Source organism: Talpa europaea, assembly GCF_964194135.1.
Source record: "Talpa europaea genome assembly, chromosome: 15".
NCBI classification, from domain to species: domain Eukaryota; kingdom Metazoa; phylum Chordata; class Mammalia; order Eulipotyphla; family Talpidae; genus Talpa; species Talpa europaea.
In genome coordinates this window covers 38,656,355-38,800,533 of record NC_140083.1, presented here as the reverse complement: position 1 = coordinate 38,800,533, position 144,179 = coordinate 38,656,355, and the positions used below count along the sequence as shown (strand labels likewise).

The window sequence follows — 144,179 nt, the reverse complement described above, 5'->3', positions numbered from 1 at the left end:
GTGGAGAACTGTGTGCGAATCTCTACGGAGATGAGTGAATGACTCCAGGTGCCATTAGAGGAAGATAAGGATTCTGCGGGAAGACCTACAAATAGCCCAAGGCCAGCCAGTAAGCTTGTGTGGGAAAAGTGTGCACGCTCCAAAAGCATATATGGATTGCAGCTGCCCAGGTCCCCGCGCCTGGGACCTAGGTTTGTGTGGAGACAAGTGGGAACCGTCACTGAGGTGAATGATCCTCACTGAGTAATCAAAAACCAGGTGACCTGGCATTGGAGTGGGCTGCAAAAGGTGCCATTTCTGCGGACACTGAACTGGGCTACCACCCATATCCCAGACCTGAGGGCTTTGGAACTGAGAACCAGGGCACGAAATTCGGGGACTAGGATCCCCACAATGCGCAGCACAGGGCAGACACAGCTCCCTACGCCATTGAGCCATTCCACACCACCCCCACTCAGTTCCCCAGAGACCCACGGGGAAAAGCACAGCTCTGGAAGGATACTAGGAAAGATCTCTAGTGCCACCTAGTGACCAGAACAAAATCACCAACTTCCTAATAGTTGGAAGCCAGGGTTTCCAAAACCATCCTCAGGTGCTGAGAGGGGGTGGGCCACAAAAATGGAAGTAGGAAGGGAAACAAGGTGTGGAGCAAGACCCCATTCTGGAACTGAGAGCCAGGCACAGAATTTGTGGCATGGGATGCACCATAACATTGGGCACTGCACAGGGTGAAAGCCAGCATTTTGGATCTGAGACCCTGAGACTGGGAACTAGAGCATAGAATTCAGGGCACGGGATCTACACAGCCACAGGCACAGCACCAGGTGAACAAGGGGCAGACACAGCACTCAGCATGAGCAATAACACATGTCAAGGTGCTCCCCTCCCCACCTCAGTTTCTCAGAGAACTACAGGGGAAAAGCACAGGTCAGCAAGTATAGATCTCTAGTGCCACCTAGTTACCAGAGCAAAATCACCAACTAACTGATTCCCTGCTGGAACTGAGTAAATACCAAGGGAGGGAACTATAAGAGACAGTGCCCAGCAACACAACATCAACACCCTGGTGTTTTGGCCTACCAATGCTGGTCTCAGTCTGGTAAACAGTTTCCGACACCTCTGAAGGAGCAATCCAAAGAGATGCCTGCCAACACCAGTGGCACAATGTCCCAAAGCATAGAATAAATTAGAAAGCAAACAGCAGGGAGAAGGAAAAATACAAATAACCAAGCAAACCCACAGGAGAAGGACACACTACAAAAAGAAAATCAGTCACCAACAACAATGACATGGAAGAAACTCTCTCCCTGTCAGATAGAGAATTAATAATTATTATGATTAAAAAGTACAATGAGATGAGGCAAATAATCAATGAACTGAAGAATGAAAATGAGACCTTAAGAAAGGAAATAAAAGAAAAGGAGGAGACTAAAAGATTACTGGAGGAGACAAAGACCTTGGAAAAGCATTGAAAACAGGACTGAGGAAATGGAAGAAGGGATCAGTACTCTTGAAGATACAGAAATAAAAAGAACCAAAAGACAAAAAGAGAGAGAAGTATAAATGAAGAAGAATGAGAATACCCTTAGACAATTATCAGACTCCACGAAGAGAGGAAATATGAGAGTTACAGGCATTCCAGAAGGTGAGGAGAGACAAAGGATCTGAGAAATTATTCAAGGAGATAATTGAAGAAAACTTCCCAAACATGAAAAAGGAGATGAATATAGATATACAAGAAGTGAGAAGAACACCCAATCAACACAATGAAAAAAAAACTACAGCAAGACACATAATAGTAAAGCTTGCAAGAGTCCAAGACAAGGAAAAAATAATGAAACTGACAAGGGCAAAGTAACAGATAACTTATAGGGAAAATTAATCAAGTTAACCTCAGATTTCTCTGAAGAAAAGTTACAGGCAAGAAGAGAATGGAATAACATATTCAACAAACTTCAAGACAGCAAGTGTCAGCCAAGAACCCTGCAAAGCTCTCCTTCCACTATGAAGAAAAAATATGGACCTTCTCAGACAAACAGAAACTACAGAAATTCATTACAACTAAACCTCTACTCCAAAATATTCTACAAGAAGTCCTAAAGCCAAAACTAACAGAAGAATGATCAAGAAGAACAGAATAAAGGAGGAATAAAATCACAAAAAAGACAAACCAAATGGCAAATACAGATGCCAACATATCAATATTAACTCTAAATGTAAATGGATTAAACTCATCAATAAAAAGACACAGAGTAGCACACTGGGTTAAAAAACAAAATCCATCCTTCTGCTGTCTCCAGGAAACACATTTAACCACAAAAGAGGAACATAGACGGAAAGTAAAAGGTTGGAAAACAATCCTACAAGCAAATGGACCAAAAAAGAAGACAGGGATATCTATACCTATATCAGATGAAATAGACTTCAAATTAAAAAAAGTAAAAAGAGACATACCCTAAATAAAGACATAGAACTCATGGACTTAACAGACATCTATAGGACACTGCACCCAAAAAAATCCGGGTATACATTTTTCTCAAGCACACATGGATCATTCTCCTGAATTGATCACATTCTGGGCCACAAGACAAATATCAACAGATATATGAAGATCAAAATCATTCCAACTATGTTCTCCAATCATAAAGGCATCAAACTAGAAATAAATCATGAAAAGAAAAAGGAACCCTCCCACTTCATGGAGATTGAAACCCACACTACTGGAAGACCCCTGGACTAATGAGGAGATCAAAGAAGGGGGAAAATCTGGGTCTTGAACCAAATGAGGTTGTCAAGATACATTAGTGTCTAAGGGCTCTCTGGTGGCACAAGGGGCTAAGCACCACACTATGAGGCAATCCGAGGTCTCTGCAGCACAGGTTCGATTCCTGGCCCACCAGGGAGCAACCCACATGGCACAGCAGACCTCTCCTGTCTCACCCACTGCTTCCCTCCGCAGTGTATTTCAGTTAATCTGCCTGTTCTGTTCCCCACTCTGTCTCTGGTGAATCCTCTCACCACCTGCATCTCTGGCCTGTGCCCCAGCTCTTGTATGCATAAATAAATCAATCTTTAAAAAAAAAAAGTCCCAAACTCTGGGACAGATTATTGAGTTCAGTATTCTTTCCCTTCTTCTGACCCTCCCACCATGAGTTTTGCTGGGAAAGTAATGGTGGAGAAATAGCTGGCAAACAGAGAGAAGTTGCTTAGTCCTATGCATTCCTGTGGTCTTTGGATCCCAGATCTTTGCCTAGAGATGAATCCAAAGATTCAAAATATTCCACAACTATCTGAAACTACAGCCAGTCTTCTTGCAACTCAGCTACTGAAAACATAAAAAAAGGCTGTGACTCAGGAGATTGGAGTTGGGCTAATTACAGGTGATTCTAATCTAATTAAAGGTGTAGCCCAGATACAGTTCACTTGGACTCTAAAAGAAATGAGTATTAGCTCCTCACGCTAATGCCAAGCAGAGAAAATGGCTTTATTTACTGGAAACCAAAATAGAATAAAACAAATCTAAATACTATATTTCAGTCAATTTCTTTTATTAACAATGTCTGGACTGTAATAAAAAATTATGAAGCTTGCTAAGAAGTAGGGAAGTGGAATCTAATCAAAAGAAAAGATAGTCAATAGAAACAGACCCATAGATTACCCCATTATTGGAATTAATACAGAACTTTGAACTTTTAAAAATTACCAGATACATGTTTTAAAATTTGCGGAAAAGATGGGTATGGTGGTTGAGATAATAGGGGTTTTTAGATGAGATATGGAGAACTTTTAAAAAAAAAGAACAAATTGGAAATTTTAGAAAAATACAATCACTGAATCAAAAATGCATGAGATGAATATAACATTTGAAGGCTGCAAAGTTAAGATCAATGACCTAGAAGAGAGATAACTGATGAATCTATACAAATATCAGATAACACTTTAAGAAAAGAAACATCAAATGATAGAAATGACCTTTCATAATGATAAAAATGGAAAATCAAGCGGACAGTCATTCTAAATGTCCTCAAAATATGTGAAGCAAAAATGTATAGAAATAAAGCCACAATTACAATTAGAGATCTTAATACACTCCTCCTTAGTAATTGATATAATGTTAATTGACATTTATGTAACACTAAACCAGCTTACTTTAGAATATTCATTCTTTAAGTGCACTTAGAATACTTAGAACTCATGGAGAACCATAAAAAGAAGTCTCAGTAAATACATTCTCAGCACATTACTGGTGGAAAACAATATCTCTGGAGGGTTAGGGAAATCAGGATCAATTCTGATTTTTGGAGTACTCCTACACTTAGGCAAATGGCATATTGTTTTTGTTTTTGTTTTTAATTTTATTTATTTTTGCATAGAAGAACTGGGGTGTAGACCAGAGGTACACAGGGTAAGAGGACTCACCAGAGACAGAATGGGGAGCAGAACAGGCAGATTTACTGAAATACACTGCTGAGGGGAGAAGCAGCCGAGACAGGAGAGGTCTGCTGTGCCATATGTGGGTCATCTCCCTGGCCAGGAATCGAATTCAGGCCATAGCAGTGATAATGTTGAGACTTAACCCCTAGGCCACCAACGAGGCCTCAGCAAATGGCATATTCTAAGACTGTTCATTACAGTCTTGTTAATAAGAACAAAATATTGGAAACTATTTAATGTTTATCAAAAAACTGTGTTTAAATAATACCATAACTTACTAACATAGTTTATTATTATAACAAGCTCATCAAGAGAAAAATTTGTGGTGTGTCTATGCAGTGTTATATGAGGCAATTGTTGAAAAAAAATGAAGCTGTTTCTTATGAAAGACTCGGAAAGACATTCATCTGAAGAGGTATGATCCTGTACCTCTGAACCATGCAGAGTGTTGCAATCCAAAGTTACTTGAATAAAAAATAAATAATATTGAGTGAAATAAAAAAAAAGTCTCAATAGAATTCAGAAAACAGAACTTGCTAGAAAAAATCTAGAAAAATCTCCCAGTACCTGGAAATTAAACTACATACTTCAAAAAAGGAATCACAAGGACAAGGAGAAAATGCTTTTAACTGAACTATGAGGAGAACACACATCAGAATCGGTGGGCTGCAGTAATGTAGTGCTTACAGAGAAATCTATGGCTTTAAAGACTTGCATTCAAAAATAAAAAAAGATTTAAAATCAGTCCCTTCATTTTCCACCTTAAGGAGCTATTAATTTTTTTTTCTTTCAAAGACTAAGTATGTAAAAGAATAATAAAGAGCAGAAATCAGTGAAAAAAATGAGTCAACAAAACTAAAATTTGTTTCTTTAGAAAAAATTCCTAACGTTTATAGACATTTAACAATGCTGGTCAAGATAAAAGAGAGAAAACAATATTGCCAAGACTAGGAGTGAAAAGGGGACATATTTAGAGGTCCTACAGACATTAAAGTGATAGCAAAAGGGAATTTTGTGGTCAGTGTTATGCCAGTGAATTCAGTGACTTAGATGAAGTCACCAAGCTCCTTGGAAAACATGAAAGAACACATTTGACAAAAACTATATTTAAAGTTTAAAACTTTCCTACAAAGACAATCCTAGGCCCAGGCAACTTCACTGGGGGACTCCTCCCAGACATTTAGGGAAGAAATAGTGGCAACTCTATACAAGCGTGCTAAACATCAAAGATTGCTATTATCATCAACATGGTTTTTACGAGACCAACTATCAATTTTCAATATCTATTTTAGAACAAAGAGAAAAGAACTTTTCACAGCCTCCTAGGAAAAGTCTAAATGCAATGAGAGGTTACCGGGTGAACCTATCTTTCCTATCTGTGTCCTTTTGACTTAGAAATGGTCTATGGTGTTTGCAAAATTCCACATTGCTGTCACCCCTGACTCTAATCTTTTTTAACCTTTTTACACAAGACCAGCTGTTCTCTGGGACTTGAGAAGAAGCTCTGCTAAACAGTGTGAAGAAAAACTTTTCAAGATCCTACCATGCCTGGTTTCCTGGTAATCTTTTAATAACCACTAAAACTTTGTTTTCCTGTTTCTTTAGTTCTTTTGTATAAATCCTTTCCAGAGAATGACAAGGAATTGTTCAGATTAAATGTTTCCTGCCTTAATTTGGTTTCATATAATGGCTGAGATTAAATTTTGCATAGTAAATGGAAAATTTGTAAGCAGTCATAGTAATGGCCAGAGAAAGCTTTCCTTTTTATCTGTCCTTTTTCAGAAATACTAAGAACAAGATAGAAAGTTCTTCAGAAGCATGCTTTATCACTGTTGTTTGATGTAGTTCCAGTCACATAAACACAGGAGGTACTTTGAGGTGAAGTGACAGAGGCGGCATTTTCAGAGAACCCAGGAATGCAAAAACAATAACACAAGGATTATGGCATGAACATCATTCAATTTCTACTCTGTTCCAGGCAATATGCTGGGAACTGAGTACACTAAAATAATAAGATGGATTTCTTACTCTCAAGAAGTTCAGAATCTCGTTTCAATGTGGGTGTGCCTGCATACACGGGTATATGTGTGGGGAGGAGAATGGCACATGTAAACAAATTGTGTGGTTGTTGCCAATGTAAAGAAAGAATAAAGGTGTAGAGTAGATGGAAAGTAGGTAGAAGAAAAAAGTATCAAGTAAGAAATGGAAGAGCTAAAGTTATCATTTTTATTATTATACATGTAACCAATAAGTCATCTTGTTACCACACAACAGTGGGGTATCCTGGGACTCCCAAACTTGTACACTCCAAAGGGGTCCAGCCATCTGTGCACACAAAGACATAGGAGACTCTTACTGTGAAGGAACATTAAGAGAATTAGTATGCATAGGGAGAGGAGAGAAGAAAGGATATTCTAGTTAAACCTCCCAAATTACCCATCCCTTCATGGGCAAATGCCCAGCCAAGCAGGATTGACCAAAAGGGGAGTAGCTGAGGCCTGAAAGCTTGCCACAAATTTAAGGCACCTTCTGGCAGAAAACTATAGGAAAGGCATTCTGAAGCAGGTCCCAGAAAGTTGAGACCAAAGGAGCAAAATCAAAGTACAAGTCAGGGGCCTGCCTGGTGGTGCAAGGGGTTAAGCACCGCACTATGAAGCAATCCACAGCCTCTGCAGCATGAGTTCGATCCCTGGCTGGTCAAGGAGAAACCCAATTGGCGAGGCAGACCTCTCCTATCTCGCTGCTCCCCTCAGTGGTGTACTTTGGTCCTTCTGCCTGTTCTGCTCCCCACTCTGTCTCTGGTGGATCCTCTCACCCCTCACATCTCTGGCCTGTACCCCAGTTCTTGTATGCATAAATAAATAAATCTTTAAAAAAAAACAACAAAGTACAAGTCAGATAATGGCTGCCATTGGCAGCCTCCCCACAGGTCTCTCACCCACATATGTCTTCCAAGTGTCTCCAGATGGCTCTCCTCCATCTGTCTCCTTCCCTGTTCCCCACGTCCCTGGTGCATTTTCAAAGCCAAGAAGCAAGTGCTTCCTTTCCCTTTCCTCTCAACGTGTCTCCTGAGCCCATCTACCTTCCACGTTATATGGCGTCCCTTGGTTGCTCAACTCTGCCCCTCATTATGTGGGGGTGGGAAAGATGGTACCTCCCTCTTTTACAGAGATGCCTCTCACAATCAGTCATTGAGAACTATCTGTTTTGAACCTCCTTTGATTTGGAGCAATTATAAATACATATTGCAGTTTTCTTTTTTCCTTTTTTTTTTAAGAGACATGTATTTTTATTTATTTATTTGTTTGTTTGTTTGTTTGTACATGCACTGGGTACAATCAGAAGCGCGGGAGGGTGAGAGAATTCACCAGAGCCAGAGCGGGGAGCAGAGCAGGCAGAAGGACCGAAGGACACTGCTGAGGGGAGCAGCGGGCTGCAGGAGAGGTCTGCGCGCCATGTGGGACCCTCCTCCAGTGGCCGGGGAGCAGCCGGGGATCGAACTGGTGCTGCAGAGGCCACGGGCAGCTTCACAACCCAGTGCTCAACCGCTGCGCCACCGGGAGGCCCCATATTGCAGTTTTCTTAAATAATTTTCTTCTATCAAAATACAAGCCAGTAATATTAATTTTACAGAATATTTTGTAAGGGGTGAGAAAAATTGACCTTGAACAGTTCAGTGTTATTTCATTTCAAATTATTTCACTCCAAATTATTTCACTCCAACTTTATTTCATTTCATCAAATCCCCTTAGACCTTTTTTCTCTAGCTCTCCAACCCTGAAGTCAAGTAGAGTTACATTTCTGTTCTTCCTACAGGCATCGTCTAGTTTTTCTCCTCTGGTTTACCTTGCTCTGGAATCTCTCTCTCTCTCCCCTTGCCCCACAACCAGTCTTTCTTTTGCAAAGTAACTTAGTTCTAACCAGCAACTGCAAACTATTTAACTCTATCCATAGTTTAGTAGTGGCTTTTTAATTCTAGAAAAGGCCATTTTTTTTACATTGTATTGAAATGATTAATATTTTAAAATTTGCTGTTATACCTAGAACTTAGAACATTGTTTGCTTGAATTAAGTGAGCAAATGTTCGAAGCAAGGATTTTTTCTTTCCCTCTTGAATGTAGTAACAAACTTTTGTGTTGGAGGAGTAAGTTGGATGATAAGATGAGACATTTTAATGATTTCATGGGTTGTGATTGCATGTACTTGTATACATCAGTGACTTGGAGTAATATAAGCTCCCAAAGAGGCTCTTGAAGTTCTGGTAAATATTGTGCATGATTTGAAAGTAAAGGGAGGGCATAAACAGAGGCAGGAAAACACTCTAGGTTGGAAAAAATGGCAGAAATAATGCTGGAACTTAGAGGTGGTGGTGGAGGTGGGCACAGAAATAGGAATCTCTCATTCCACATAATGCTTGCAGCCCCTTAAAGTTAATGTCACCAAACATTAATTCAGCTCATTTCTAGGATGGGTAGGATCATTCTGCCTTTCTAGCTCCTTCCTGATGGATGATAACCTGGAATCACAGCTGACTTCCTTCCTGATGGATGAGCTCCTGGAAAGACAGCTGACTCAGTCTTTATCCCCCCTCAGGCTGCGTGGCAAGAGAGGATGATCAGAGAAAAGGATATAACAGATTTGAGTTAAGCTATGGGTATGAGCCATCAAATCAAGATGGGATAGTACTTGGGGTGTTAAGTTGTATTTGAGAATGACTAATTGAAAATTGGGCTGGAATCAGGAAAAGAGAAGAAAGGGTGGAGGGAGCAGGTTTTGACATATTTTGATATATAGATATAGATAAAATACAGTAGATACAAACACACGGGTAGATACAGTAGATATTAATATGTCTCCAGGCATGGTGAATGGAGGAGGGAAAGACAAATTGGGTGTGCCTTTTTAAGATATCCATCAGTTAGTTGATTTTATGTTCCAAGTATTAGCAAACCGAACTCAAGTTTTCTTAAACAATAGGGTTTTATTACCATATGGTTGAGAGTAGGCTTTGAAGTAAGACTGCTTGGGTTTAAGTATTGTCTTTCACATTTGAGACCTTGCATAAATTATTTAATATTAGTCTCTGATTTTTAATGTCAATTAAATAAATTCTTTTGAATTAAATTCATTAATTAATGGAAAGCACATAGAAAGTGTTTGACTTCTGGCAAACTTTCAGGAAGTGCTAACTCAATTATAATTTGTTACTTTAGTAAAGCCAACTTCCCAAAACCTATGAAATCAACTTACACAAGTCCATTAGGCAGAAGGAAATAAAATATTTTACTTTGCCATTGTTTGATATACTTAGTATTTTAAATCATTATATTCAGTGTTAACTATGCCATTCTCTTTATAAAATTATGTGTGTGCATATGAATTACAGGGCTCTCATTTGGAACCTTGAACTAACTGCATATGTAGTCACTTTAATTGTACATGAACCTACCACATGTTGAAGTTTAAATTATGATGATGACTAAACACAGAAAAGCTTCAGTTACCAAAATCTGCACCTAAATTGACTGTACTGGAGGAATAATTGGGTAGCAGTAAAAGAATGCTGGTAAGGACCAAGCTTCTGCTAATTCAATTTTCTACACTTTTTACTTTTTAAGGGTTGTCCCAGCTGCAGTGCCCAGAAGGCAGTTGGACATGTCTCATGGCTTTTGGGGGTAACCTATAGTTTGTCAACACAGGGGTGGCGTGAGCACCCTAGGATTTTTCTTAGACTGCTGGTTAATATACTGTATTTTCAAGCCCTTAAAACATTAAGTAGTGGAGAGAAAATGAAGCACAGACCATAATTGGAGAAAAAAGAATGAAAGCGAGAAATGGGAGGAAGAATAATATTCCTGAAATGATTTCCCTGGTCCAGACACTTTGTAGGAAATTTTAAATATTATCCTCCTCTCAACTCTATTCAAAAGATGTTTCTATCCCCATTTGTAACAGACCTTGTTCGTTCTCTTTAACAATAACTTCCCCCTTCACCCCCCCAACTTTTTTTTTCTCCTGCTAATAGAGTCACTTTCGGGTGTCTACTTCCCTCATAGGACCAAGGTCCTTCACATGTCCCAAATCCTGCTAAGTCATTGTTTTCTCATTACCTTTAACAAAGATTGTTTAGACATGAACAAGAGATAAAATTGGAGGTGGTGAAAAATCATGGGAAGGCTCCTGGGAAGATTGTCAGAAAGATTTCTTCTTCTTTAAAAGAGGCCCTAGAAAGAGGTAGGTCTTCTGCTACTTGGTTGTGTCTGCATAGGGTGTTTGAAAGTGTGGGAGATATCTTGGAATCATCAAGGAGGATTTAAGCTGTCCTAGACCTAAAAATTATTTAATACTTTTAAGACATGCATGTCTTTTGGCTGAAGCATTTACTCAGGAAAAGGCCTGATCTTTACATTGAATTATTAAAGGACAGGAAAAGAAACTGTACTGATGTTAGCTGACTGGGTTATTTTGTTGGTGCTACATACATATTATATTGGTAAAGGTTCTCTAGAGAACAGAACTCATAGAACATGTTTGAATGTACATGCATGTACATAAACATTAGGAAGAGCTGGCTCATGTAATTATGGCGACTAAGAACAAGGGACCCAGGAAAGCCAGTGTGTAATTCAGTCTGAGTCTGAATGCCTGAGAACTAGGGTAATCTAGTAGCTGATACAGTTTCCAGTCTAAGCATCAGAAAAAATGTCCCAATTCAATCAGTGAGACAGGAAAAATGGAACAAATGGAGTGAATTCCTCTTCCATCCAGATTTTGTTCTATTCAGGCTCTCAACAGATTGGATAATGCCCACTCATGTATTGGTAGATCAGCTGGAATAGCTCTTCTACATTAGTGGGTTATCTTGTTTCCAGGTTTTGGGGTTCTTCGGTTCTTGACTATGGCCATGAAAGAAGTCAAAGTCACAAACAAAGGCAAACAAAGTTTATTTAGTGACAGCACACTTGGGAAGAGCTCTAAACAGGCAGGGTCTGGAGCAGAACAACTGCACAAGTTAAAGGGTGGGGGGGGGGATTCCTGGCTTAAAGGGATGCAGGAATTTGCTTGCTCTCTCCCTTTCTGGGGTTTACTGCATAGAGGCTCCTGGGGTGTTGGTTTATTGGTTCAGGAAGGTGTTTCTAAGTCACTGTTCCTTCTACTGTGATCCTGGGGTATAGTTTTATCAGCCCCAGCAGGTTGGGCTGGGGATATGACTTCCCCCTTTTGGTGCTTCTTGCTTTTCAGGTTTCATCAGCCTTCCTTTAGGTTGGGGTGGGAGACTGTCTCCCACGCTGGGTGTCTTCTCCCCTCTGGGTGTGTTTCTTGGCTCTCTCCAGGCTTTATCAGCTCTGTCAAATGTTTCCTGAGGTCCTGGATTTGTTGGCCAGTAATTATCTTTAGGCATCGCCCTCCCTGCTCTTGCTGCCTAACAATCTAATCTAGATAACTGGTTGATTCTATCCTTTTTAAAAATTTATTTATTTTTGCATACAAGAACTGGGGTACAGGCCAGAGGTACAGAGGGTGGGGGTGACAGGGTTCACCAGAGACAGAGTGGGGAACAGAACAGGCAGACTGACTGATAGATACTGCTGAGGGGAGCAGTGGGCGAGACAGGAGAGGTCTGCTGAGCCATGTGGGTAGCTCCCTGGCTGGCTGGGGATAGAACTTGTGCTGCAGAGGCTGTGGATAGCTTCACAGTGCTGTGCAGAACCCCTTGTGCCACTAGGGAGGCCCCTTATTCTACTTTTTATTGTGCTTTTGCAGACTGGTCACCTCTGTGCCAGGGTCTTTCATTTTCCTTAGAGTATTGGATCCATCTGGGCCAGTTCTCACCTTGGTAATGGAGAATAATCTAAGAGAATGAAAACACATAAGGCTGCTTTAGGTCTTGGCTCAGAACTGGCACCTGATGTCTTCTGAACATAATGTTTTGGCCAAAGCAAGACATACATGGCTGAGCTCAAAGCTTAGGCTGGGGAAACACACTTTGCATTTTTTGAGAGGAATTGCCAAGTCACAAAGGGAAAGTGAATACAGAGGAGTGAAAATCTTCAGTCCACCACAGCAACAAACCTCAGATGTTGTCCTTAATTTTAAATCTCTAAAACATTATTCTGACAAGGGCTTCCACAGATTTCACCTAAGTGCCAAAGGCTTCCATGACATGAAAGGCTTTAAATGTCTGCTGTGTGGACTTACTGTCATCTGAGTTATTTTGAGAGATAGATTCACTTAAAAAAAAAAAAAAAAAAAGACATGTCTCAGCTGTTCTGTAGGCTATTGAGCCAAGGGTCTATGTGTCAACCAGAGTATTTATTAAGTGGACAGAAATATAACCTGAGTTCTCACTGGCCACCATGACATGAGACATCCCCAAGGGGAAAGCACATCTGGAAAAGTTGAGAACAGTGGACACTTCTTGGTTTTCTGACACCCCCCTGAGAGAGTCTCTTGCAGAGATAAGCTTTAAAGATTTGGGGTTTTAGAAAGAGATGGGGCAATTTTTACTTTGTAGCTCTACTTTCTCTCAGTCTCTTAACTGGGCAGGTTTTCCTAGTGGGGCTCTGGCATTGTTCACTCTTCACTCTTAAGCCTCCAGGAAGATGTCACCCAGAGATTGCAATTCAATTTCCTATAGAGCTGAGACTCCTTAAAACAGAGCTCCAGGCAGCAGTCAATGCTAATTGTGGAGGGCTGGCACACTAGATAAAACCTACTTGCTACAGGCTTTTCCTAATTTCCCTTCAAAAGGAAATACATCAGTGCCCTGCTCGTTTTCTGAGGTGCTGTCTGGCTGAGGTGTGATGCTTGTTAATGGGTCGCTGTGGTTTCCCTTCCAGATAATGTTTCTATTTAAAGTCCTAATGTGGAAAATGACCCTAATGTGAGACATATCACTAAATTCAGTTGAAAGACAGCATAGAATGACAAAAAGAGAACAGCACATGGCTTAAAGACTCTCCATAAATGTTAGTTTTAGTCTGGTGTTGAGGACATCCTGATTATCTAGTACTGGCACAAATACCCACAAAAGTTTAAATTATGTCCCTTTAAGATTTAATTTGTGTTGGTGAAACTATATGGGACAAGCTTTCATTATTTTTCAAATACCATTATGTTATATGTTGTAGGCAGCTGTCAGGCTGTAGGGTAAGGTAAAAAGATATCAGGCTTTTCTGCCCTCCCGCCATCAGGATAGATGACGGAACCCTGCGGTCCTGAATGCATGCCTGATGGCGGGCACCTGGAATAGGGTGTGGGCTTAGGTGATGGGATCCACCTGGGCTGAGACTGGGCTTTTAAGGGCGGTGTCACGGGGACACCAGCAGAAGCCAAGAACGAACAGAAGTCAAGAGCAGAGAAGCAGAGAGAACGCCGGAGAGCCCAGGAAGAGTGAAGACTTGCTGGGGGCTGGGAGGCTGGTAGGCCTCCCAGGCCCCCAGCACCGCTGCCTCTCGTGTACCTGGTAAATCCCAATAAAAGCCTGCAAAAGTAACTGAGGGCTCAAGGACTCTCTCCTCCTTTACCTGGTCTGCTGGATCAGAAAAGCTGCCCTGTGTCCTTCCTGCCCCTACACAGGCCAATATAATTGACTTAAAATTTAGAGAGAGACGAGTAAGACAGCAGGTTATCCGCTGCGTTGTCCACACAATCTCCACCATCTCCACAGCAGCTGAGTTTTTTTTTTTACTGAACCCTTTTGGGTATTGGAAGGCAGACTAAATACTTGCTGCCCAGCAACTTGAAGATGGAAAACACATCTTTTGATTAATTAAAAGCAAAAGGTTGGAACGACTTACCTTTCCATTCTTTAATTAACGAAGCCCACAGGCCACATGAGGAAGTAATAACACTCATTATGTTGTGATGAAGGACTGTGATGATGAGTTAAGTCAGACGGGACTCCAGGCACGATTCCCTTCAAGGCTTCCCCAAGATGTTGCCCCAAATGTCAACAGATCCTTACTTGTTGAGGAATTCTCTCTCACCAGTCTCAGCACATGCTTCTTCAGAGAGTACATTTCCTTTTGCAAAGGAAAGAAGAGCCCTTGAAACAAAGGGTTATATTTTAATTAAGCCTAGGCGTCCTTTCTGGAATTTCCTTTATTGAAAGAACACCTCCTTTGATTTGTATCTGTTTGTGTTAGTCTTTGGAACAAAAAAAAGATTGATCCCTTCCAGGCAGAACTGTCCCATCTGAATGATCAAAAGCTATGTCAGCTGACTTACAAACCAACAAATTATTTTCTTATTGTCCCTTAAATCTCTCAGGAAGCACTTTTTGAAGATAGTCTCCATTCCTCAGGCTTTGCTCACCATCCTTCATGCCTGTGGGTGGTCTCAAGGAATTTGAAGAAAGGACAAACTCTCATTCTACCTCCAGGTGGAAGCCCCTACATTACCCTCCAACTTCCTTCAGAGTTCCTGGCTCTGGTCCTCAGAGACTGAGATGTTTCCCATGTCACTAGGTACTGCTAAAATTTTTAGTCAAGGGCTTCCCACTCACGAGGAAAGAAAGCATTGAAATATATTTGCTGCTCATACAACTATGGCAACATCAGTTAAGACTCTGTTGCTGCGTGAATGTGAAAAATGCAATAGCAGACTCACTGTCTTTAATTTGAAACTCTGATGGGCACAAGAAATAACTCCATATTAGTATGGGACATTGAGTGTCAAGATTTTTGCCCTTATGTTATTAGAAATTAAATTCAGCACCTTCATTATCTTTAAGATCAGACATGGTGATGGTTTTTTAATGGACTTTTTCTCCCAGAAAGAAAATAAAGGCCTGTAGAAGAATCTTTTTAATGATCTGGAAAACTCCAAATTAAGCAGCAGCTGGGTTTTCTAGAAGTCCAACAAATACTCTTTTTAAACGACTCTCTAATAGAATGCTTATGTAAAATCCTTCTTCACATGCAAATTTTCAGTCACCAAGTTTGATTTTATAATGGAAGTCACCCTTTTAAATTAAATGAATTCTAAACTAACTTTTAAATTTCCATTCCTGCTTTTAAAGAATGGTGTGCTGGAGTCTTTGTGGAAGATTTAGAAAATTTTGTGGCTAACTTTTCATGCCACGTTTCAGCAAGTTGTAAATTTTATGGCTCTAGAAATACAATGTTAGCAGTGGAAATGCTGAGCCCTCTCTGATTATAGTGGCACAAATAGCAATGCTATAATCTCTATCATTGAAATATTTCCTGCTGCTAAAACCTTGAACATCATCTGAATTGTAGGATATTTTAAAATTAGCTGAACAAAACCATTCAAGATTCCATGGAATCAATGCCTGTTTTCACTAAGTTGGTTATGATGAAGGTGTGGAAACCCTCCAAATATACTTTCTCCTTCTTTTAGGTCTGAAAATACTCTGGGTGTGAGGAGTCCTGTCTCCAAAAATAGGCAGGTGGAATCTGAAACTTGAAATCCCTCATTAAATCTGGTATCAGCTGTGCTCAAACTAGCCTGGTATAAACAACCACTAACTCTCACTTTAGCCTATTGCGATCATCTCTTATCTGGTCCTCTCAGATCCACTCGGAAACTTCTCCAGTCTTTTCTCATACAGCATCCAGGGTCATTATTCCAAAATGGCCATCTGACTGTCTCTTTGAATAGTTACCTTGGATCCTCTGAGAAGCATATGCCACAACAAGATTAGGTCTGCATTAGTATTTCTGCTCTATTCTGCCATTGGATGGAACATCCATGCAGTGCAGACATGGTAATAGGTTCAGAGCGCAGCACTTGGGCAATGTGTCAATTACTCTCCCGATAGCAATCTAAGAAAAGTATATTTTTTAAAGATTTATTTATTTATTTTATACAAGAACCCGGTACAGGCCAGATGCGTGGGAGGGTGAGAGGATTCACCAGAGACAGAGCGGGGAACAGAACAGACAGACTGATGAAATACACTGCTGAGGGGAGCAGCGGGTGAGACAGGAGAAGTCTGCCGCGCCATGTGGGACCCTCGCCAGATGGCAGGGATCAAACTGGCACTGCAGAGGCTGCGGACAACTTCACAGCGTTGCGCTCAACTGCCTGCACCACCAGGGGAGGCCCAAGAGAGGCATATTTTTAAAGATTTATTTATTTATGAATAAAAGAGCTGAGGTACAGGCCAGAGGTTTGAGGGGTGAGAGGATTTGCCAGAGACAGAGTGGGGAACAGAACAGGCAGACTGACTGACTGGAATAACATTGCTGAGGGGAGCAGTGGGTGAGACAGGAGAGGCCTGCTGCGCCATGTGGGTGGCTCCCTGGCCGGGGATCAAACTCTAGCTGCAGTGGCTCTGGAAGCTACATAATGCTGTGCTTAACCCCTTGTGCCACCAGGGAGGCCCATTAAGAGATACATTTTCATGACAGTCACCACAGGTATATTTTGGAGACTTCTCATCCCTTTTTAACATCATCCCCAGAGCTGGATCAAAAAAACAATCTCAATAAACAGAGTGAGAGTGCTTGATCTGCAAACTAGCTTCAAAAACTGGTCTCTTTTAACATCAAATTGTCACCACTAAGTATTGCCAGAAATTGATGAACATCTCTGGTGTCTCTCATTATGATAGTTGATTTTGTGTGTCAACTTGCAGAGACACAGGGTACCCAGATATTTGGTTAAACATTATTTTGGGTGTCTATGTGGATGTTCCAGTTGAAATTAACATAAGAACTTATAGCCTGAATAAAATAGATTTTCCTCCCTAATTGTGGTGGGCCTTCTCCAACCCACTGAGAGTCTGAATACAACAAAAAGGCTTAGTAAGAGATAATTTTCTGCCTCTGTCTGAATGCTAAGCTGGGAAAATAAGACTTCTCTTGCCCATGACCACTGGTGCTCCTAGTTATCAGGCCTTTAGACTCAAACTAGAACTGCTCCCTTGTTTCTTAGGCCTTCCTAAAAATACTTCCAGAATACATCCCTCTTAAACCCACTAAAGATGAATAACATCTGGCCTGTCTTCAGTGAGCTTTCAGTCTCAACTGTTGGCTTTAATATAGGCTGCCTGATCACAAAAATCTACAAAGAGCTGATGAGACTCAACAAAAGCAAAGAAAATAATCTAATCAAAAATGGGCAGAAGAGCTAAAAAGAAACTTCTCCAAAAAGGAAAGCAAATGGCCAACAGACATATGAAAAAATGTTCAACATCACTTGTAAGCAGGGAAATGCAAATCAAAACTACAATGAAATACCATCTTACACCAGTGAGAATGGCACATATTAAAAAAACTAGCAACAACAAATGTTGGCGAGGATGTGGAAAAAAAAGGAACTCTCCTGCACTGCTGGTGGGAGTGCAAACTGGTCCAACCACTATGGGAAGCTGTGTGGAGATTCCTCAACCTACTGAAGATAGAGATTCCATATGAGCCAGCAATTCCACTCCTAGGTATTTACCCAAAGAACACAGAAACATTAATTCCAAAGAGCACCTGCACCCCTATGTTTATAGAGGTATTTTTTTATAGGGATTATAGGGGTATTTACAATATCTAAGCTTTGGAAACAATCCAAATGCCCAAAAATAGATGACTGGATCAAGATGTGGTACATATAGACAATGGAATATTACTCAGCAATCAAAAAAGATAAACACATACAGTTTGCAGCAATATGGATGGAGCTGGAAGGGATCATGCTCAGTGAAATAAGCCAGAAAGAAAAAGAAAAATACCGTATGGTCTCACTCATAGCAGGAATCTAGAAAACCTAAATAAGGGAACAGGAAAAAGAATAACTATAAGAAAGAAAAAATCAAAATCAACAAACAGCTATGAACCAGAGACACACTATGGGGGGGCGGGGAAAGGAGGGATGGGGGTCAAAATAAGGGGGTTGCAATTGTATGGGGAATATAAAAATAAAAAAATAATATTGGCTGCCTGTTGGAATCATATGGAGAGCTCATAAAAATTTGATGTGTAGGCCATGTCCCAAATAAACTGGATATGCTGGGGTGTCAAGCTTTTGTAGTTTTAAAATAAGGACATTGTAGGGGAAAGTATGATCATGAGTCAAATGAATCATATGCCTATTTGTCTCCGTAGGAATTTGGAAAAATAGAGATATTGCTTCATACAAACTATGATTAGAAAGCTTTTTCTGAGGTCCTGACATTTAAGCTGAGAAGAAGGATTAACAGGTTTGGAATAATCACACAAACAATGAAATGCACATGTGGAAAGCATACTGTGCACTAGGTGAACATGTTATAGATGCATCTTCCTGAAAGGGGGAGGAACATCATTGCAGTGATAGGCACCATTTTCCCCATCCCCTCGTATATGCAGCTGCCTTGGAGTATGAGTTCCAGGTTGCCGTGAATCAGACTTCCTGAGTAGGGGAACTGTGGGGTGGAATCAAGCTGCCATATTTGATATCTAACTGAACACATGCAAACAGGAGCCCCCTTCTTGTTTCTGTAGCCAGACTTGCACTCTGGTGCTGCTGTGAAAAAGACTTGGAGGACAGACACATGAATGAGAAACATGTGGGTAAGAGACACATGGGAAGGCTATCTTTGGCAGAGACAACGGCAGCTGTTATCTTCATTTGTACTTTTATTTTGTTCTTTATTCCTTTCACTTTTTTCTTACTGTTCCCTGCTAGGAAGTGCCTCAGACTTGTGGCAAGTTTTGGCCTCAGCACCTCCTTTTCAGGCCAACTCTATTTGGTTGGGCATTTGCCCAGGAGGAGATGGGTAATTTTGGGTGTTTTATTGGGAAACTATTGTTAGTAATATCCTCTCTTTTCTTCCCTCTCTATGCACACTAATTCTATTAAAGATATATCACACTAGGAGTCTGTTTTGCATGTGAATGGCCAGATCTCTTTATAGTATGCAAGTTTGAGAGTCCTGGCATACCCCTCAGTTGCATGCTAACAAACTGGGTAGGTGAGAAGATCAGATTGCTAAAGGGCTAGGAAGGAAGGACATGGGCTTGTATAAGGGAGAATCTGGGAGACAACAATGGAAAACTAGATTGTAGACACCTCTGCAGAACCTTGATGTCCAAGGGAAGAGCTGAAACTCCTGCCAGCCAAGGAGAGACCTGAACACATTTTGAGTTGATGAGGATTTATCAGTTAGGGTTTTTGGTCATAAGGAATAGAAACCAATTCCTGTTAACCTGAAGGGAGGGAAGAAGGCAGAACGGCTATGGGGTGACTCACACCATCAAGAGGAAAGCAGAAGAAACACACCCCAAGGACTAAAATAAGAACAGTACCAGGGAAAATTAAAGGACAGAAATCACTGGCCAGTCTTGTGAGGGCATCACCACTGACAAAATCCAGTCTTTTAGATATTTCAGTAGAATCAAGAAAATTAGGAGCTATGACTGAAAGTAATAATAGAAAATGTAACGTGTTAGCTGCATGTCAAGTTACTGAAACTCTATGCTTCAGCTTTTTCATTTACAAAAAGGGAAAAATAACAATACCTGACTCATAGGAGTGTTGGAAAGTTTAAGTGAGTTGAGATATGTAAAGGGTTTGAATAATGTCTGGTAAAAGTGTTATATAAGTATTAAATATTTTATGTGAAATATATCAGATCTTAAAGTATTTCATCTTTTGCCAGTACTGTCCAGTAGAAAGTTATTAAGTGTTTGAAAAGGGGCTAGAACCATACAGGAAATGAATATGAATTTTACTTCCTCTTAGTTCATTTAAGTAGCCAAGTGTCACCATATGGAACAACATATTCATGCTACTGTTTTTTTTTTTAAATTACTATTACTACTGGTATGTAGAGCATTTGTTAAATGAAGTTTGTAAATTCCATTCCATGAAAATTCCATGCTGTGTTTTTGGTGGTTAGAACAGAGTTCAGTAAATATTTAATAAATGACTGACAGTGCTTTAATCTTGTTTGACTCTCAAACTTAGCACTCAGTCACCCTTTCTTTCACACAAAACTCTCTTATTTGAAAGGAATATGGAAGATTTTCTATCCATGAAGCTATACTCCCAGAGCAATAGATTGAAAACCCCTTATAAAGAGGAGATTGATCTGTTTTGTTCACTGCTGTATCTTTAGCAACCCCCTCCTCTTCTGGTAGATTTGTTGAATTCATTTTGCTACTCTTTTGCTGAGGCTTTTTGCATTTATGTTCATCAGAGACGTTGGCTTGAAATTTTGGGATGTGTGTGTGTGTGTGTGTGTGCTGTCCTTGTCTGGTTTTGATACAGTATCATGTTGGCCTTATCAAAGCAGTTAAGAAGTGTTCCCTCTTTTTTTTTCAGCTTTTTGGAAGTTTGAGAATGCTGGGTGTTGAATTTTTGACTGGAAGTATTCATCAGTAAAGTCATCTGGTCCTGCATTTTTGGGTTTTTTGGAGGAGGTTTTGGATTACTGTTTCAATTTCTTTACTTGTGATCAAATGTTCAGATTTTCTATTTCTTCATGACTTAGTCTTGGGAGGGTATATCATTCAAGGAATTCACCCACTTCCTCTAGGCTGTGCAGTTTGTTGCCATACAATAATGCCCATAGTCTCTATGGTCCTTTGTATCACTATGGTATCTGTCCTAATGTCTCTATTTCATTTCTGATTTCATTTATTTGAAACTTTTCTCTTTTTAAAATAAATTCTAGCCAAATTTTTGTCAATTTTGTTGATTTATTTTCAAGACACTAGCTTTTTGTTTCATTGATCTTTTCTTTTCTTTCCAATTTCATTATTTCCACTCTGCTTTTTATTATTTCCTTCTTACTACTGATTTTGCACTTCATTTATTCTTGTTTTTTTAGTTCCTTTAGGAGTAAACTTAAGTTGTTTATTTGCGATTTTTCTTATTTCTTGAGATGTCTGTTTCACTATAAACTTCCTTTTCAGTACTGCTTTTGCTGCATCCCAAAGAGTCTAGTATGTAGTGTTTTGATTCTCACTGTTTCCATATATTTTTTAATTTCTCCTTTGATTTCTTCAGTGATCCAATAATTGTTCAGTAGCACGTTGTTTAATTTTTACCTATTTGTGAAAATTCTCTTTCCACTTTTATTTTTGTAGTTGATGCCTAACCTCATGCCATTGTGGTTAAAAATGATACATGGCACTTGAGAATAATATGTATTCTGCTACTTTTTGTATAGGATGTTCTGTATATATCTTTGATATCTATCTGATCTAATGTGTCATTTAAGATTGAAGTTTCCTTGCTTCCCAATCCAATACTGTATCTGGGATTTCTTTATCAATGGTTGGGTGCTGTTCCTATCACTGTCATTCCTTTGGGAGCCAGTGATCTGCTCATAGGTCTATTAAGGGATAGTTCTTAGTTTCTACTTTTTCCTTGGCTTTCCTGTGCTCACTTCCCTCTGACCCTTGATGCAGGGACTCATGCCTAGTTTGCTAGATCATAAGGTTGGGTTGCCAGGTATTTGGTATAGCCCTCCCTCTGCTCCACAGGGAAAAGTTTCACAACTTAGAGATCTCCTTCCGATTGTGCCTTGTTGCCTCTTCAATGGGTCGTCCTTGGGGAAAGTGTCTCTTTACTTTTTTTGTCCTTGGTTGTGGAAAATCTGTGTGCTTGGGCTTCAGTTTCTGCTTCTGTGTGGATTAGTCCACATTTAGTTGTAGGTTTGTTTTGATCATAGGAAATAAGCATAAGTTCTCCCTATTCTGCCATCTTGAATCTGCCTTACTTTTCTTTATCTTCCCAGTTTTGCCCTAACCAGGGCTCTGCTTTATACATTGTCTTAGGCTTCCCATGGTGTAACCCCACTTCCAGTACTTCTGCTGGGAAAGGTGTGTGAACCATTCACCCCAGTCATATCATATGCATTGTCAAAGGACTGTGTTGACGGATTTCATGAAAGGGGGTGCATTCCAGATCAAATTAAAAGAGACATTTGCTCCCCCTATCTGAAATTGAAATGAAATACATTGGTTTCTCAATGATTTTGATCTCCTTCTGTTTTGAAGCATTTCCTATGAACGTTAGAAGGGCTCCTGCCACTGGAAAGCCACCATCTCTAATTTATAATAAATAAATTTGGAAAGATGGATGAGTAGAAGTTGAAGAGTGGAGACAGCATAGAAAGGAAATAAAGAGTTTAAATAGGTCACAAAATTTTGGTCCAGGAGATTTACAAATCTTAAATAAATTATGTAAATCAAAAGAAAGGAAACATTGTTTCAACACATAATGGACTGATTGAGAGGGAAATTCAAACCAATTGAATGTCAAGACATTTTATAATACTTGTCTTCACTGATGCCTCTTCAAAGGGAAAGTATAAGCCTTCTTCATTCTCCAGGTAGCAAAACTCTGCCAACAAGCAGTCACTCTGTCCAAAGCCCTGAGCCCCATTCAATTTCCTGCCGTGTAACAACTGTTTTATTTCACACTCCATTGGAAAGGAATCTAGAAAGGAGAAACCATAAAGTTTTGTGTTCTCTAGTGTTTTGAGTCCACAGCAATGAAATCATTGCCTTGGGTATCTGCTAATTCCTCTGGTTAAACATTAAGCCTTGAAAGTCATCAATTGCAAAAGAGAAGGGGTTTGATTAAGACATAAAAATAAATAGAAAAGGAGCAGCTGGACAGACATGAGGCAAAGCACTGCAGCGGCCAGAATGCTGGCTTCTATGTAGTGGCCAACTTGGTCTGTAAAATCCAGTAATCAATTCTATGAAAGTGGGAGGAAATGCCAGCCAAGGATTCATCAATACCATGTGTATATGGCCACACAATAGTCAAGAGTTTGGGAACTGTGAGAGGCTATTTTCTGGCAAGACTAGATTGAGGATAATACCTCTTTTTGTTCAAGTTGTGCTATCCAAGGAGGAAAAGACTACCTCTTTGAGGTTCCCTTTGTGATAATGAATTTAGAGACTGTGAAATTGGTGGATTTGGTATGTGGGACTTTTACTTTTCATGGCTTTCCAACTTTTACTTTTCATGGCTTACTTTCAAGATAAAGCACTCCGTACTATGAGTACTAGAGCCAAACACTTTCTGTCAGGAACAACTTGTAGGCTTTTTCAAAGTTGCCAAAGATCAAGAAGGACACATGTAGTAGAACTCTCCAAAAAGGTGTTAAAGGCACTGCAAATTTCAACATGAAAGAAAAATTAGAGATGACAATTAACTAAGGAAAAATGAATTCCAGAATCCCTGTGCTACTCATTGAATTGAAACTGATTTTCTATCTTGGAACTAATGAATAGAGAGGGTAACCTAAGAATTTGGGTCATATGATGATTTTAGATCTACTGCTGATAGAAATTATTAGATAGAATTTGAGTTTGAATTCTCTTATATCTGGTTAGTTTCTAAGTAGCTAGATGGTGCAGCTGTGATAAGGAGTAATTAGGTCAGTGTACACTGCAGCATCTCTAGATGCTATATTGTTTGCTGATGCCATGAATCCAGTGTGCTGGAAGTCACTAGAGATTTTATAGCATGCTGTTTTTATGACATGTATTCCAGAGATGGCAAATAACTTACTTGAAATCACAGCTAAAGATTATGGACTCTGTGTAGAATCCATGAAATTTTGGATTCTGTGTATGTTGTAGGAAGCTGGAAAGAATATCATTCTAACTATTAAAAAAAGAGAAAGAAATAGAACAGAACATTCAAGAGTTATGGAAAACTATCAAATGGTCTTATTTAGATTAATGTAATCTGAACATTGACTTTCAGTGACTTCTTTTCCTTGACAGATTTTCTTCATTTGGTTTGAAGGACCCAACATTCATTTCCTTCAGAGTTTACTAGGTGCTGCTTCTCAATTTCCTTTCTTTATTTTCCAAACTTTAATGTATGAGTGACAGAGGACCTCATCCTTGGTCTCTTCTCCCTTTTACTGTCACTCTGTTGCTGGTATCACTAGTGACATGACTTTAGATAATGATTTCTGATGACTCTCACATTTATATCTCCTTCCCAGACCACCCGCTTGAGCGCCAGACCTAACATTCAACAATTTGTTGGCATATCCTCCTGAATGTCTAGTAGGCATCACAGACTTTACATGCCTCAAATTAAACTCTTATGTCTTCCCCACAAAGCTTCTCTTCTTGTAGCTTTCCCACTGTGTGTTGCAGCAGTACCATTCTTCCAATTGCTTTGGCCAAGAAGTCTTGGCATTTTCCTTGAAGCTACTCTTTCTCTCAAATTCCACATCTTAATCATCAGGAAGCCCACTGAATGGACCTTAGCAACATATCCTGAATCTGGCTTTTCTCATAAGCTCTACTGCTACCACTCTGGACTTGGTCAGCATCACTTTCCATTTGGATAATTGAAATTTCCTCCTCACCAGTCTCCACACTTCTAATCTTATCCTCATTCCACATCAGCCTAAACTCCAAACAACAACCCAAGTGAATGTTTAAAACATAAAATAAATTATGCCACTCATTGGTTCAAAATCATCATTGGTTCCCCAAATTCAGAGTAAAAACTTCTTATGGGCTGAATTGTGTACTGTTGAAATGTGTTGAAGTGCTAACCTCCCAGTACCTCAAAATGTGTCTGTACTTGGAGACAGGATCTTTTTAAAAAAAAAACAACAGATTTATTTATTTTTATTTATACAATAGCTGGGGTACAGGCTAGAGGCATGGGAGAGTAAGAGGATTCACCAGAAACAGAGTGGGGGACAGAACAGGTGAATCTACTGAAATGTACTGCTGAGGGGAGCAGCAGGCTCGAGAGGTCTGCTGTGCCATGTGGGAATCTCTCTGGCCACTGGGAATTGAACTGGCACTGCAGAGGCTGCAGACAGCTTCACAGCGCTGTGCTCAACCCGCTGCGCCACCAGGAAGGCCCTGGAGACAGGATCTTTAAAGAGGTAATTAAAATATTTTAATTATATGGGGTCTTATGAATGGGTTCTAATTCACCATGACTAGCGTCCTTATCAGAAGAGCTCAGAACTCAGATAACACACAGACTGAGGGGTGACCATGTGAACACATATTGAGAACATCTATAAGCCAAGGAGAGAGGACTCAGAAAAACCAACACTGCTGACACCTTGAGCTTTGACTTCTAGGATCCAGAACTCTGAGAAAATAAACTATTGTTTAAGCCTCCTAGCATGTGGTATTTTGCTCAGCAGCCCTAGCAAACAGTCACAAAGCCCAAATCCATTCAGCGACCTATGAGGACCCACATGTTTGGTTTCCAATTCTATTTCTCGCCTGATTTACTACTTCCCGCCTCCTCTTTCATGCTACTCCAGCCACATTATTTTTGAGCTTGCCAACCATTCTCTTTTTTAGAGCATTTGCCCAAGTTATTCCTGCTGTCTGGACTACTAGCCCCCAAATAAGCAAATGGCTAATTCTCTCTTTCAAGTATATGTTCAACTGTGCCATTCTTAATGAAATCTACCTTGAAAGCCCTATTTAAAATTTCAATTTCCCCTTGTTTCCATAATATGCAAATCCCACTTTCTCTGTTCTGTTTGTTACCTTCTAACTTTCTTATGCTTGCATATTATTGTGCTGGAAATTTCCTTTACTCTTTCACTTTCACTCTGCAACTTTATCCATCCTGCTCTGTGCCCTAGGAAGGTCACCTGAGTGGACAGTATCAACCAATCTCTGTTACTATCTAGTTTTCAGTTGAGTTCCGCCACAGGAGGCCCTGTCAAAAGTTTGGATGTGAAAAAAATAAATAAATAAAAATAAAATGTTAAGCAATTAATAAAAAGTTTGGATGTGGGGAAGAGAGAGAATCTGGGGTGTGTTTCTTCCCGATTTCCTCCATCAGAAGATGTCAGAGGCTGTGTCCCAAAGCAGAACAAATAACTGATGTTACTGAGGGTCTTGGAGAAGCAAGGAGCTGGAGGATTGGCAGAGTTCCAGAGACCCCAGTTGGTTGGCTTTACAATCTGGAGAGCATTGTTAACTCAGCAAGACCATTGCTTATTGGTTCACCCTTAGATGTGTATTTTCTGGAGCAAGTCTCTACCTGTGTGGCCAACTTTCAGAATGAGGCTTGCAGTAGTTGGCTTGCAAAAGCATCTTCACTTCAGTGAGTGTTTCTTGATCATTTGAACTGGTTTAAAAACTAGTTTTGATAGCTACTAATTACCATGGCTATCCCAACTGATCTTTTTCACCTTTTTGCCAAGCTGAAGTTTGCTTTTGTCAAGTCTCTGGTAATGGTGTTTGCTGTTGCTAGCTGGGGGTGTTTTATCACACTGGATAAAGAGTCACTGAACTAGTGTGTTTATCCCTTTTGAGTGTGGCAGCCATTTCCTGGAGGATTCCTGATACACAGTTTCTTCCTCCCCCTACTAGAATGTAAGATCCAAGAGGGCAGGGATATTTTCATCCCTATTTTGTTCATTGATGTATCCAAGTGCTTAGAACAGTGTCATATAATAGGTTCTCAATAAATATTTGTTCTTTGATGGATTGATTCTATAATTCTTATCAGATATAAATCTGATATAAATATCAGATATAAATCTCAACTCATACTCTATATCACTCTTTAATGTTTCCCTGTGAAAGTTTCTCAATATCACCTCCCAATTTATATTCCTCTCTCAATCTCTGTTCATTCCAGAGTTTATACCATCTGTTGGATATTTCAATGACTATGTTTGGTTTTATCTCTTATTGTTTTTTTTCTATTCCATTCTGTTTCTCTCTGTCTGTGGTTCACAAAATGATGGTTTTCTATTTGAATATACGAGGCTCTCTCTTGTCTCTTTTTATATTTTATCACTATTGTGGGGGTAGAGTAGGGAAGGTATCTTCAGGCATAGATATCTAGTATATTTTAAAGTTAAATAATCTCCCATAAGATAATTTTAATGCATATTGATATTTCATTTGAGCAATTGCAAATTCAACTCTGCAGACAGAATATATTTGTTTACTTCTATTTCTTAAGTCTCACAAAACGACAATCATAATCCCATTTACTCCCTATTCCTCTTTTCTTCTTTATTTAACTTCATAGAATTTATAACCTTTGAGCAAGCAATAAAATTTACTTATGGGGCCTCCCTGGTGGTGCAAGGGGTTAAGACACAACCCATGAAGCTATCTGCAGCCACTTCAGCACAAGTTCAATCCCCAGCCAGGGAGCTACCCACATGGTGCAACAGACCTCTCCTGACTCACCTGCTGTTCCCCTCAGCAGTGTATTTCGTCAGTATGCCTGTTCTGTTCCCCATTCTGTCTCTGGTGAATCCTCCCACTCCCCCACCTCTGGCCTGTACCCCAGTTCTTGTATGCATAAATAAATAAATCTTTTAAAAAATAATTTACTTATGTATTTTATCTATTGCCTATGCCCTTCCACTAGAATATAAACCTCATGAAGGGAGAGGAGGGACTTTGACTGTCTTATTCATGTGTGTATTCTTAGCATGTAAGACATTTTCTCATATCCTGTTAGGTCTATAAATGTTGGTTATATAAATGGATGAATGAATAAGGAATAAATAGGTTCAAGCCACAACAATGAAAATGAGAATAGAAACAACTGCTGGCAAGAGTTGTTAGAACTTGAAACATCTTAGAAACTGAAAAACTAAGCAGTCAGAGGTCAACTTGATAGATTAATTTCAAAAAAATAACTATAGTTCTTCTTGATTCCCTTTATGCCCATTGCAATATGACTTTGCAGTCCTTCCATCAAGAGGTAGAGTCTGTTTCCCTGTTTCTAGAATATATACTGGCCTTGTCATTTGCATCGACCAATAGAAAGGGAAAGAGTGAAATTTTACTAGTTTCAAACTAGACTTCAAAAGGTCTTTGTATTTCTGGTCCAAATCTAGGAACCCCTGCCTCAGCCATAAAAAATTCTATGCTAATTTGATGAAGGATGAGAGGATAAGAGAATATGTAGGCCAAAACTAACCATGTCAGCCCACTTGTCTCAGTCAAAATTGTAAGGATGTGAGTGAATTCAGCCAAATTGGTAAAACTACCAATCTTGCACCTGATTGTAGTTACCTAAGGAAGCCTAGCTCACTGCATAAGAATATGCAACTGGTCCATAACTCATTAGTATTAATAATAAATATTGTGTTAAGCTACTAAATTTGGAGGTAGTTATACAACAATCGCTAATTGATACAATAACTCACTTAACAAAGCAGAAAAGGCAGAAAACTAAGCCCACAATGAGAAAACTAACTAAAGGTGATTTTTCTTGAAAATTTTCCCCTAGAATCAGAACTCTAATATTCATTGGAGGTAGAAGTACATGGTTCAGCGGCTTTAAAGAGAGCATTTAGATATAAGCAACTCCAGATAGCAATTCAAAACCACACGCAAAACAAACAAAATACACAAAAAACAAAACAAAAACTAGTATTCAGAACCACAGATGTTCCCCACCCCATACTTCCCACACATGTAAACAACTATTTCTCCCTCACCTTGGGATAAGATGGGACATTTGCTTGCTGGAGCTGTCTTTGAACTCTGCTTCTCCAGGCATGCTGGGAGCCAGGGGAGGTGGGAAGTCACACTTAAAATAGAGGAAAAATTAAAAGGCATCTATGTTAGTAGTAAAATTTTGAGCCCTCAACTTGAATTCCAGGGCAACCAGGTTTAAACTTCTAAATAGGACACTGGAGGGAAATCTGACATGTTCTACAGAAAGAATTTACACACATCAACAAGTGCCACCCAATGATTCTTCAATGAAAACTATCAGTTGGCAAGCTCTCCTGTCTCTCAGAGGGCTTGTAATCAGTGTTTTGAATACTTTTGGTGAAGTTGCTTTGCATGAAAAGCCTTGGGTGAATGCCAGAGTCCAGAACAAATGAACACAAAAAAGGAACACAGACAGAAGAGAGATAATGGAGAAGAAAAAAAAAAAAAAAACTTTTAAAAACCCTGAAATTAATACCTAAGAGGGAAATGAGAGGATATTGTATTCTGGAAAGAAGATAAAGCCACCCTTTAAAAAGGAGTAATTGGAGAATGAACAAATTTTTGGAAATAAAATATCTGAGAATAGAAATTAAAATTTTAGCAGGAGAGTTGGAAGGTGAAATTAAGGAAATCTTCCCAAAAGTAGAACAAAAAGACAATGGATTAAGATAAAGTGTGAAAAAAAAAATGAAATTTAGAAGAGAATTCCAGGAGGCTGAAAATGGAATTCAATAATGTCAAAAATTAATTTAATCAGAATTTGGGGGCTTAATGTTAAAACTTTCTAATTTTTACAATTATTGATAGCTATTGCTATGAAGGTAAATTTTGATCTCTGCCATGATTATTTCCTTGGGATAAAATTACAGAATGGAATTACTAGATTAAAATATATAAACATGTTAAAAGCTTTTGATATGTATTGCCAACCAGAAGGATTGTTTCAATTTATAATGCCAGGATATGGGAACAATTGTGTGTAACTTTTTCTTAAATTTAATCATCCTTGTCTCAATCTCTCTGGTAATGGATTTCCATTATATCAACAACAGGTATGGGAATTGGCAGTTAGAGTTTATTTTTGTTTCCTAACAGGATTAAGCAAATTTTCATTGTTTAAAATCCTAAATTGTCTCAGTACATTCTGCTTTGTTCTATAGATCAAAACCCTGGGTGAGAGTCAGAGAAACCCAGTATTGCTTAGAAAAAAGCTCTGTGATATCTATCTTGCTTAATTTCATCATTTCAGATTGTGTTTATTTTTGTACTTTTCTGAAAAGAACATACTTTAGACTTCTCTTCTTATCAGCTCATACCACCAGTATCCAAGTTCATATAAAAGGGTTTGAGCTCTGATCAGCCTAGGTTAGAAAAAGAAGCCATGTTTGGGCAAAAAGAAAAAGATGACTCAGAAAATAGAACCTCCCTGAGTGGTTATTAAAGACGAAGCTTACCTGCTGGGGGCTGGTCCCTGGAACATCAAGCGAGCAGAAACTTTTGACACAGCAAGTTTAATAAAAGGTAGAGCTGAAAGGGCCAATATCGATGACCTTAGCCAGATGAGAAAATTGAGGGCCCCAGAGATAAAATGATTTTCATTACATAAGGGACTCTACTCAGTTGCTCAGCGGACAAACTTGAAAGGAACTTCCTTGTTAAGGTTAAAGCAGATGATGACTTGAGGCATCAGAATAAAACAAGATAAAAACCAAACACACACACACAGTATAAACAAAAGTCTGCGCCAACACAGCATCATTAAGCTATTTTCCTCTCTCTTCAGTGTATCATACATCTGAGATTTTGTGCTTTCAGGCATGCTGTTCCTCCTCAGCATTCTTTCAGTTTACTTCAATCCAGCTTTCATTTCTACCAATCTGCCAAAGCTGCTTTCATCAAGATCATCATCAGTTGCCATATTGCCAAATGTTACATATTCCTTTCTCAACTTATTGTTGAATGAATAGGCTCTTTCTGGTTGGATTTTCTTTAATCTAATACCTCTTTAAAAATAGTATAGATTAGGGGCCTCCCTGGTGGTGCAAGAGGTTAAGATGCAGCCTATGAAACTATCCACAGCCACTGCAGCACGAGTTCGATCCCCAACAAGGGAGCAACCCACATGGTGCAGCAGACCTCCCCTGACTCACCCGCTGCTCCCCTCAGCAGTGTATTTCAGTCAATCTGCCTGTTCTGTTCCCCACTATAAGGGCAGGACAGGACACAGAGCAGGTTTTCTGATCCCATGCAGACTGGGTAAAGGAGGAGTCAGTCCTCAATGGTTTTTTGCAGGTCTTTTATTGGGGTTCACCAGGGATATGGCAGGCAGGGGTGCTGGCTGGGGGGCTGGGAGGCTGGCAGGCCTCCTAGCCCCCAGCAAGTCTTCACTCTATCTGAGCTCTCTGGAGTTCGTTCTGCTGCTTCTCGGCTTCTCTTTCGGCTTCGGCTTCGGCTTCGGCTTCGGCTTCGGCTTCGGCTTCGGCTTCGGCTTCGGCTTCTACTGCTGCTGCTGGCGTCCCCGTGACGCCGCCCTTAAAAAAAGCACAGTCTTAGTTCAGCTGAATCCCATCTACCTATGCCCACACCCTACTCCAGGTGCCCGCCATCAGGCATGCATTCAGGACAAGGATCCATCATCTATCCTGATGGCGGAAGGGCAGAAAAGCCTGATTATTTTCTTTACCCTACACCCACTCTCTCTGGCTCTCTCTGGTGAATCCGCTCACCCTCCAAGCCTCTGGCCTGTACACCAGTTTTTGTATACATAAATAAATCTTTTAAAAATAAAATTAAAATAGCATAGATTAACTGTGCCTACTAATGATTTTCTTCATTCATTTGGTTGTGAGCTGTGGTTTTGGTTGTTTGTAAGAGATGACCTTTGGTCCGATAATTTAGAGACTTAGCTTACCTTCCTTTTTCCCTCTCTCTCTGTTTTCCTTTCTCCTATTCCTCATTGCCTCCTCCTTTTCCAAATTCATAGAGCAAAATGCTTTATTAATTGCCTCTATTATCACTCCTATTATCCTTAGCACCACTGAGATGAACAAAGTGACCCCATCTTTGTTCAATAACATCTCCTTAGGTCAAGACTGGAGCACATGTGTGGAGTTGTAATGGAAAAGAACATTTTTATCTATTGTTTTCAGGTGGAAACCTTATATTCAATCTTGGTTCACTCAGGCTAAGGCAAAACTGTTAAATCATTTTAAATACTCAAATCTGTGATTTAGGTTATAAGATACACAGTTGAATGATTAAGTTTCCCCACTGTAATGCTGCAGAAGGTACTTGGATCGGGCATCAAGCCATCCAGTTTGAGAAATAATTTTCCCCCATACTGAATATGCGATCATTGGCAAATCATTTGACCTCTATGAAATTTAGATTCCTCTTATTGAATCTGGGGTTATGTGACTTGCACTGGCTTAGTGAAATTTGAATAGCAAATTTGAAATTTGAATAGCAAATTTGAAATTTGCTTCCTAAATGGAAGCATTTAGGGGCTGGTACAGAACTTTTCAATCTCCTGCCAGGTGACCATTGATTTTCCAGATGGCAGGGCCTCAGGTTGGTGATCCTGAGTGATTGTGCTGCCATGGAGGTGTAAAGAAGCCTCCCAAGCCTTAGTTAGAAATTAGGTGAATTTATATTAGGTGACTGAATTTTGGGGGTTGGTTGTTACTGTGACATAACCTATACTAACTAATTTGAGAGCGGAAAGTAAGGCAAAAATTGGAAAAAAATAAAAGATTTAGGTTGGAAGAAACTTGAACCTACTTATAGGCTAAATAGGAGCTAATAGAGAAGGATAAATTGAATAATAAGACAGTGGCAGATCACAAAAGACTAAAGATCTGAAAGCAAAATGACCTTAAGCAGGAGAAGAGACACTTCATCCCTGAATCTGGATGAAAAGAAGTAAGGATGAGTGGATACAGGTGTTTGTGGAGTGAGATGTTGAGGTTACTTATTCTCTTTGAGCAAAGGTGTGCAAAGAGGGAGGGGGGAAGTTAGAAGTTGAATAAAAATACCTTGAGTAGGTTGGGTTGGTGAAGATTTGGAATGGCTGCTAATAAGAATGAGAAAGGGAGCTGATCAAGGAAAAATTAAGGACTTGTCTATCTCTTAACACTCAGTTGTGAGCTTCTTAGAGGCAAAGGCTGTGTCTTTATTCTTCTAATGATCAATATCAAGCACAGTGCCTGACATAATGGCAGTGCTCATGAAAGTCTTGCCAAAAACATGACTACCAGTCGCTGTTGTTTGACCCATACCTCTTTGGCATTGAATGACTATGATTTTTCCATTTCCCTTAAAATATCAACTTGCTCTGGACCTACCCTTACTCATTCCCTATTTAAAGTTGTTATTAAAAGAAATAAAAACAAATTCCAGTCCCTGCTTGGAACTCTAAATATCAACACACCCAGGAAACAAATGCACAGACATAGGAAGACTCTAATGAGTTGTATTTCCCTTGTTGTATTTTATTTTTTTAAAGATTTATTTATTTGTTTATACAAGCACTGGGTACAGTCAGAGTGCCGGAGGGTGAGAGAAAATGCACCAGAGCCAGAGGGGAGAGCAGAGCAGGCAGACTGACAAAGTACACTGCTGAGGGAGCAGGAGAGGTCTGCGGGCAGCTTCGCAACCCAGCGCTCAACCGCTGCGCCACCGGGGTGGCCCCTCCCCTGTTTTATTTTAAATTCTTTCACTGGTATCGAACCGGGTCCCGCATGGCGCGCAGACCTTTCCTGCCGCCCGCTGCTCCCCTCAGCAGTGTACTTCAGTCCCTCTGCCTGCTCTGCTCCCCGCTCTGGCTCTGGTGAATTCTCTCACCCTCCCGCGCTTCCGACTGTACCCAGTGCTTGTATAAACAAAACAAAACAAACAAATAAAATAAATAAATAAATTAAAAAAAAATTCTTTCACTGGTAGTGGCAATTTTCCAAAAGGACACTTTTTTTTTTTTTTAATAGAAAGCTTTCATCGTGTTCAGTCTCATCTCAAGCAGGTAGCATCTCGATGCATTTGTAATGTGAATTACAGTTAACATTCTAAAGAGATGTGAAGATTTAGGATGCCTAATGTGATATTTGTCTAGAGGAGTTAGCCTTATGGGTCCATTGTAGTTAATTGCATGCATTTTTTAAAAACATAGGTGAAACCATTTGCTATTTATCTTTTTCTTTCTGACTTATTTCACTTTAGGCTTCAGAGTATTAAGCACAGCTATGACTCTTAGTTATATATGTAAGGGCATATTTGCTTTCTCCTGTATGCATGTGAACTTTTATTCCAAAACTCTCTTTAGAACAGGAGTCTGGGAGGGGGGTCATCAGAAGACCATCCAAAAGATCAAATCCCCTAAAAGATAAAGTGAACAATGGAAAGGGTAGTTTGGTGTCTGCTTTCTACCCAGCTTTATAGACTGTATTTGAGGCCCAGGGTTTAGGGAGAGATACGGGTCTAAAAGTGATGGGGCAGTTCAAGAAAAAGTTGTATGACATAGTACACAGCCATGTCTGCACTTATGATTGTTGTTTGGGGATTCTGATGACAGGCAGCAGAACCTAGGCGCTCTTAGGGGCCAACAGGAGCATAATGAGTCGGTCCCTGGCAAACATTGTCACCTCATGATAGAAAGAGAGCGTAATGCTTCTCCAATGATTTTTTGAGCAAGTATCTGTAAGGAAGGACTTTTATAGAAAAAGTATTTTAAAATGTTTTGTTGGTGATAACATCACCAAAATCTATTTCAGTTGCAGAACACAACGCATCTGGTTATAACTTAATGGTTTATGTATTAATTTTCTCATCTCACTCTGATGAGCAGAAAAATGCTTTAATATAAGTGCAGTTAAGTTTGTCATTTTATAGCTACTCCACACAGTTCCCCAACATTTTATTACAATCTCAAAGGAAAAAAAATTACTTGACTATATTTAAAAAATGTTCATTAAAATATTACATATTTTGAAAAAATAAGTTTTTTTTTTTTCAGCAGAAGCAAAGAGCAAAGTTTATTTAGAGACAGAATAAAACTTGGAACACCCAGGGAGAGGTGGGGTGGGGGGATGTGCAAAGTCCTTTGAAAGAGCGAGTGCGAAGGAGCATGGGAGCTCCGGTCTTACAACTGGGTTCAGAAACTGCTCACTCCGGTGCTTGCTGGGGTGCACTGCACAGGAGCCACTCCAGGGGGCCATGGCTGGGTCTTGGCAGAGCAGAGAAGGGAATCAGACGCAGCTTCGGCAGGTGTCTGTATTTATTTTTTAATTAAGACTTTATTTTGGGGGCCTCCCTGGTGGTGCAAGGGGTTAAGATGCAACCTATGATGGCGCAGCGGTTGAGCGCTGGGTTGCGAAGCTGCGCGCGGCCTCTGCGGCGCCGGTTCGATCCCCGGCTGCTCCCCGGCCACCAGAGGAGGGTCCCACATGGCGTGCAGACCTCTCCTGCCGCCCGCTGCTCCCCTCAGCAGTGTACTTCGGTCCTTCTGCCTGCTCTGCTCCCCGCTCTGGCTCTGGTGAATTCTCTCACCCTCCCGCGCTTCTGACTGTACCCAGTGCATGTATAAACAAAACAAACAAACAAACAAACCAGCAAACAAATAAATAAAGCATGCCTCTATAAAATAAAAAAAAAAAAAAAAAGATGCAACCTATGAAGCAATCCACAGCCATTGCAGCACAAGTTCGAGCCCCTGCCAGGGAGCTACCCACATGGTGAGGCAGACCTCTCCTGACTCGCCAGCTCCTCCCCTCAGCAGTGTATTTCTGTCAATCTGCCTGTTCTGTTCCCCACTCTGTCTCTGGTGAATCCTGTCACCCGCCCCCCACAACTCTGGCCTGTACCCCCAGTTCTTGTATGTATAAATAAATTAATCTTTTTAAAAAAAGACTTAATTTTTTAGAATAGTTTTAGCTTTAGGGCAAAATGGAAGAGAATGTGCAAAGATTTCCCATATATCCCTACCCCCTACACATGCACAGCCTCCCACATTATCAAGATCTCCCACCAAACTGGTACATTGATTGTAATCAATGAACCTACACTGACACCTCATAGTGACCCAAAGTCTATAGTTTACAGTGGGGTTCACTCTTGGTGGTATACATTCTTTTTTTAAAAAAGATTTATTTTATTTATTTATGCATATAAGAGCTGGTGTGTAGGCCAGAGGTGGGGAGGTTGGGGAGTGGGGGAGGAGTAGGGGGTATAGGGGTAAGGGTGGGCGTGGTGAAAGAATCCACCAGAGACAGAGTTGGGAGCAGATCAGGTGGATCTACTGATATCCACTGCTGAGGGAAGCAGGGGCCAGGCAGGAGAGGTCTGCTGAATCATAGGGGTTAGCTGCCTGGTCAGGGATCAAACTCATGCTACAGTGGCTGGTGATAGCTTAACAGTGCTGAAACTTAACCCTTTGTGTCACCAGGGAGGTGCTTGGTGTTGTACATTCTATATGTTTGAACAAATATATGATGATGTGTGTTCACCATTATGGTATCATCCCGAGTATTTCACTGTCTTAAAAACCCCGTGTTGTGTGTATTCATCCTTTCCCCTCTCTCACCCTCCAAACCCCTGGCAACCAGTGAATTTTAAACTGTCTCCATAGCTCTGTGTTTTCCAGAATATCATACAGTTGGTGTCATGTGTGTACTTTTCAGCTGGACTCTTAAACTTAGATTTGTGAGAGCATGATTTAGGTTTCAAAGTTTGAAAAACAAATAAATATGAAAAAAATTATCAACACTGGAAAATATCTCCCCAAGCTCTTTTGAGATGAGATCTATTTGGAAAGCATTCACCTTACCAATCAGAGAGTCTACCCAGGCCCAAATCTTGATCCATCAAACTCTTAGACACCAAACAAAGGTGCCTCCTAACACTTCTTATCTTGACAAATGTCTCCTGGGGATATTTTATGCTACCTTTAGAAAGAGGATAAGGTGAATTCAGCACCCACTTTACCCAACTTCTAATCAACATTTGGAATTACTCTAAAGAAGGTCCTTAGAGGAAATTTGGGGTCACTGTATCTCTAGATATGTACATTTGTTAAATAATAGTGTACTGATGTGAATCCTTCTCCATAATACAGGCATGCAAGGAGATCACATACATCTATTTTCTTTTTTTTTTTTAAGTTTTATTTATTTATTTATTTATTTATTTATTTATTTATTTATTTATTTATACAAGCACTGGGTATATAGTCAGAAGTGCCAGAGGGCGAGAGAATTCACCAGAGCCAGAGCAGGGAAACAGAACAGGCAGACTGATGAAATACACTGCTGAGGGGAGCAGCAGGCACGGCAGGAGAGGTCTGTCGCGCCATTTGGGACTCTTGTGGGCGGAACCGGCGCTGCAAAGGCTGCAGGCAGCTTCGCAGCTCAGCACTCAACTGCTGTGCCACCCAGGGAGGCCCCCATATATCTATTTTCTTTATATCAAATCAAAGCTGATACAGAAGCAGCCACTCTCCTTCCTCCTGCTGAGTCAGCAGGAAATTTATGCTCAGGTGGGTTTCACACACCTCCCCAAGGTTATGTAAGAAACTTATGTGATACTCAGAAAACAGCAAATGTGTCCCTGATCATCAGCCTGTCATTGTTGTTTATATCTCACTGTCCATATTCTCCTGGTCTCTTGAAGAAGGGCCACTGGCCTGTACAAGAACCGGGGTATTGGCCAGATGCATTGGGAGGATAAGAGGATTCACCAGAGACAGAGCGGGGAACAGAACAGGCAGATCAACTGAAACACACTGCTGAGGGTGCAGCTGGCGAGTCAGGAGAGGTCTGCTGTGCCATGTGGGTAGTTCCCTGGCCAGGGATCGAACTCGTGCTTCAGTGGCTGCTGACAGTTTCATAGGTTGTATCTTAACCCCTTGCAGGGAGGCCCCTAATTTATTTTTTTTTAATTTTTTATTTTTACATCATTGTTCATTTTTAAAAAATATTTGCTTCCCCCCCACCCCCTCAGATGTAGTCCCCATAGAATTTCCTTCACCAAAGCACCTATGCACCATCACCACATTCCCCTGTGCTCCTCCCTCCTTCCCTCTGATCCCTCTCCCTCCTCTTCCCCTGCAGGATGTCTCTGATTTATAATTGTCTGGTTTTGCTTTGTTGTGTTTTGTATTGTAATTATTTTCCCCCTGATGTCTTATTTTGTTTCCCTATATTCCTGCTATAAGTGAAATCATCTGTATTTTCCTTTTCCTTCTGGCTTATTTCACTGAGCATAATTCCTTCTAGCCCCATCCACATTGCTGCGAATGGCATGAGTTTATCTTTCTTGATTGCTGAATAATATTCCATTGTGTGTAAATACCACATCTTATTGATCCAGTCATTTATTTTTGGGCCTTTGGGTTGTTTCAAGGTTTTACCTAGAGTGGTCAGGCAAGGCCTATTCAGAAGGTAAGACTGAGCAAAGGTCTGAACATGATGCTGAGCTGGCTACTTGAGTATGAACATTCCTGGCAGATGTAAAGCAATTGTCCTAAGAAGGGGATATGAGTGGCCTGTGCAAGGAGACCAGCAGTCCTGGAGCCCAGGAGACAAGGGGAAGGAACAGCTTGTGACTGCAGAAAGGGAGCTTATCAAAGTGGATCAGGATCATGTAATGGTTTGCAATTATTTTATAGCTTGTTTTACCATCAACATTTTAGCTCCTTTTGCCAAGATGTGTTTCATGTTTCAATTTTTTGCTGGTGTTGGAGACACAGCAATTAGTGAATTTGTGTGTGTGTGTTTTCAGATTTTTGAATCTTTGGGAGATTCTTTGGGCATGGTTCTATCTATTGACAAGGTGATGAGCTAAATTCCTTCTTGTACTCTACATATCTCTAAGTTCCAGACAAAGGTTACACTTCATTTTGAGTTATCTTGACTTATGGTGAAGCTTTTCCAGTTTACATTTAGATCTATGCTTGTTCTGTTGGCAGAAACTCCATCAGTCAGGTTGGAGCAAGATGATATTCATTCAAGGTTGTGCCTTGGTTCAATAAGATACTCAGAGATCACATTCCAGGCCAGAAACAAGCCTGCTGGTTAACAATGGCACTGAGCTTAAAAGCACAGCACTCATGGGAAGCAGATGTTTCTGCCGGGTGTTCTTATTTAATATTAAGATAAAGGAGACAGCTGTAAATGGTCATCTCTGGAAATTCACTGCAGAAATTGGCCTGTTCTGCCTGGCAGAGAGACACTTCGACTCAGTGATCGATGTTTTATATCTCTGAAATTGAAGGTTTAATAGCAAATCTAACAGATACCACTCCTGCCCAATCAGTTAATATAATGTCTGGCTTGGAATCCCATCTCATATAAACTTTATTCAAGTAGAAATTACTTGTCTTCTGAAGGGAATCTGGATAAGAAGCCAGGAGTTGAGCATTTAGTATGTTCCTTTTCTATGTTTAAACAACTAACGAAATGTGAGCAGCATGTGGCAAAAAGAGGGATTGCACTTCAGTATCTGTTAAGAATTAGCTGTCTGTCTTTGTACTGGATACAAGTACAATCTGTAAAATATCACATTCCTAGAAGGTGGATTAATGAAATTCAGAAACCATCTAAATATGATACACCTCTTGGGTAATCTCACAGATGTTAAAATTGTTACAGACATTGTCCCATTGCCACAATTACAAACATTTTATGTGGGGGGCGTGGCTGGGGGTAGGGGAGAACTCATGAAATTAAAGTAAGTTCCCAACATGTGGCAAGTGCATCAGATACATGACAAATCTTTTTCTGAGTTGTTTTCTGTAGGGCGAGAATACATCTACCCATCCAGCACAGCCTGGTTTTCAGTAACTCGGTCAGGTCAATATACCCAGACTGAACTTTGCATAAGACAGAGTTCCGAAGGGCCCCATTGGACACTTGCCTCTTGCTGCACACATTTTTAAGCTTGTGCTTTGAATTGTTATTCTTTCCCCTCCTTGAATGCGGTGAAGCAGTTTACTAGAGAAGAATGGCTTTTATGTGTCCTTTCTCCTTTCATGTCCCTGTCTGGCTGGCTCTTCAATAGTGTGGCTGTTGGCATGAACTGTAATGCTCAGGTAACTGGGCACGCACAGCAGAGCCAGACAGCTCTCCCTTCTTCACCAGGCTTTCCCAGCTTCTCCAAACAGTCAGCCAGACAAAGAAGACCATGGGAAGAAATCAAACAGTAACTCCCTTATTTTTTTTAAAAAGAAACAAATTCAAAATATTATTAATAGCTGCCATTTTGTAGTTGGTGCTTCATGAGCGAGTGCCATAGGGGCCATGCCAAGGGAGGTGGCCGAGTGCCATCCCAGCTAGAAATTCCCTTTGCTTACTCTTTTGTGTCTCTGCTCCTTTTGTAGCACATCACCTTGGGGAGAACATTCAGATTTCAGATCAATATATGGCTAATGGAAGAAGCTTCTGGAAATCTCCACTGACATTTTGAGGAGTCAGCTACAAGGGGAAGAACTCAGTGAGTTCTTCAAATATCTTGGAAACAAATGACAGTGGAGTGCTGGAGCTGTAATTAGAGCCTGAGATGAGATTTCTTCCATCCTGGAAACTAAACAAACTAGAGGAAAGAAAAAAAGAACCCAAATGTAATTTTTAGATTCAAAAGGAACAATTGAATTAGCAAGAATAGGCAAGAGCTCAAAGGTAAATCAGAGCATGAATTCTGTAGGCATGGGTTCAGATGAAATTTATTTTCTTAAGGCTTTCAATTTTCTGAATCCTTTTGCTCTTGAAATGCAGTAGGAATGGAAAAAAACCTAGCTGGAAGCTCTGTTAAAGTCAGGGGAGTAGGAACAGCCGGCTGAGCTCATCTCAGGGATGGGGAATGAGGAGCAAAAGTTGAGTTCCCACATCATCCCTGTGGAGCACACACACAGTTGTGGCCTCTCCCTTCCTCTTCGTAGACACCATATGGGATCAATCTTTGTGATGATGATAAGCCCTTGGTGACTGTGATATTTCCCTTTAAGATCCTTCAGATTTGACATGGGACCGGTGGCGTGGAAGGGTGGAGAAGGGGGAGGGAGATAAAGGGATCATGGAGCATGAAAGAAGCTAATGAATTTCAAACAAACCCCTGAGATACAAAAAGACTGGACTCCTCAGAAAAGTTTCAACACTTTTAAATCAAGTAAATTGGGGAAATCTCAGTAAATACGCCATCCATAATTTAAGATAGTAGGGGAGAAAATATCTTTGTATTGTGCTTTTTTGAAGGCTGGAATAAGTCCTGATGGGCTCTTTTGCAAATAATATGTAATTCTTAATTTCTCAACTTGCTGGAGCTTGCCACTTAAGCAGGACAGCAAGGTTGAAATTGGTTTGTGTGTTTTTCCACTTTACAAGATCAATCCCAAGGGAAGAGCATCGCCTTGGGAGACTGCCCGATGTGGGTCACTGCCTCTGAGTACTTGTGTGACATCAGGCAAATTAAATAGCATTTCTGGACCTGCTTTCTAATGTGTAAAGTGAAGGTGTGTGGTGGAATGACCTGTGTGAACTCTCCAGTTTCTGAAAATGCCTTCCAGTTGAACATGCTACTGCTTTTAAGTTTATCTTATTCCTTCCCATGGACATAACTGTTAGTCATCTTTTCTGGCAACTTCCCCAAATTCTCCTTCAAAGGAAAACTTCATGTAAAAGACTCCCTATGTGAAAGAGAGAAAGAGTTCAGATCACACCACCCCAAACATGCAACTCTGGCATATTTGTTGCTTTGAGTTAAAGGCGTTTGAAAAACAGCAGATGTGAAAAAAGTGCTCTGACCTTCTCTCTTTCTGAAAACAGGAGATGAAACTCTCATATGGGAGATGTCCTCAATATCCGGGGAGGAAAGAAACATTCTTATCAATAGGGACAAGGGATTAAGGCTAAAAGAAGTTGTGCAAATAAGCCTGGCTGAGCTGATCATCTTCCCAGGCGCTTCTCCATGACTACCTTCTCTATCACCAGCCCCTTCGCCTTGCCAGGTTTTCGCTTCTTCTCCTTGTCCACCTTCACTTGTAAGTGTTTTACTCTCATTGCTTTGGATTTTCATTGTTCTTGTGAAGGTTCCAATGTGCAGGTAAAAAAATAATTAAAACTGCTATGCATTTTTCCTGTTAATCTGGTTAGCTCTTAGACCCAGTAGGACAATGTAAGATAGTAGAGAAGAAAATTTTCTTTCCCTACAGTAGCAATATGTGTCTTTAGTTTTTATTTGCTGAAGGCATATGAGCTACATTGCTATCAATATGAATATTCTTTTCCCTTGCCTTTCTTCTGAAGAAGAATGTTCGTTTCTATGCTTTTTAAAAAAAAAAATTCTAGAAACTCCGAAAGGAAAATAAATCTATTTTTTTTTAAAAAAAATATTTTTTTACATATTGTTCATTTTAAAACAATATTTGCTTCCCCCATCCCCTCAGGTGTAGTCCCCATAGAATTTCCTTCCCCAGTGCACCCGTGCACCATCACCACAGTCCCCTGTGCTCCTCCCTCCCTCCCTCTCATCCCTCTCCCTCCTCCTCCCCTGCAGGATGTCTCTGATTTGTAATTGTCTGGTTTTGCTTTGTTGTGTTTTGTACTATTATTTTTTTTTACACTGATGTCTTATTGGTTCCCCTATATTCCTATTATAAGTGAAACCATCTGATATTTTTCTTTTTCCTTCTGGCTTATTTCACTGAGCAGAATTCCTTCTAGCTCCATCCACATTGCTGCGAATGGCATGAGTTTATCTTTCTTGATTGCTGAATAATATTCCATTGTGTATATAAACCACATCTTCTTGATCCAGTCATCTATTTTTGGGCATCTGGGTAGTTTCCAGGTTTTACCTATTGTAAACAGTGCTGCAATAAACATAGGGGTTCATTTCTATTCTTTGCATGGTTTCATATGATGAGATCTAAGCATATATGGAGCTCAACCAGATCTCCTTATAGTGAGGGATATAGTGAGGGACTATAGTGAGGGATATAGTGAAGGAATGGGGGTAGGGAGAAACGGAGAGAAAAGAAAAAAGGAAGATCTGGTCCCAATGAGAGGAAAAGGAGGAGGATATGGGGAAAGGATTGATGGGAATAGAAACTACAACCACCACAAGCAATGGAATTTGTACCTTGAGAGCCTTCAGGATGAGAGGGCTTGAACAACTCTAGGTTCATCACCCCTCCAATTGCTCAGTTTCTAAAAAAAATCCTAGAGATGTTTATAATGGCCTAACCAAGACTCTACCCCTACTGCTGTGGAGCTCTGGGGCTTTATGTTATATAAAGAGGGCACTTCAATTCAACAATCTCTGATGTTGTGAGAAAGAATAGGGTGTAGGCTGGAGGCACAGGGGTGAAAGAATTCACCAGAGATAAACTGGAGAACAACAAAGGTGGATTTATTGAAATACACTGCTAAGAGAAGCAGCAGGTGAGATAGGAGAAGTTCGCTGTGCAGAGAGAGGGTCCCGAGGCTCTATTTGTATTCCAGGCATCATGATTGGTTGGGTGACAAGTCTTGGGTGATGATCTTGATGGGGATCATCAACATAATGACCTGGTTCCTATGGCAGTTCCATCCACTCCCTTTAACCATTCACACCTCCCAAAGTTGCCTGCTAGGCAAGGAGTAGGGGACCTAGTTTTTAAATTTAGTAATGATATGACATCTGAGACAGAAGGGGGACCTATGGACATGTAAGTTTGCAGTCTCAAAGGAGGTGAACCACCACGGTGCTAGTGAAAAGTAATAAGTTATGGAAAAACACAGGTGAAATAGTTAACCTCTTTAATGCTTACTCATTTCTTTCTTTAAGCCTAGATGTAAACACAAATGGGATTCTTAACCGCTTTCTGGCCTTCCCTAAGCATTGCTTTGCACCGTCTCTCCCTATCTCTCCCCACCCCAACTAAAGTTAGATTGAGGCCATCATCCTGGACTTGTCATATGGAGCTCAACCAGATATAGTTAGTTATGCAATTTCCTTTAAAATAATTTTTTAATTTACATTTTTTGTTGTTGTTGAGGTAACATTGGTTTAAACACTGTCTATGGCTCGGAGGACTAGATGCACACCTCTTCAGATATGTATTACCTCACCACACCCACCACCAAAGTGCCCACAGTTCTTTACACCCTATGCATTTGTTCTCCATCTGTACCTTCCCCTCAAGTAGCCTCAGTTCTACAACCAGATTTCTAGGGTTTGGTTTGGTTTCACTTAGTTTCGTTTCTTCCCTTTTTTTTTTTTTGTTTTTTGTTTCTCTATAATCCACATATGAGTGAAATCATTCAGTATTTGTCTTTGCCCTTCTGACTTATTTCACTTAGCATAATCCTCTCCAGTTCCATCCATGTTGCCACAAAATGGCAAGATTTCATCTTTTTTTTTTTTAAATAGCTGAGTAGTATTGCATTGAATATATATATATATATATATATATATATATATATATACCAAATCTTCTTAACCCACTTATCTGTCATTGGGTAATTAGGTTAGTTATACAATTGCTTATCTAATGGCTGTATTTTCTGTTAGAATTTAGGTTCTACAAGGGCATGCATTTTATCAGGCTTATTTACCACTTGCAATCCTAGTGTTGAACACAGCAATTCACATACAGAGCTTAAAATATATTTGTTCACTGAATGAAAGTTATTTTCTGAACAATGTTATTGAGCTCAAATTATTTAATAACAACCAGTTTTATAGCTTGGGAGATAGGATCTGAGGAATTAAGGAACTTGTGCAAATTTGTGTAGATTTTAAAGGGTGGACCCTGAATTCAAATCATGTAGAGAAAGGATAACCTGTAGTGGTTAAGAGCATAAGTTCTGAAGCCAAATGGCTGAATTCAGAAGTTTTTAAAGCTGTTTATGAGAACTAAAAAAGTTAATTAAAGCAAAGTGCTTAGAACAGAGCTTGGCACAAAGTCAGTTCCCAGGAAATAGTAGGGATTAATATCATTTATGCTTCTCATCCTGGATCCTTTCTACTCTATCATGTTGTCTCCTCTCATTAATCAAAACTCTCTCATTAGCTAAAGCTTCCCTTCCAATTAGCTAAGAGACTAATCAAATTTAATATACTTCTTGTGAACTATGATAGAAAAGAAAAATCAAAGTCTAGAGACAGAACTAGAAGACAGGGAAACTGGGTCCTTGAGTCACTGTGTCTAGAAAATCTGCCCACCCACCAAGAATATCTGCTTTGGACTGCAATAATAGTGAAAAATTAAATTGGACTGAGTCTTTAAATGTGTGTATTTTTTAGGTATGGTAATTAGTGATACCTAATACATCTATTTTTTTTCCTTGAACAAACAGCTGGATGGGTAAACTAGATGACAATTTGTTTGCAGAATTTGTAATTTCTCTCTGTACCTCTCTCTATCTTCATTTCTTCTGGAAATCACATTTGAACATTATTAAGATTTTGGAGGCAACAGAAAAAGAAAAATGTAAGTCCTATTTAAGTTTCCAAGCCCAAACAAGTCTTGTGGTGGGGTATTGGGGACTTACATAGATGTTAATAATGTGGGGTTTTGTTTCAGCTTGTCTATTATTTCCTATGAGTACAGAAATTCTGTGATGAAGAAAGTTATGGTTGGGGGAGGATTTAAAATCCCTGGATCTCCATCAGCAAATGCTGTCACAGTAACTCCAAAAACTCACTTCTAAGCTCTGCAAGAAGAAAAGTTATTGCCTTTTAATTCAAGAGTGAACTTAATATAAAAATTATTGCTTACTGTTTCAATTAGCCTCGCCAAAATGAGTTGGAAAAAAATTATGAGCTGAATGTACTTGCAAGCTAGCAAATTAGTTGGTTTACCTCCTAAACAATTCTTTTTTTTTTTTTTAAAGATTTATTTATACAAGTACTGGGTATAGTCAGAAGCGCAGGAGGGTGAGAGAATTCACCAGAGCCAGAGCAGGGAATAGAACAGGCAGACCGACAAAATACACTGCTGAGGGGGGCAGTGGGCGCTGCAGGAGAGGGCTGCTGTGCCATGTGGGACCCTTGCCGGCGGCCGGGGATCGAACCAGCGCTGCAGAGGCTGTGGGCAGCTTTGCAGCCCAGCGCTCAACTGCTGCACCACCAGGGGAGGACCCCTTCAAAACAATTCTTAATGAAGGGACTTATTTATCTTTAAACTTGGCTCATTGTAGAACTGAAATATCTGTAACATGATTAAATAAATGAACAACAATTTAGTTCTGTAGCTAACTTTTCTTAGTGACACACTTCGAAGAAATGTTTTCTTTGAAGACTTCAGTTCATCTGGAAATAGTGGACAGAGAACCTTCCTTTTAGTGGGGGAAAGAAAATAGAAGTTTTTTGACTGTTTCTTGGGAATCCCACTCTTGGTTATTTTTAAAAATTCTTTTTTATCATTCCATATGTATCAAGGGCCAACTTATCATATTTTTCTGGTGGTTTAACGTGTTCTTGGCTACATAAAGCTGAAACCTGGCTACAAAGTTGAGCCTCATAGGAACTTAGAAAGAGATGCATTTCATGGGAAACCTGTCCTCCATCAGGCCTTTTTCGAAACTCCAGGCATTTGAAGATATCAGACCCAGACACCAAAATGAAATTAATAAGAAGGTGTTCCCAGAAGGGGGATCAGGCACCTTGGATCCAAATAGCAGTCAATTGAATCCAATGAGGGTGCTAATGAGCTGTTTTACGTGGTTCTGGCAAACTCATGCTGCACCCATAATTTTCTCTCAAGGTATCATTAAAATCAAATGATTCCCTTATTTTGGGTATCCATTTACACTGTAATTATTTTGGTCTTTTGTAGTGACTTTTGTGGTTAAATTAGGTAATTCTTCTCCAGCCTGTGTAGATAAAATAATGATTTTTTTAATAATTTATTTTCTACTGGCCAAATTGTTTCCATGATTCCTTGAGAAATTCTTCTGTAGTGACTCCAAAAGATTTATTGAACTACTGGTGACAGCCACACTGATGAACTGCAGGCTGCCTGCTGCTAAATTGAGCCAATGAATATTAAATACCTTCCATTTTCCCTGCAACCGAGAAAAAAATATAATAATTTTGATCAATGGATGTATTTCCTGATGTTCACCATGAAATTCATTAAAAAATACCATGTGGTTATTGGTTATTTTTTAAAAAATATTTATTTATTTATGCATACAAGAACTGGGGCATAGGCCAGAAGTGTGGAAGGGTGAGAGAATTCACCAGAGACAGAGTGGGGAAACAGAACAGTCAGAATGACCGAAATACACTGCTGAGGGGAGCAGCGGGCGAGACACTGCCTCACCATGTGGGTTACTCCATGGCTGGTGGGGAATGAACCAGCGCTGCAGCGGCTGTGGACAGCTTCACAGTGCTGCACTCAACCATCTGTGCCACCAGGGAGGACCCTGGTTATTGGTTATTTTTTAAAAAGCATTTATTGTTTTTATTTTAAAATGTATAATAATGTATAATATGTAAATGTGTAAAAATGTATAATAATACATTATTATTATAAAAACTCAGAATTACAAAAAAATACAATGAATACTATAAAAACACTGATAATTCTACCATGTAATTGAAACCATTTCTATTTAATGGTATTTCCTTACAGTTTATTTAAATCTGACCATCCATTCATCCACCTATCAATCTTATCTATCTACCCACCTACCTACCTATCTACAATTGGAGCCATGTATTCATTAAGGAATAGAAAAATCATTACTGAGATTTGTATGGAACAATAAAAGGTCTCAAAATACTAAAGCAATCCTGACAAAAAGGAATAAGAATGGAGGTATTACATTCTCAGACTTCAAAGTATAGTACCACAAAATTATAGTATTCAAAACAGCAAGGTGTTGGAATAAAAATAGACACACAGATCAATGGGATAAAATTGAGAGCCCAGAAATAAATCCACACTAATTAAGCATACCCAGTTAACTGGGTAGTTAGTTAAAGACAAAAGAATAAAGAACATAGAATGAGAAAGGAAGTCCTCTTCAACAAATGGTATTGGAGAAAACAGGATAGCTACTAGGAAAGAATGAAGCTAGACCACTATCTCACACCATACACAAAAAATAATTAAAGATTTGAACGTAGCATCTGAAACCATAAGATATATAGAAGGATACACAGGCCAAACACCGCTACATTGGCTTCAGTGATGTCTTTGGGGACTTGACTTTGCTAGCAAGGGAAACAAAAGCATAAATAAATGGGACTACATCAAACTGAAAAAACTTTGCACAGTGAAAGAAACTTGCAACAAGACTCATCACTTCCTGAAGGAGGGATTGCTGGGTACTAAGGGTGGAGTCAAGCAGCCATACTTGGTATAAAACCAAACACATGTGGTTTCTCTCTTTTGCCTGACTTCAATGTGCTCTTGGGGTTCCAGCTCAGACAACGTTACTGCTAGGACACATTCACCAATTAATCATTCTCTTCTTACCCTGTGCTCCCCTCTTTTCATTTCCTAATAAACCTTTTATTAGCCTTTCTACATATGCCTGCAGTTGGGCCTTATTCTAAGTTTTTTAAAGCATGAGGGTGAGGACTCACACCTAGGCCATCCCCTTTCCTTTTGGGGTTGCTCTAGAACCCTGTGGTTGCAGCACTAGTTACAATAGCTATGTTATGAAAACAACCTAAGTACCCAACAGCAGATAGTGGATTAGGAAGATGTGTTACATAGGAAAAAAAGAATGTTATTCAGTTCTTAAAAAAATAAAAGGTGAAATCTTGCCATTTGAGACAACCTGGATAGGACTGGAAGGGAATATGCTAAGCAAAGTAAGTCAGAAGAAGATAAACAAATACCAAATGATTTTGCTTATACCTGGATGCTAAAGAATCAAAACAAAAGAACAGATAAAACCAAACCAAACCCTAGAAATTTGACTGTAGATTTGAGGGGGCAGGGGAAGTGAGAACAAGGGTAGAGGGAGCCTAATAGACTGTGGTAGAAATGTGTGGGTGCTTTGGTGGTGGATGCAGTATGCTAACACACATCTGAAGAGGTATGAATCTATATCCCTAAAACATAAATAGTGTTGTAAACTAGTGCTACCTAAATTAAAAAAAAAGTAATCCCCTCCAAATAAAAAAAGTAAATCCCCTCTAAATGTACAGTTCTATGAAAATCAAAATTGAACTGTAACTTAAATACAATTTTTAAATATATTTCTTCATTGAGTATGCATGACAAGCATTTTCCCATGTCACTGAATTTTCTTTGCAGTTATTCTTTAATGGTTGTATAATATTCCACTATATTCATTTGTTCTGAGTATTTTCTGAGTTCCTACTGTGAATTATATTAAACAAGGGCTTCATATTATTTACTTAGTCATTTACTTATTTTTGAACATTTCAATACCTTAAAATTGTTTGAACATTTCAGTACCTTGAAATTATGTTATTCTATGGCTCACTGCTCCAGATTCTTCAAGAGCTCCCCACTTTGCCTTATGTCCTTCTGATGGGACATAAGGATGATTGAGGTCCTTCACAATTGCCCCCGACTCTTGCCTCACTTACTTTGTCTCCTATTCCTCTCCTGTCTTAGGTCACTCCAAATGTACTGGACTCCATACTGTTTCTCTAATAGTCAGACATGATTGTGCCTCTGGGCCTTTGTACCAGCTATTTCCTCTGTGTGAAATGCCCAAGGACCCATTATCCAGGTATCTCATCAACTTCAAATCTTTGTTCAAGCATCTTCTTTTTTAAATTTTTTAAAAATTTTATATATTTTTTACATTTTTCATTTTTACACAATGTATGCATTTTCATCTTGGTTATAGTCCCCATACAATTCCCACCACCCTTGTTTTGATCCTACTCTTTTCTCCCCTCACCCCCCTGTACAGTGTCTCTGGTTTATAGTTGCTTGTTGATTTTCATTTTTGCTTTACTATAATTAGTCTTTTTCCTGGTCCCTTACTTAGGTTTTCTAAATTCCTGCTACGAGTGATATCATCCAGTATTTTTCTTTTTCTTTCTGACTTATTTTGCTGACCATCATCCCTTTAGTTCCATCCATGTTGCTGCAAATTGCATGAGTTTATCTTTTTTGATTGCTAAGTAATATTCCATTGTGTATATCTACCACATCTTCTTGATCCAGTCATCTATTTTTGGGCATTTGGGTTGTTTCCATAGCTTAGCTATTGTAAATAGTGCCACTGTAAACATAGGGGTGCAGGTGCCCTTTTGAATTAATGTTTCTGTATCCTTTGGGTAAATACTTAGGAATGGAATTGCTGGATCATAAGGAAGCTCCATCTTTAGCAGATTGAGGTATCTCCACACAGCTTTCCATAGTGGTTGGACCAGTATGCATTCCCACCAGCAGTGCAGGAGAGTTTCTTTTTCTCCACATCCTTTCCAACATTTGTTGCTGCTAGATTTTTTGATATGTGCCATTCTCATTGGTGTAAGATGATATCTCATTGTAGTTTTGATTTGCATTTCCCTGATTACAAGTGATGTTGAACATTTTTTAATATGCCTGGTGCCCATTTGCATTTCCTCTTTGGAGAAGTTCCTTTTTAGCTCTTCTGGAGCAAAGAAAGTTTGTTCAATAAATAGTGCTGGGAAAACTAGGTCACTACATGCAAAAGAATGAAGCTTGACTACTACCTCACACTATGCACAAAACCCAACTCAAAATGGATTAAAGAACTAGACATAAGACCTGAAACGATAAAATATATAGGTAGAAATATAGGCAAAACATTACATGACATACACCTCAGTAACATCTTTAAAGACACATCACCCAAAGCAGTGCTAATGAAGGCAAAGATAAACAGTTGTGACTACATCAAATTAAAGAGCTTCTGTACAGCAAAAAAGACAGTAACCAAAACAAAGAGATACCACATGGATTGGGAGAAAATTTTTGTACACAACACTAATGATACAGGACTGATCACAAAAATCTACAAAGAGCTGATGAGACTCAACAAAAACAAAGTAAACAACCCAGTCAATCATCTTCTTAATGAAGCAAACTGCTCTTCCCCACCTTGCCTTCTGTCACTCTTGATATCCTTTATTTTGCTTTCTTTTTTCTCACAGCATCCATTATTTTTCTCATCTATTATTTTACTCCATTTACTAAATTTTTTATTACCTATCCTTCCACTGAAATGTGGATTCCAAGAGGGTAGAAATTTTTAGTATATAGCATATAGTGGATGCTCATTTGATAATACTGGGCATCCACTATATGCTAAGTAATATTTAGGGTACCTGCGATATCTTAGTTTCATTTACCAAGGTATTGCAGGTACCCTAAATACTGCTTAGCATATAGTGGGTGCTCAGTAAATGTTTGTCAAATGAATGGTTACATTTTTGGCATTTTTGACAATTATGAACAATGCTATCTTGATTCTAAATCTTTGATCTTTTGTGATTTTCTGAAACTTCATAATTTATAATTACTGAGTTAAAGAAGCAAATGTTAAACCTTCCTGATATATTTTTAGAAAAGTTGGTCTGATTTGTGCTTTGAATAGCAGAGTACAATACATTCATCTTATTGCATTAACACACAATTTATTTTTACAAAATCAAATTTGATAAAAAGAACTACTCATTTTCAAAGTTTAAAAGGAGGCTTGTTATAATTATTTGGTTACTAGTAACTTTGAACATTTACAAGTAAATCTAGTAGTCATTGATATCTCTTCTTTGGGAGATTGCCTAATGACATTAATTATTGAATTTCTGTTGTGAATATTAGTATTTATTTTCATTTTTATTAGAAATAATTTGTATAATTTGTACATACAAGAGAATACATTTAGAGAAATAAAATAAACATTCTTGAGCCCAACATTCAGCTGACAAATAGGACATCGCTAATTCTTTTGACACCGCAATGATTGCCTCCCAATCCTATTCCCCAGCATCTTCACAAAGAAATCACTTTTTAAAATGTATTCTCAAATGGTATATGTTTATTTTTTTCATACTGTGTGTAGTTTTCTCCACTTCAACATTGTATTTCTAAAATTCACTGTTAGATGTCTGCAGCTGTAGTTTATTTGTTTTTTACTGCTGTATAGTATTCTTTTGTATGTGCATATTAGCATTTATTTTTCCAACCCAGTGTACTGTTGATGGATAGTTGGATTGTTTTTAACTCTTTTTGATATTATAAACTACACTGCTACCTTCTTACTCATGATTCCTGAGGCATGACATGTAAAATCCTTCTAGAGTATGAACCTAAGTGTGGAATTTCTGAATCATAGAGGATGTGTATATTCGACTTTTCAAGATAATTTGAAACTCCTTTCCAACTCGATAGTATTTATTTATATTCCCACTACCGTAGGATGGGCATTCCCACTGCTTCTAATGTGTCACACTGTATTGGAACAGTTACAAAACGGTATCCCATTTTGGTTTAGAGTTACATTTACCTAATTACTAACTAATGAGATTGACTGTCCTTTAGGATGATTATTTGTTATTTGTCTTTCTTCTTTTTTTTCCTAATATTTAAAGAGTGATAGACACAATTACCACATCATTTTATTGGCTCCTACTTTCATGTGCCAATCCCAGTTTATTACATGTCATCCCATCATCAACCTTATGAAATAGTTACCATCACATTTGGGGGCCACAGTGAGGTTATTACAGAGTATGTTGCAAACTATATTTCCCCAAATGATGGTTTTCACATCTTTATAACATGTGACTTGAGACCCAATACTAACCTGTAATCCTGTTAAACTGCAATTTAACAGTAGGTATCTAATTTCTAAAGTCTGTTGTAAGGTCTTTCATAGATTAAAAAAAATCTTATAGTTGAAAGACAAATTTCTAGACTTTATCTACAAAATCATTTGCTTTTTACTTTAGCAGGCATTTTTGCTTGTGTCTAGAGTTATATCAGAAATCGTTTACATGTGAAAATGCCAAATTGCTCAAGATGGATTTTCTTCTCAAGGAACCTAGTAATATTTGTTCAGTGAATGATTTTTTTCTGTTACATTTCAGGATCCAAGAGGAGTTGGCTGGTGATTATATGAGTCTGGAATTTTAGAAAAAGGGAATGTAGTTGTTCTTTTGAATGAATCAATCCCATAAGATTCTATTTGGAGTCTGCTTTATATAAGAGCCAAGCCCACAGAGATGTATAAGAGAACAAAAGGAGATCATGCTCATCTCTACTCTGCTTTCTATTAAGAATGGGGATTCATTCCTGCTTACTTATTACAATTAAATTTTCTTCATTATATCTACCCTTGGTGTATGATGGTTAAGTATGGTTAGATTTCAGTGCCTGGTTGATCCCCAAATACATGGAAAGTCATCATTGTAAGAAATGTTTTCAATAATGATAATAATATATCAGAGTTAAACAAATAACTTACAGCTTACTGTCAACTCACCTAGGAGTGAATCCATAGAAAATGTGGGATGGATCCAAGGAGACATAGAAAGGTGTTATTCTGTTTTGGAAAGCTAGGGCTGGATCTCTGAGGGCTGAGCAATCCCATTCTCCAGAGCCTCCCTCACCTGATAGAGAAGGCTCTAGCAAGCTAGACTGAATGTTCAGTGTGTGGGAGTAGAGAGAAAGGACATGTTTTGCTGCCACTCACCTTTGGCCCAAGCTAAGCTCAGGAAATCCACTGGGCCACAGGACAAGGTGAGTTCCTAGATCCAATTCCAATGTGAGTGTGTGTAGAGACTTCCCCATACCCAACAAGCAATTCTTGGACCCTAGTTGGGTTACCTGATATGGTCCACCTAGTGACAGCATCAGATTCTACAGATAAAGTTCTCAGTCTTCTAAGATCACTCCTCACTTCAAATGCCAGTAGCAAGCCCACTGTTACCTGTGCTTCTGACCAACTGGCTATATTTCAGAGGCTTCTGCAACCCCCTTTTTAGGTTCACTTAATTTACTTGAGTGGTTTACAGCACTCAGAAAACTTGTTTACTCACTAAATCACCGATTCATTTCAAAGAACATTAATCAGGAACATCTACTTAGAAGACATGCATAGGGCAGGAAGGCAAGTCCTTCCTAAGAGGGCCATTCTTCCTAAATCTCCACATGTTCACCAATCTGGAAGCTCTCTGAAGTCCTTTTGGTTATTTATGGAAGTGTCATTACATAGGCATGATTGATCAACTCATTGGCCATTGGTGATTCAACATCCAAACTCTCTCCTCTCCCTGAGACCTGTGAGTTTGGGAGGGAAAGTTCTAACTCTTTAATTACAAAGCTGATTCCATTGTAGGAATAAAGAAAGGGTGCAGAGGGTGAAATGGGTAAGGCCCCATCTAACTTAAAGCACCATTTTGGAGATTTGGGGTAAGAAAAGCAAGTGGCAGAGTTGAAGATTGGGTCGCCTCCTTCCCAGTCTGCTGCTCTCTTGGTCCATTATGCTGCTATTAAATAGTCTTTAGATGGTGAGCTTTTGTTCTCTGCTCACCACCTCCATTTCTGATTTAAAGATGAGCAATATTTCAGAAGCAATGTGGAGATAAAGAATTATCATAAACACCATCCAAAAACAGTCACTTACTGAAGTGCTTGCTATAGCCAGGTAATTTACACAGGCTACCTAAATGTTGGATGTTGCTTGACTTATCTAGAAAAATAATTCACAATAAAGATCCATTTATTCTTTAGTTGATAAAACTAATTCCATAAATTGTAAATTTACTTCTGAAATTTAAAAGTATTTACACTATTTTCTAATGCACCTGTAAATGAGTAAAGTTAGAATAAAACAGATCAATTTATTCTGGAGTAAATAGGGGAAATAAGCAAATTTAAGAACCCAATGATTTATCCTTCAAACCAGTTCTGTAGTCAGTTACAAGTTTCAGTTTTCCTCATATTAGCTTCAAACAATTAAGATAATATTTAAAATTCTGAAGGAAAAAAGAGTATAGTGAAGAGCTAACTTCAGAGATCTCAGACTACTAGGACTGTGCTCCCCAAGGTGTGCTGTGTGGAACTTTATTCCTGTGAAATGCTTTTGGGAGAAAATGTCTCTGATGATATAAAGTTGGAGAGTTCTGCATATTTGTCGCCTCTTGGAGATGTACAGCTCATGATGGCGCCACTGACAACTCCCTTTTGGTTAGTGTAACTCCCTCTATTTAACCTCAGAATCCTGTTTTCATATAACTCCTATTGACATCCTAAACAACTAGAGTTTTCCAGGGCATGATGGTTGTAATTATCTCTAAATCATTTTGTGATTTTCAGCAAACCTTGGACCTCACCTTCTCCTTTGAATTTATAAGCCCCTCACAAAGATATTGTGAACCAAAATTTTCACAGAAAGCTTTTCTAAAATGTTTGGAATGCTGCTTCTATGTGGGGCTAATGTTCATTACCAGAAAGCTCCCTTCCGGGTTCTCCTGTTACAGTGTCCTGCTAGAAGTCTCAAGAATGCAACCCCATGGAATGCTGGACTCATGTTGGCACACACGGGAAAGCGCTGTTGGTCACTCAGCAAAGCCAAGGAAGACACAGCTTGCTTCAGTTTTGACCTGATGGTCTGTTTTTCTTCTAAAGACAGCGACCATCATAATTTCCTTTCATGTATTTATAGTCACTGACATGGAGACAAGGAGTCACAGAGTAACCGATGTTCACATCATCATTTCAAAGGTGGTAAATGTGGAGACTGGGTGGCTGCAGGTCAGGGCTGCTCACCTCGGCTTGTTGCTCTGCAGTTGCCTTCTCAGTCTGATTTGGTTTAAGACAAGGTGGTATGTATCCAAATAAGCCAGCCAGGGCAGAATATCCAGTTAACTGAAAAGTAAATCCACTAAAAATCCGGTAAATGACTTGGGGTTAAGTTCTTGTGACACAAGCTAAGGATTCATTATTCAACAAGATGGCCAGTGGACAGGGTGTCCGTGGCTGGCTTGCTCCTGCCAAGGCAACCTTTGATCATTCCCAGAGTGTTACGTGTCAGACTCAGACGCAAACTTGGAGCAGATATTTATCTTTACAGAGGAGGAAAAAAAATCACAGATTCTTGTTGTTGTTGTTTTAGTTTGGGGTGTTTCCTTGAAGTGAGACAAGACTAATCTGGGCTTCAGGGACATTTGTCTTTGGGGTTTCTGGAGTCTGTCATAAGGCTCCTCATTGAATTAAACTTTCATGGGTGGGGATGAACTTAATTTCTGTCACAAGGTTTAAGATCCCAACTCCAGCCAGGTTTCTGCCTTTCTGTCTTCTAATAAAGAACAGCAGTTAGAAGTTGGAATAACTCAACAAGATCTTTTTGGTGAAAATGGATTTTTCACAGAATTCTGAAAAATATCTTTCCCCTGTGAGCTATAAACTTAGACTTACAAATTCTTTCTCTCTTAAGCAGGAACTGAGGTTAAAAGATCTTGAGCGGATTGAAGCATGAAGCACAAAGTTTTGTCCTCTTATTTTGCCCTCTATTTTGTTTCCTGTGTGTATGTGTTTATAATAATAATACAGAAGAAATTCAGTAAATGGTCACTGACTTAACTAGTTGATGGCTAATGATTCTTGCATTCTCAAGGCTCGAGTTCTGAGGTTGGGTCAAGGGCTGGGTCATTTGGCCAGTCCCTTAATAGAAGTAGAGGTTTTGTTTGACCTAAATGTCCTGTCCATGGACCTAAGAATATGCTCCAGCTTCATGGATGTGTAACTGTGCAGCTGTACCAAGGACCTTCTCTTGGATGTAATGATCTGCTGTCACCCTTTTGAAATTTTTAGTGCTTTTTGACCAAGGGACCTGAAATTTTCATTTTGCTCTGGGCTTCTCAAGTTACATAGTCTTTCTCCTGGATGAGAGCAGACTAAGGTTCTCTGCTCTCTTCTTGCTCTGAGCTCAGGACCATGCTGGAGGCTGGACTCTTGAGTGTCATCTCTTCTCATCCCACCATGAGTCAACTTTCAGTGATCTCCTGTGGATTTTATGAATCATTGTCATCTCAGAGTAGCTTGTCTTGGTCTGCACTCTCAAGAAATACCAGGCAATATCAAGAGTTAAGAAAACTGGACATGATTAGGGAGGGAAAATTGCTACCAAGGAAAAACCCTGCATTGCCTAAGCTTAATAAAAGTTATTTTTCATTTGTAATTTTAATACTCTTATTAAACAGTATTAGAACAGTAAACAGGTGCAAATTCAGTTTACATTTAGAGTTTATATTAGAGTAAAAAAAAAAATCTTCCTGAACACCTGAACCCTTTGTTTTATGATGTCAGTTTCCTGTATATGGTTTCTATTTTTTTATGTTGAGCCATATGGAGGACATTTATGCAATATGCTTATTAAACTTTTATATTTGCACCACTTGCATAAATGGCCTCAAAATTACAATGACGAAACTTCTGTCTTTAGATAGTCATTTGTTTTCTTTCCCTTTTATTGCCTCAGGAAATTCTTCTGAAATGGTAATGTTCTTCATTTACCCAACTGAAAAATTGTTCACCTCATCGTAGCCCTAACTCCTCCCTACTTTGATAGAAATGCTTTTGTTAAACCATACTTTATTTTGATGACTTGTGCCTTCTTGGAGAACATGGAAGCCGTCCTAGCTTTTACTCCTCTGTGTCACAAGACCTTGTGTATTACAAGGCTCTCTTTAGGAGACCCTGTAACCTGTGCGCTCCATCAGCGCTGGTGTCAAGAGCTAGCTCACCTGGGGCCAGGCCTAGCAGGTCACACTCACATTGTGTCAGATGGCTCAGTGAACATGGAATGAAATGGGAAAAAGATGGAATTACCAAAACTCCTTGTAGGAGGACAACTGTATGTGGTAGAAGGGAATATGTACTTGAGAAGCCACTTAGGGAAGTGTCAAGAATTCCAAGGTCCTGAAACCTATATAGTTTTGTAAACTAATATTACCTCAAAAAATAAAAATAGGGGTCTCCCTGGTGGTGCAAGGCTTTAAGTCGCAGCACCCTGAAGTTATCTGCTGTGACAGCAGCATGAGTTCAATCCCAGACCAGGGAGCTATACACATGGTGCAGCAGACCTCTCCTGTCTTGCTCATTGCTGCCCTTGACAGTGTATTTCAGTAGATCTGCCTGTTCTGCTCCCCACTCTGTCTCTGGTGAATCCTCTCATCCCCCCAAACCTCCCTGCACCTCTGGCCTGCACCCCAGCTCTTGTATGCATAAATAAATAAATCTTTTTAAAATAAAAAAATAAAAATAATTTCAAGGAGTATACTCAAATAGCAATATGCTTGAAAAACTTCTGAGTACCTTGGCTGAATTTAACTGGAAAGCTTTTGCATATGGGCGGTGGATAGAATTTGAGGGTCAGAAACAAATTACTTGGGATAGTGGATGAGAAGCTGGAGACTGCCGACAACTCTTTTTTTTTTTATCTCACCTTTTATTTATTCAGTTCCTCTGTAAATAAATGTGGCAGGGAGATTTTAAAGATTGTTAGCATCAAGGATAGTAAAAAAAAAAAAAAGCAGCTTCCCTACAGACCTACGTGTCTTGATCCATTCCTAATGTAAGTTTTTTGTATAATGTAACTTCTCCTGAACTAGTGTTTTTATATTTATGGTCTTTGCTTGTCACCAACCAGGTGGTTGGAGCAGAATTTAAGGGTCTCTGAATGCCTTTTGATCCAACTTTACTCCCGGACTAAGTTTATTACTTAGCTTGATTTCTTTTTGCCTCATTTTCCTACTTTTTTTTTCCTACTTATTTTATCTTGCCAAATAGTACAAATCTTCTCAGACTGGCTTAACTTAAATTATTATTTAAAGATATTTTATATAAATATACTCCTGCTCCTCTTCCTTCATCCTCCTCTTCTTGTATGGTAATTTTATAAGAGTAACAACAGTTATTTCATTGTCCATATTATTGACCTTTATGTGAAGATCAGACCCCCATAATTATGATCATACATAAATTAACAAAGCAGCCAGAGGGTATATTTTGGATGAAGATTCATAATACATATTAAGGTGGGGAGGGAGAGGTGCTTAATCAAGTTGTCAACAGTAAAGATCACACTGTTACATAAACACACACACAGGTCAGCAACAAAGGATGTTAATTGTACATGGAATCTAAAGACAAAACAAAACACAAGTAATCATATTACAACTCACCAAATAAAGTTATTATGTATGTTTCTATTAAAAGTAATTATATTCATTATATATGTAGTTAATATTAATCATTTAAAACATGATTACTAATTAGCAAACTATTAACTTAACCTCCTTACTATATTTCCAAGTGATTACCAGGCATTTCCATCAGGATATCCCAAATACACTTCAAACTCAACATCTTAAAAACTCAACTCAACATCTCTGGAAATGCACACTCCAACCCACACTTGCTCCTTCTTAGTCATTAGTATCATTATCAGATCCCTCCCTTTTCTTAATCCTTACCAATCTGTCATCTATTTCTCTGTTTAGATTTGAAGTTTCTGAGTCAAAACTTCACTGAAGTCATTTCAGAACTTATTTTTTCTTACCTTTACTTAAGGTCTGTATGGTGGGTATACTCCAGAGTGTACATAAAATGGTCTTTACAGTAAGTGAAGAAAACTGTAGCCTTTCTATTTACATTTGTCTCTTTAACATTTCTGGCTTTTAGAATGTGCATATAGGTAGTACACATGTAAATAAATAATAGTTATATATGGGACTAAGTGCTCCAAAATTTCTAGTGGCATGTACAATCAAAATGGCTTGGAGGGCCTCCCTGGTGGCACAAGGGGTTAAGTCTCAGCACTATGTAGCTATCTCAGCCACTGCAGCACCAGTTCAATCCCCGGCCAGGGAGCTACCCACATGATGCAGCAGACCTCTTCTGTCTTGCCTGCTGCTCCCCTCAACAGTGTATTTCAGTCAATTCACCTGTTCTGTTCCCCACTGTCTCTGGTGAATCCTCTCACCCCCAGCACCTCTGCCTTGCACCCCAGCTCTTGTATGCATAAATAAATAAATCTTTAAAAAAATTAGGCTGGGAGATGACTGACCCAGACAATTGCTGTGTATCACCCTGCCTTCAGTCTAACATACCTACCCTTATATTTTTCATCTATGAGTTAATACAAGTAAAACATTTAGAATAAACTCAGCATGATATAAATATTACCTTATCACAAACTTTAATTTTCTACCAAGCATTATTAATCACTTATGATTACTAATTAGCAAATTATTAACTTAGATCTTCATTACATAAAATTTGGATCTTTACATAAAAGTCCCATTCCAGGATTAGCTCCCTGCCATTTGGCCTGCTTTATCAAGTCTTTGTGGACCACAGACTGTCACTCTGGGCTCTGGCTAGAGCTTATCAAGAAAAATTGCTGTGGTCTGAGACCTCAACAAGATGTATTCACTCTATCTCCAGACTCCCCTTTCGTCATTTTCTGTAATGCACATTACTTCCCTAAGTCACACATCTGATCATCCATAAGAAAATGTGTAGACTTTAAAGACCATATTACTTTAGGAAAATAAAGACAGTAAATTATGTTGGAAAGGTGTTATCTAGGATTGGTATAGTTTTGTGTTCCACTGTATCTGCTGAGAAAAAGAGAGGAAGAACAGTAGAACATTACACCTGCGGAGTTGGATGACATGGCCAGACTCATCCATATCACACGTGGCCTTGCGGAAATTGCTTCACATCTCCATTGTTCAATTTTCTTATCCGTAAGATGGCACATGTGCCTCATAGGATTATAAGATAGCACATATAATGTTCTCCTTGGGAACCAATAGGATACATTTATTTTTTTATTGAGGTAATGTTGGTTTACAACATTTTATGATTCAGAAGTACAGGTCACACCTCTTCAGATGTATGTCCCCTCACCACACCCACCACCAACAGGCTTTAAATAACCGGTAGCACTTTAAACTTGGGACATACTGATACCTTTAGAAAGTTTTCCATTAGTGGGAAATTTAGCACATCCTGGTTAGAGAGCACTTTAAGATTTTATTTATTTTTGCATAGAAGAACTGGGGTATAGGCTAGAGGTGTAGGGGGCGCAAGGATTCACCAGAGATAGAGTGGGGAGCAGACCAGGCAGACACACTGAAATCCACTGCTGAGGGGAGCAGCTGCAAGACAGGAGAGGTCTGCTGCGCCTTGTGGGTAGCTCCCTGGTCGGAGATTGAGCTTAGGCCATGGAGGTAGGCCATCGTGGTGATAGCCCTGAGACTTAACTCCTAGGCCACCAGGGAGGCCCTGGAGAGCACTTCTTGAAAGAAATGACAACCAAGTTGGGTGCTGACATAAATAGGAGTGTAGCAGGCGGAGTGGAGTGTGGACTGGCTGGAGTAGAAAGGACTGGGAGGGAGACACGAGGCTCTGGAGGGCTCAGACAGGGTCAGAGAATGGAATACCTGGCCTTTTTTATGATACTGCAAAGTTTCAACTACCACTGATTACAACAAACTTTATTTCCATAAGGTAGCACATGTAAAGACTACTCCATACAACACTCAGAAAACTAAAGCAGCACCTTTATTTTATACATACAAACAGTATAAAATGTTTATTACGTAAGAGCTGTGTTTTGTTTACAATATATTATGTTGCTTCAAGCCAATGCAAAAGTTCATACATTATATTCCCTATTTTATTGTGTTTACAATATATTATATTGTTTAAATGACACTACAACAGTGTTACTTCTTTTACTTTTTTTTTTTTTAATAGTGAATTCTCTGGAGTCATGATAAGGTCAAAATACATTGTATTTAGTTTTAAAATAAGGGTGATGAAAAAAATGTGACCAATGTCTAAATACATGACAATAAAATTTGAACGCTTGTAACTTCAGCACCTTGAAGTGCTTCATCCAAATCCCTGTGACTTATGCATTTTTGTTGCATTTATCTTCTCTAATGTTTACCCCCAACCCCCGACACCATGAATGCATTGTAATTTTGGAAATTATCTGCCAACTGCACTGCAAAGACAAAATTTTAACTTGATCAACTGACATAAAATCTGTCCCAAAGCACTGAAACAAGAAAATCTATCCCATCATGCTACAGACATACTTAGAAAACTTAAAAGGAAGAGTAAATATCAGCTCAGTGACTTATAATGAAGCTAATAAAATTCAGGCCAGTATTCTTAACTGTGATGAACATTATTTGAACACTCAACACATGAAAGGTTAACAAAGGCTATGAACTTGGTGTAACTTAAGACGTTTCAGATGTCGGAGTTCACCAGATGTAATTGGATTCAGGTGGGTCCTGCCGCTCCTCGGCCTTTTTAAGTGAAGGCGTGTGCAGCCTGAGCCGGGCGCCTGCTGGCCTCAGGGCATGCATGAGGCTGGCTCCATATCCTGCAAAATTATTCACAGCTTAAAAGAAAAGAAACTACAAAAACAGGCTCTTCAGATTCATTATTAACTATTCAAATGAAATCCTTTTTCCCTTTTCAACCTAGAGTGAAAGACCACAGTGACCACAAAAAGCTACCTGAATGAAGAGATGCTACAGATTCAAGATCTCTGTTAAAAGAAACCCATTTAACTCCACCAAATCTGACTTCCACTGAATCCGTGACTCACTCTCTGGCCTGGCTGTGCAGAAACTGTTGATGCAAAGTTTGATTGTTTTTTTAAAAAAAGATTTATTTATTCATGCATACAAGAACCAGGGCACAGGCCAGATGTGCGGGAGGGTGAGAGGATTCACCAGAGACAGAGAAGGGAACTGAACAGGCAGTCTGACTGAAATACACTCTTGAGGGGAGCAGCGGGCGAGACAGGAGATATGCCATGCCATGTGGGTATCTCGCCAGCTGGTCAGAATTGAGCCCTCGCTGCAGAGGCTGTGGACAGCCTCACAGCACTGTGCTCAACCGCCTGCGCCACCAGGGGAGGCCCTGTTGATTCAAAGTTTGGATGGACGTGATTGAATGAAAGGATAGTCTCCACCCAAGGGCTGGTAAGGATCTAGCACTAATGTCTCAAAGGCAGGGGAGCTTCTGCAGAGGGTTTGTGCCTTGATCCTTTTCACTGCTTTGCAAAAGCCGCCTTCAATGTATTGATCTAGTTCAATAGAACAACCCCACTCTTCATCTGGATCACATGCTCTGGCGCAGCTATAATAGGAAGGATACAGGAATGACACATGTTAGAGGAAGGGTTATGATTTGAACTGACTCCTTATCAATGGGGTTTTGTGAGTTTCGGCAACTGTGAGCATCTATCCATCTCCAGCTCAGCTGTTAAGTGGAGTGTGACACTAATTTACATAACTTGAGGCCTTCCTTTCTCCTAGCTTGTGAACTTTTGGAGGTGCCTGGGGCACTGACCTATTTCTACTGATTTCTTAAAAGTAATCCAAGAGGGCAATCACATTTTAAAAATCTGCCCCCATCTCCTTGTGCATTAGCTTCTAGTTCAGCATTTCATTTTCCAGTGCAAGCATGCCATTAAATAACTAGTGAGAACAGAATATTTTTTTCCTGAATGTGTTTCTCTGAATTGTCAGTATGTAGGCTAGTAGCTCATGGAACAGTCAAAACATGAGCCAACAATGAGCTGGAATAAATCCCTTCTCTGCTGCTTGCCCGCCCTGCCACCCATGAAGCCCAAACCTCCCTGCTGGTGAGGGTGAGTCCAGGCTGGGCAGTCTGTCTCCAGTATTCTCCTCTCCGCTAAGATGTCTGGGTGCTCAGGACCTCCCATTGTGTCACCCCACTGGGAATCTGCTCCATGCCACAGAACTTCCCGTCACTTCCCTCTAGTCAAAATAAACCCCATTCTTTCAGCTTAATTCTCTTAGCTAATACACAAATGGCTGGGTGGCCTCTCCTGAAAACACGTTTGTATTTTAATGAAGCCCCAGGGCATCTTCCTGACATGCTATGCCTTCATCTGAAGGAGGTTCATGGATGACAAAAGCTTTCAGCAGCCTGGTCAACAGGTAGGGGTACCACCTGGGGGCTGGCTGACCTGTCAGGATTACTTGTCTATACTACACAGGGGTCCTTCACTTGCCTTTTTTTTTCTTTCTGTAATTGTGACCAGGTGTATCCACAGGAGCAGTGCCCCTTTAGCTCTCCTCTGCGTAGTCACCAGGCCCCAGAAGTGAGTCCCAGAAGATATTTGTGACTGAGTCTTGGGGTGCCTGTTCTGACCTCAAGTCATCTCTAGCCCCAAGGACTTCTAGAAAGTTACTTTGATTTTGAGACAAGCCACAAATTGATAAGCCTCCAATTGAGGGTGGCATAAAGAGTTTAGTTTACTCTTTTCAAAAATGGCACTAAAATTGGTTAGTTTTCTATAGGTCTTTTAGTTCAAATACAGGTTCTTTGTAAGTATATCCTAAGAGGGATACCATTTAACCATTAATACCTGAGTAAATGAGCAATTTACCAAAGGACCTGCACAGCTTGTTAAGTTGTGCCCAGCTAAAGTCAATTCAGTCTACCACCCAGTCAATTCAGTGGATGCAACAGACTCAAATGCGGTCTATACAATGGGCTAGTGTAGTGTGGTAAAGTGTAGTCTAGCCCAGATACCAACCTACCTTAAAATAAACAAACATGTACACCTACATGTAAATAGTGTAAACATTATAAAATAAGCACAAAAGTTTGAGAAACAAATACATTTCACACATGTTTATACACATAAAGTAAATAATATAAAACAAAAGTACTTTAAAACTAATCAGCAGCTCATTCCACACTCAGCGGGTGACATGTACCACCTTTTGGTGATCACTAATCTAGAAAAACATCGGGTGTCTAAGTGATTTGTTCAATTTATGTCCCCTATTTGAAAGACACAATACGATAGACACAATCTGGACTTCTGTTACTGAAGGGTGTTGTATGACTGAAGCCTTCCTTTTCTCAAAGGAAAGCAGACAGTGAATGCAGGCTTAGGAGTCCCAGCTGCAAGATGTACAGAAATTGCACCGTTTCTTTTGTCCACTTGCTAATTGACCCTCCCTCACTAGAATGGGGCTCCAGGAAGCAGAACTTTTTCTGTCCGTTCCCTGTGTGTCCCCCAATATCTGGATTCATGCTTCGCACAGAGAGGATACCAATCAAAACAAAAAGGTTGAATTTAGCATTTGGTTTATTTTGTGTATAGCCAGTTCATTGGTGGCAGTCAGCAAATCTGAAAAATGCAATTCTATTATAACAGCTCTCTCATACTTCATGGACTTTTTCTCAGAATTCACATAAAACACCATAATCAACACAATTTAAAGATTTTAAAGAACAAAACTTTCCATGTCTTATGTACTAATCCGTAAATTTGGAATGATAAAATCAGAGCTAAGCAGATTCTACATTATCTGCAATAATTCCACATTAGAATTAAAATCTTAATTTCACTTGTCATTTCTCTCAGAGGTAACATACTACATTACCAGATCAACCAGTATTACTAATTTAACCAAGAAAATATTCATGGTGGTATTCTACAAATGTGATATTTTACAGTCTCAAGCTTAGACTCAAAGATGAAAGAATTTCAGGGGCTGGGGAAGGTGGCGGAGCAAGGAGGGAGAAGAGATAGAGAAATTGCTTTTAATGAAATGGAAAGCAGGGTTGAGTTATGGGTTGTCTATTAGCCTTTGGAGCCAAGAAACAGAAGTGAAAGAGGCTGGCTCCCTAGCGGGCTCCCACTCACTTTTATTGCAGTGTCTTCCATGCCAGCCTTCTTGACATTGGCATTTGTTGGGTTCATGGCAGGTTCCGTGCGCTCCGCAGCCAGGCTCACAGACAGCTAGAATCAAAGGCGATGAAAAGAATGCTTCCAGAGCTTTCATTTTTCAACAGAATTACACAGCTGCTTTTCTTGCTGTTCTTTAGAAAGTGTTAGTTTTGGCTTCACCCCCTAATTTTTTTTTAAGTATCTCTCGTTATAAGTCAGTTTTAGACTTCTTGAGAAAGTCTCAGAGTGATCTTAAACTAAGCTTGCTGCTTCTCATTCACAAAAGGGCTCAGCAGGACTTTAAAACTGCTGGGCAATGGAAGTTTATTTTCCTAAAGAAAACTCCTAAGAAATTAAAAAAGTTCAGGTGCTAGTGTGAAGGAACACATTTTTTTACATGCATGGATTTCATACAATTCCTTTCGACTCCATAAAGGAAACATATATGTCAGTAAAGAAATGTTCATTGTGACGGCCAGGCAGCATGCAGTAGGCACAGAAGTTACGAAGTAGGGGGCTAGTGCCAGCTTATTCTCCCGTGACCCACATTATGTGCATGGGGTACTCACGCTTTGAACAGAGGTCTCCTTGGTAACCTTTGGAGCACTTACATTTGCTTTTACCAATGCATTTACCTCCATTGCGACAAGGTTGTGGACATTTGCCTGAAATACAGAAGGCAAAAAGGTGAGGAACTCAGTGCTTCACTCAGTGGTATATCTATCAAAGGAGCTGCAAGGCTTTGAGAGCATAAGTGCTTTTCAATGGCAGTTATTTCCACTTAATTCTGACCCTCTCTGGCTTTACTGCTGTTGGAGTTTCATGTGAGTTTCACTACAAACAGGCTAGTACTGTTACTTGGTTTTAAATCGGTATCTCCTGCATCCATGTGGGAAATTTGATAGCCTCTACCAAAAAGCTTTTAAAATTAATTGTGTGAGTTTTGTAAGTTTGCAAAATATTAAATCAATCTACAAAAATTGATTGAGTTTCTATATAGCAACAGGAAATAAAACAATACCATTTATAATAGAACAGAAACATAAAATATTTACAGATAAATCTGACAAATGAAGTGAAAGACCTCCACAATGAAAACTGTCAACCATTGCTGGGAGATGTTAACAGTATAAAGAAGTGAAAAGATCTACTGAGTTCATGGTTGAAAGACTTAAAACAGTCTTACTAAGATGTCAGTTCTTCACAAATACATCTGTAGTTTCAATACAATCCCAGTCAAAATTTCACAGGAGTTTTTGAAGAAACTGTTACAAACTGGTTCTAAAATTCATGTAAGAGTACAAACAACCTAGAATATCAAAAAACAGCTTGGAAAAAGAATGAAGTTGGAAGACTAACACTGCCTGATTGCAAGAATATAAAGCTATATTAATTAAAATAATAAGACAGATCTGGATTCCAATGAGATGAATAAATACATACAAGCTTGAATATTCTAAAAAAACAAACAAACAAACAAACAAAAAAACCCAAATCTGTATCTCCTGCAACAAACACTCTATATTTACGTTACTTTTCCATGGGCAGAATCATATTTTAACTGATCCATAAACACAGTAATTTAAGATATGGAAAAGTTAAGCGATGAATAAATTTCTAAATGCTCTTTTCTCTGGGTCATGACTTTTGAACATCACTTTTATGGAAAGCAGGCCTACACCTGTCCCTGAGGACATCTGCCTTAGCTTAGGATTCTCCCAAAACCAGGACTTGTGGGCAGATAGCTTATTTGGGAAGTGGTCCTAGGAAACAAAAATGTAGAGTGGAGAGGCGAGAATGAGGAAGGAGGGAAAGCTGACAGTGTTTGTGGGCTGTCGTCATTATGGGCAACCCAGCTCTCTCCTGCTGCGTCCTAAGGAGCCGCTGGATTACACCACAGAGCTGTGGTTAAGAAAGGTGAAGGAGGCATTTATTCTTGGGCTGCTGTGTCCCACTGGTCAGGAGTTGCCCCATGGGTGAGTTTTCTCACAACCCATTCTGCAACGATGTGAGTGCAAGCTGTGTTGTTTAAGACTCAGGGAGGGGAGCTGAAGTAAGACAAGTGCGGGGCAGTCCAATGGAGGTGCACTCAGGCCCTGCCTATGCAAACGAGGTTGCCCAGGCAGTGGCCGGAGTGAAACGTTGGCTGAGATGGAGACGAGGTGGGGCATAAAAGTTGTCTGTCTGATACCACACTTAAGTATTTTTCTGAACAGTCTTAGCTCCTAATGATACACATCATTCTTTCTTTTATCTCTGCGCCAAAGGAGTGTTGTTCATGTTTTCATAGATCTTGGGATCACAGGATTTTAGAGCTGGAATAGGGTCTTACGTGTAAATATTATATCATTTTCTGCTTTCATGCTCCAGAAGCTATTTATTTTCCCTCTCTACAATCTAGAATTTGCTAGGCTGAATTTTTTGAAGCTGAGAAGACAGAGGGTCATTCACCCAAAGCTGAAACCACATCCTGTGACTGGAATAATATTCCACAGAGAGCGAACAGCTTTTAGATGTTGGTAGTGGAGGAGTCTGGATTTTGTTGTTGTTGCTCTCTTTTTTTCTCCCCTACATTAGCAGAACATTCATTATAAAGATCTTAGTACATAAGGAGAAGAAATGAAATCTCTATCCTAAACTCACCCACCTTTCACTCCCTAAGCTCTTTTTTTAAATGGTCAAATGAAGCTTTGAGAGATGTGCACTACTGTGCATTTTGCCAACAAGCACTATGCTTTTAAAACGTGAAGTGACTCCCATATGAAAATAATTTTGCTAAGAGCACTTTACTTATCTTCAAGGGTTTTCTTCATATTAAATTGACCAAAGCAGCACTAGTCATTGCAAAGACAGTGTAGGCAAAACACTGAGATCTTAAGTCTCTCATAAACATGGAATACCATTAGAGCTTAAGTTTTATCTAAAGCATGACTGTTCTAAAACAGGTCTCAAGAAAAACCTGATAATAGACTATCACCTTTTCACTGGCCACTGAAAATCTAAAAGGGTCCTTTCTTCTATGTTTTAATACAAAGAAAAGCATTTATTATTTCATCAAGATCTGAACTCTAACCTAAGGGAAAGGACTGTAACTCTGAATTTTCATTCGCATCAAAGAAACATCTGACTCCATAATATGCACAAAATTGGATCCTATCACAGCACTCTGCAATGCACTGGAGTTTTTCAAGTAAGCAAGATGTGGTGCTATAATTACATAGCAGAAAGATAGAGTACTTGTTGTGAAATACTTGGTGAGCCCAAATTTCCCCATGTTCTATGGGAGGTGAACTTGATAACCAGGGAAAACGCAGAGAATGATTAGTAGAGAGAAACTTTTTGCTGAATAAATGAGTCCTTATGCTGTTTTCTTGGTAAGAGGGTTGCTGCAGCCAGGAAGGAGGACTCTCTCCTAATTTATCACACTACTGAAATGTGACTGCAGGGGACTGTCGGAAGTCCATCCCTAGATCAAACCACGCGAAGTCAAAACCTCCTGAAGAGCTGATTGTCTTAAAATTCTGAATCCTGTGTCTTTACTAATGACTTCCTTTCCCTAAAAATATTTTGCAACCAAATTCTATCCACAGGGCAGTAGAAAACTGAGTCACTTGAGAGCTTATTCATTTTTACCTAAAAGAGACTAAGACAAACAGTTTTGTTGGCATTTTTACTAGTTAGAAAACCAAACTAGACTAAGACAAACAGGTTTGTTGGCATTCTAGTTAGAACAATGAGCTAAGATATTGACAAAATAGAGACATTAAATTTCCTTCACATATCAGCTTGTAGGATAATTTGAATTTGTGGCTCTGCTACACACAGAAAAATGGTAGGGTTTACAGTAAGTACCAATAACCATAGTCTTTGGGTTTTAGGCTAACGGGTAAATTCAATGGTTTTAGCCAATATTCTAAATTCTTTACAGGGAATATTTTATATAGAGAGCTTGTATAATAATAACTCATTAAGTTATTTTAAAACCCATTTACAATACACTGTAAATAATTTCTGTGGTATTTATAAGTGAAGTTTCATTAAAGATTCTTGGGAAATCTATAAGCCTCAAAACAAGATAAATGTATAACCATACATCTAGATTCCTCTAACCATGATTTTCCTGTTAACTTGCAGCATATCTCACAATTAAGTCAGAATGAAATTTAGAGGCCAGGAGAAATGAAAATATAAATAACATCAGAATACATATTTCATCTAATGGCACAGTTGCTTTGGGAAAGTTTGGCAGTTGCTCAAAAACCAAACATAAAGTTAATATATTGTCTAGCAATTCCACTTCTAGGTATAGACCTAAGGGAGCTGAAAACATATGTTCTTACAAAAACTTGTACATGAATGTTCATAGCATATTTTTAGTAGCCCCAAAGTGGAAACAACCCCAAATGTCCATCAACTGAGGAATGGATAATCAAAATGTGGTTGGCATGTCCATATAATGGACTATGATCTAACAATTAAACGAATGTACTGATGTGTGCCACCAAATAGATGAAGTTTGAAAATTATGCTAAGTGAAAAAAGTCAGGCACAAAAGATCATGTATTGTATGATTCTATTTGTATGAAAAGTCCCAAATAAGCAAATAAAGAAAGAGAAAGTAGATTAGTGGTTTCCAGGCTTTTGGGGGCAAGGGGGGGCAGGAGGACTAACTGCTAATGAATACCGAGTTTCTTCTGAGGATGATGGCATGTTCTAGAAAGGGATAGAAGTGACTCTGCACGACCTTAAGGAGAAACTGAAATGTATACTTTGGTGAATTTTATGGTGTGTGAATTATAGCTCAATTAAGAAATAAGAATACATAATTAAACCTTTTATCTCATTACTTTTAGACACAATTTTCAATTCATTTCCTCATTTTCCTGTTAATTTGGTTCCTGTACTAGAAACAAGAAATTTCCTTAAAAAGTTTGAGAATAACTTGGAATAAGAACAATCAGAAGCTTTCAAGAGCCCACATTTTTGGTGCACTTTGGGGGGAAAAATCCAAAATCAGGAATAAAAAACATTGGCTTTCCCAATGGTAATGAGATAAATACAAGGGCATGATAGGGCATACTTAGATGAAGAGAAATGAGTCCATGAACAAAGATTCATAAACATGAATCAACTAAGTATGCAAAGTCTGAGAGTAAGCACAGGGTGAAAATTGAGGGGAGTTAGTTCAGAGATATCTTTATCAGGGAAGGGTAATTAATAAGAACAGAAACCACATCCTGACAATTAATTACATGTTCTATGGAAACTTCAGAGGTATTTCATTTGAACTCTATAAAAAATGGTTACTTCACCTACTACTCATTAAAGTACAAAAACCCACAAATAAATTAGAGGTCGAAAGTTAAAATAGGAAGTCAGTATTAAATTTGGAATCCATTACAATTTCAGAAACTATGGCTCTATTTACTACTTGGTGTTTTACAGATATGGTACAGCTGGAAATGAGAATGTCATATCCAGAACTTTCAGAAAGGCAGGGATACAGCACCCTTAGCAGACCTGCTCACATTCCTTTTGTTCCTTCCCAAATGGAACTTCAGTGTTATCTGTCTCCTGGGTCATAAAGCATCTAGGTTGGAGCTGACTCATTTGTGAGTTTAATCGAGAGGCTTAGTGACTTGCTGAGGGATAAGTGGCTGGCAGATGGCAGAGCCTGGACAAGTACTTTGCTATCCTGATTCCTAAAACAATGATTATCTACCACCTTCCACCCTCAAATTTTTATTTATTTATTTATTTTGTATTGAAGCATGACAAATACACAGATAAGCATAACATGCAGCAATTGTAATTTACAGCTCAACTATTTTTTTTTACATAAATGCTCGTGTGACCCTTCACCAATCGAGATATAGGACATTTTCAGTACCTTGTGTCCCAACCAATACCCTGGTTTCTACCAGCATCCACAGATTTTGCTTGTTTTTTTACTTCATAAAAATGGAATCACACCCTCTACACTTTTTTTGTGTCTAGCTCCATTTACTTAGAATCTGTGTGAGTCATTCATGTTGTTATGTGTGCTACTCATTCTTTTTTTCTGTCATTGTAATGCAAATTCCCAACCTTCCTTTTCTTGAGTCTCTTTTTTTACGCTTGGATGGGTTTCTAGGCTCAGTCTAGTTTAGGGGATGTGGCAGCAAATGGCAGAGCCAGAAACCCTCTAATAAATCCCAAAGCTCTGGTCTACATTTCTAGGCTAAAACTGTGGGCTCTGTAGGATGATAAGGGGGCAAAAATACTAACAAGAAAGAAAACAACATGCTAAAATAACCCAAATCCAGATATATCTGAGTTAGAGGCATTTTCTCTGAGTCATCTGAGCTGAGCTATGTCACTCTGCTCCACCTTTAATCAGAATGACAGTGGCAGAATCTATGGAAAGAAACCACATGGCTCACACCCTAGACAAGCTATTCATTCACTCTGGGCTTCTGGCTCCTCTTTGAAAAAAAAAAAAAAAAAAACCGAGCGGTTTGAGACGGATTTCCTAAGGTCCCCAGAAAACAAGAAAGCAGATGGTCAATCAGTACTCACTTATTTCACACTGTTCTCCCTCCAGTCCTGGAGGGCATATACACTTTCCAGGGTAGAAACAGGTCCCTCCATTAAAGCAGGTGTTTGAGCAGTTTGCTGTTAGAATGAATAATATAGGGTGTTGCATTAGGCAGGTTCAATTTAAAAACAGAAACTTCACTTAATGTGCGGTAATACCTCTGTGGCATCTGCTACTTGCCTTCTACTTATTTAGTAAATAAATCACATTATAAATACAAAAATCATAACCAATTCCTTGACCACTTGAGATTTTTCACAAACATAATGGGATACCACATACATTACCAGTATCCACCCAAGTGGTTGACATCTTAGTAAAAAAAGGCACAATGTGTGAAAGTATTTTTTTTCATTTGCTTGTAAATACGCTTTTAAAAGGACACCACTAAAAACCCCAAGGAAATATTGTTTTTAAGATAAAGGAAAAGGAGAAAACTTACTTTGGAACAGATAAAATCTTTGGTTCCAATAAAAGAAAGAACAACTTTTTTTTTCAAAACAAGATAAACAGACATTCATCTTACGGACTAAGACTTTTTAAAAAATAGACTTACTGACATTTGAAGGAAGGTGTAAGTGTATTGAGAACAAGGAAGGCTGAGACCTCACAGTCTCAGGGGAGTCACATCAGCATGAGCCAGAAGAAATTGGATATATTATTGTGGGAGTCCAATTAACTGGATTATCCAATTAATATTCATACTGTCTGCAACCCACCCTGAACCCTCTCTCTTGGTATCGAATGCCGAATGCCGACTGGAATTTCACAACTCACTAGCACCTAACTAGAGGAAGGATGGAAACAGGGAAAGAGGGAGAACAAATATCTAAAAATAGACAAGTTGGCTCATTCTATAAAGGAGATTAAAATAAGAACTTGGGTTCTTGGCAATTCTAGTTATATGGCCTATTTGTTCTTGTCCCATATAAAATAGGCCAAAGTTGGCCATAGATGAACAAAAGCTAAAGTAAGCTTCCTGTAGGAAAATCAGAAAGGAAATCCAAAAGCAATAAGTGTATGCTTTCTTTGTGCAAAAGAGCTCCAACTAGCATATTCTGTGAATTCCAGGCTTCTTAAATGATAAAGCATTTTTGTTTATAATCATAAGTTCCTTCCAGCTTAAGGCAATATTGTACCTTTGGCAAAATTAAGCCTCTCGATAGAGGGGAGCAGCAGCATTGAGATTTTGGAGATAGGACTTGGGATTTAGGATTAGGAGAAACAACACTGGGATTCCTCCTTGCTATTTGCTGTTACAATTAACGAGGGCCAGACTGTTGTTTTGGGGAGTGTGTCCTGTCTCCCCACTTGCCCCTGTTTCTACTGGAGATAAGAAGAGATGAGAAAATATCAAGATTAGTCCCCCTTGGCTGATGCCCTCTGGGGACCGTCCCTTACAGATGTATAGAACACAGTGAGCCTGAGAGCATAGTGAAAGTTACAGAGCTTGGACACACTCATAATATTTGTATACTTTATCATCCTGGCTGATTTTCTCTACATTCCTGTTGTGCAATAATTCTTAAATAGGGAAATGAGCCAGACACACTAAGTAACTGTCACTGGGGCTGAGGGGATATTAGGCCAATGCTGAACTACTCAATTTCTCAAGTTTTTGACAGATGGCCCAAGAGCCAGTGAATGTTCATTCTTAGGGTGTCTTCAGATATATAATGCTATGGTCTAGCTTTGTGCCTGTAATTAAACTATTTTTCAGAAGATCTATTCTCCCTTCTGGATAATGAATGCATTTTTTTTGTTGAAGTAGTGAACAATATTATATTTTAATGTTCCCAGATTTCCAATGAGACCAAGTAGAATTTTACCATATTCCCCAAAAGAATTTTTGAAAATTATTAGAGTCTAACAAGTGGGAAACTCTTCCATCAGAAAAGTAAAATATTACAAAATGTAAAGCATATTGGAATACAGACAAAACTTTTTCCTTCAACAGGGGCCAGGCAGCGTGTGTGCACCAGAACTAGAAAAACACTATAATTGGCACGCTACTGTGCAAGCAACACCAATTAACAGCCATGTCCACGTGAGCAGGCCCCACACATGGCTCTTTAAATATGTTCCTATATGAGTTCCTCATCCAAATCTCTGAAGGCTTTGCTCAATTTCTTAATAGTTTTGATATAATATGAATTTGGTTCTGCATCAAGAAATGCTCAATATTGAAATAGCAGAGAATGCTGAATGCTAAATTTAGACCAATAAAAGGAAGTTTTACAATAAAAGAATCTTACTCACTCGCTGTTAATTATTAACAGTGTTGTTAATGTATAATCTTTATTAATATATTTTTTAATTGTGTTTAACCTCATGCTATAGTTTAAAAAGATTACTGAATATAAGGTAGAGAAGCCTTGGCACATTATCTCAAAGAACTTAGGGCTAGGGCTTTGGGGGGTGGGGGCGGTTAGTGGCTTAGAGTCCAGTTTAGAGATGGGAAAAGCATGATGCCCAGAGAGCTCCAGTTCCTGCCCGGACCCAAAGTCACTGTAGAGGAAGTGGGATCTGGAACAGGTGGCTCCAGCAGCCACACGGCACAGTGAGATCAGGTGATTTGAGGTCTGGACATCTCATTCTGCTTATCAAGGAATGAGATGGATAAAACTTTATATGCTCCAAAGGGTTGCTGAAAATAAAATTAGATAATTATCTGAAAGTACTCTATCATGAAATGACAGACAACCATAAATTATTACACTGACTCCAGCTAAAGTCTCTTTTATTTTTCATTTTTTCCTGTTTTTTAAACAATGCTTATTTCAATATTAATTGGTTAACTGCATTATCACTAAACAGACACTTCTCAAAAATAACACATTGTCTTATTTTAAGGCTTATACTTATTTGAAAAAACAGTGCTCTACTTATGACATTGGCATTTTTCACATGAGTATAATTTCACTAAATTTTTTTTTTCATAAAAAGATGGGAACTGGGAAAAACAGACAGGTATCTTCTAAAGTATATGAATCAATGTTTTAGGTTCAAGCTTGAATCCACCTTCTGAGAGTAAAATCTGGCCATGATGCTGCAGTACTCCAGGGAGAAACCCCGTCTCTCAGGGATGTGATCTGTGAGCAAAGCACTGACTTGGGGTTCAGTGAATTTCTTGGTCAGGCAGTTCAGAGCAGGTTGTTTCATTTCTGTCTTAGCAGCTCACCCACAAAACTGATTTAGGAAATGCCAGAACCTCATGTGGCAGGGACAACTACATATTGACAAATCCCATGCTCCCTCCCCTAAAGTCAGAAGCAGACAGTTGTCCAGCCAGCGATTATACTTCTGCTTGCATCCAGAAAGAACCTTAAGGCTAATTCTGAGCCAGGATTGGTTTTGGTTCTGTTTGTTTAAAGCAGTGCCTACTCTGATTCTCTTTCTCTGCTTATTGGCTGGATCCAGTGAACTAGCTCCAAAACTCCAAAGAGCTTAGCCAGAAGGTTCTGGGTCACTATGTGGAGGAATAGGCCTGTTCATTGACCAGAAGATCCTGCACGGGAGCATTCTGTGAGTGAAAACAAGCTTCTGTGTTAAGCTACACTCAAATTTGTGATTCAAGTTATTACAACACTCAGCTCAGTGGTACACTCTATAGAGCTGCTATGAAGAGTAATGATATAGTAAGTAGACTTCTTTTATATATATTCTGTTATGTTTTTATGCCACTATTATTTTAAATTTCCTATCAAAGAATATCTACTACATTCCCAGGAAATACAAGTGTGTTATTTTTATTTGTTGTTCAGGGAAATGAATGGCTGTTCTGGAGATTCTTATGTAAGGCAGTGGACACTGTCTTTAAGCAGATATTAAGGTTCTCAGCTCCTAACTAGTTTTCCCCATACATATATTTTTTAATTAAATTTACAAGTAGGGCCTCCCTGGTGGCATAAGGGGTTAAGATGAAACCTATGAAGCAATCTGCAGCCACTGCAGCACGAGTCGATCCCTGGCCAGGGAGAAACCTACATGGCACAGCAGACCTCTCCTGACTCGCCTGCTGCTACCCTCAGCAATGTATTTCTATCAATGTGCCTGTTCTGTTCCCCACTCTGTCTCTGGTGAATCCACTCACCCCACACACCTCTGACCTGTATCCCAGTTCTTGTATACATAAATCTTTTAAAAAACTTACAAGTTGGGACCTCCCTGATGGCACAAGGGATTAAGCACCGCACTTTGACCAATCTGCAGCCTCTGTAGCACGAGTTTGATCCCTGGCTGGCCAGGGAGCAACCCACATGGTGCAGCAGACTCTTCTGTCTTGCCCGCTGCTCCCTCAGCAGTGTATTTCAGTCAGTCGGCCTGTTCTGTTCCCCACTCTGTCTCTGGTGAATCCTCTCACCCCCTGCATCTCTGGCCTATACCCTAACTCTTGTATGCATAAATAAATAAATCTTAAAAAAATGTACAAGTAGACTTCTTTTAAACAAATGTTTCGAAAGTAAAATAAAAAGAAATCCTTGTTCTTAAAAACAAATTGTTACCTTTATCACAGTTGACTCCATAGAATCCAGGTGGGCAGATGCAGAAACCAGGAGTAACACAAAGCCCGCCATTCATGCATCGTGGGGTGCAAAGGGCTAATAGAGAGAGAGAACTCCATTAAGGTCAAATAGGGTTTTGGAGCAGGACCATTATGGAAATGTCAAAAATATAACAGGTCTACATTTTCAAGTATTGTGGTTGACTCTAAAATGTTCAATCTTCAGATATACAAGTTTGCTTTATTAAGAATTACTTTTGTGGCATAAATGAGGTTATTTTTAAACCAATTTCATAGAAAGATTTTTGGATTTATTCCATTTGAATGGCTGATTAAATTTAAGCCCAGAGTCATTATTTTGACTAAGATGTGGTCTTACAGCTGTAAAATATCTTTTCCTGCCCTATTTCCTTGATCTTCTAATTCCAAACAAGAAAATATTTTGCTTACTCTGGTCAAATTAGTTCTTAGTATTTATGCATCCTATGGTTGATACACATTTTATTATTTATCTCTTTTTCCATATAACTTCCTTAATAATAATTCCACTGATATGAATGAATATACTTACTAAACAAATTATTTTCATCCTTTTTTTGGCCTTTGCACCACTTCCTAATTTGAGTGTAGACTTAACTGTGAGTCAAGTGGCTTTTAATTGGAGCAGATACTTTCAAATCAATCATAACGCTAGTGTCTGAAAGCCAGTTCAAGCAAAGGAAAGAAACTGACAACTTTGATAAGCTTGTGTTCAAGAATAATGTATTTAGGGGCCTCCCTGGTGGCGCAAGGGGTTAAGACACAACCTATGAAGCAATCCGCAGCAACTGCAGCACAAGTTCTATTCCCGGCCAGGGAGTAACAAACATGGCACAGCAGACCTCTCCCGACTCGCCCACCGCTCCCCTCAGCAGTGTATTTCAGTCAATCTGCCTGTTCTGTTCCCCACTCTATCTCTGGTGAATGAATCCTCTCACCAGCCACACCTTTAGCCTGTATCTCAGTTCTTGTATGCATAAATAAATAAATCTTAAAAAAAAAAAAAAAGAATAGTGTACTTAACAGTGACTTTGCAGGGAGTGGGAAGTGGCCACAAAGAGTGTAGACATGTACCAGAGTTCTCTGTGCCCATCACTATCTATAGTTCCTCTGTGGATTTTAAGATTTCACCAATCCTTATAATGTGACCAGAAAATAATTTCAGGAGGTCTGTTTGAGAGACACATAGGCGCCTGTGTGATGTGACCACGTTCAAGGGCAGCTCTTCTTTACCTTTCTCACAGTGAGGTCCATAGAATCCATCAGGACACTCACAGATGCGTCGTTCATTACAAAAGCCACCATTTCGGCACCCTCCGGGGCATTCAGCTTCAAAGAGAAACAAGGTTTATACGGACACCTTTAAATTCATGTTGGCTGAATTACATTGAGCACAAAGGGGTTAGTGATCATGGTTTGACCCAATCTATCATTGGGCAAAATTTATTGTAATTTATTGAACACCAATACTTCTAGCTCATTCCCTCCAGCCCACTTGTACTTCACTAAGTTTTCAAAGTAAAATTTTGCCTCTCTCAATCTTACTTCCAACAGTGGAGCATTCATGGAAGAGGGTAAAACAAGTTTTAATCTGCCTTCATCCCCACCTATCAATCCAAAATTGATATCTACTTGGAATGAATGAATGATATTGCCCTTAATATTCATTTACAAAGGGTGGGATGACCCTTTAGGGTCTTTCCAGAGCACTGAAAACCTCCAGAGCTTAAATTCTGTGCTGGAAAACTTTGTGTACTTATGTGAGGATGGGAGTGGAGCCAGGCCTTTATACTTTTAATAGGCATTTTGAATGTGGCAGTGAGGTGACTTTGTCTTCCAGGAATCACTGGCATGATGGTGGCACCTGGTTCTCCATGGAAGTCAGTAGCACCAACCTTTCAGCTGGGAGTATGGACAGTGTTGTGTTATGTGACTGGAAATGACTGGCAACCTTGTATCAGGAACCAGAGCCAGAAAGGGCTCTTCGTTGACCATAGGCAAGATGAGATGCCTTGGGCACTTCCAAAGTCTGTGCTGGAGGAAGGGGAGAACATTTTGAAGGCTATTGGAGTTCCTAAAATTGTGGGTGGGCTCAAAGCAGAGAAAGTATATCTTGTGCTTTTACAGGATCCCATATTTACCACGCTTTCTTCCCACAGGTGTGGCTATAATTATACAAAAAATTATGTATCTATCATCTCTCTCTCTCTCTCTCTCTCTCTCTCTCTCTCTCTCTTCTGCCCAAATCACACCTGGAAGACTTAGCCTTCTCTTGACTCACAATCACCATTTACCTTGTTGACATGTTTTAAAGAAGATGGCATTTTGGGGTGTCTGCAGGATAGTGTTTCCTTCTGCATTCATTACAATCACATTCACTTCAAATGCTGCCACTCCATCTTGTTTCCCAAGACATGGGAATCCAACTTGAACAACTAAAGAAAAAGAAAGTAGGTAGAAGGAGTTTATTTAGTTGAGACCAGTTTTACAGGCATCGTGGTAAGAGAGACATAGAACAAAGCAAAAATGTTCAGATGTCATTATCTGACATTCCTGTGTCTCCACTCCTCATATCAGCATTATGATATTCTGGGCATTCTGCACAGAACTTGTATATCTTGGTGGAGAGTGAATGAATAATTCTCGTTAATTTGTACCTTACCTAATGTGGAATTCAGGATATTTGCTTATAGTCTGGCTCTGTACTATCTTGAAAAAAGGATCTCTGAAAATTAGAGGTGCAAGTAGGCAGCATAGATTAATTAATTGGGGAAAGACACTTTGCGCACAACTTTGCTTGCCTTCATATAATCCCCAAAGAGCTAAAATTTGATATTTCAGATTCCACTAAATAAAGCCCAGTAAGCACTACCTCATTCATTTATTTTTATTCTGTGTGCTTGAAAGTGACAAAATACAGTTTTTGAAAATATTCTACAACTCAGAATAAATGCCAATCACTGGATTGAGTTAATAAATCTTATATTTTCTCAGGCTATTTGTTAATATTTAGAAATGTCTGTATCTTGGGGATCTAGAAGAGAGCTTGGTGTGATGAAATAATCACATGATAGGCTTATATTTAATGGCTTAGGTTCTTTTATTTTATTTTTTTATTTTTTGTGGGACCCTCGCCGGTGGTGGTCAGGGAACAAACCGGTGCTGCAGAGGCTGCGGGCAGCCTTGAAGCCCAGCGCCCAACCGCTGCGCCACCGGGGGAGGCCCAAATGGCTTCGGTTCTTAAGGAGGAGCCACATCGTTTTTATGACTCTAATGATCACCTGGGTGCACAGGTGTTGACAATTAAGTCACTGTAGAATTCCCACAAGCCATTGGATGGAAAGTGAGTGGCTCAAGTCATTGGCCGAGAGAATGACTATATAAATTTCCGTATTTCACTGGATTACCATACCATATCCACTGGGGAAGCCCAATCCTCTAAGCTAATTCTCTAAATTCTAATTCTCCCTTATTAATTAGAAGAAATGTTGCTAGCAGTACACATACACATTTTGGCTTCATTTTGTTTTCGTGTGGTAGGTGATGGTTCTCCCAAATTTGGGAAAATCATAAACCTTTAGAGTTTTCATAAATCTTTCCCCTAAGTTCATAAGAAGAAATAAACTTGAAATTGGTCACTTTTTTCAATAAGCACTTATACAAACTGGTGTTACAATCTTCTTAACAGACTTGGCAACCAAAAAACCCTCTCAAGGCTTTGCACAGTATTCATTACTGTGCCAGTCCCAAAATAACGTGGATTTCCAGTTCCCCTGAACTTTGAGATCTGAGCATTATAAATTAAGAAATGAAAAGAAAATACAAATATTTTAACAGGAATAATAAAGAAACAAAAGCAAAATAATGCCTGAAGTTCCAAAGTAAAATTGTCCCCCTTGAAAGCTTTGGTTTAATGAAATCTTACATCAAAATGCAAGTTTACAAAACAAAAATTCATTGATAAGGATTTCCACTTCAGAAGGAAGCAGAAACATGCTGCAGGGAAGGAGGAGGGAGAGGGCTCAGAGGGAGGGAGGGAGGAGCACAGGGGGCTGAGGTGATGGTGCACAGGTACATTGGTGAAGGAAATTCTATGGGGACTACACCTGGCAGGGGGTGGGGGGAGCAAACATTGTTTAAAAATGAACAATGATGTAAAAAATACATAAATAAAAAAAGAAGGAAGTAGAGGAGTTCACAATTCTTTTAATTTATTAGCTCTTCCAGTGCATTTATACTTTGTTCAATTACAACTTTTTTTTTAATCTTTCTTATGGGTCTTTTGCATGAATGGGTAGGCCAATGATTTATTTCCCTGAAGCATAGAAATGATGGAACAATGTGAAAGAATAAAGATAGAACTTTTAGAATGTTCTTTATCACATCATCATCTAAACTATCGTTTTCCAGGTATGTTTTCTTCCTGGACCTCATTCAGCCTTTATTTTTCAATCCACTGAATTCTTTTAAAAGGGCCTATTTGAGCCTCCCTGGTGGTGCAAGCGGTTGAGCACAGTGCTGTGAAGCTGTCCACAGCCGTGCAGCACTGGCTGGATTCCTGGTCGACCGGGGAGATACCCACATGCTGTGGCAGACCTCTCCTGTCTCGCCTGCTGCTCCCCTCAGCAGTGCTTTTGGTTTGTCTGCCTGTTCTGCTTCCCGCTCTGTCTCTGGTGAATCCTCTCACCTCCCGCGCCTCTGGCGCGTACACTAGCTCTTGTATAAATAAATAAATCTTTAAAAAAAGGGAGGCATATTTATTTTAACTTTCAGAATCTTAGCATGAAAGAGAAGATATTTGTTTCAAAACAATTTTTCATTTCTGTTTCTCAAGATTGTCAAATTTCAAGGCATGTCTTGGATGCTAAATTAAAAAGATTTTATTATATGTATAGGAAATTCCATTATATTTGCCCATTTTTCAATTTTAAAACATAAAATTAAAATTTAATTTTATCTTATGCAAGCTCTACTTGTCCTCCTTTCTGCTTATAAATTTTATCTCTAAGACTCAAGTCATAAGAGCTTTAAACACCTTTTAAAACTTCTTAAAGAATTTTGCTTTAAAAGACTTTATTTAGCTTCGTCTTCAGTAATTTATTTTTGTGAAAATGTGTGCTTTATCCAAACTAGATTTCTTTCAGTTCCCAAACATATGGTACACATCCACAGTAGCCTGATGCTGCACTTCCATGCAGCTGCTTGGAATGTTCTTTCTCCTCATTTTTGTCCAGCATCTTCCCACTCACTCTTTAAGCAAATAACACTTGCTCCCCGTAGCCATCCCTGACACTCCATGCCTAAATTCTTTCACTTATGTAACTCACAAGACCTCTATGTGATTACACTGTAATGATTTTAGTTGGTTTTGCTAACATGAGCTTTTCAAAGGCAAAGACCGCATCTTAGTTGTTTCAATAATCTCAGCACCTGGCATATTGTCTGTCACAAACTACACAACTGAAAGACACAAAGATATAATTATGGGAGATACACCCATAAGCCTTTATACACACCGGCATACACTTGTACATGTACATGTGCACACACACACAAATACAGAAAGAAACAAATTCACCATAGATTGTGGGAGATACAGAAAATAAAATGTTAACAATGTGCACTTAGAAAGACACATGTACAAAAAAAGGTATCATCCAAGGCAGGAAAGACATACATACTTCTAAGGGATAATAGAAATGTGAAATTCATGTTGTATTTTTGCAAGAAGCATATAAGGAGAGAGGTATTTTTACCAAAGACTAGATGATATTCAGCCAGATGTGAGTTCCAGTGCAGTCTAAGTTGTATAATCTAAACCAAGGTGAATTAAAACCACTCAGAAAAACTATAGCAGATGGATTATAACTCACATGACATTCAAGTACACACTGGTGTGCACTTGATTGCACATAAACTAACTCATATAGAAATAAACAGCAAGCTGCTGATTGATACCTTGCCCACACTGACCTGGGCCTGGTGCTCATACAGCCTAGGACTCTGGTGATGCCAGTCACTGTCCTCACAAAGAGGAAAGAGACAAGAAAAGTGGGTGAGGGCTCATGCTCAACACTTCACACACATGATTATATAAACTGCTATATGATTTCAAATCATCAAACACAAATAAGCATCAGTCCTTGAAGCTGTGCTGACAGCCATTCATTCTCTCTGCAAACTGAGCATGTGTTCTGGGCCCCACATTCTGCTAAGGACGGGGGTCACTGAGAAAAAGATGGTCCTTCCAGCACTGGTGCCTATTTAAAATATTTCTAGGCATTGGGTTCCGAGTCTTGGCTGAGAAACACCACTGCTCTGTTGATTTCATGGTATGACAGAGACAGAGTGTTCAAAGAGGCAAAGCCTTGGCTTTATGGAAACTGTTTTTTGTTATACAACTCAGTAATTTTACTGAACCACCCTGCAGTTTGTATTTCCTGTTTTTGTTCTCTTCAGATGCCAGAAGGCAGGCACTTCATAACTGTTAAAGATCAAGAGTTTTCTTTTTTCTTGCAATGTTTAGGCGTATAGGAGTCTGGGATAAAAGAACAGCTTAGCAGCTTGGGGGTATAAAATAGCCCAGTAGAATAATGAATACTACCTGGATGCTTAGGAGCAAAGACACACTGATTTGGTTACTTTTTAATAATTCAAGGTACCCTCACTGCTCCTACTGTGGGGACTGAGCTAATGAGGCTAATGAATAACTGCCCTAGGACGGGCTAAAATTCCCATAAACTTCTTGCACCTGCATTTCTGCAAATAATCCTACATCTGCTTCCACAATCCTGTGTGTGTATGACTGTGTGTCTGTGTGTGTCTGTGTGTGTAGGGGGTTTGTACATGCAAAGGGGGTGTATTTGTGTATATATGCACATACACAAGTAACTTCAAGAAAATTGTTCTTAATCTCACTTTGCCAAAAACATCACTCACTTTCCCCCGAAATTGCATTATTTATAAAGTCTACACATTTATTTTTTTAATTTAATTTTTTATTTTTTATATCATTATTTATTTGTAAACAATATTTGCTTCCTCCCACCCCCTCAGGTGTAGTCCCCATAGAATTTCCTTCACCAGTGCACCTGTGCGCCATCACCTCAGTCCCCTGTGCTCCTCCCTCCCTCCCTCTCATCCCTCTCCCTCCTCCTCCCCTGAAGTATGTAAAGACCTCACATTTAAAAAAATGTTTTATCTAGACATCATTTAAAATAGTCTTTAAAATCTTGTTGTTTCAATAGTCTAATAAGTAGAATTTTAGCAAGCTTATTTTATTAGACACAAAGTAAAAAAAAAAAAACTGGGAAGATTTGGGGTATAATCACTAAGTTAAAAATCCAAAATTGTGCAAGATTTATTGGAAGGTAAACAAGCATAATTGTGTAATTAATTTAGTTAATGCATTTTTATCAGAGCTTTAACGATCAGAAAATGATGAAAGAAAATATAAAATGGAATTTGTTTTATTCCTGACTGCTTCTGAAAAGAAAAGCAAAAAATATGATCAAGAGAAATTTTATAGGAAATTATCTTTGTATCTTTGATTAAAAAGGATTACCGGGGGCCTCCCCTGGTGGCGCAGCGGTTGAGCACTTGTTTGCGAAGCTGCCCGCAGCCTCTGCAGCACTGGTTCGATCCCTGGCTGCTCCCCGGCCACCAGAGGAGGGTCCCACATGGCGCGCAGAACTCTCCTGCCACCCGCTGCTCCCCTCAGCAGTGTACTTCGGTCCTTCTGCCTGCTCTGCTCCCCGCTCTGGCTCTGGTGAATTCTCTTGCCCTCCCGCGCTTCTGCCTGTACCCAGTGCGTGTATAAATAAATAAATAAATAAATAAATAAATAAATAAATAAATAAATAAATCTTTAAAAAAAAGGATTACCAGGGCTTCCCTGGTGGCACAAGGGCTTAAGATGCAACCTATGAAGCTATCCACAGCCTCTGCAGCACGAGTTCAATCCCGGGCCTTGCCAGGGAGCTATCCACATGGCACAGCAGATATCTTCTGATTTGCCTGCTGTTCCCCTCAGCAGTGTACTTGGGTCAGTCTCCCTGTTCCCCACTCTGTCTCCGGTGAATCCTCTCACTGCCCCCCTCCACCTCTGGCCTGTAGGCCAGCTCTTGTATGCATAAATAAATAAATCTTAAAAAAAAAAAGGATTACCATATGACACAGTTGAGACTGAGTAATAACCATATTCCAAGAATTTGGTGGCCAGATTGTCTTTCTTATCAATGAAATAGTGAAATCCCAGCAGTAACAACTGAGTGGGACTGTGCTATCCATGTCTCTGGAATGGGAATATTCACGTCCTTGGAACTACATATCTCAGGTGAATACTACAATCTCCAGAACCAAGACATCCTCATTCTTTCAATATACTCAAGCCTATCTAGATTAGATGAAAATCCTCTGTGTGGACTGCTAGTTGTGTCAGCATCACTGGGATGACCCAAGAGACTAAAATTTGCTTTCCTCCTGTCTAGGTCCACATTGGTACTTATGCCAGAAAATGGGAAAACCTCTATGCTAATTTAACGCCCAAACTCTTACAGTGCCAGGGTGTTGTTGGAAGTAGTGGATAACCACAAAGTAGACTTTGTAAGCATTCCTGATTTTCTGATTATTTTGTAGATTTAAAGCATTCTTAGTGAGGTTTTCAGTACAACTAACAAGATTATTCTAAAATTTCTGTAGAAGAACAAGATTAGTTTTTAATAAAACAGACAGTATTAAGCTATCAGTTATTATAAAATTATACAAGTAAAATATTACAATATCAGAACAAGTAATGAGCTCTAAAACTATGTTATAGGGGCCTCCTTGGTGGTGCAAGGGGTTAAGCACCTCACTATAAAGCAATCCTCAGCCTCTGTAGCACAAGTTTGATCCAAGGCCGGCCAGGGAGAAACCCACATGATGAGGCAGACCTCTCTTGTCGCGCCCACTGCTCCCCTCAGCAGTGTATTTCAGTCAATCTGCCTGTTTTGTTCACCACTCTGTCTCTGGTGGATCCTCTCATGCCCCCTCACCCCGCAACTCTGGCCTGTGCCCCAGCTCTTGTATGTATAAATAAATAAATCTTTAAAAAAAATAAAACTACGTTATAGAAAAACTTAATGTGAAATACGAGGAATATCTTGAATCAAGTCAAACTCTCACACTGGAAAACTTGTTGACTCAGAAAAATAATTCAGATTAGAGCCCTATCTCATACTATTGCTAAAGTAAATTTTTATAAAATACTAGAAGCATGTGTATAAATGATAACTGATATATGATAAATGATAACTGCCCTCTGGAATAGGACTCTGGAATAGGAATAATTTCCAAGCATAAAAATAATGGGGAAAAATCACAAAGGAAAAGATACTTTTGATAACATAGGATTTTTTTTAAAAGATTTATTTATTTATACAAGAACCAGGATACAGAGCAGATGCGCGGAAGGGTGAGAGGATTCAGCAGAGACAGAGCCGGGAACAGAACAGGCAGATCTACTGAATTACACTGCTGAGGGGAGCAGCAGGTGAGACAGGAGAGAATCTCCCTGGCCAGTCAGGTTCAAACCCGCGCTGCAGAGGCTATGGACAGCTTCACAGTGTGGCATTCAACCACCTGTGCCACCAGGGAGGCCCATGATGACATAGGATTTTAAAGCCTCTGCATTTCCTCCCCCCCAATAAAATATAAGCAGTAAATTTAAAAAATTACAATAAGCTCAATAAAGCAAGCTTGCCAATCAATGAAAATACTCTTATAGCAACATAAAAATGAGCATAGTACATAGACATCTTATATTGTCTTAAATATGCTCTACCTCAATAAGAATTTAAAAAATCAAATTAAAAGGATACTGAGAAACCACTTTTCACTTTGAAGTCAGCAAAATAGTTCACCTGATTAATAACCTATGTTGATGAGTTACAGTAAGGCAAGCTCTTCCCTGCACTTTAACCAGGGTACAATTGGGCTCCACCTTGGTGGAAAGTATGTGGAAATTTTTCCAATTTATTCTAAGAATCTTTTCAAAAGTTCATAATTTACATCCTCATAGTTTATGTCCTTTGACACAATAATTCTAAGAATCCATTTTAACATGATGAGCTTTATGATTTCGGTACACTCAGCAACAGAAAATTGGTTTCTGCACAGCCACTCTGTGCTGGGCTACTGTGCGAGGAGTTATCCAACAATGGCCTGGGACTTTAGAGAGGATGCCTACGGTGATCGTTGACACACGCAAACCCTGCAAACTCTAAGTAAGACACTTATTTTGTGGGTGAGTAAAAAAATGATAATATGTTTATAAATGGAATACTATTAAGGGCAATAAAAACAACTTTTGGGGAAATCTATGATGACATGAGAAAACGCTTATGTTAAAGTGTTAGGAACAAAAGAGTCATGATGCAAACTAAATACATAATATTGCCACAATTATGTGAAATGTGCATTTGTAGAAATATTTGAACATGTTATGTAACTGATCTCTGTATTTTCCAAAAGTCATAAATCCTGGCCTCTATTCTCAACTCACCACTTACTACCAATGATTGTGGGAAGGTCAGTTTAATCTCATGCACCTTAATATTTTAATTTTTAAAAAGGAGCTGTAATTTTGGACCTTGGCTCATTCAAATAACTCAGATCCAAATGAAGAGGTACTCTGCAAGCTGAAAAGCTGTAAATAAACATCACATACTATTATCTTCTTAGCAAAAAGGATGATTAAATCTAATAGCCTGAACCCGTTTCTCCTTCTTTTTCCATGTCTCTTCTTACCTTCAAATTCCCATTTAATACAATACAAGGTTTTTCTTGACATCCCATTTGCTCCTACTTACTTACTTGGCTTCTTTGCCATGTATATGTTCACTATATGAATCCACATTACTGGCAAGATTTATCTCACCTGGCAACTTTCTCTTGTTAATCTGGTATCATTCATCAACTAGGACTACATAGAGTAAGTAGGAAATTATCAAACTGTCATTTCTTCACTCCCATGCTCACCTTTTGCCTAAAGGATGAAGGGACAACAACTGAGTTGCCCTAAAATCAACATCTCTTCAGGAAAGCCTTTCATATTCCTTCCGATGGGTGACATCTGGAGCTTAAAAAAGGGTCCCGTCACCATTACATTTTAAGTGTAAACCTTTCTCTGAGTGAAGACCACCCACCTGATGCCTTGTGAGGCACTGTTCCCAGCAGAGGCACATTAACGGTTGGATCTGCCATGATGCCTTTATCCAGGGAGCGCAAGGACAGGAATTCATAGAAGTATTCTGCCTACGACAAAAGGCATTGACAATGAGTACCATGGAAACCAAAGAGAGCATGAAGGCACTTCTCAAGTCATTACCCCTCTGATGGGAGGGTGACATGTTTCACTACAGGGATTCTGAAGCACACACCTAAATGCTGTGTGGCATCACTCCCCTTTCTGGTTTTCAGAACTCTAGAATGAGATCATCTATTTGAAAAGTGATCCTTTAAAAACAATAAGATTTATCTAAAACATTCACAAGGTAGGCTTTTATAGTATCACTTATTTGCTATCTCATAAAGGGATTGAGAAGAAATGCTCTTAACAAAACAAGTGATGCAACAACAATCACCAGCTGTGCTCAGAACATCCATCTCAACTCCGTGGGTAATTCTTTCTTTTCAAACCTGAACAGAGCCCTTTGAACAGAATTTGGAAGCTATAAGTAAGGGATAATGAAAGCAGCAACCAATTGGGGAAAAAAAAGATATTAAAGTACAAAATTCACTGATGTAGCTGGGAACACTTATTTTTCAGCCTTGTAGTCTTTGAAAGGTTTTTATTTAAGATCAACTTTATCATGGTGAGAAAAGCCTGAAAATGCAAAGCCCATCACTACACTATGACATATATACAATGTGACTTCATATGAAGAGGGTAATGCCATAAAACTTTATATTGTAAATAGTCCATTTTTCTACTTAGTTGAGAAAATGATTCCTGCTACCTCAACACCATGAAATCTTCAAAGAAGTGATGAATAATCTTACTGTAGAAAACAAAATTTTAAAGATTTATTTATTTATACAAGAACTGGTCAGAGGCACGGGAGGGTGAGAGAATTCACTAGAGATAGCGGGGAGCAAAACAGGCAGATGGACCTGAAGACAATGCTGAGGGGAGCAGTGGACGAGACAGGAGAGGTCTGCTGTGCCATATGGGAATCTCCCTGGCCGGCCGGGAATCGAACCGGCGCTGCAGAGGGCTGCAGAGAGCTTCACGGTGCTGCGCTCAACCTACAGCACCACAGGGGAGGCCCCTTACTGTAGAACTTTGATGCTAAGCTGGTTCTCATCTCGATTGTGAAAATGGTTTTCAGTGGAAGCGATGTTTGTTTTTTGCTTAGGAATCACGAATAATCAATAGCACAGATGCTAACATTAGAGTTAGAAAAAGAGAGTGATTCTGCAGTTACCTGTTGATATGTTCAGAATTTGGATGGGTTAATTAACAAATTTAATTACATAAACATGAATAAACAGGTTTAAAAATATGCAGTATAAAATGTATTTTCCAACATAGAAGATATTAAGACATAGTAGACAGCCACACAACCAAGCCATAGTATCAAATGCATTAGGTGTTAAGGACTTTATATGAGGAGGGTAATGCCAAGTGGTCATCTCAGCTGCCTCAGGGCATCATCTATATGTGCAGAGTTAAAAAAAAAAAACACAAAAAACACTCCCAAAACAAAATCCCTTCCGGTTTCATTAGATCAGAAGGAACACCTTGAATGACCAAATTCCACTGCAGCCCCTTCTTTGAGTTGTGATGGTGGTTTCAGAAGACTACTGTGAAGGATTCCCTAAGTTGTAACAGAGCAGAGCTGCATGAAGTAAATTTATGAAATTCACTCCTTCAGAGGGTCCTAAGGATAAGGGGTACAAGACAGTTAGTTCCTGCCCTGATTAAGGGAAGATAGAGGTTTGCCAGAAGTCTGTTGAAAGGAATGTCATCAGGAAAGATAATTCTATTTGTAATGAATCCCTCAAAAAATGAGAATATGATTTCTGTCCCTACAAGGAAACCAATAACTATCAAAGTGGACTACATCTTAGCATTTAGTGAACCCATGTATTTATTTATTTATTTTTAATCCATATATATTTTACATCTTTTTTTATAAAGATTTATTTATTTATACAAGAACTGGGGTACAGTCAGAGGCGCGGCATGGTGAGAGACAGAGCAGGGAGCAGAACAGGCAGACAAACCGAAGACACTGCTAAGGGCAGCAGCAAGTGAGGCAGGAGAGGTCTGCCGCGCTGTGTGGGTTTCTCCCTGGCCGGCCAGGAATCTAACCCGCACTGCAGAGGCTGTGGATAGCTTCACAGAACAGCATTCAACCCGCTGTGCCACCGGCGATGCCCATCATTGTTCATTTTTAAACAATGTTTGCTTTTTTCCTTTTCCCCTCCTCAGGTGTAGTCCCCATAGAATTTCCTTCACCAGTGCACCTGTGCACCATCACCTCAGTCCCCTGTGCTCCTCCCTCCCTCCCTCTGATCCCTCTCCCTCCTCCTCCCCTACAGGATGTCTCTGATTTATAATTGTCTGTTTTGTTTTGTTTTGTTTTGTTTTGTTTTGTTTTGTTTTGTTGTGTATTGAACTGTTATTATTCCCCACCCCATGTATATTATTTGGTTCTCCTATATTCCTCCTATAAGTGAAACCATCCAATATTTTTCTTTTTCTTTCTGACTTATTTCACTGAGCATATGATTCCTTCTAGCACCATCCATTTCACTGCAAATGGCATGAGTTTATCTTTTTGATTGCTGAATAGTATTCCACGGTGTATGTATACCACATCTTCTTGATCCAGTCATCTATTTTTGGGCATCTAGGTTGTTTCCAGGTTTTACCTATTATGAATAGTGCTGCAATAAACATATGAGTACAAGTATTCTTTTGAATCAATGTTTTTGTGTTCTTTGGTGTACCTGTGTATTTTTTTATGTTCAAATTGTTTTTTTTAATTTTTCTTATTTTTAAACAATATTTTCTTCCCCCCACCCCCTCAGATTTAGTCCCCATAGAATTTCCTTCCCCAGTGCACCTGTGCACCATCACCTCAGTCTCCTATTCTCCTCCCTCCCTCCCTCTGATCCCTCTCCCTCCTCCCCCACTACAGTATGCCTCTGATTTATAATTGTCTGTTTTTGCTTTGTTGTGTTTTGTACTGTTATTATTTTTTTACACTGTTGTTTTATTTGGTTCCCCTGTATTCCTGTTAGCTCCATCCATGTTGCTGCAAATGGCATGAGTTTATTGCAGCACTATTTACAATAGGTCAAACCTGGATACAACCCAAATGCCCAAAAATAGATGACTGGATCAAGAAGATGTGGTACATATACACAACGGAATATTATTCAGCAATCAAAAAAGAACCCATGTATTTTAAATGAGTTCTATCAGCTACACTTCTTTGAGCTTTAATAATGTTAATCATTTAAGATTCTGTTCTAAACTTTAACTGGAGTTTTAAAAGGATTTATTTAGTACTGAGTGTTTGTACAATGAATAACTTGGCTTAGTTATATTACCAAGTATAATTAGCAAGTACAATTAGCAACCATAACACAAAATATATCTATGTATTGCATACCACGTGCCAGGACTTAGTCAAAACATTTGTATTAACAATACATGTGAGGATAGACAGATAGAAAAGAACTGAGTAAATAGAGTACAAATATTTTGAAACTAAAACAGTTTGTGGCTATTTTGCTTTTGATACCATATATAAGTTGCTTCTCTATAATTATATCTTTGAACTTTATCACATTACAAATTAAATCTACATTAAAAATATCTTAAAATTATTTTGATAAAAACTAATTTCAGCAAGTTTTGAAAATCAGTTTTTGTATTGATAAGACAAGATGCCATGATTAAAACAATGATTGAATAGGATTGATGGTAACTACTTTCTTTTTCTCTTTTCCAAATTTTCTACATGTAGTTCTATATATTTTATACTGAAGTGCACAGAATCAATACATTTATTTTAAAAATTAATAATGCACCCTTCTTTCAGTTCCGTATGACTGATGTTAATCACTGGCTCTATTTTTATTATTCTCTGCTCATAGATGAAATTTTCTTAAAATTTACATAAGCACATGAGCTGTGCTTATGTCACAATTTGATTTAATTTCTTGCGTGTCTCCTTGAAAGCATGCTTTAAGAAAATAACCATCAGTATTAAAGTAGCTTCTGAGTGTCTCTTTCAAAACTTTTTGATAATGTTCAAAGAATGTGGAAATTAAAGAATTTCACTCAGAGCCCAGAAACATAAGGTCCTATATAGCCTTCAGGACTACAGTTGTTGCTTTTGAGTATGGTCAGAGGAGAAGGCTCGAAAGCTTGGAATTGGTTATCATCAGTAATGGAGAGTTTATCATTAGCACTGACATGACTACTAAACATGCTACTGCTATGTTTGTTTTTTTCAAAGATTTATTTTTATTAATTTATGCATACGAGAACTGAGGTGTAGGACAGAGGTGTGGGAGGTGAGAGAATTCACCAGAGACAGAGTGGGGAGCAAAACAGGGGGATCTACTGAGCCATGTAGATCCCCTGGCTGTGGATCAAAACCAGCCAGCCTCTGTGGATGGTGATAGCTTGATAGTGCTGAGACTTTAACCCCTGTACCACCAGGATGGCCAGATACAGGTAGGTTTAATGGACTTCTTTGAACAGCAGATGATCTGATCTTGTCAATAACAAATTTCCCACTGGAGGGCTTAGGGTCGCTCTCTGCTTTCTTCAAAAATTAGTAAACAACAGTTTTCTAGTGTAATTTGATGACTACATCACAGGGCAGGAATGGGTTAAAACAGTTTCTTTTTTTAAAAGATTTATTTATTTATGCATACAAGAACTGGGGTACAGGCACGGGGCGGGGTGAGAGGTGGCGAGTGAGAGGATTCACCAGAAAGAGTGGATAACAGAACAGGTAGACTGACTGAAATCCACTGCTGAGGGGAGCAGTGGGCAAGATAGGAGAGGTCTGCTGTGCCATGTGGGTAGCTCCCTGGCCAGCCAGGGATTGAACATGTGCTTGTGATGCTGCGGATAGCTTCACAGTGCTGTGCTTTAAAACAGTTTCTTACTTGGATCTTACTAGCAAAAGGTAGTTGTCTTTGTCTTACTTGTTAAATGCTGTTGTAACCTCTGAAATATAAAATTCTTTCTTACTTGGTATATTTTTTTAAAAAGAGGTTTGTTCATGTACTGTTTTGAATGCCTTCTTAAAAATTCCAACTTGAAAACCACTTAAGATTTGACCAGCCTTTTGTCTGTCTGAGCTTAACACTGACTTCTTTCAAAGTTTCACCTTGTCATTAAAGATATCTACTGACATCACCAATAGCATATAAATATTTCTACAAATAATTCTCACCATCAAAAGGTAGACATGAAATATTTTCATCATTTAACTTAAGAGCTTAAATATTTCCCTGTGTGTCCTAGAAAATGACTTATGAAATAAGCAATAGATTTATTATATTTTAACTTCTAGACAGGACTTTATGTTTTTACTTTATAATATAATAAATATTCTTAGTCCCAAGCCTCTCTACTGGAAAAACTTAATTTGGGGACAAATAAAACCTAAATTCTATTGCCAAGGAGAACAGAGAGAGCTAGTTTTAAAGTTTGGGAACCAGTTTCACAAATTGTAGACTTATTACTTAGATAAAAGGAATTCAGAGCATGAACTGTAATTGGTAGGGTGGCATATTGGAGAGCATGAAACCTCTATTAGGAAAAAGTACATTTTGTTTCATTAAATGACACTAGTGGAAACCCAGGTAGCAGTATGTAGAGTACTTACTTGGGAAACACATGAAAAGATTGCCTTGTAGTCAAACAAAGAATGGGTTTGTTCAGGAGAATAATTCACTTCTAAATTAAGTTCCTAAAAATTCCTGCTGGCCTGGTTAGCCATGCAGTAAATTTTCTTTTCAAGGCGAAGTAGAAAAGACACCCAAATATTATCAAGAGAGGAGTGCTGGAGGCCGTTTATCTTGCTTCCAAGCAGCTTGGCTAAATATGAGGGTTGTTCCTTCCAGAAAAGATGAAGACATCACTTACACAGGAAAATGGGACAACTTATAAGGGCTTCACTCTGGCACTCGTTTTTGGGTAGACATGAAGAAAGGAAGCAGAGAATTGCATTAACTTTTGGGAGGAATGGAGAGAATCCAGTATTTCTTTCCACCTTTGAAGTTCTGGGTTTATGATGTATATTTAATCTAATAAGCGCAATAATTGTAGGAACCTCTCAGTTAAAAATCAAAGGTTCTTCATAAAACCATGGCTCTCAAACCTCTTTTAACTTCATGTATCATGATGCTGACCTAAATGTTCATAGGCAAACACAAAACAAAACAAAACAAAAAGGTACCATATTTGTTCTTAAGAAAATTTCAGGTGGTTTACAGATAGAAACCACACAGGTTGAAAATTCATAAATAATTTTGTTTGAGTGTTTACTATACTCCAGTTATTGTTCATTTAATTCTTACAACAACCTTCTATGAGAGAATACAAGAGTTTTCAGATTAGCAGGACACTGAGAATTACTAAAGGACATAAAACAGCTCTTATACTGTGTGAAGGGCAAGAAGAAATATACTAAAATAAGCGAGAAAGGAAAATAGCTCAATGTTAAGGTCCCAAACAAAACGAATAAGCATGCCCATTGCTTAAAATAATCTGACGCCTGAATGTCTAGACCCAAAATTGCCAGATCTCACATTCTTCCTCAGCATTCTTCTTGTCACCTCTCTGCAAAATTTCATCCTTCAAACTCAAAACTCATTATCCTTGGATTCTGTGACACTCTGCTGATCTCGTGTGTCTTGATTTTCCTGCATTTCCTCATTAACTCTCTTCCTTTCAGCTCACGAGCTTAGCAAGTCATTCAAAATCAGGCTTCAGCTCATTTCTCTTTATTCTGCTCTTCTCTTTATTCTGTCATAGAACTCACACACACTAAAAGATTGAACTATTTCCTTGCGGGCAACGGTGCTCAGAACTATTCCCATTGCCTCGTGGCCATGCTTGTGTGCACAGGTCTAGTGCCTTGTCCTCCCAGACCAGCTTCCCCACCTGATTTCTTTATATCTGTCAGCAGTATTATCATTTTCAATAGCAATGGTACTGACCTCAGACTCATCCCTGTTCCCTGCCTTGCCTCTTCTCCAAAGGCCTAGACCCCAAATTGTATCCTCTTCTCTTATAATATGGTTTGATTCTATCCCTTTTTTCCTTCCCACTGCTTCCAGCCTAATTCAACTTTTTTCTCCTCATGTTGATATTATTATAGCATTTTTTGAAATACCCCTTTGTCTGCCTTTTGATAGCATCTGTTATCATATAAATCAATATATGTAATTAAACATCGCTTTTTGCCATATCACAATATTTTCCTGTGTCTCCTTATTTCCATGTAAAGTCTTTATCCTGGTAAGTGCCCTCCACAGCCCAAATAGCCTTAATTACTTACTTTTCCACTAGTGATTCTCTTCTGAGCTCAACCAGCTGCTCTGAACACACCCTAGCCATGTCTCAATTCCAGTGTTTCCACCTGTACTACCTGCAACAGGACTTAAACCAGCTTACCCTTAAACATACACTGCCATGTATTATTACACTTTTCATATGTGAAGATCCTGTATCCTCATATGCATTTTGAATTCTTTGTTGTTACGATGGGACTATATTTTTTTCTGACACGCTATTGGATGTTGACTCAGCATTGTGCACAAGCAAAATATTTAATAAATATGTGCTGGATGAATGAATGATCTACTAAGAAGCTTCAGCAGTGTGAGCCCTGCATTCCCGAACACATGGTTGGGGTGCGAGAGTGCTGGCCTCTGAGTCTACTGACAAGCAGCAGCTTCTCTGTTTTGGCGACTGCTAAGTTGCTTTTATAGGTCAAAAGTTACTCTTTTTCCCTGCTATGTGGTCAGTTACCACAGCACAGAGAGAGAATAAAGAACTTTTTTTTAAAAAAGAGCACTGACATTTGATATCCAGCCAATCTATGTGTAGTTTGTAACTGTCTTATGCTTATTCCGGACAAAACCTTGGCAAGGAGGCTCCCAGAAAGAATGTAAACAGAGTACATAAACAAGGTTCAGTTCTGAAACATCATGTTGTCCAATGCTCTGCTGGTTCATATTTCCCGCTTGGGCCTCCTTATATGCAATAGATATAACTGTAAATATATGTAATTTATATAATTTAAAAAATTTATAAGTTGTATAAAATTGTGTAAATGGACATAAATTTTGTCTCCTGTATATTACACTGCATAAATGAAATACAAACTATTACCTTTTTCTTTCCATTTTTTTGAAACTGGCTCTAAGAAGAACTTCTTTCAGAAACATGAAAGAAAAGCACCTTCTCAGGCAGAGTAGTATTTAATTATTTCACTGGTCTTGGCTTAAACCGACATTGAATGAAGACAGAATCTCAATCGGCCTATTTCTTCTATTCTGGTAATAGTTTTTATACACCCTAGACTAGACCACAGTCAGGGCTGGGTTGAAGGAGTAAGTTATTGGAATATAATGGTAATATTAAATTTTAAAGTCCAAGTAAACACATCGGGATGACACGAGTTTTGTAAACTATAACTGGCAGGAGATCACACAGTTCAGTTTCCCATGAATCTAAAATATCTAAGACATTTTCCATTTTTTCCTCTGAGGGTTTGGAATCATCATCGCTCATGCAAACCAGACACAGACCTGGCTATCTGACAAATGACTGGCTACTCACTCTCTTTTAAGATTCCTAAAGATAGGAAAGCTATGCAACAGAGTAACATATTGCTATTTTGACTTAGATATCCAAAAGCTAGTTTTGTTTTTGTTTTTGTTTTTTAAGGAAGGGTAACAAGGAAGTAGAAAAGAAAAGCCTTGGGGAATGGAGAAATTTTTTTTTCAGATCTTTTAAAGATTGAAAAAAAAGGGAATGAGTATAAAGACAAAGAAGACTCTAAATAGAAAGACAGTGCAATTTTGCAAATTGTCAACTTTTCTTTTCAGCACTGAGGTTTCTGAAAGCTTCATTCCTCTTTATTCCCCAAGGCTTCTAGGCCAAATATCTCCTCCTCCTCACAGTAAACTTGCTCTAATTCAAGCATCCACAAAGTTATGGGTCAATGCAACCTTACAAATTGGGCACAGTATTGGCTAGGGGACTAAGGAAAGAAACTCATTACACATGGTGCAGCTGGCAAGTTGGGGACCAAGAATGGTCCAAATAGAAGGTGTGAAGAAAGAAACAATGTGGAAGAACTTGGGGGCCAAATTATGGATTTCTCTTAGTTACCAAGAAAGTTTAGTATTTGAGAATATGGCAAGGCTATAGAGCAGTGATATAAAAACAAATGTTTCAGAGTAAATAGACAAGGGAGATTTCCATTTTGAAAAGGGAATAGGAAAACTTTTTCCATTTTTTTTCTTCTTATTGTAACATTTATATTTGAGTATTTCTTAAAGCTTAAGAAGTAGTTACTGGGTATTCATTCATATGGTGTAAAAAGAGAATTGTGCTAAGAGCTAGTTCTTTAATAATAATTTTTTTTCCAGCAAACTGATTATACTTACACCTTAGTAGCTCAACCCCTGGCTCTCTCTCCATGCATTTCCCATGTCAGTATATTTCTGCCCATCAATTTTTTTTAGGACAGGATAACAAGTACAAAATATACAAATAAAATTGAGTAAATACATATAAGTAGCTCAGAAGAGGCAAGATTAATGTCCCATTTCTTTATGAATTCTTTATGATGCATAGTACTCTCTGGGGGGCATGTATATATTTCATTCTATTGATAAAAAGTGTCTGAAAAATTTTAAGTGATTTAGAAATGTTAGAAGATATGCTCAGTGATGGCTTTCAAAATATTTAATTTAACATTAGGTCATATTTTCTTAGTTTTAGCTTCAGGTAATTTTCTAAAATTCTTGAATACATTTTCTATTGAATCCACATGCATAGTACTAACATACTTCTTTGATAAAAAATAGGAAAAAAACCAAACTTTTCCCTTCAACTTTGTGATTTGAAAAAATGCATTAAACTACTTTGGTAAAGATTATGAGATATTTCTGAATTTGACTTCTTTGTTCATATAGTTGTAATTTCATATATCAAAATATTATATTAAAAGACATCCTCCAACAGGCCTCCCTTGTGGCCTAGGGGTTAAATCTCAGCGTTATCATCACTGTAGCCTGAGTTCCATCCAAGGGCAGGGAACTGACCCACATAGCACAAAAGACCTCTTCTGTCTCGCCCGCTGCTCCCTTCAGCAAGTGTATTTCAGTCAGTCTGTCTGTTCTTTTCCCCACTGTCTCTGGTGAATCCTCTCACCCCCCGCACTCCTCTGACCTACACCCCAATCCTTCTACACACACACAAAAAAAAATTTTTTAAAAAATCCTCCAACAATCAGTTATTCTATACTTATGTAAGAGCCAAACAGGAAAAAAAGAGTCAATAACCTCACAATTACAGATTTTCAAATTCCAAAATTTAAGGGATTTGTTTTACCAAAAAAAGATTCAAGTAACAGTCATCACTATAATTTTTTAAATACTTCATAAAAAGCCATTGCCAAGAACATAGGGCACATTAATTTTTTTAAAGATTTATTTATGCATGCAAGAACTGGGGTACAGGCCAGAGGAACAGGGGGTGACAGCATTCACCAGAGACAGAGTGAGGAGCAGAACAGGTCGATATACTGAAATACACTGCTGAGGGGAGCAGCGGGCGAGACGGGAGAGGTCTGCTGTGCCATGTGAGTATCTCCCTGGCTGGCTGGGGCCAGGGATCGAACTCATGTTGCAGAGGCTGTGGATAGCTTCATAGTGCTGTGCTTAACCCCTTGAGCCACCAGGGAGACCCACGCATTAACTTTTCAATATTCTATAATCTCTAGATATTTGCCATTTTAAATTGTTATTCATATATACATCATGCATCCTTTTCAAGAAAAAGTGAAACTGAGGCAGAATTTAAGCAATTTCCTGGAGAACACTGATGATAAAGATCTATAATCTGGGCCTCTCTGGTGGCGCAAGGGGTTAAGATGCAACCTATGAAGCTTGCTGCAGCCATTGCAGCACAAGTTCGATCCCCAGTTAGGGAGCTACACACATGGCACAGCAGACCTCTCCTGTCTCACCCGCTGCTCCCCTCAGCAGTATATTTCAGTATATCCACCTGTTCTGCTCCCCACTCTGTCTCTGGTGAATCCTCTCACCCCCACAACTCTGGCCTGTACCCTACTTCTTGCATGAATAAATAATTAAATCTTTAAAAGAAAATCCATAATCTGAGGACTGTTTACATCTAATAATATGCTCTTGGGCAATTTGTTTAAATATCCTGAGTCTCTCCTTTCCATGACCACTAATTTCATACTTTCCCCCAGTCTTCTGCCCCATTCCTGCTATCTTCACTCAGTTGATGAAAATATCCTACTGACAAAGAAAACAAGAGATTGCTAGATATAAATTATCTCAACTTTTCCTCCATCTGCCTACAAATAGACCACATCCACATTCAATCCGCATTCACATTCAATCTTGCTTCCCTCCCATATCTTTTGAGATTGGTTCCATCAACTATCATCTTCTCTCATGTACATTAATGTGATGAAAGGTTAACTAACAACTCAACTCTGTCTCTACATGGCTATCTTTCTCCCTTCCTGGCATTTATAAAGCTGCCAGAGAAGTCTATTCATGGCCTCTTTTCCTGTCAATTAGATTTTTATCCCCATGACAGCATTTATGAAAATGATTTCATAAAATACTGCTGGATGACCTCCAGCATTTTTCCATCTCAATCTCTCCCATATTCCTTGAAATTTTTTTTCTTGACTTATCATTTGTTTAAGGAACTGTGTAAGTTTCACTAGTGCAGCTTCATACCTTGATAAATGTCTACTCTACAACACACCCACCACCAAACTTCTAGTACCATTCACCACTATCAAGTTGACTTCCTCTCCCCATTTTTTTCCACTCCTTCTCCACTTCCCACTGGTAACCACTATTTTGTTGTCAGAATCCAGGAGTTATTTTCGTTGCATTTTCTGAGTCTGTTTGTTTTGCTTCTCAATATTCCACATAAGAGAAACCATTCAGTAATTGTCTTAATCATTCTGAATTATTTTGCTTTATCATTGAGAAAACTGTACTATGACATGCAAAAGAATGAAACTAGATCACCACCTAACACCATTCAAAAAAATTAAAAATAAATTAAAAACAAGGATAAAACATATGGAAGAAAACATAGGTGACAGCCTCCATGACATCAACGACCTCAGAAATCTCTTTGGGGTCTCAAGTCCAATAGTAAGGGAACCAAAAACAAAAATAAAGGAATTTTTTTTTATTACAACCAACTTTTCTCTTCTTGACCTATATATAGCAACAGTCTCTTTGAGTTTTCCTACTCCTTCTCTAATTAATATTTCTGTAATTATCTTCACATGTTTCTTTTTTCTCTGTGCACCTTAAAAAGAAATCTGAATGTGGGCCCATGGGCCCTTAGGAAATCCATAGCTTTTATGTGCGTATGATTGTGTTTCTGGGAAAAGTAGACCATAGTTTTCATCACATTCTATAAGGAGTGCATGACTCAAAAAAATAGTTAATAATCTGCCTTGATGTCGATGTTTCTAGGAAACAAGTTGCTGGTCTGCCCTCTTTGTTTCTGCTCTCTTCTTGGGGAATCCTCTACATTTACATGACTTCAATTTCAGACACCTACATTTTAATGACCTTCAGATTTTTGCTCCAGTTTTCACTCTACTTTTGAGCCCTGGATTTGGATTGACAATTATCTGCCATTTTAACATGTTTTAAATAAAACCATTATTTTCCCAATGAACCTGCTTGCATATTTTTAAAGATAACACTCTATAGGTGATTACATATAAACTTGGCAGTACTTCCAGACTCCTAACTAAAGTTACACTATCCAACTCCACGAACTCTCAATGACTTTCAAATCTATTCCCTTCTTCCCATGGTCACTACCAAAATCCAGACACTTCCTCACCTATACTCCTGCCGTTGTGCCTTATCCTGTCTTTCTCGTAAGCCATGCTCTCCAGATTTATGCCCTCCAATCTTTACTATTATCCAGTTTTCTAAATGCCTACTGGACCACATCATAATTCACATTTAAACCATTAATGTTCTAGTCATAAGGACAAGTTTAGCTACAGCTTTATATCTGACTCTGCCCACTAGCCTCTTCTCTCAAGTTTTTCCTCACAAGTGTTTGATTAGCCTACAGCCAGCTCTCCTACTCCTACTCCACACCTGGAATGTCCATTCCCAGCCCTTACCCACAAAGTCAACTTGACTTACCTCTCCAGGCTCTGGTGAAATGTCACTTCTTTGGTAAAACTTTTCCTACTCCAGATGTTTCTTTCCTGCACTGTTTTCCATATCTTTTCTATTGTACTTACAGTAACAGTCAATTTACTTGTCTTCCCCATTTAACTCTCCTCTATGAAAGGAACTTTGTCTATTCTTATTTGAAGCCCCAGTGACTAACATATTTTTTGTGGCTCAAACTGTTTATAAAAAAAAAAAATGAATGCAAGCTTTGAGTCAAGTTAGTCATATCCCTAAAAAATAGATAAATCATGTTTTGCCATGTCCATTCCAGGTCATGAAATTTCTGACTTTAAATGAAACTGAAGTGTAAGAACACTTGCAAAGCCTGGACTGAGAGAGGTAAACACTGGGAGATTCCATTCCAGGTCAGCAGGAAATGGAAGATAATGAGTCCAAGCTCAAAGACACTAAACTGGTCCTGAGCTGGCTCTCCCCATGGAAATAGCTAATAGTCCAAATAACAATATCCACAAGGCTGGGGTGAATTTGGGTGAAATGTGGGCTACATTCACACCAACGTGGCTTGCATTTGAATTCCACCGCTTAGTAGTTGATCTTGGGCATATTCTTAGCCACTAATTCGTTCAACACAAACATCTTGAGTGTGTCAGGCAGTAGCTGCTGTGGATGCCTCAGATGCCAAAGATGAGTAAAACAGACCTAGTGTTTGTCCTCATGGATCTTGGAGGGTAGAATAGAGTGGGTCATTAATCAAGTAATTAAAAAATTAAGACGGTGATAAACTGCTTCAAAGGACAACTATGGAGAGCTTTAAGAATCTGTAATTTGACTTAACTTGAGGGTCAAGAAAGACTTGCCTGGAAAGAATGGCAGAATTGCGATCTACTTAAAGAGCAGAGGTTAAACAGGTGAAAGCAGGGAACAGCATTTTCTTTTCTTTTTTTAAGATTTTTAAAATTTTATTTATATAAGAGCTGGGGTACAGGTGAGAGGTGCAGGAGGGTGAGAGGATCCCCCAGAGACAGCAGGGAGCAGAACAGGCAGACAACCAAAAACACCACTGAGGGGAGCAGTGGGAGAGACAGGTGAGGTCTGCTGTGCCATGTGGGTTTCTCCTTGGCAGGCTAGGAATCAAACCCATGCTGCAGAGGCTGTGGACAGCTTAAAAGTACTGCACTTAACCGGCTGCACCACTAGGGAGGTCCAGGGAACAGCATTTTTAACTGAGGAAAGAGCAGCCACATTAACTCTAGCAGGACTTGGACAAGCTTATGGCACTGAGGGAAGCCAGGATCTACTTTAAAATCTACCAGGCTGGGCGTCCCTGGTGGCGCAGGGTTTGGGACAAAACTTATGAAGCTCACTGTAGCCACTGCAGCAAGGGTTCGATCCCCGGCCAGGGAGCTACACACATGGCACAGCAGACCTCTCCTGTCTCACCCGCTGCTCCCCTCAGCAGTGGATTTCAGTGGATCTGCCTGTTCTGTTCCTCATTCTGTCTCTGGTGAATCCTCTCACCCCCCACAACTCTGGCCTGTACCCCAGTTCTCATATGCATAAATAAATAAATCTTTAAAATAAATAAACAAATAAATAAAATCTACCAGGCTGCAGCAAAGGGATGGGAGGAATTTTAACTATGAATGAGGGCCAGGATTTTAATTACTGCACATAAAGCATATTTTAATTTCTAAAGTGAATAATTTTAGCATTAAAATAATCAGAAGTCATTTTATTATCTGCAGGTGACTAGAGAAATTCCAGGATCTGCCTGAGGATTCACCCAAAGCCCCAAGGAGAAAGTAACCTATGTGGTAGGTTTGCAGGGACTTTTATGAGAAGTCCCTGCTCTGTGTGATTATACACCATGGCATTTTGCACTTACACAGTCTAATAGTTTTAAGCCCTTAGATCCTTATATAATGATTTTAAGAATCAAAGAGTAGATCCTCATATAAGGATTTTATCCTTTTCCATTTGTAATATTAGCCAATTTCACAATCTTTCTATTTGGCCACTTAAAAAAGGCAAAAACATTCAGACAAATAGAAACCCTCATTATTAGTTTTGAAATGTTATATGTTGCTTGTTAACTCTCTCATTTCTATGAATTATTTCCTGTAAATTCTTCAGGACTTGCAATTACCATTCTAGATGTAAACCTAGTTAATGATAATCACTCTCTTCTGGAAGCACAGTGAATGACAGTGCTTTACAGTTAAAATAAACAGTTATGAGGCAGATGTGAGCCAACACCATAGTTAGTTAAGCTGATTCACTTTAAAGAAAAAAAGGCACATTAAAACTGAATCTACTGTCATCTTTTAGTGATGACTGTTGATCTGATGTGATGAGAGAAAGTTCACACACGTGGATGGGTAGATTCAGCTCCCGGATGGTCTGGAACATCGTTAACTCATACAGACTGATTCTGGCCCTGGTTCAAACTTCTAAGCCTTTGTTCTTGGGGCTCAGAGGATAGCTTTGAAGTTCAGGATAAAGCTCTTCTAACACACCATTACCAAAGAATAACCTTTTGATTATGATCTCATGAAAGTATAATCAATAACTTACATAAGTTAAAACCATGGCAAACAGTGACGGTCCTGTAATTGGACCTTTATGAATTCCATATGTTGCAATCTCTGTATTAGCTAGCAGTCTTGCATAATACATATATCTCTTCCCCAAACACAGCCGCTGAACTTTCTTAAAAGGCTATGAAACTTTTCACAGCTACTGTCAGCCTTGAACTCTCCAGGCCCCTAAGCTTGGGTGTGGGTACCTACGGGCAGGATTTTTTGAAAGCTTAAAAGGATAAATAAATAGTTCCCCCTAATTCAATAGATACTCATTTGTGTAAAGCAATTTAATCAAAGCCAGTAACTTTTTATTTAATTGCATGACTGTGTGCTTTAAAAATATATATCAGGGAAAAAAGACTTGTCCAATAAATCATTGTTAAAAACATAAGTGGAAAAAATACTTATTTAGGAAAGGTATGCTCTCATGTGACATTCTCAAATGATTGGGACTTGGCAAGGAAGCTATTATGTCATTATCTACATTTAAAAAAAATTGTATTTGCCTCTCTCTTTCATTAAGCTAAATGAACATTTTTACTAAATTTTATTTTTAGTGGGGGTTTAGTTTATCTTAATTGGCTTCCCTTTGGGAGGAAGGGCAGTAAGCATTGAAGAAAAGATTTGGGAAGTACCAAACACAGGGCTAACAGACAAACAGAATGTTCTGATCTATGCGGACAAAGAAGAAGCTGAATTGAAGGAACACTTGATGACAGAATAAAAGATATCCAAAAAAAGATTAGTCCCATCTTTTTGGAATGAACATCAGATCTTTAAAGAAAGATGAGCAGAAAGCCAAAAGTAATAAATAAAATGGGAACATATCAAAGGAGCTATTTTTGCATTTTGGTCTCCTCCCTCACAAAGACTAGGACTCTCCCCACTCCCACCCATCACCTCATTCAGCTTTGTTACCTGCTATCATGTATTGCTTTTTCTTTTGGAATATATTTGGAAATTGCCAAAGTTGATTTCCAGCAAATTTATATATCTCTAGATTCCTTAAGTTCAAAAGAGCACTGCCAAAGTAAACTTTGGACTGTACCTACACTACATAGAACTTCTTCACTTATAAATGTTACTAGCTTTCAAATTAAAATTTAAATTGACTCAAAATTTATTATATTCATCTAATCAAACCATGCTATTTGGTGTGCATGGGTTAGCCATCTCAGAGAATGGATGGCTATTTGATTATTATTTCTAAAGGCAGAGGCCATAACTATCTACCAATCTAATTTTAATATCCAACTTTACTCTATATAAGTAATTTAAAATGTCTTGCACGCAAAAAGGGTGATCAAAGAGAAACAGTAACCCCAACATGGAGACAGATCGTTGTCAACATCTTCAGTTTTACTGTTTTTAAGAGCTGGGTTTGGCCCCTAGCTGTGACAGGATAAGAGGCTACATAAGGAGAAAAAGTAACAGACCAATAAGGAAGTTGGCTGTACACAGATCAGTAAAGCCAGTGTGATCTGAATGAAGATTTGTGTGAATGTGTGGAAAATAAAGGCACCAAGAGGTGGGTCTCCTGTGTCCACCTTATTTTTAATCTTGCAAATAAACCAAAAAGGTGGTTCATGGAAACTGTATACTGATCAGCATCAATCTGTTTTCATTGCTCATTTAACACCTGGAAGAATAATCCAGACAGCAACAGAAAGGCAAAAGAAACAAATAGTGATTGCCTAAATTGATGCCTTCCTCATAAGAGAAGACAGAAAGCAAAATAGAGTCTACTGCTATTTCAAAATCACCATTGATTCCTTCCCAAAAACAAAGTCCAACCTTAACCATCCATTCTCTGAGATGGCTAACCCATGCACACCCAAAACACACATCTGTCAACCCTGTACATACTGGGTGATGCTTCATTCAGAGGTCTTGGAAACCAATCTATTAAATATTCTTGTTAGTCACTTTTATAAACAAAAATACAAAGATGTTCACAAAAGCTGAAGACTCTCTTAAATCAAATAGGCTTTCATACTGTGGAAGAGAGAGTATGCAAATATTCTTAGCTAATTAAAATATGACACTTGAATTAAAAACTAGAATAAAAGTACAAAGACAAAAAGTTGACCACTGAAAGGTCAATTGAAACCAGACAAAGAGATCTGAAAACTCAGTTTACCACAAACTGAATGAATTAGTAATTTTATGCTACATTTTATTTTACATGACATGAATGAATCAGAAGAATATAGAGAAACATGTCAAAAATTTATTGCAACCATTGAAAAAGTCTTATGGGGGAGTGTTTTTGAAAATCAAGTATTCAGGGGCCTCCCCGGTGGCACAGCGGTTGAGCGCTGGGTTGCGAAGCTGCCCGCAGCCTCTGCAGCACTGGTTCGATCCCCAGCTGCTCCCCGGCCACCGGAGGAGGGTCCCGCATGGCGCGCAGACCTCTCCTGCTGCCCACTGCTCCCCTCAGCAGTGTACTTCGGCCTTCTGCCTGCTCTGCTCCCCGCTCTGGCTCTGGTGAATTCTCTCACCCTCCTGCGCTTCTGACTGTACCCAGTGCTTGTATAAATGAATGAATGAATGAATGAATGAATGAATGAATGAATGAATAAATAAATAAATAAATAAAAGAAAATCAAGTATTCAGATTGATTACTTTTCCAATTTCAGTGCTGCCTATAGCTTATTTTCTTATATGACATTCATGTTACTCAACATTACTTTTCCTGATCCCTCTAAAAATCATTTTTTGTTCTAAAAACGAAATCTTCCCTTAACATTTATTTCTAAATTATTTCCTTCCCGGAGAATAAATATTTCCACAGCACTCTAGTATCAACCCTTTTTAGTATCACCTTGGCATTCTCTCTCCTGTATTTCTGTCATTAGTATTTTCCCACAATTTGCTTGTGTCATATCACTTTGGGTGATATTGTTAGAGGAAATTAAAGTAATAGACATTCTAGTACCATAGGAAAAAATCATGTTTATTAAATGGAAGATGGAAGGAAAGGGAGTGAGGTTGTAATTCTAGGATTGATGGATTCTAGGGGAAAGAATCTTCTTTAAGATTGTTGAAAGAAGAATCTTTAAGAAAGTGCCAATGTTCCAAAACAAATTAAGAGAAGGACATGAGGGTCAGTATTCTGTGTGCTAACAATAATACCTTTCTTCTTCTTTAGGCAGTAGATAAAATACAAAGCCAATCCATGAATCCAGATTTTTAGAAACAGGTCAGCCTGGGGGCAGGCCAGCTTTTCAAAGTCATATCAAAACAGTGCTATTTTAAAAGATATATATTATCTGACCATCAAACACTTTCCAACTTTCACTGAAAAAATCTGTATCTGTAGTTCCTTTTGATGCTGTTAGAATTTCCACCATAAGGGATCTCAGAGTGGTATGTAAACAGGTTAGTCTTCACAAATCCCTCTTAAGGTTAAATGGCAGAAGACGATACTTTAGAAATGGAGAAATTCTAGGTGATCATGTGGGGAAACTGAGGCACAAGAAGGTTTAAGTTGTATTTCCAAGGCCTACCGGGTAGGACTGGCCCTGCATGATTTCCGTGATAACACACTGATCCCCTACCCACTATTTCCATTATGCTAATGTTGAAATTAAAGGGTAAAAAAGCCAACACTGATATTAGCCTAAGATTTGGGGGACTACCATTGTTAAATACCTAACACGTCCAGGGCGTTGGGGTGGGTGAAATGCATCATGGCCAGAAATGAGCGCTGCCTGAGGCCAGCAATCCAGTGATTGCCTTGAAATTGAATGTTAAAATATGTGTTTATGGGATTGAATAACACAGAAATAGATTGAGGAATTTTCCCATACTCCATTCTGGGAGAAATGTGTAGGTGATTTTTGCCTCCACATTTTATGTTGCATTGTGATGTGGTGCTGTTGTGCTTTCTCACAATCTAGCCTCAGACTGAAGCAAAGTGGAAAGTGCTTCTCTGGCTGTCAGGAGACATGTGCTCTTTTGCCTCCACATTTTATGTTGCATTGTGATGTGGTGCTGTTGTGCTTTCTCACAATCTAGCCTCAGACTGAAGCAAAGTGGAAAGTGCTTCTCTGGCTGTCAGGAGACATGTGCTCTTTGGACAGCTCTGTCTGGGGTGACTGACTCTGTCTGAAGTTCTCACAAATTCAGTCACCATTTCTGTTCTTCAGTTTTCTCATCTGCAAAGTAAGGTGGTTGAAGGAAATTTTAAGATTTCTTTCCTTTGAAAAGTTTATAATTCTAAGTGGAGGCAGCCCTTGACAGATCCTCCAAAGGTTTAAAATAGGTTTCCAAGCATTCTAGACTATAATTCATTCGGCATAGATAATGAAGTCAGGAACTGGACTCAACAGAGTTGTTCTAAATGTTAATGTTTCATTATATTAGCTCTGTGCCCTTAGTGATCTAAGACTTAATGAGTAATCTCAGAAACACACGCGAACTCAGAAATTCAGGGCATAGATATCCTTGGGTGCACAATTTTGCCTTTTATTAATTTCTGATGTTTTTAAAATGCACAGTATAGGGCCTCCCTGGTGGCGCAAGGGGTTAAGATGTAACCTATGAAGCTATCCACAGCCACTGCAGCACAAGTTCGATCCCCAGCCAGGGAAGTGACCCACATGGCGCAGCAGACCTCTCCTGACTTGCCCATTGCTCCTCTCAACAGTGTATTTCAGTCAATCTGCCTGTTCTGTTCCCCACTTTGTCTCTGATGAATCCTCTCACCCCCCACACCTCTGGCCTGTACCCCAGTTCCTGTATGTATAAATAAATAAATCTTTTTAAAAAATGCATAGTACATTTTGATAACCTATTCATGAGATTACTTAGAGCAAGCCAAGGGGATGGTTGAAAGTGATTTTCCTCCACCAGACCTGCCCATACCCCTTTCTGTTTGCCACGTGTTCACCACAGGAAATTTTTCTCAAAGAAGCTCATGAGGGCTCCTGTCTTTGAAGTGGCTACAGAAGATGCTCTACAGGACAGAAGCCAACAGTTTCTAAACAGTAATTTGTGTATACCTACCAGGCTTTCCACCCCCCGCCCCCAAACCATTTTATTCCACAGAAAGCAAATTCAGCAGAAGTTAGCAGACACTTCAAAGGCTAAAATGTAGAGTATTTACTCAGATATCAAACTGCTTCTTCAAGTGAAACCAGCTCTTCCGCTGCCTGAGTACTTTCTCTTAAAAGATTCTCCCAAGTCAACTCTTTCCCCTTCTCCCACTTGCATGTACTTCTCTGGCAGCTCTAATGAGAAAGTTAATTTGTCTTCCTTTTACAGAACACCCAAAAAGTACATTTATTTCCTCAGAGTTCCCTTATTTTGTTAAAGGATCACTCTCCCTTTTAGAAAGTGCCATTTTCTAGTCACTGATAACAATAACTTTCTTTTTGCCTTTTTTATTTTTTTAAAAAAAGTCATGGTAGATTTGCTCACTTTTTTAAAAAAAAAAGATTTATTTATTTATACAAGAACTGGAGTACAAGCCAGAAGCGTGGGAGGGTGAGAGGATTCACCAGAAACAGAGCGGGGAGCAGAACAGGCAGACTGACTGAAAACACTGCAGCGGGTGAGACAGGAGAGGTCTGCTGTGCCATGTGGGTATCTCCCTGGCTGGCCAGGAATTGAACCAGCACTGCAGCAGCTGTGGATAGCTTCACAGCACTGCACTCAACCCACTGTGCCACTGGGGAGGCCCAATGACAATAATTTTCTTTTTTAAGATTTATTTATTTATGCATAGAAGAACTGGGGTACAGGCCAGAGGTGTTGGGGGTGAGAGGATTCACCAGAGACAGAGCGGGGAGCAGAACAGGCAGATTGACTGAAATACACTGCTGAGGAGAGCAGTGGACAAGTCTGGAGAGGTCTGCTGCGCCATGTGGGCAGCATCCTGGTCGAGGATCGAACTCATGTTGCAGTGGCTGTGGACAGCTTCATAAGTTGTGTCTTAACCCTTTGAGCCACCAGGAAGGCCCGACAATAACTTTTGAGGCTTTGAGGCTGATCTACTTGCTAATCCCACTCCACCATGTTGCTATGAAAATCGAGGAGATTACACAATGGAGTATTAGGAGCATACATTGTTTAATTTATATCTATATAAATTTAAAGATCATGTCTACAATAATAAATGTTCTAATCACTGTTATTTCAAAATACTTCTGGGGCCTCCCGTCGTGGCGCAGCAGTTGAGCGCTGGGCTGCGAAGCTGCCCGAGCCTCTGCAGCGCCGATTCTATCCCCGGCAGCCGGCGAGGGTCCCACATGGTGCAACAGACCTCTCCTGCCACCCGCAGCTCCCCTCAGCAGTGTATTTCCTCAGTCTGCCAGTTCTGTTCCCCCTCTGGCTCTGGTGAATCCTCTCACCCTCCCGTTCTTTTGACTTGCCCAGTGCTTGTATAAATAAATAAATAAATCTTAAAAAAAAAAAAAAGAACAAAATACTTCTGGAAAAATATATCTACGTGTGTTGATGAAGCATGCAGGAAGGCTCATTAATGTTTGTTCGTATTCACTGAAAACTAATAGAAAATGTGTTCCCTTGCTATGCTTAAGAGGAACTACCTACAGTATTCTTTATAAATCACATAGTAGTTTGGCAGTTATAGACTAGAAGTATAATTTATGATCAATGCCTATCTGAAGAGGTCATCCCTCTGTGTAGCCTTTTATTACCTTGATGAACCTTAACTTCTTTCTGAGAGCCACTCACTGATCCCCCACTGCCCCCTACAGTTGAAATTCCCACTGAGATAAACTTGTCAAAACTTAAAAATGCCGGTACAAATCAACAGTATCATTTGAAAAGCATCATTTGGAGGTTTTTAAAAAGCCACAAAATTACACTACAAAGGATATCCTTGCATAATTCCATTGGCGGTGTGGAGTAGTCATCACAAATCATTCAGCCAGAATGTATATGCCCAGAGCCTATAAAATGATCAGGTCATTGACTCAGAAATTCCACTTGTGGAACTCAGTCCTAGTAATCCTAGTATGGAAAAAGTTTTATGTACCAAGTTCTTCACAGTGTTACGCAAAACAGTGAAAAATTGTTTGGTGCAAGGAGTTGAGTGCTGCACTATGAAGCAATTCACAGCCTTTGCAGCACGAGTTCGATCCCTGGCTGGCCAGGGAGCTACCCACATGGCAAGGCAGACATCTCTTGCTTTGCCCACTGCTCCCCTCAGCAGTGTGTTTTGGTCAGTCTGCCTATTCTGCTCCCCACTCTGTCTCTGGTGAATCCTCTCACCTCCTGCACCTCTGGCCTGCACCCCAGCTCTTGCATGCATAAATAAATAAATCTTTAAAAAAAAAAAGGACAGAATTTAAATAAGAGAGTGTTTAAGTAGAGCACAAAATATTGGGTAGCTGTTTAAGAATCCTCTTTAGAGAATATATAATACAGAAAACTGCCCTACTGTCCTTAAACAAACAACAACAAAGGACACAAAGTATTCTTTCAATGGAAAAACACTAGATGGAAAAAACAGAAAAACATTTTCTTAGGTGAGTTAAATATATATGACTTCCCCTCGCCCATTCTTCCTTCTCCTTTTCAGTATTTTCCACAAATCTTTAGAGGGTGTACTAGTTTATGATGGAAAAAAGTAATGAACTGAAAATAAAATTCTGTAAGGATTCATAAAAAAGAAAAAGGAATACTTATACCCAGGAAATTAAGTACTGCAAACTCTAATGAAGTCCAGTTTATGTTCCTGAATGAGTAATGGGTTTCGCAAGTTATAATTACTACAAAGACAGCTCACAATGTGAAAACCTCAATTGGTAACAGGGAGACAAAGTCTCAGGACTGATTTTTCAGTTCCCTGTAAAGAGCCAAGCCAGGAATAATGTTATGAATAGCTAGAAAGGAGCTACTATTTGGAATTCTTAAAGGTTGGATATTATTAACTGTAGCTGTCCTGTCTGCCTACCTCAGAATTTGACTCTTCAAGTTAGCTTATTAGTCAAACTGAATGGATTGAAACCAAGCGAATAGGAAAAAATCTGCCTAAAATAGATTTTAGTAGAGTTTATTAGCACTATTCAGGCAAACAGGGTTTTGAAGTTAATTCTGCTCAAAATTTGATTGAGTTTTGTACAATAAACTGTATCATCCATGCTGTTTTTCTTTCTATGATTTGAATTCAAACACAAAACAAAAAACAATGTGGAAATGATAATGACCAATAATAAATCAGACTTTTTAGAAGTAAAAGGAGCCCCCTTATTTTACAGATGAGAAAGAAAATGAAATACTTGTCAGAGATCCCAGATAGATGGTGTGGGAGCCGGGCCGGAAGCCAGGTCTCCTGAGGCCGGTGCAGTGTGACATTGGGAGAAGGGGACGCCATCACTTTGAGTGGAATTTGGGCATCCTGCCAACATGCTCTCCAGCCTGGGATCTGGCAACTACCTTCCTCTGGCCTCATGACTCCCACTTAGCACTAACAGCTCATTAATACAAAGGGAAGAAAAGACTCTACTTTTTCAGTGTCTATTATGTGTCAAGTACTTAGTACACATTATGCAACTGCATTTTGCTGCTATTGTGAAAAGTAAATTAATTATTTCCTTTAAGCACTTAAAGAAACTGAGGTCTCAAGAGTTTAAGTTGATCATGATTTGACCTGTGCTGTCTTTTGCTGCTTTTTTGGTAGTAACCTCTCCTACGGTTAGGCAGCTAAGCTAGAACACATGGCATATTAGTCAGAGTTCCCCAGAGAAAGAGAACCAATAGGATGGACAGATGGATGGATGGATGGATGGATGGATGGATGGATGGATGGATGGGTGGATGGATGGATGGATATAGATAGACAAATTTATTATAAGGAATTGGTTTGTGTGATTATGGAGGCTGACCATTCCCAAGATCTGGCAAACCAGAGACTGAGGAGAACCAATGGTGAAGTTGCAGTCAGGGTCCAAATGTCTAAGAATGAAGAGAGCTCAAGGTAGGAGTTTCACTGTGAAACTCAGAAAGCTTAAGACAATGGAAGAGAAGTATTTATTCCTTCTGGGAGGGTCAGCCTTTGAGTTCTTTGAGTTCAGGCCTTCAACTGATTTTGTGAGGCTCACCCACATGGAGGAGGGCAATCTGCTCACTCAGTTTGCAAATTCAAATGTTAATCTCATCCAAAAACAGTCTCATAGGAAATGCAAATGGCCAACAGGCATATTAAAAAATGTTCGACATCACTTGTGATCAGGTAAATGCAAATCAAAACGACAATGAGATACCATCTTACACCAGTGAGAATGGCACATATTAAAAAAACTAGCAACAACAAATGTTGGCGAGGGTGTGGAGAAAAAGGAACTCTCCTGCACTGCTGGTGGGAGTGCAAACTGGTCCAACCACTATGGAGAGCTGTGTGGAGATTTCTGGACCTACTAAACATAGAGCTTCCTTATGATCCAGCAATTCCACTCCTAGGTATTTACCCAAAGGACACAGAAACATCAATTCCAAAGAGCACCTGCACCCCTATGTTTACAGCAGCACTATTTACAATAGCTAAGCTTTGGAAACAACCCAAATGCCCAAAAATAGATGACTGGATCAAGAAGATGTGGTACATATACACCATGGAATATTACTCAGCATTCAAAAAAGATAAACACATGCAATTTGCAGCAACATGGATGAAGCTGGAAGGGATCATGCTCAGCGAAAAAAGCCAGAAAGAAAAAGAAAAATACCGGATGGTCTCACTCATAGCAGGAATCTAGAAAACTTAAATAAGGGACCAGGAAAAAGAATAACTATAAGAAAGAAAAAATCAAAATCAACAAACAACTATGAACCAGAGATACTCTATGGGGGTGGGGGGCGGGGAAAGGAGGGCTTGGGGTCAAAATAAGGGGGTTGTAATTGTATGGGGAATATAAAAAATAAAATTTAAATAAAATGAAAAAAAAAAAAAACAACAGCCTCATAGATACATCCAAAGTAATGTTTGACAAATATCTGGGCACCCTGCAGCCCAGTAGAGTTGATACATACAATGAACCATCACACATTATGTTCTCCAGTATATTCAGGGCCTGGACAGGGGGAGGTAAAAAAGACACCCACGGGGCAAATTTTCAAATATGCTCACTGTTAGGTTCACACATGCATCCTGAGTGGCTAGTCGTGGCCCATGTCCTACTCAAGAAGGGAGATTAAATCAACTTGAAGTGTCTTATATGGGGGAAGAGGAGGACAATTTTCTACAGCCATGTAAATACCATTCTAGAAAACTCTTAGGTATGCAGAATTTCTCCAAAAACTAATGGCAAAAAAAATCTGAAATATTGCGTATGAAAATATGATAAGTATTTTTAATTACTTCTATATACTTCTAATTACTTACTTTGCAATGGAATAGAAATCCACTTATGTTTTCCAATGAAAATATTTCCTTATAATTCAAATGGTACTGATTGAGTGGGCTCTTATTTTTTTTTTAGATTTATTTATTTATGTATACAAGAGCTGGGGTACAGGCCAGAGATGCGGTGGGTAAGAGGATGCACCAGAGACAGTGGGGAACAGAATAGGCAGACTGACTAACACACACTGAGGGGAGCAGCGGGCAAGACAGGAGAGGTCTGCCTTGCCATGTGGGTTTCTCCCTGGCCGGCCGGGGATTGAACTTGCACTGCAGGAGCTGTGGATTGCTTCATAGTGCAGTGCTTAACCCCTTGCACCACCAGGGAGGCCCTGGGCTCTTATTTTTAGTGAAAGGCAAACCCATTTCTATAAAAGCACAAATAATCAAACTTTTGTGTGTTACAGAAAAGTGTAGTTATTAAGATCAGGTTTGAATTACTTTACTTTTAGCTAAAGGCAAACCCTGAAAATTATATAACCTATTCTTCCTATTTAGTTACCTATCATTTCATTAATGCAAGATTTTTCATGGTTATTGGGAGGACTAAATGAACCTAACACAGTATATATAAAAACATGCTTTAGTGGCCTCCCTGGGGGATGTAAGGGGTTAAGACGCATGAAGCTATCCTATGAAGCTATCTGCAGCCACTGCAGCATGAGTTCCATCCCTGGCCAGGAGCTACCCACATGGCACAGCAGACCTCTCCTGCCTCACCCGCTATTCCTCTCAGCAGCGTATTTCAGTCAGTCTGCCTATTCTGTTCCCCACCATGTCTCTGATGAATCCTTTCACCCTCCACACCTCTGGTCTGTACCCCAGCTCTTGTTTGCATAAATAAATAAATCATAAAAAAACCACACATTTTAAACTATTAAGTGAAATAAAGAAAGGCATCATGGCTATTAGCTGATTGACAGAGTAACTTCTTACCTCATTTCAAGAAGCTGTACAATTTACACTCCCTCCCTCAGTTTATATGTTTCCTCAAACCCTGGACAACATGAGGCACGGAAGGATAATTTTACAAACAGAAGTCTGCAGATATCCAAGAAATCAGATAAGTTTAATGATTACTTTGGGAACCGAAGACGTTCAGCCAGTCTGGAGCCAAGTGGATTTTGTTTCAGTGTCATTAAGCTTCCCAACTAGATGTTGACTTAGATGATTTGATATTTGCCTTATAATGTGAGATTCTCCAAATGAAACTGCTTTTTGAAAATTTGATTCTGATGGACAGATTGCCCTATCCTTGTAAAACATAAATAATATATACATGTTGCACATACTGAGGCATCCCACTGCTATGGTTCAAACCCAGGCTCTGTTGGTAACTCATGTGTAATCTTGGGCAAGTTACTTAATTTTGCCATCCCTCAGTATTCACATATGTTCAATGAAGTCAGAAATAGTACCTTTGGCTCACAGAAGTAGCACAAGTATTAATGAGAAAATTCATGTAAATTATCTAGAAGATCTCTGGCACATAGAATTGATACATGTCCAATAAATATCATCTTCATTACTAGGTTAAATCACATGACATTCAACCATACTAAGAATGACAATTTCAGTGAGTCAACCTAACATTTACTAAAGCCATACAACATTGACCTCTTCTAATAGTGTAAACACTTACTGTCCAGGGTCCTTATGTAACACATGCTCCAAGAAAATATCTAAGTAATAAAGATGCAGATTCAGGAAAATCTTCATTTCAAAGAGTTCAAATTACAATTTCATCATGGATTCTGGAGTCAGACCACTTGAATTTAAATCCTAGTATCAAGACCTACTAGTTGTGTGATGTTAGGCAAGTTTTCTAACCTTTTTGTGATCCAATTGCCAATTTTATAAAATAGTGATATTAGCAGTTCTTATGTAACAGGATTATGGTGAGAATTAAACTAGATAATGATGAAAAATGATTAGCACCATGGCTGGCACATAGAATATACTTAATAAGTGTTAGCCATTTTCCTTTTCTTCTTCAGCTGTTTCATCTCCTTCCCTCCCCTCCCTTCTTTAATTTATCACACTACAGATCAAAATATGACTTAACAATTCTAGAAGTAATAATGTTATCTTCGGGCCTCCTGGTGTGTAAGGGCTTAAGACACAACCTATGAAGCTACTGACAGCCACTGTAGCATGAGTTCGATCCCTGGGCAGGGAGCTACCCACATGGTGCAGCAGACCTCTCCTGACTCGCCCATTGCTCCCCTCAGCAGAGCATTTCACTCAATCCGCCTGTTCTGTTCCCCTCTCTGTCTCTGGTGAATCCTCTCATCCCCCACACCTCTGGCTTGAACTCCAGTTCTTGTGTGCATAAATAAATAAATCTTTTTTTTAAAAAAAAAGTGTTAATCTCCAGGTCTAGCAATGAACTCTTTCCTCCTCAAGTAAAAGAGTCAAGTACCAGTGATTCCATCTGTGATCTTATTATACTTTGGATAAGTATTTAGCAGTTAAAGTTGAAGAAATGCAAGACAATTTATATGAAATGACTGAAGATGGCCTCCCTGGTGGTGCAAGGGGTAAAGCACAGTGCTATGAAGCTATCCGCAGCCTCTGCAGCAAGAGTTCGATACCTGGCCAGCCAGGGGGCTTCCCACATGGTGGAGCAGATCTCTCCAGTCCTGCCTGCTGCTCCCCTCAGCAGTGTATTTCAGTAAATCTGCCTGTTCTGTTCCCCATTCTGTCTCTGGTGAATCCTCTCACCCCCCACACCTCTGGCCTATACCCCAGTTCTTGTATATATAAATAAATAAATATTTTTTTTAAATGAAATGGCTGAAGAGGTTGGGGTGTTTGGTATAGAGAAAAGACAATTTGAAGGGGATGTGACCTGTCCTCAAATGCCTGAGGGAGGCTGCCAATCAGAAGGAGAGTAAAACATATTCCCTCTGGTTCCAAAGGTCAGGGAGAGGTAGGTCGAAGGCCAAGAATTGTAGATACGACCAAGTATTCCACAAGAGCCTTAAAGAGGATTTGGGTTTCTTCTGTGTCTTTGGTGGTCTGTGGCAACCTTTGGCCTGGAGGGGAATCTGCTAAGAGGGAATCCGTTTATGTAGTGGCCTGGTAAGTCAAGGGGCTGAACATTTGTACCAAAAGTTTCTAAGTCATGGCTCTCAGGCCTGGTTTCTATAGGGACATGGGCTTCACATGGGTGTCTTCAGGTCAGAGAATTAAACTATGCTGCTCTGGATACCAAGTGGCAAATTTCAAAATCAGACTGAGGAAAGGGATACTCTCCCCGTTTCTGTAGGAATACTAAGCTGCTCTAAAACTATACTGGTGAGGAATTGCCTTGCTTGGCTCCCGAGTCTTTATAGTTTAGGGGGCATGGAGAGGCTGGGCCTCTATTTGTAAAGCAGCCTTTTCATCAGGACCCCACTGTAGCAGCAGAGGTCAAGATATCTCCCCCATGATCATGCATTCCCTTCTAGGAACTCAGAGAAATAGCTGGGCATTGCTAGGGAAGAAATGGGGCTACATTAACCAGAGAGCCCACATTACGACAGAGGAGACAAGTCATCAAATTTTAGTGTATAAATGCAAGGCAGGACTGCCCAAATGGTGAACCCATGAACAAACAGAGCCTTGTAATACTTAAGTCACACCAAGAAGGCAGAGTTTAGTCCATTATGAAGAACAACGCTCTATGATTAACAGTCAAAAATACTAAATAAAACCTGCCTTAATATATTCCCTGCCACAGAAAGTGTTCAACTAGAGTCTAAGGGACCACAATTCATGTATTTTTCAGAGAAAGGTTGGGCTTGAGGTAGATGCACATGGGAGCTCTTCCAATTCTGCTATTCTGTGACTTCTAAAAATACAGCCAGAGAGGGCAAAGACAAATTGGATGAACATGGAGAAATAATACAAAGCTAAACTCCTGCCTGAAATCAAGCAACTGTTTAAAAGGAAGAAATATGCAATTGGTGTGTAATAAAACCACTCACACGTCTAGCTATTTAGGATGAATTCTCAAACATATAATAAACTAATGTTTTCAGTGGCTTTGAATTTAAGTAAGTTATTTTCTTACTTGCTGGATATATTAATGGTCTATTGAAATGAGTTACTGAAAGGATCACAGGCCCCACAAATGGGACTTTGTTAGACAGAGAGCACCCCCGCAGGCTTACAAAATGTTGATGTGGAAAATTCCACAAAGAAGTAACTTTTACATTGCCATCTGCTGGCTACTGCTATAAGTGACTGCAATATAAATATAGCAAATCCTAATTAAGTTCCAATTGGAAATAGGAATACTGATTGAACATACAAATTATAAGAATCAAATTTCTAAGTATTCAAAAGCCAAATACCAGAGTAATTCTACAAATCTGCTGGGGATCCATCTGGTTAGTGCCTTACGTAGGAAATGTTTTATTTGGACTTGACTTTGATGGGAATCCTCCCAGTGGTACATCCATGACTAATACTAAAATAGTCCTTGGAAATAACAACAACTTTTCAGACATAACTTTTTCAACCCCTGTTCAGTTCCCAAAACCTGTTTCCTAAACATAGTTCTAGATATTTCATTTGAGAAAACTGATTGGCTCATCTAGTATCAGAGTGACATCAGTCATGAAAAATTAATATCCAAAAAAAATTATGTCGAAAACAGATTCATTAGGCCACATTATCTCAAGTACACAAAAGCCATGAAATTAAGCAGAGAAAAGTTGTTCTAAATGTGCACATATCACGTTTACAGATCTCCACCCACACCCTGAAGAATACAGGAACCCTATGCTGATAACTGATTCCTCTCCCAACAGAATGAATGCTCCCCTCACTATTATTTCCAAATGGACTCAACTGTCTTTGCACCCCAAACTGTTATGCTCTTGCTCCTCTAAATTCTCAGTTAAGACATAACTAACCTGCCAGCCATTTCGGAATCATCCTCTATTCCCTCGTCTTCCTTAACACCCACATTTAATAGGTCCCGCCAATTACACCGAGAGTTCTGGAGTCTGCTCCTCCCTCTCTCTTTCTCACCACTGCTTGCCTCAGTTCAGGCCCTTGTCATCTCTTGTGGTGTCTTAAATATCTTCCTAATTGGTTCTTAGTCCTTAATCCTATGTACCTCCCTATGAGTCATTCAGTGCACTTACAACGTCCATCCCACCCACCTGCCTTAGCAAAGCTCTGCCTACTGAACATCTTGTATGACCTGATTTAGATGTTACCTCCCCTGTGACATCCTTTCCAGCACATAAGTGGTTGAAAATATACCCTGTCAATGGCAAAATATGCTGACTTGACCTTCTCATAGCACATGTCTAGGGCATTTAATGTGGTCTGCAGCTAGTTCATATCAAGTCTCTATACAAATTAGGAAGATGAGTCCCTTCTGGGCAGATGCAACTCTGTGTCAGGCTATACAATAGGACACATGATATGTGAGCTGGAAAGCAGCTCCACCGGATACTTTGATCAGGTTCCCTTACGCTATGAAAATCCCTGATCAACTGTATGTGTTGGCCCCACCAACTTATCACCACTATTATGACTTATTAATGTCACAGTCTTCTTTTGCAGCAAGTGAATTCCTAAAATGCAGATCAATTAAAATTTGTCTTCTCAGAACCTAGTAGGCATCAATAATTATTCTCTGAAAGATTTTTTTTTGAAACAAGGTGATGTTCCAGAAATTATTAGAGGAAGACCTATGATATATAAATGTGTGTATAAGTGTTTTCAGCTGTGCAATCTTGGACAAGTAACTTGACTTCCTCATGCCCTAGTTTATAAATTGTGGCTAGTAATAGTGCTTACCTTAAGGTTGCTAAAGGATGTGATCAGATAATATCTGTAAAGTTCTTAGAAGAGTGCTCAGCCCAGAGTATGTATTATGTAAATACTAAATGTTATTGTTAACATAGGATAAAGGAGTATTCTAAGATGACTCTTTTTAAAATGTGACAATTAAAAAAATTTTGTAGGCACAATCCTTATGCTTTAATTTAAAAAAATAGATGGTGAATTAGCATAAAAATATTACCACTAATGTTAAATGATTGAAGAGGATTTACTTAACAGAATCATTCAACTCTAGAATTCAGAAGAAATTTAGAGATAATCCAAATTTCATATATATATAATATATATATATTACATATATATGAGAATTGGGTTAAGTGCACATTCAATGCGTTCTAGTAATTCTCCAACTGGCATTTACCAAATGTCCAACCTCGTCTCTGATCTTCCCCCTTCCTTGGTCCTCAATAGTCTCTCTTCCGTGCATCAAGTCTTAGACTTAGGTACCATTAACCTTTCACAGAATGTGCTAATGCAACTCCTTTGCCTCTGCCTGGGACAGCTCTTATTCCTGTGCCTTGCTCCCATCTGAGCTGGTAAAACAGCTTCATGCATGTCCTTCAAGTCCCAGTTTGATTGCTATATCTTGCCTTTTGAAGCCTTCCCCTACTCCTTTAACCAAAATTAGAAGCTTCCTCCATGTTCCCAGCGCTCACTGTATTCTACAGACCACTTATCCGAGCAAGGATTCTGATCAATCTTAACTGCCTAAATTTGATCTCATTCTTTCACTTATTGCCTGTGTTTCCTTTATTCACTTTAGTTGCTTTTTCTATGAAATGGGAATAATAAAGAGATTTATCTTATACATTCATTCATTCCACAAGTAGTTACCATTGCTGACTATATTTTAGAAGCTGTTCCAGTATCTGGATAACTCCAGATATGATATGGTGATATGATATGATAACTCCAGATATGATATGGTGATCAGGACAAAGTTCCTGCTCTCATTAGCTCACATTCAATAGGAGAGTCAAACAGTCAAAATTAAAAATTATCAAGTATTAATCATTATTCTAAATGTTATGAAAAATATGTATCAGAGAAGGCTACTCGGTGATTAAGGGAAAAATGTTTCAGAAAGAGGAGTCAGAGAAAGTTTCTTAGGGGAAGTGGCATTTTATCAGAGACAAAGGGGAAGCAGAGAGCAAAATTGGGCAAGAGTACATTACAGGAAAAGGAAACTTCATGTGCAAAGGCCCTGAAGCAGGAAGGATGAGCTTGGGAGTAGGGGACAGGAAGGCTAACTACTTAGCTACTGTCAAGTTAGTGAAGCAGAGAGAGAAAGAAATGAAGCACCCCTCATTCCTAGCACCAAGGCATTCAGATTTTTGCACTATTTCCCCAATCCATTTCTTCCTCCTTTTCATCTGTAAGCTCTCTCATTACCCGATTTCTGCCCCTGATTGTAGTCAAACTCCCTTCAACACTATTCTCCATAGTGCTAACAGGATGATCTAAATATGTAAACTGACCCTACTATTTTTTTCTTTACAGTTTTTCATTTACTTGACATTGTCTATAGAGTAAGTCCCAGATGCCTCAGCATAGTAGACAAAACCCCTTAGGACCTAGCCCTGCCTACCTCTCTACTATTTACCTTGCGCATACATTCCAGCCACTTCAAAATACTAATTCCCCAGATAATGTATTTCCAATCTCTAAGTATTGCCTCAAGCTATTTCCTTTCTCTAAAGACCATTCTCTCTTTCCACATTTTTGTTTGGCTAGTTCCATAATCAGACTCAGCTCTGTAGTTACTTCTCCTCTGTGTTCTCATTATAACCTAGGAATATCGTAGTACAATACAACTTACCAAGAATTATTAGGATGATCTGTTTATACATCTCTGATTCTCCAGTTAGCCACCAATTTTCTCATAGGCAGGGAATTAGTTTTTAATCATATTTTACCCCCAGGGCATCATCTGAGTTCTCTCTAAGAGCAGCTAAGCAAAGATGTACTTATCTTCTGTCTGTTGCCAGCTAAGAACTCCCTCCCTAATCTGTCCTGTCACAGGCCCAGGACTTACACCTGTGAGGTTTTGTTCAAGTGAATGAGTTTCAACAGACACCTGACAATTATCTAGATTCTTTAATCACATTCGTTCATTAAACGCAAAAAGAAGACAAAATGAACAATTCAGGGGCGACATCCATATGTTGGAGGAAAAAATGGGAAGAACAGAAATTGTCAGATGACTTTAATTTTAACTAATAATAAGTTTTAAAAGGAAATTAAATTTAAAGAAGCAGATTTACTTTAAATAAATCTACCTCCTGCATTCATCCATCTATTATTTAAACTGAAGGATCACCTGTCAAGTGTAATTTCTATACCTTTAGTGTCCTTTTCTTGATACTTAAAAAAAAGTATGGGGCCTCCCTGGTGGTGCAAACAGTTAAGCATCAGCACTATGAAGCAATCTACAGCTACTACAGCACGAGTTCGATACCTGGCCAGGAAGGTGACACACATGGCGCAGCAGACCTCTCCTGTCTCAGCCGCTGTTCCCCTCAGCAGTGGATTTCAGTAAATCTGCCTGTTCTGCTCCCCACTCTGTCTCTGGTGAATCCTCTCACCCTGGCCTAAACCCTAGTTCTTATATGCATAAATAAATAAATATTTTTTTAAAAAAAGTATGGTAATTGAGACTGGTGATAATTATTTTTCAAAATACATTATGTTTTATTAAACTTCCTTTTACATTGAGTTCAAAGTTCTAGATTACACTAGAAGTTTATATGAATTTTTTAATCCTATACATTCACAAAGATTTTTTTCATGGTGCAATGCCCTATTCACCCCCCAAAAATAACCTGAGGACAAATCATTACAGATTCCCCCAAAAGTTTAATAAGAAGAGAAAAGTCATAGCTGTGGAAAAACCACTGCCTACCCAACACACAAACCGAGGATTTACTTAATACGTCCCTGGGACAAACCTACAAAATATTGAGCCCATTTTCTTCACAGCAGAGAAAAAAGAAACCATTGTGAATTATTCCTAACTTCTTTTCCTTCTCCAGAAGCTTTCTCCATTATTGAAATTGACATTCCTTTTACTGGACATGCATTACCTCGCAGATGAGATATAGGCCCCTCACAATCTCCCAGAAGCTGTCGACCCCTTTAAGACCTCCATGCATGTAAGTCCTGAGCTCCCCACATGGAGGCATTTTCCTCTTGCTGGTCTGATGAGCACTCATCTTTCAGCAATTAATTCAGACATGACCTGCTCAGTGAGCTCTGTGAAGTGCTCTTGGCTACCTTCCTCCTCCAGGCAGGGGAAAAGTTGTCTTCTTTGTGCCTCAGGCAATCGTGTACCTCCTGCTTCATTTGGATGAATGCGATGAATATGTCTTCTTTTTTTTTAAGATTTATTTATTTATGCATACAAGAACTGGGGTACCGGCCAGAGGTATGGGGGTGAGAGGATTCACCAGACAGAGTGAGGAGCAGAACAGGCAGATATACTGAAATCCACTGCTGAGGGGAGCAGCAGGCAAGAGAGGAGAGGTCTGCTGCACCATGTGGGTCACCTCCCTGGCCAGGGATCAAACTCATGATGCAGTGACTGTGGATAGGTTCATAGTGCTGCGTCTTAACCCCCCGCGCCACCAGGGAAGCCCTGCATGTATGTTTGCTAAACTATGAGCTCCCTAAGGTCAGGGACTGTGTTTATTCCTCTTTGGATGCTCTGTGACTAACTCAGTGTCTGTGTTTGTTGATTGACAGTACTTGACACAGAGCAAAAGGCTATTAAGTGGGAGAGAACAACTCCACATTCACTAAGGATTAAGGGGAATGGACAAGTTTCTCCCCACTAGGCAAATAGGGCAAATTGGCTAATTCACTGCAGCAAAAGCAGCCTTCCTTCTGACAGTGGCCCCTGCAGAATCAGCTACGGGATGAAGGACATTTTCACCAAACTCTTAATCCCCAAAGTTTCCCCCTCACAACACCCATGCTATTCATCAGGGACATTTTAAATTAAATGAGTTTAATCCAAAACAAAATGCTTTATTGAATATCATTCCTTTATACTTCACCACAACAATTTAAATGATTTTTATTTGTCCAAGTAATTTAAAGTCAGGAAAAAACACAGAGGATAGGCCAGCGGTGAGGATTTGTTTACAAGCCTTTACACCACCGTGTAAGGAAGACATAGTGGAGTTTACATTGGTGCCATGTACATGGCTATAGAACCAGATGTTACAAGGTACCTTGTAACTCATCTCCTCTAAGCAATAAAGCCTTTTTTCCTGGCAAAAGTTTGAGAAACTTAACTGCTGTTTTCTATCAGCAGATACAACAGATGGCTGGCACATGCCTGCTTTGCTAAATGAAATGGGCTCTCTGTAGAATTACTCTTTGATCCCTAGTGGCATGTCCACAACACCACAATGCAAAATACCACAGCATAGCAGAATCTAAACATTAAAGGTTTAAAGCCGTGCTTTTGATATGAGTACCTTCTTTTAAAAATCATGGCCATAGTATGTAAACATACTCACATTCCCACTTTGAAACCATGGAACAGGGGTCAGAAAAGGAGGCATTTCCTTCATTTGGTGACATATAACCACCGCAAAGGTATGGCAGCAAACCCCTGGAGTTCGAAGGTATGTGACCACTTGAGTTGTAACTACAGACACAATCATAACTCCATTAGGAAGAAATGTGGACAGTTCACATTAAGGAATTTAAATAATAAGAATGTGTTACCATAACTTCAAAATTGGAAGGAGGTGTTTAAGGGTATTGGGTGTTCCTTTGAAAAGGGAGAGGAAGTACATAAATTAAAATCCACTCTCTATTGTTATTATTTGATTTTTGTCAAGGGACCAAAGTAAGAAAAAAGCATTTGTATAGCGTTCAAATGCTTAACTCCGTCATTTCAATGGGAAATTTGAGACTGAAAACTGTAGCCAGTGTAAGGGGACTAGTTAAATACTACAATAAAACAGGAGCTAATTAGAGCTTTAGTGTTACTTCAATGACAGAAATGTATTCATTCACATGATATTACAGAAACAGTGGAGTGATTCTGTCAGTGGAGTGATTCTGTTGTTTTTTTAGTAATTTGGACAAATCTGAATCAGAGAAATGCCTTCTTTCTGGTTTCTCTTTTTTCCCCTAGTAGGTGCTTTTCTTACTTTAAAACTGAATTTGGGTGCTACTAACTAGACCCATCCACAAAGGTCACTATGCAGACAAAATTCCAAAGCTTTCCTTGAACTTGATTTTGTGTTATTATTGCCGTTTCTGGCAGTTTTCAATTATTGGAGCTTTTTAAAATTGATACGGAACAGGTAAGGGTATGAACTCCTTTATCATTAACCTTACACCCTGGAAAATATTTCACTTGCTGCACTGTATTACCTATATATCTATATGCACTACTCTGGATGGTCACACAAAAAACAAGGAAGCGCATGTGTGCAGCTTAACCAAATACCAATAACATCACTTTTTTCAAAATTACCACCCACATCCCCAAACAGCAGACAAAATTCTCCTCTTCATTTCCCATATCCAGAATAACACTTCTAGGCTTTGTTTTCAAACTTGGAACTCAGAAAAATAAAGTGATTCCCTTGACTTCTAGTGGTTAAAGGAACTGTGATCATTATGTATGACAAAGAGCTTGCTCCTAACATCTGGACCTGTTAGTAAGGATTGTTAGAGCTTGTTTAGTAATTCAGGTGCTGGGTTTGAAGTTAATATTGGCTGGTTATCTTTACTCAGAGAATTTCTATTCCATACACAACAGTTTCACCCTAAGCCTTGCCAATCATTCCTGAAATCTTGGCATTTGGTCACAAGCAGGTTGGGAAAGTAGTACACGTGGCTGCATAAATTCATAACCACTGCTTTAAAAAAAAGTCAATAAAATGTCAATATAAAAAGAGATGCCCTGTTAAATAAGCACTAGATCCATAGTACTGCAGCATCTCATGGCAGGTGATACAATATATTATGGTTACTAAGATCAGGTAGTTTACTAAGATCTTTATAAAGATCTATTTATGAGATCTGTATAAATAAAAATGTTCAAGCTTTCACCAAACTGGTTCACACAGAAGTCAACAGTGGTGTCATATTAGATTTGTCTAACAAAATTCCTCATTAAGGTTTTATTTGAAAGCCATTAGGTTTAGAAAAGGTTATTTTCCAAATAAAATGTTTAATTAGTGTTTAGTTTAAGAAACAAAAATGGTAGCTCATGGCCCCTACCTGTCTCAAATTTAGGGAAAAATTAGTATAAGGAATGCCTCATTGAAAAATATCAACAGTTAAGAAGTTATATATAATAATAGGGTATTTTTCCTTAATTACAAAAAATCATTAAAACCTAACTAAACCTCTTTAGCAGAAATTCTTCTCTCATCCAAAAGCCTTAAGAAAGGACATGTTGGGCCTCCCCGGTGGCGCAGCGGTAGAGCGCTGGGTTGCGAAGCTGCCCGCGGCCTCTGCAGCGCCGGTTCAATCCCCGGCTGCTCCCCGGCCACCGGAGGAGGGTCCCACATGGTGCGCAGACCTCTCCTGCCGCCCGCTGCTCCCCTCAGCAGTGTACTTCGGCCCTTCTGCCTGCTCTGCTCCCCGCTCTGGCTCTGGTGAATTCTCTCACCCTCCCGCGCTTCTGACTGTACCCAGTGCATGTATAAACAAAACAAACAAACAAACAAGCAAACAAATAAAGAAAAACATGCCTATTAAAAAAAATTTTTTTAATAGGCATGTTTCTATTAAAAAAAATCTTTAAAAAAAAAAAAGAAAGGACATGTTAGAAAAGAAATATTTTAAATGGGAGATAAAGTAGACACAGGGTTTCCCATGGAAAATGGGGATTTCAGTGAAAGACAGTTCAGCTAATCTGACTTCTGGAAGGGAAGCCTTCTAAAGTAGATTGTGCGAGATCTCAAAAGAAGATAGTAAGAATCAGATAAGCATTAGAGAATTCTTTGGGCTCCATAGTTATAATCAGCCATGAAAATATACTTACTGTAAAATATTTTTAAAATTAGAAATCAATACATATTCATTGTGGAAAAAACAAAGTGTAACATATGCAGGTGAAACTAATGTTACACTTTAAAGAATTAGACTTTTCTCCTACTTCTACTCACATAGTTTGGAATGGAATCAAACAGAATATACTGCTAAGGACTACTGACTTAATTTCTGATATCAAAAGGATGTCTGGAATATTATTATAAATGTTTCATTGTATTCTCCTCCAACTACTGCTGGACCTACCATTTTTTAAATTTTACTTTTATAAATAGCATATCCATGATTATTATCTTGGGATGAATCTCTGGAACTGAAATTTCCCAGTCAGAGGGTCTATATTGAATCTTTTGCCATTAGAGTCAAATTGTTCGTAAAGAGGATAACTGGGCAGAGGCACCCATGAGGATGCCCATTTCTCCACATACTAAAACTTAAAAAGAACATTTTTTTTTTTACCAACTTGATGTGAGGAAATGAGTCTTACTGACGTTTTTATTTGCATATGTTCAAAGTAGAACATGAAATGTTCTAAATGGCCCCAAGAACACCTTGGGCTACTGGATTAATAATACTTTGGAAGTAGTTAACACCTACTAGCCCTACTAGGTCTCCAATCTTAATGTTTTTTTAACTTTCTCTATATGTTGCAAAAACACGTAAATATTGCTTAAAATTTCATTTATCAGCTGTGTTTTGCTTGTGTTGCAATCCCTAAATGTTTGATATGTTTGGATGAAATAACTAGATAATGGAATGAACTTTTCATTTTCCATGTAGATGTTTTGATGTGGCTTGGCTTTAGCCATAGATGCCTTTCAAAATACTTAATTAGTACTGAAGTAATTATTTTTCCCATCTTCAAAATTTCCATGCATTTAAAAAATTATGGTGCTGGAATCACATGACTTTATTGAGTAACATTAACCAAATTTAAATGCTATTTTAAAACATCTTGCTGTTTGGCATTGTATGGATTCCACCCATCCCCTTCTGGCTACCCTCCCTCCCAAGAAAAACAGACACCGGATTTCACATGGTTACCTGTGGTAAACTTCAAGAGCAGAGCAGACTTAGAAAGTGAGATAACTGAGGTGCTAACATTGTCCTGCATAATGAGACAATCTACATGGTCAGCTGACACCTAACAGGAGATTCTAGAAACTTCATCTCCATGTCAGTTGCACCATCTCTTCTAATTTCCTACCAGAAAAACCCAGAGATTGTTTCATAGGTCAGTTCATTTCGTACTCAACCATATGCCAATGTTTGTGAACATGCACTAGACTATAAAGTTAACAGGGGAGATAAGATGGAATTAAAGCCTTGGGCCTCCCTAGTGGCGCAGGGGTGAAGACGCAACCTATGAAGCAATCCGCAGCTTCTGTGGCACGAGTTCGATTCCCGGCCAGTCAGGAAGAAGCCCACATGGCCGGACAGACCTCTCCTGTCTCGCCCGCTCCTCCCCTCAGCAGTGTACTTTGGTCCATCTGCCTGTTCTGTTCCCCACTCTATTGGATGAATCCTTTCACTCCCCGCATCTCTGGCCTGTACCCCAATTCTTATATAAAAATAAATAAATCTTTAAAAAAAAGGCTTTGCTTCAAATGTTACTCATCAGAACACAAACTCATGAGTTTATATGAGAAATGAAGATAAATAATAGATAAATTAATAGGATAAATAAACAAAAAGATGCAAACAATCAGCATGTTCTGCTTCTATAGTTACCAAACCTATTCACTAGGAGTGCAAGTCAAAATATCTTCTAATGGTTCTTAAAAGTCCATAAAAGTATATGTAGTTTTAAAAACACAACATTAAGATTGGTCACATCTTACAAGTGGTCGAACACAGTTGATTTATTACTGACTTCACAATATTTCAAAATTAATTGTCCGTTATATATCTTTGGAGAGGGAATTGGAGAGAAAGGGGAATAATCTCCTTATTGAGTAATAGGAGCCTCTAGTGAGAGTGAACTTATCTGCAAAGGGGGGGGGGTTATTAGCATGGATGACCTTCCTATTATGAACTTTAGTAGATCCAAAATAACTACTTTTTATGACAATGGAAATGCTGCAAGGCTTAGATTTGTTCTATTTTAGAAAAAAGAGAGAACGAAAAGACCTGAGGGAAAAAAGACATCTAAAATGGTCATGTCCCTACTATAACAGGTAATTAGAAAGAACCAAAGTGGTTTCTCAGTTCAAAGTAGTTACTTTTTATAAAGTGTTTCTGGATCACATTCTTCATGGAAATAGACATTTAAGGCATCTTAGAATAAAAAAAGACCTGAAATGTGATTTCAATTATAATTACAATGATTTTCCTAGTAGACACATTTTACCAACTAATAAGCAAGAGAATTTATTACTTACCATTTGTCCTTTAGAACAAATCCACCAATTACACAAAAGATATTAAACTCACATAACCTGTTATTCTCCCTTTCTTTCCAAAATTAGAGATCATCTATGTAATAACAAAACTATATAAAAAGTCAATATATGAAAGATGCTAATGTGCTAGGAAGAAAAAGGAATGCTTCTCCATAAAAATATACTGCAGCTTTCTTTTTCCTATGACAGTATTTAAGATGGTAACCAAAAAAAATCAATACCCTGCAATATTTTACAGACATTCTTACATGACATTCTTTGAGTCTACAAACTCTACCAGAAATATGATATTCACATCAATACAGTGAAAACAGACAACATACCAATTTTTTCAAGTGCAAAATGTCAATACTTACAGACTTTAAAATGTGTTGTAAAATGTCACAAATGATTAGTATATAATATTAACTGTTTTAAAAATTATATTAATGATTAATGTCAATGATCAAAAAAGAAAGGATGTTGGCATTTGGAATCTTTACATTTCCAGCAGCCTGAAGACACTATTATCATTATAGTGAGGTTAGGCTTATTGCTTCCCCTTTTCTTTTGGGAGTCTTTAATTCACAGGACAACTTTAAATAAATGGGGGTTAATTATTTATTTGCTTTAGAGATAAGATGAGAAATTACAATTAAAACTGTAACATGTACCAGCTACACACTATACAGCTACCTGCCACACTCTACCTGTCATCAGGGAGTGGAAATATTGAGGGGTTAATGTTCTTCAACCTTTCTGGTTATCAGAACTTACCTGCCCTGCAGCTTGCCAGGTAAAATTCATAGAATGGATATTGACAGGAATGGCTGGCATTCTCTGTTGTGCTTTCCTGAAATCATGTGTGAAGGGGGCCATTTTCCCCTCTGAAACAATCAGGATGTCTTCTTCAAATCCTGGTTAAAAAAAATAAAACTATCAAACTAGGTGAACTTAAAAGAACTCAAGCCCGAAGTTGCATGCAAAAAGAACACCAAAGAAATAATGTCACTGCTGTTCACAAAGCACCTGCCTTGGTACAGACAATGCTGCTGAGATTAATTTTCCTCTCTATTCAGTAACAATGATGCCAATAGACACACGTTTTCAGGGAAAAGGAGTGCACATGGAGTTAACTAATGCATACAAACATACAAACGCTGGGTCCACCTAAAACGTAGGCTTGTAGAAACTAGCAACCACATGATCAGAACACTAGCTCAGCTTTCCTTTCCTGAGTTATATGCTTTCAGATGAAAAAATAGATAATTCAATCTTCCTTGAATATTAAGTTTTAAAAATACACTGAACGATCCATCCTCCCTTAGCAGAAGAACTGGAGACAGTGGAGACGCAGGCAGGACAAGGTGCTGGGCGCGGGAGACTTACCTATAAGCACTCTCGCCTGGTGAGCATCGATCCACAGGTACATGCTCTCCTCCCGCGGCTGCCCGACCTCCGCGCGCAGCACCAGCAGGCTTTGGAGGATGCTCCAGAGCGCGAGAGCAGCGCCAGGGAAGGAGCTTCTTCGGGCCATGCCGCTCGGGACCTCCTCGCGGGGGATGCTCGCCGCTGCAACTCCAGACGCACCTACCCAACGTGCAGGCAGGCGGCTCTCCGCTCTCTCCTTTGGAGCTGTTCTGGCTTAGACGTCTGGGCGGGCAGCCTCGCGGCTCGGGTGCAAGAGTGAGCCAGAGAGAGAGCAGGAGGGTAGGGAGAAGGCAGGCGTGAGCTGGGCAAGAAGAGGGGCGCCGGAGGGAGAGGGCACGGGAGAGACGCAAGGCTGGCAAAGCTGGAGATGCCAGCATGCGCTGCGAGGCCAACAGTCAGAGGGTTAAATATAGCGAGAGGAAAAGCGGGGAAGGGCTGGCGTAAGGGAGGTGCGAGCGAGGAGTGACGAAGACCAGCTGGCCACCACTGGGGGGCGCCAGGGGCGGGGCCGCGCGGGACCCCCAGAGGCCGCGTTCACGCCACGATGCGAGCACGCGCCAAGCGGGCGCGTGGAGGGGGCTGCTGCGGTGAACTACGGTCCCAAGGACCCCTGGCATGTCACTGGTCTGCCTTCAGCTAGTTAGGCATGGGTGGAGGGTAAAGGAGTGAACTGACGCGGCAAGTTTTCACTGAGCGCAAAGGAGAGCCAGGAGGGTATTTCACGTGTGCGCTACGCTAAACTGAGGCACTTACCACTCCCTTTCTCGCCATCTGCCGCTACCATTCCTCGCGCCCCTAATCCTACCTTCTCCGATCTTCGTGCAAACCCATCAATTTAAAACCTGATTGCAACTGTCCAGTGGTGCCCGCATGGCAGGCGCTTGGGGCGCTGGGCTTTCATCCTGCACTTGTCAGGCACCGCACAGGGTGTTTTACCAGTTGGGAGGCCCTTCTCTCTGCTAATCCTACAGAGCCTGGGAGACATCTCTGGTTTTGGATGATAGGAATCCCTTGATACCCTGGGTAGGGCTCCCCAAAGTGTAAAAATCTTTGTATTTGTTGGTGTTTCAAGAAATGTATGTGGTGGTGAGCGCCGGTGCTGAGCTCCCTGGCGCTTGGAATCTGGACTGTGGCCTTGGCTGGGGGAGCGCAGTTGGCTGTCAGCGGGCTACAGCCTCGCGCACCCGCCCGATCCGCAGAGGGCATTTAACGTGCCTTCTGCTTAATCCCTTGGATGAGCGAAGAAAACGGAAGCAAGAGGTTTTTGTTTTGTTGTTGTTGTTGTTTTTTTTTTTTTTTTAAGAAACTTAGATTCCAGACTCAGAAAAGGGTTGTTTACTTCTCTTTATTCTTTAGCACCCAGATGCTGCGACAAACGCCTCAAGGATCAAGCGCCTGCGGCTGGGCGTGGCGCTTCAGTGAGTCCTTTGTAGAATAGTGGACACCTCAAGAGGAAAAAACAAGCAGAAACAACAGAAGGGCCGCTGAACATGTGCATGCATTAAGTTAAATAAATGTTAGGTCGTGAGAAGTTACTAAACAGAACAGAATGTGCGTTCAATTATGAAATATTTTCAGCTGTACAACTGTTGATCTTTAAAAGGAATTAGACAAGAAGGCTGTCTGATTACGACTGGTTTGAATTTGCAGTGTCTTAATTTTAAAAGTACTTTTGTTTTAAGTGCTTACTTAATTCTCACAACTCTTTTAAGTCGGTACTATTATTATTCCCATTTTACGGATGGATACAGAGCTCAAAAAGGTCCAACAACTTGCTTGTGGTTACCCAGCTGGTGAATGTGGAAGATTCAAGGCTGAAATTCCAGGCACTCCGACTTCAAAGCCTATTTTCTTAGCCACTATACCTTATAGTGATAAGTAAATCATAATTAAATCTGTTTACATCCCAGGCTTCACAGCCATGCTTCTTTAAAAATATTTACTGCTTTTCAGACTTTTCAGTCGTTTATTTCAGTGAGCGTTCATTTATATATAACGTACTCGTATACATCAGGCAACCTTTAGAGCACTTTAACATTGTAATACCAATTGTCTCCCAGTTAAAGATTATAATTTCACATCACAACAGACTCTTTTTTTTTTACTCTAGAGAGCATGGTTTTAATTGAAGATGTTTTCACCTCTGTGTTGCTCAAAATCCTATGGCTCTTGGTGCAAGGACGCCCTCTACAGGCTGTTCTAATTAAATACTAATTGAGAAATAAGCCTACTTGAAATGTATTTTTGGATAGAGAAAAAGAGGGACTAAATTCCTTCCTAATTCAACTTCCTTTGACTGAGCTTGGTCTGCAGCAGCTGTATTTGGTGTTGAGAATAATGGTAACATAGCATGCTGTAAGGATATTTTTACCCCCCAGTAATTGGTTTCTCTTCACTTCTCCCCAGTAATGGACAATAACAAATATTAAATTTTACAACAAGTAAAGAAAAATACTATTTAAAAACTCTTGTATTTGAGCTCTTTTTAATTTTTAATATGTTATATGATATGCCAGCCAGCTATTTTTAATAACAGGGTGCTTCTTTGGGGGGAAAGATCCCTCTGAAAGCTAAATGAGACTTGATTCTTCTTTCTCCTTCTTAGAGCAAACTGCCTTTTTATTTAGAATAAAGTCACCTTTTATTTTGTTTAAGATTTCTCTATTTGAACAAAAATGCAACAGTATTTCACATAAAACTTGGAAATAAAGTTCTAGGTGTTATTACAAGTCAATTTTGTTTCATTTGAAAATTCCACCATTTATTTTCTATTCCACCATCCTTCCTTCCCTTGTGTAATTCATTCTCATCAATTACATTTGCAAGCCGCTTCATATACTTGTTCTTCAACTCATTTAACAAAGATTTATTAAACAAGTATTTTGTGCAACACATGGTACTAAAAACTACTGGGAAGACAGAGGTGGTGAAAAATATGAAACTACACAAAAGACAAAATATGAGCCTATAACAGTGTGGTCCCCAGGAAAAGGGGAGGTTCCATGTTCCCTGCCCAACCCAAGGGACGGTGGAGCTGAACAGGGAGAAGGAGAATCTGGAGAGAAACTGGGAAAGGAAGAAGGATGGCAAACAAGAGGGGGACCTGGAGGAGGCACATGGAGCAGAGACATGTGAAGAATCTGCACTTGCTTCTTGGTCCTGGACTGGTTGAAACAGACGTGGGTGAGAGACCCGTGGGAAGGTTCACAATGGCAGCTTTGATCTTGATTTTGATTTTGCTCTTTTCCTTCCAGACTTGTCTAGCTGTTTCTGACCTTTATGTATAGGTCCCCACCAGAAGGTGCTTTAGACTGTGACAGGTTTTCAGGCCTCAGAGGCCCTGTTTTGAACCAACCCTGTTTGGCTGGGCATTTACCCACAAAGGAGTGGGTAACTTTGGGTGTTTCATGTGAAAACTATTTTATTTATTCCTTCCCTTCTTTTTATCACACTCTAATTGTATTCAAGTTCCTTTCCATTAAAGTTTTTACACATTAGAGTATGTGTGGGTCTGCAAGACTTTAAAGGCCTGCTGGGCCACCATCTTGGTTATGTGCAGTTCTGCATTCAAATACCAGGTCAGTCCAGACCAGTCAATTAGTTACAAGTCTCTTTTTTTTTTTTTTTTTTTTTTTAAAGATTTATTTATTTATACAAGCACTGGGTACAGTCAGAAGCGCGGGAGGGCGAGAGAATTCACCAGAGCCAGAGCGGGGAGCAGAGCAGGCAGAGGGACCGAAGTACACTGCTGAGGGGAGCAGCGGGCGGCAGGAGAGGTCTGCGCGCCATGTGGGACCCTCCTCCGGTGGCCGGGGAGCAGCCGGGGATCGAATCGGCGCTGCAGAGGCTGCGGGCAGCTTCGCAACCCAGCGCTCAACAGCTGCGCCACCGGGGAGTCTCCTTTCAAATTTAACAAGAGCAGGATGTTTGATTGTCCTGGAACAAAGGGTTTGCATCACAAGGTATGACCTGACTGCTCAGCGGCCATTGACTGATGCATAACCCTGCCCTCCCAGAGAGATCGGAAGTGCCTTGTCCATAGGAGTGGAACCATGAATAGGGAACCTGGGGTATGGTTTCCATCTCAATACTGAGTCATCAAGCAGATGCCAGCAGACTCACCTTCCCCCAAAACCCTATATACATATGCACATTTGTTCAGTTTCACCTATCCTTTTTTCTGTTCTCCTATTCCTGTGTAACTGATGCTGTATTATTATTCTATTAATGAAAGGCCAGGAGCTTGCTTTTTAAGCAGCACCCTGCATCTTGTAGCCTGCTCCACGACTCCCGTTGGTCAGTGCACTGCAGTATTGTCCATGCAACAAGTATGTATTGTTTTGATGCAGCAAATGGCAGAACCTACTTAGAGCAGACAGGTTTGGGGGTTCTGGGATATCCTTCACTCTATCCTATTACAGGTGTAGAACATAACACTCCATTCCTTAAGTGTGGACTGTGAGTAGTGATGTCCTTTCACAATTCACTATAAAAGGAAGAAATAAGAGTGACTTTACAGTGGTGACATACAACAAGCATTACCTCATCTAGGTCATCAAGGTCAATATGTCATGATGACAGCCCATAACTCGTGAAAAAAATATCAGAAAAACCCAACTGAAAACACTCCAGAAAATACCTGTTCAATAATCCTTGGAACTGTCATCAAAAACAGTGAAAACTGAGAAACTGTCACAGCCAAGACCGGTGTAAGTGTTATAGGGTGGTCCCCAGGAAAGGGGGAGGTTCCAGGTTTCCTGCCCCACCCAAAAGGAAGGGTAGAGCTGAGGAGAGAGAAGCTGCAGAGGAGACTGAGGAAGGAAGCAGGATGGAGCCAAAAGGAGAACTGGAGGAGGCACAGGGAGCCTAGAAACACGTGAAGAAACTGTGCTTGCCTTTTGGTCATGTACTGGGTGGCACAGATGTGGGTGAGACCTGTGGGGAGGTGACAATGGCAGCTTTTATCTTGATTTTCATTCTCCTCTTTTCCTTTCGGGCTTGTCTGGTTGTTTCTGACCCTTTTCTGTGGGTCCCCACTGGAAGATGCTTTAGACTTGTGGCAGGCTTTGGGGCCTTGCTCTGGGCCAATCCTGTTTGGGTGGACTTTTACCCACGAGGGGACGGGTAACTTTGGGTGCTTGATTTAGAAACTATATTCTTTGCCTTTCCTATATTGTTTCCTAATTGTATTAAAATTCCTTCCCATTCAAGTCTCATATGTTTTGTGCTGATGTGGCAAATGGCAAAACCCATTTAGAATAGATAGGTTTGCGGGGTTTGGGATGCCCCTCTCCCTGCCCTGTAACATAAGGACACATGGCAAATAAATGTAATGTGGTGTCCTGGATGGGACCTTGGAGTAGAGAAAGGATAGCAGGTTAAAAGCTACAGAAAGCAGGGTGAACTTTTGATAATCATGTACCAATTTTGATTTATTTGTGACAAATATGCTATACTAGTAAAATGTTAATAATGGGGAAAACCAGGTGTGCAATGTAGGGGAATGCTACATTATCTTTGAAATTTTTCTGTAGATCTGAAGCTGTTCTAAAAATTAAAGTTTATTTAAAAAATTAAAGTTTATTTTAAAAGTAAAAGGTAAAGACCTGGATGCATTCAAAAGCATTTACCTACTGACATTTGAAAGTCAGTTTTCTCAGGAAAAAAAAAAATTCTTTTAAACTTTTTAAGGGCCTTTTTGGTTTTTGATGACTTTTTCAAGGAAAATTAAGCCATCTGGCCAGATTCCCTCCTAACAAGAGGATCAGCCAAGAGCTGCCATTTAAAGAGGGCTCATCTACTTGACTTTCTGGGTTCCTATAGGTCATTCAAGGTCTGGCAGAGTGGCAAAGGGGGTGGGAGGGAAAAAGTGCCTGAGGGGATTGAAGTCAGCGCTGGTCCTGAAAGTGAGGTTGTAAGGGAACAAAGGCAAAGACAGCTGTAGAGAAAGATCTTGGTGAGCCCAGCTACTCACACCCCAGGACCAGCTGCCTTTCTGCTGCACGCTGCACTGCGTGGGGACTCCATGTGTCTGAACAGAGATGGGACATATCAGGTGTTCCCTGAGCTGTGTTTGAAGGAAGGGAGCAGATATCCCTCTATCACAAGGACAGGGAGCCACAAGATAGTAAGAAAAGTACATTGCCAAGCATTATTTTTAATGCAGTCCTGTTTTTTTTTAAACAAGCAGTACGTGTGTATGTGTGCCATGCATGGGTGGTGTCTAAACGTTCACACACCAAAATATTTCCACTGGTTATGGAGAATGGGACTGGGAAATGACTACTCTATGCACAATTATCTCCTGATTTTTTTTTTTAATGAGCCAACTCTCATAATTAAAAATCATTTTAAGAGAAAAAGGTCGTTTCTTTTCTGCTCCAGTCAGTTTCTCCCAAAGTAAGCAGCTGTCACCATCCTAGCCCAGCACCTCTCACGATGCTGCTCGCATACTTTATCGTGTAAGAACTGCATGTCACAATACTGACAGCTCATTACTGAAGCACAGCTCAGCTTGAGTATTCCTCATCAGCCCAATGCACACTCTTGCTCTTCTTTCCTCACGTGATGGCATTTCCAAGCAACCTAGCTTATCTTGTCTTTCACAAACTATATCGATTATTCTCTGTTCATCCATGCTGCTTCATCCCTATGACATTTAACAGAGCTATTTTTTCATGATGGGGAAAAAAGGGCAAACAATTTTATTGCCCAATATTAGAGAAATGGAAAAGTAAATGAGAATTAGAATGAAATATTCCATCACCGAATGAAATATTATTGAATTATTGAAACTGGTGTTGTGATGTATGTATTCAACCATGAAACTATCGACATAATCAAGAAAATGGACATTATCCATCACTCCCAAAAGTATAACAAATTATTATTTTAAATATGGGCAGTTTATTATGGATCAACTATATTTTATTAAAGCTGTTTAATTTCTTTAAGATTTATTTTTATTTTATTTATGCATCCAAAAACTGGGGTATAGGTCAGAGGTGTGGGAGGGTGAGAGGATTCACCAGAGAGAGAGTGGGGAACAGAACAGGCAAATCTACTGAAATCCACTGCTGAGGGGAGCAGTGGGCAAGACAGGAGAGGTCTGCTTCATCATGTGAGTTAGCTCTCTGGCTGGAGCTCTAACTCCTGCTGCAGTGGCTGGTGATAGATAGGGCTGAGACTTTAACCCCTGTGCCACCAGGGAGGCCCGAAAGCTATTTTTTTTAAAGCAATAAAAAAGATTGATGATTCATCAGAGCCCAAATAGCACTAAACACAAAAGAAAAACTGGTAAATTGGACTACGTAAAATTAAAAACTTTTTTTAATCAAAGGATAGCATTGAGAGTGGGGGGAAAAAGCCATAGAGTGGGAGAAGATAGTTAGATGTAAGACTCTCATCCAGAATATATAAAAATTCTCTACAAACCCATGAGAAAAAGGTAAAGGTCTCCCTGGTGGCTCAAGGGGTTAATTGTCAGCACAATGAAGCTATCTGCAGCTACTGCCGCACTGAGTACGATCCCCAGCCAGGGAGCTGACCCACATGGCACAGCAGACCTCTCCTGTCTTGCCCTACTGTTCCCTCAGCAGCGGATTTCAGTCATCCTGTTCTGCTCCCCACTCTGTCTCTGGTGAATCCTCTCACCCCTGCCCCACACCTCTGCCCTACACCCCAGTTCTTGGATGCATAAATAAAATAAATCTTTAAAAAAAAGAAAAAGGATAAACAATCCAGTGAAAAATGGACAAAAGGCTTGAACAGGCCCTTCACAAAAGAGTATATCTAAATGGCCAATTAACACTGCTCAACTTCACTATCAGAGAAAAGTGAATTAAAAATATAGTGAGACAGGGCCTCCCCCTGGTGACGCAGTGGTTGAGCACTGGGTTGCGAGGCTGCCCGCAGCCTCTGCAGCGCCAGTTTGATCCCCGGGTACCGGCGAGGGTCCCAGAAAAAAAAAAAAAAAACATAGTTAGACACCAGTTTACACTTATCAGAATTCTTTTTTTTTTTTTTAATATTTATTTATTTATGCATACAAGAGCTGGGGCACAGGCCAGAGGTATGGAGGGGTGAGAGGATTCACCAGAAACCGTGGGGAACAGACCAAAGCACACTGCTAAGGGGAACAGCCGGTGAGCCAGGAGAGGTCTGCTGTGCCATGTGGGCTGTTCCCTGGCAGGCCATGGGATCGAACTTGTGATGCAGAGGCTGCAGACTGCTTCATAGGCTGTGTCTCAACCCCTTGCACCACCAGGGAGGCCCTATTAGAATTCTTAAAATGAAAAAGCATATCTAAAGTTGACAAGTATATGAAGCATATACTATTGGTACAAATCAGTACACACACTTAGAAAACCATTTGTTAATAAACAAAGCTTAATTCAGCAATTCTCTCCAAGCTATGGACTCAGCCAAAAAAAAAAAGGGAGGATATATTCATTAAAAAGTATGTTTATATTATCTTGGCCTCTGTAGGGAAGCAAAAATCTGCTACCCCAGGATGTATCTTTTTGACAAAAGATTAATTTATCGGGAGGGACTCCGAAGGCTGGGTGGAGGTTGCTTTTGGAAAAATTTACATATAAATTTCTGTAAGGTCATATCAGGGAAGACCTAATCTCCTTTCTCTTTTTAATGGGAAAGAAGAACTTAAAAATCTGCATCCCTTTTGCTTTCTCTCCCTTCCTCTGTAAATTCCCTAACTGATCTTCCTTGCAGCCCTTCACCCCCAAAGTCTTTCTGTCTTAGCTAAGTTGTTTAAGATGGTATCTGTTGCCTTATGGGGGAGTTAGTCAGGCTGTCTCTCCCATGTAGCTGGGAGGTAAACCTGTCCTTATTAAACTTCTTTTTGATTGTTTTCCTCTTATCAATCTGTTCAATGCTTGTATGATTTTTTTGCCTGTCTAGAAGAACCCAGTTTAGGATGACTTTGATAACACCAGTTTAAATGCCATATTCAGTTACAGACACAAGAGAGTGCTGGGGGGGCCTCCCCGGTGGCTCAGCGGTTGAGCGCTGGGTTGCGAAGCTGCCTGCAGCCTCTGCAGCGCCGGTTCGATCCCCGGCTGCTCCCTGGCCACCGGAGGAGGGTCCCACATGGCGCGCAGACCTCTCCTGCCGCCCACTGCTCCCCTCAGCAGTGTACTTCGGTCCTTCTGCCTGCTCTGCTCCCCGCTCTGGCTCTGGTGAATTCTCTCACCCTCCCGGGCTTCTGACTGTACCCAGTGCATCCATAAACAAACAAACAAATAAATAAATAAATAAATAAATAAATAAATAAAACATGCCTCTATTAAAAAAAAAAAGAGTGCTGGGGGACAGTTGACAGCAATAAAGGATATGTCTCTCTCTGTCCCACCAGATTACCTCTCCCATTTCTTTTATTTTTCCCTCTAGGCTTAATAAACCCTGCTTTTTTTTTTTTTTTTTTTTGCATGCAAAGGAAAAACACTTTGCTAAAAAAATAACATGACAATTATTGATCACAAGGTGATAGCAAAAGCAAAGCTGGCCTCACAGAATCACCAGATGCTTGTGTCTCAAGGACAGGCCACTGATCCTTGCCTGTCCTTGCCCACTCCCCCCCCCCCCCTTGTTCTAGTGACTAGATAAATACTCTGCACACTGCTGAACAGCGGGACATTGGTTTTTTGAACACTCGTCTGCTGCCCTCCTCAATTTGTCAACAAATAATTAGTTTCTTTCTCCTCAAATTCTGTTTCTTTTATTGGCTAAAGGAACGGAGACCTGGCATTCCAGTATCACAATGATGGAATATCAAGAAAGGCACAATAAGCAAGGATAAGGCTGTGAAGTGGAGTTAAGTCAATGCTTTCTCCACTGATAACAATTTTCACCCTAGTACAGAGAGAAGATACCCTTACAAATGGAGATATCCCTTATAAATGTAAATATGTCTTATAGGAATGTAAACTTTGCTTTTCAAAGTTTTCCCTATGTCTACCATTTCTTAAAAATAACTGACTCAAAATAATCTTTAGGCCAAAGAGCACGTTTTAGGGTGTTATATTCTGCTCCCCTTCACTTACATAATATGGAGATAAAGACACAACTACATACAAACATTGGAGCAGCCATGTACAGATAAGGGATCTCCCCCCTCCCACACTCAGCACCATCCAAGCTGGAGGGGACAATGCCTGCATGGTGCCTTGGTCTGAACTGCACCCCAACACCATGTGTGAAGGTTCTGCTGGGAAAAGGACATAAATCAGTGGCCATTTTGTGAGCCTTTCAAAGGGAGCAATGTGAGCCTCCCTGGTGGTGCAAGCGGTTGAGTACAGCACTGTGAAGCTGTCCACAGCCTCTACAGTGCCAGTTCGATTCCCGCTGGTCTCGGAGCAACCCACGTGGCGAGCAGAACTCTCCTGTCTCGCCCACTACTCCCCTCAGCAGTATACTTCAGTCCGTCTGTCTGTTGTGTTCCCTGCTCTGTCTCTGGTGAATCCTCTCACCCTCCCGCGCATCTGGCCCGTACCCCGGCTCTTGTATAAATAAAAATCTTTTAAAAATAAATAAATAAATAGATAGCTAGATCGATAAATAAAAGGGAGCAATGTGGTAGGCTGCTCTCTTTTTAGCTGGAGCTGCTGTGGAAGGTGCCCCACTGGGCAGTGGGCCTTCACCTCTTCCTGGGGGGCAGGGGGAGCCCCTGACTTCGCAGCAGCAGGCCTCTGCCATACTGCCGGTTCCTGCAGCTGCAACTCTACTTTGCACCTTTGGTTGGTAATTAGACCTCCCTCCCCCACTACCCTTATGGTTAAAATAGATTGTATCTTTTCTCCTTTGCCGCACCAAGGGCCCTTTTTTTTTTTTTTTTTTTTTTTTTTTGCCTTTGTGGGGGTGACTGGCTGGGTCTAGAACCAGTGAGAGATGTTCTGACCAGTGATGGTTTTTAGACCCTTTGCCCAATAACACAATATCACCATTCAAATTTTTAGAAGAAATGTGTGCTGTAATGTCACTTCTATTGACAGAAAATGTGAGTCTCTTGCATTTTGATAAGGTGTTTAAAATAAGAGTGTTTTGGCTAGGGTGTTAAAGGCTTTTTGCCATTTGCAGTGTTTATTCCTCAGGCTTCTGAAAATGCTTTGGGAAATTTTAATAAGTAGCAATATTTAGCTCACTGATTATAAGTGATTAAATGGTTAGGGGAGGAACATTACTTAATAAATACCTTAATTTGGATACTATCCAAGTAGTAGGTGTCAAAATGATGAATTATAAGCTTTTTAAATTTTCTTGCCAAGGAACATTCTACCAATTAAGCTACATGAATAAGTAAACAGAATATAACATTTAGATAGTCATTAATTGGTACTGTGCTAAGAATCTCTAATTCCAATCCAGTATGTTGGCTTTCAAAAGAAGAACCATAAATGTCAGTTTAATAAATTTGATTCACAGTAATTGACATTGAAAGTGAGTGTGATTATAAATGATTTAAAAAATGCACCTTTAATAACTATAAACTTAATCATGGATTTGAAGGTAACATGAAGTTACTTATGCTCACAGGTATACATTCTAACATATGTGGCACACACACAATCAAACTTCAAGTGGTACTCCTATTTCAGTCCCTCATAATTGGGTTTGCAATGATCCCATACACAATAAATTCAAAATTTTAGTTACTATGATATAGGCAAGGCAAGACTCAAGGTGGAGGTATAGATCAAATTAGATTGGCTACAAGACACTGAAACTTCTTCTACTACTTATGATAGAGAAACTGGCAATGAAAACTTGTCCTCCCATTGCAAACAACTAGAAAATTGGACAAAATATAAGAAATATCTGTTTTAAGACATTGGACAACAGATTGTGAACCCTAAAAAAAAGGAAGAAGATATTTAAGTCCAGTGATCCTCTAGAGTTTTTCAAAAGGCATTTTCCTGATTATGAAGCAGAGAGAGGAAATCCAAGCAGAGCAAGATAGTATCTGAGGAGATGTTAATGGGCAGGGTGAGTAGCACCCCAGGACCCCCAAACCTGCCTGCTCTAATTGGGTTCTGCATCCATCACATCCAGACAAAACATATTCTAGTGTATAATGCTTTCAATGGAAAAGAACTTTAATACAATTAGTGTACAATAGAGAAGGAATATAGTTAAAATAGTTTCTAATTAGTGGCCTCCCTGGTTGAGCAAGGGGTTAATCACAGCACTGTGAAGCTATCGGCAGCCTCTACAGCACTAGTTCGAGCCCCAGCTGGCTAGGGAGCTACCCACATGGTGCAGCAGACCTCTCCTGTCTCGCCCGCTGCTCCCCTCAGCAGTGTATTTCAGTCAGTCTGCCTGTTCTCTTCCCCACTCTGTCTCTGGTGAATCCTCACACCCCCCACACCTCTGGCCTGTACCCCAGCTCTTGTATGCATACATAAATAAATCTTTTTAAAAAAATTTTAAAAATTCACTGAGTGGGCTTAAGAGCAGGTTAGATATTACAGAAGAAAAGATAAACTTGAAGATAGCATATCTGAGAAAATACACTAAAAAGTAAATTAAGAGGTATAACTAATAATGGAATTAAAGGGAATAGTAAAAGAGGGGGAAATGAATGAATATAGGGGAGCTATTCAAATTGTTACAAAAACAAGAGTAAAATGGTAGACTTAAAGCTAACTTTATCTTCAATTACATTAAATACAAGTGTCTAACACTATATTTAAGTAGCAGAAATCAGGTTAGGCTTAAAAAAGGAAGACTCAACAATATAATCTACCAAAAAAGCATATTAAACATAAAGGCTCAAGTAGGTTCAAATTAAAAAGATTGAAAAATTCATACCAAGCAAACTCTATTTATAAGAAAGCTGGACATATGTGTCAATATTAGAAAAAAAATAACTACAGAACAAGGAATATTAGCAGAGATAATTGTTGAAGCTGGATTGTGGATATTTGGTAGTTCATTACACTATTCTTTTTATTTTATATATGCTGACATTTTTCATAGTAAAATGTTAAAAATTGAAAAGGGAGAAATATGCGTTAAAACAAAGTGTTGTTGTTGTTTATTTTACTGAATAGAATATACACCCATCACTTAATTCAGTTAGTCATTTTGAAACAAAAATAACTTTTGCTGTGGGTTTGCATTACCAGTCTCATAAAAATGTACTTACTCCCTTTTCTATTACTCTAATTTCTCTAATAATGATTACAATACAATTTTTAAAAATGACACCTAGCAGTATTAGAGAAGGTTAATAATTGTCCTAGAGAATGTTGGTTTTATATTCTGGAAAGTTATAGATGGATTTCAGGGTTTTTTTTCCCCAAACACTTATTTATTTATGCATACAAGTACAGGCCAGAGGTGTTGAGGGGGTGAGAGAATTCACCAGAAATAGAGTGGGGAACAGAACAGGCAGACTGACTGAAATATACTGCTGAGGG

At 39.4% G+C, this 144,179-nt stretch overlaps 1 protein-coding gene across 1 annotated transcript; it reads right to left on the bottom strand.

The window, feature by feature from the left end:
• Positions 1–62,042: 62,042 nt before the first annotated feature.
• WIF1 (WNT inhibitory factor 1) lies at positions 62,043–130,849 on the bottom strand (the record flags this gene model as incomplete). The annotated part of the gene is made up of 10 exons (XM_084255479.1): positions 62,043–62,164; positions 65,480–65,575; positions 66,073–66,168; positions 72,062–72,157; positions 76,586–76,681; positions 77,857–77,952; positions 78,918–79,058; positions 87,810–87,918; positions 130,090–130,229; positions 130,702–130,849. The coding sequence occupies 10 exons, from the start codon at positions 130,847–130,849 to the stop codon at positions 62,043–62,045; spliced, it is 1,140 nt and encodes a 379-aa protein (XP_084111605.1).
• Between the last annotated feature and the right edge of the window lie 13,330 nt (positions 130,850–144,179).